This window comes from Patella vulgata, chromosome 5 (assembly GCF_932274485.2).
Source record: "Patella vulgata chromosome 5, xgPatVulg1.2, whole genome shotgun sequence".
Lineage (NCBI taxonomy): Eukaryota > Metazoa > Mollusca > Gastropoda > Patellidae > Patella > Patella vulgata.
Window position 1 is genome coordinate 63,472,890 of NC_065883.2, and position 144,179 is coordinate 63,617,068.

General features: G+C 33.2%; 1 protein-coding gene across 4 annotated transcripts; it reads right to left on the reverse strand.

The window, feature by feature from the left end:
- Positions 1-8,452: 8,452 nt before the first annotated feature.
- Positions 8,453-105,904, reverse strand: LOC126820566 (homeobox protein Meis1). 4 transcript variants are annotated; one of them, XM_050548600.2, is made up of 13 exons: positions 105,748-105,904; positions 87,129-87,257; positions 86,794-86,999; positions 86,214-86,361; positions 84,824-84,874; positions 83,736-83,786; positions 82,668-82,850; positions 64,121-64,253; positions 46,346-46,491; positions 33,391-33,467; positions 13,182-13,240; positions 11,482-11,565; positions 8,453-11,325 (listed from the first exon to the last, which is right to left on the reverse strand). In XM_050548600.2, the coding sequence occupies exons 2-13, from the start codon at positions 87,138-87,140 to the stop codon at positions 10,988-10,990; spliced, it is 1,488 nt and encodes a 495-aa protein (XP_050404557.1). In that variant the 5' UTR covers positions 87,141-87,257; positions 105,748-105,904; the 3' UTR covers positions 8,453-10,987. The 4 variants fall into 4 exon arrangements, with proteins under 4 accessions (XP_050404557.1, XP_050404559.1, XP_050404558.1 ...); XM_050548602.2 differs by lacking the exon at positions 105,748-105,904 and adding an exon at positions 88,033-88,154; XM_050548601.2 differs by lacking the exon at positions 105,748-105,904 and adding an exon at positions 87,938-88,071.
- Positions 105,905-144,179: the final 38,275 nt, after the last annotated feature.

Sequence of the window (144,179 nt, forward strand, 5' to 3'; positions counted from 1 at the left end):
GAACAGTGACTTCATGTTGGATAAAAGTAATTCCAAGTCTTTTTTCTACCATGTTGTCCCTTTAAAGAGTCACATTACGTTCCTTTGGAACGGGTGTAGTGATTTCTATGGTGAAAGACCCGATTCTTATTCAAATGATCCTAGACCTTAACAGTTGCGTTTCTGCTCGGTTTCCCTTTTTGATTTGGCGTTGTAATTTTTATTTATTTACATATTTTTCTATTTTTTACTTTTAGGTATTAGGTCTACTCACGCCTATCGTTAAGGTTTCAAGTAGTTTATTATTTAACTTAAAAAAGGAGGACACCCAGACAAACTGGATACCGGATAAAACTACGACTCTATGTGCCGATCTTCATCAGGTTGACCTCTATGGATTTGACCCATTATAGTTAAAAAAAATATTTTAAAAAAAGCAATTAAGGAAGTATAATTACAGGCAGAACATACATGTCCAAATTCTTTATAATTACCAAAAAGAATCATTAGAATATTAAAAGTAAGGAAAATAAAATTTCAATATCATTAATTGCATATTATTGCCATTTTCAGAATTCTTTCATCAGAAAGCCTCTGGCGTTTTACAGCGGTTATTATTGGTGCTATTACTTAAGTTCCCATTAATTAGGGCATGTTCGCAATACAATAAATACAGTACATCTCCTTTGACATTTTTTCCTGTGTTTTTTAGAGGAGAATTACAACAATGTAAAAAATCTTCTGATGTGACAAGCAAGAGTTATCGATGTATTCATCAATGGAAATTGGGGGAATTATCAAAAAGGTTCGACTTGGCTACAAGATCGGTTCGGATAGAACTTCGACCTTACACGCCATTCCGTCATTCGTATTCCAGATAGCAGCAAAGCCTTGGCTCAAAGACGTCAAAATTTGACAGATATCATAAAAGACCTTTGTTGACGTCTTTCCCTTTTAAAGTTGGCTGGCGTGACGCGAATACACTAGAAATTGATATTAACACACGGTTAATTGTGTTAGATATGGGAGAACTCATTGACACTCACATGAATAATTCTACTTTTATAAGTGAGAAACGATCAAACTAAGTTAAGAAAACTTTTCTGATTTCGATTTGGGCATAATTTGGCCATTGCATAAATATTCAAAGACAATCTCAAATGATGTTTGATGAGCTATAAAATGATTTTTTGCGTATTCAACGTCTATAACATGTATTCTAGATTATATTTACAAGTTCCTGCGATAATTTTGCGAAGAAGATCGTTAACATGAATAGTTTGAAACGAAAAAGCAAGAGTAGGTCTATGAATAAAAAAATTCCAATAAGAACGAGAGGCCTGTAGGACTTGAATTAATCGAATTCGCATAAACAATTATCATTTTGAATGGAATTATAGTTTTAAACTTCTGAATGCATTCATCTTTAATCAAATCTAAAACACAAGGTTGTCTTGCCTCCACGCCGGAAAATATGACAAATCTACATTTTGTAAAGTCAGCCGATTTTAAAACTGAGTTACAGCTTTATGTACCTTTACCTCGTTTAAACATGCATTATGCAAGAGCCAAATTTGCCTATTTCAGGTCTTTCTTTGAGCCTTAAATGGAATAAAAAATTATTAATTAGACATTTATTAAAGACGCTAAATTTCTTTTCATTTTTGGCAACTAGAATGGACACAAATGGGTCGCAACACATATAATGATGTAATATGAATTAATAAACTGATTTACATTCAACCGTTTCTGGTTTTACTGTAATTTCTAAGCAGTTATGTTCAAATTGAATGGCTGGGGATATGTTTAGCCTCGTTCATCGAGTCGCTTCATATAATTGGCGCTGGAAAGTATTCTGATCGTACACTCCGAATGACTAGACACCTTTCCTTGCCAGACCTACCACCTTGCACCACTGACAATGGGAGATCTCGAGGCACATTGGCGACAAACACCATAATCGAACCATGGACCTCTTGATTAGTGAGTTGGCGCCGTAAACCCTGAGCCACTAAATATAAATACGGAAAGATAATATAACAAAATAAGTTACCGTTTTAACTGTTTAAAGAAGTCGTCTAAGATATAACTTAGTAAATAAAACAGACCAGTGCTGTATGAAACACTACTGAAAACATTTATCCTATTCCCGTGCTGCAGATGTGATAATGATTCGAAGAAATAAAAGTGGCCTGTTTTCAGTGATATTGACAAGTTTCTAGATTGGTACCTTTAATTCAGACAAAACAGGGTTTCTTTCGATCTCTAGACCATCCGTACAACCCTCCACATATCTTATCTATTGGAGATTGCATAACTCTGAATCAGTCAGAAATATATAGGCGTTATTTTCGATTCATCTTTGTCTTTTAATAAACAAAATCTTCTGTAACCCAATCCTGTTTCCTTCGACTAAACCAAAGAAGTAAACTTCGAAAGTATGTTGATGTGAATTCAGCCAAAAGTCTTGTCAATGCCTCCAAAAAACTTCTCGTCCTGACTATTGGAACTGTCTACTTTACAGTCCCCTAGTGACTTCATTAAATCGTCGATAGAAGATTCACAACACAGCCGCACGAATTTTACTATAACCAAACTTCACGATCATATTTCACAAATTTTCAGGGATCTTCTTCATTGGTTAAATGTCTTGGCATGGTACATTATATACACCAGGCCAAGATTTTTTTATCGGGTTACATAACTCTTTTCAGGTAAACTGCAGGCCAATTTTTAGTCTTTGACTTACAAACGTAACCCACTCCATTCAACGAATAATTTCTTTAATTAAAAAGCGCGTCTTGCTAGAAAGCGAGAAGGGTGTCGAATTGTTGGACTATCTTTACATATGTAGAATCTTCTGTATACTATTCATGAACTCACCTGACAAAAGCGAATCATAAATTTGTTTTTTGCGATTCAATATTTAATTATAAGTAGGCGATACAATTAGGCTAACACATATTCGTATGCAGTTATTCTCAAATGTACAATCAATCTAGATGAAAAATCAATCGCCACTAATGTAGTTCTTGTCATTCATTAATGGACTGTTTTTGTTTTTTACATTTTCCATATATTATTTTGATTTGAAATATCATTTTACAGATTCATATTGATGTGCAGATAATAGACGAATACGTTAGTTACGTGATTCCGAGACATTGATGTACATTGATGTACAGACGGACGGATACGTGGATCTAGGCGAATAGGTTAGGTACGTGAATCTCGGACATTGATGTTACACAGGCAAATAGGTTAGGTACGTGAATCTCGGACATTGATGTACAGGCGAATAGGTTAAGTACGTGAATCTCGGACATTGATGTACAGGCGAATAGGTTAAGTAAGTGAATCTCGGACATTGATGTACAGGCGGATAGGTTAAGTACGTGAATCTCGGACACTCATGTACAGACCAATTAGTTAGGTACGGGAATCCGGGACATTGAAGTACAGACAATAGGTTAGGTACGTGAATCTAGGACATTGATGTAAAGAGGAATAGGTTAGGTACGTGAATCTGTCACACTGATGTACAGACGAAAAGGTTAGGTTCGTGAATCAGGGACATGGGTGTATTGACGAATGGGTTAGGACATTGATACGCAGAGGGATAGGTTAGGTACGTGAATCTGGGACATGAATGTACTGACGAATGGTACGGGAATAGGGGATGTTGATGTACAGACGAATGGGTTAGATACGTGGATCCGAGATATAGATGAATAGGTTAGGCACGTGAAGCCGGGGCATTACAAGTGAATAAGGAATAAGTAACACAAACTTCTAGACTCTCATAATGCGGGCGCGTTAAATGAGTGTTATAGTGATATGGGTACGGTACTGTTTCTCCAGATCATTACGAAATGAAATGGGGTTTTGACGTCCTGTTCTGATTAGTACGGGCAGAATATGAAAAGAGCAGCTACTAAATACATCTCAAGATGGTGGTTATCCATAAGATTCAGTGCTGAATTGAGGCATACGCTATTAACAACCTTCAAATCTGAAAATAGCTCACAAAAGTTTATGAGCCATTAATTATCTTAATTGAAAGGCAAAAATATGTTATTATTTTTTTTCTAAGCGACACAAGGGTCAGTTTTGGTACGTTCCTTTGTGCGACATTAGAGCTTCACCTAGTTTAAATCGGGTGTGGATGAGATCCCAAGAAATTATTTTTCAACTTCATAATATATTATTCTGTCTTATTTCAAACCATAGCATCTTGTCCTGCTATAAAGAAGCCTTACTGTTGACAATTAAAAATGATATCGTTTGTAAGCCGGATTAAACGGTTCCCCAAATTAATATTGAAAAATGTTTATTTTATATAAATAATTTTGTCATATGAAACTGAAACTTGTATATGTTTTTGCCAAATAAATCTATTTATCTTCTGACATTTGTGTGAGTGTGACGGACCGTAACTAGAATATACCCCCTTTCCACTGCTGATACAAGGGCCTCTATTACATTTTCAGACAGGGGTCCCATACAAGCTTAATCTGGTCCTACAGGCCTACATTGTCCTAATTCACTGACCTACAATGTTACATGTAAGATATCCATATGGCAAAACATTTTGGTGTTTACCGTTTCGTCAGAAGTGTTTGACTATATCCTGAGCTATTTTGATTGAATATTTGGATGGTTGATAGCCCGGTATATTTCCAACATGTTATGTATGTTTTGCTGATGTAATTTGAGTCCACCGACATCGGTCAGCATCATTTCTACATATTTATAATGCTCGAAGATGTTTCAAAATCAATTCAAGTAAACACCAACATTTTATTGCCCTTGTATACTATTTAAGATGGGTATATTAACCAGTTAAAAATACGGGAGTTTATCACTTATATTGTTGAGGTTTTCACACGCTTGTTCAAAGATAGATTGTTGGTTGTCTCCTTTTTAAAATAATTATAGTCTGTTCTAAATATATTCTGGATGTGATGTTATAATAAATCAATTAAATTTAATGTCATGTCGAAAATCATATACATTTGTCAAAAGATGGTGTACAACTGATTTTAACAAATTGTAGCATGATTTCGATCTATCTAATTATGAACATAAAAGGCGGCGTGAATTTTAAAACCATATCTAACAATTGGTGTAGATTTCATTTACAGACATAACATATCCACAACAACAATATTTGGCGCCAAATCTAAAATTTTGCCGGCAGAAGAGATGGTGAATGGTGTTTTTTGCAGACGTTATTCTCATGTTGTATTGTTAACTAGCGTAACATAAACCCATTGCCGAGAAGACGGATAAATGAACTTAATTTGTAACTAACTCGTCAGAAAGGAACAAAATGCCAAAAAATAATGAGAAACTCTTCCATGCGTAGAAAAATAGAAATACTAGACGAAAATGGAGAAAGGCAAAATATGAGCCGATTTTCTCAGTTCAGGATCAAGCAAAAGCAAACGTGTTATATCAATACGGCGATTTGGTTGTCGTATTGCGCACACCAATAGGCTTAATTTTACCTTTTTATTTATTTTCTCTAACACAACATTAAAGATACATTATGGGAGCTTAGATAAAGAGCTGGCAGTTCTCACTATAATAGTTAAAAACTAGATAATGTTAAGGGAATTGATGAAAATGTCAGTCAAATTGATCCACTCTGAACCGAGATTTTAGCGATTGAATTTTCGACCTAGCCTTGATCATCATTACTAAAGTCGGTACGATAAAAACATAGTCTCGATTATCCATTTCATGATTAAATCATGAATGGAAGTCTAACAGCAAATCGGAACCTAATCCAATAAACATCGCAGGCTAGCGATGACATCGAGAGTTGATTATGGTTTGGATAAGTTAATTAATGTCTAATAATTTAGATAACATTTCAGGCTTAAAGAAAGACCTGAAATAGGCAGATTTAGCTCTTTCATAATGTATGTTTAATATGAGACATGTTTAAGTATAAATGTTGTATTGCTGAGTTACCAAATCACGTCATCGTCAGAATCGTCTTTCCATTTCAACTGACTCTCCAAACACAGAGACGTGTATAAGTGTGTGGACGGCGAGATGGCTGGGGGGCGGGGTATATTCAGATATGCCAGATTACTGACATAATCGGTGAAGATAATGCAGCTTTAGTTTTGGGACGACCCCACTCTTTGGGGAGATCTTGGTAAGTTATTGTTCGTGAATGATGTTCAGATTGGGCTGTACCGGCGCTTTTTGTACAAAGCTAAGAATAGAATTTGAATGTCTCGTTCTTTTCGGAAGGCCTTGTCACTCTCCCCACGTCCTTTTCGATCTCCAGATGGTACCAAACCGATTTATTAAAATTTATCGGACATAAAACGCAGCTTTTGGTTAGGAGTTTTTTCAGTTTTGTGCACAAATTTCTGCATGAAGGAATTAGAATAGTCAAGTAATATTTATATCACATTAATCTACTTTTTATTGTCATTTTATGATGATAAATATTTCTTGTGAAGTGGTTTAAAGATATATTACTTTGAGATCAATACAAGGAGATAAAACGGTCTACAAAAGAGAACCAGATAATTCTAACTAATTCCCCGATTTCCATATAATACACCGGTACAATGGACTAAAAATGGTTTCATGTGAATCGCACGGGGAGAATTTTGTCGTACAGCAACATTTCCGCCGACTAGACACACTTTCCTAGACAACCCCATTGTACCAACCTGGGCATTGTACCAACCTGGGCAAGAGGGAACAATCCCACAGGTTCTTCTGGGCCCTGTCCGGGATACAAACTCGGGACATTCTGGCAGCACGGCTTGTTCCCCAGCCACCGATTATCACTGCCCTTTGGAAAGGGTAAGAGAATTCAAGCCTGTAAAGTGGGATAATAGCACATCCTATTCTATCAACCTGGGCCCTTATTCACAAAAACAGAAACTAAGTTACAACAGAAATTTTAAGAAATACTGCAACTTCATTGGATATATGCAAATTGATTTTACTGGTCAGCCAATCGAATTGCAGTATTTCTTAAAATTTCGATTGTATCTTAGTTTACGTTTTCGTGAATAAGGGCCCAGGTAATTATTTCTTTGAAAATCTATGAGTTAACTGCCACGGTTTCATCATCACAGAGAAAGAGAGAGAGAGAGGGGGGAGGAGGGTTTAACGTCCACTCGACACAAACTAGGTCATTTCGAGACTAACATATAGTTCAATTTTATTTCAATAATTCGCTTGTGCGTAAGGAACACAGGAGGACCTGGAGAAAACCCACGAGGTTGGCCAGGCGACCCTACTCCTTGTGTACAACCGGGGAATCGAAACCACTCCAGTTAACTCAGTGACAGACCTTATAATACAGTGCGCACGCGCTAACCATTCGGCCATCCAACCCCACTTATCACAGAGAAGGACGATAGGTAATCCAATTTAATGTCCATGAAAAAACTAGGATTTTTGAGAGTAAAGGTACTTCATTATATTGATAATTTGTTTGCACATGGTTTTATTGGCATAGAGAAGTAACCAACAGATCCCAGAAAAGACTCTAATTCAGTCACAGGATTGATACCACAATCAAGTTTTTATTTTAGAAATCATTCTAAAAACCTATTTTCTTAAATAGGCAGCAGTAATGCTTAGTTGTCTCTGGCTCCTTTTTTTTCCGAAAAATTTTTTCAATATGATATGAACTGACTAAGCAGTTACCTTGGGCATGTTCAAAGTGGATTGTATGCAAAATCTGACAATAATCTGGAAATATGTCACTGAAATATAGATGTTTTAACTATCAATTTTCGATTTGTACAAATATTTCCGTGGTTTTCTTGGGAGTCCAATTCAATCTAACTTAATTCTAAATAGGTCAGTCAGTTTGCTTGTTTCTATATTTAGTTGAGGTAAAGGTGATTTTGAATATTATAATATTCAAATTAAATGACATTTATTTCCACCGTGAAAGGGACGTTCTTTCCTAATTTCAGTCGTTCCAAATTTGATGTATGATGTTTTTAATCCAAACCCTGACACTAACCAATTAGCTTATATTTGCACTAGTCAGCAACTATTTTACAGCTGTCCACCATTGAAATGCGGGGGGTTGGATGGCTGAATGGTTAGCGTGCGCGCGCTGTATCATAAAGTCTGTCATTGAGTCGACTGGCGTGGTTTCGAATCCCCGGTTGTATGTGGCAAGGAGTAGGGTCGCATGTCCAACCTCGTGGGTTTTCTCCGGGTCCTCCGGTTTCCTCCCACTGCTAAAGACCCCTACGCGCAAGCAAATTATTGAAATAAAATTAAACCATATGTTAGTCCCGAAATGACCTAGTTTGTGTCGAGTGGACGTTAAACCCCATTTCTCTCTCTCTCTCTCTCCATTGAAATGCCTTTTCTCTCTCCATTAAATAAAGTATGTGTTGCTATCTGAGGTGCTCATTTATTCAAGATTCCCCCCAATTGTCTTTTCAAAGATCATAAACAAAAAATAAACAAATTTTCTTCTTTTTTTTAGTATTATCATTTTTCTTTATTCACTGAACATTTCTGTTACAGAAAGTGGCAGTTGGTCGTCTGCCATCTCTAAAACAACTCCACAACCACCAGCTTCAAATATCCGAATACAAAAACAAAATGTACAGATACTACACGCAGTGGTCAACAAATTCCACACAGTTAGCAGACCTACTTATATTATAATAATAATATTAATAATAATAATAATAATATTGTCATCTTGTGGGCACCAGTTTCTAAAAAAAAAAAAAGAAAAAGAAATAACCCCGAAACATTTTCGGGTTTATTATTAACAAATAACTATATTATAACAAATAGCAGATTTTTTTTCATGTTTCAAAAAATATGAAATGAATAATGATGGTCTATATTAAAATTTGTACAAATGTCAAAAATAATATGATTTAAATATATGAATAATACTTTCTTTTTTAATTTGGTAGCACTTTTGCTACATTCTGTGTCATCTATTTTTACACAGAGTCATGATTGATGTCTTAATGTTTTAACACTTATTCATTTATTTTCTACCATGTCTTGTCATGTCACTAAGTTAACCTGTCATAGAATTAATTAACAGGTTAATTGGAGACAAGGAAAATATCAAACTAAAGCTTTTTGCCTGTTTTTTTAATATCTGTAAAATATGATATGTTGTGGAAAAAAAATAACTAGAGTTATTTCCCCTCGATTGAGATTTACACTTCAAAAAATAAATAAATATCACATTTATAAAAACATTAATAAATTCTCGTTTTGGGTTGAGGTGCATATCATCCATTCTCTAAGTCAATATTCAAAATTCAGTAAATTATTGTCTAAAATAAAAATAATTACTAAATAATAATGTCTTAATTGTTTTTAGCCATTCCATAAAATTGTAGTGATTTGACAAAAAATAAAAGAAATACATTTAAAGCTTTAGAGTGTGTTTTTGTTTTTTTACCAAATTTATAATTGGTAAACATTGACTAGATTATATGATAGATTTGTTCACATTAAAAACTGACATGGAAAAAAATAACATAAAATCCATGCGAAATATGGTGGGAAATTTGTAAAAACATTGAATTCAATTTCCAATTCTAACATTCCCCAAAATAGGTGTTGTCAATGTTGTGCTCATTTTCCAATCTCCTTCGCACAAATAATCATTTTTATGTATAGTTTCGATTTTTTCAAATTCTGGGATAACAGAATTTTGTAGAACATATATAACCATGAATAGTTGTTTGTTAATTTTTTTAAGTAATTTTACATTGATCAATGCATTATTTTGGGAGATGTTACTCAAACAAAAGATAACCTTATTTCTACGATTAGCATGGATATAAATACCCCCGTCCCATCTTCCCCATTTATAAGATTCATAAAACCTAATATTCTTTGTGCCATCTGCTTAATACATATAGGACATCCTAATACTACTGACCATTTTTTAAAACTAAAGCTCTTCTTTCTTATTTTACAAAGTCTGCTTTGGTCATTACGATTGCCCATTGGCAGTATAACACATAATGTTTGGTAGTGACCATGTTATTGTAATAAATAACATGAAATGTACCAAATAATGTTAAAACATAACACATTATGTTAAAACACGGCTGTACACAGTAACACTGATTTTTACTTCAATAAATTAATTTTGGAATGCATGTACACTTAATGTAATCTTCAACACAGCATCGTAATAAAAGCATTAAATTTAATCATAATGAGGTATTTGACTTCATAAAGCTTTAAACATTTTGTATGATGAGTCTTAAAAGGGCTAAAACATACATAATTTGGCTAAGATTTTTTTGTTCCAATGTTGGTATTTTTTTTACTGAAAACATACACCTATGAAAATAAAATAACACAGCATTTTCATATATATAATATGTACATGCTGTCAAAACAGTCTATGTGTAAGGAGCTAGCTTATGGCTTGCCATGGACTTGTATATCTTTTTTTGTCGGACACAGCGAGTTTTTTTTTATTTACACCACATCCTCTCGCTGTGACAACATAAAGTTTTATATATTCATAGTCTATATATAGAAGTCTTCACCAGGATTAAGACAAATTCACTATAATTAATGTCACATGTGACTAGGTCCTGGTACGTACGTAGTATTATTATTACATTAAAATTCAACAGTAAAAATAACTGTTATAAAAGTCTTTGGCTTATAGGAATCATATTCCTTACATAAAATCATCCACTGACACAAATAGTTGTGCATTCAATCCATGACCTTCACCTTCCAATCACCTTGACCTTTTAACACTGAGGTCAATCACTGATAGTGCCACTTGTTTCCTAGCAACTAGAAGAAACCTTCTTCACATGATTCATATGGCTGGAATATGTCAGTAATGGCCACTAATTTTTGGTTGTCACAACAGAAAATGTCCTCACTATCCTCACAATCAATCTTGTTGAAAATGTGACATGGTTTCTGAAAGTGGCTACTTTTTATTTGTTTTAATTGCTACACCAATAAAGTTGTCTATATTTTTATTGTTCGATTATCCAGCATGGATGTCTTGTATGTGACCTCCCATGTCCATACCAGCGTGTAACGGAGGACTAGTAGCTGCCGACATACCATGTCCCATACCAGCGGCAGCATGTCCCATCATCATATGATGAGGATGCCCTGGAATCAGCATAGCTTGAGAATGTACTGGTGGACTAAACTGTGACATGTTACCATAGGAACTGCTGGGGGGACCACCGTACATATCACTTCTGTGCATGCCCTGGACACCTAACATGTGATCGTAACGTTGAGAACTGTCTGTCAAATGAGAATAACCAGCTTTCATTGGATCATACATATCAGCGCTATGAATACCTCCTAATCCTGAAAATCAAATGGAAATGAAATTAAACAAAATCACTAAAGATATTTTTTAAAATTAAAAATCGCTATCCAAATCTACTTTTAATTTATCTACTTTATAAATGAAAATATTTTGTCTCATCAGCATATGACATGCTTTATTATAGATATACATACTGTGCGCACCCATTTGCATGTGAGAGTTGTCCATATATCCCATTCCGGATCCATCTGGACTGTAGGGAGCATGAGATCCAGGTCCTAAAATAAGAAAGAAACAAAAATTAAAAGGCATTCTTTTACTTAATCTACTTTTTAAAGGAAATTAAACTTTTGATAATTTTACAAGTACATGTTTTATAGTTTTTAAATTCCATACAAAAGAACCCCCAAAATTGATAACTCATGATCCGTAAACTTCTAAAATAAATATTCTTGAATAAGTTGTGTCGTCTTCTCTGATTTTCCAGTAACCTAGGATGATGTCTGTACTTCTAGTAAGCAAGTAAATCATTAAACTAGAAGTGGTATTAGGTGTTCTAGAAATGACAAACAGTCTGAATAAGTTGTGTTGTCTGCTCTGATATTCCAGAAAGCGTGCCTGTACTTTTAGTAACTAAGTAAATCAATAAAGAGACCATTATATCTTCTATTATATAGACAAGAAGGTAAAGACCTCTAAATCTAATGGACATAAAATAATTTATTCTTAAACAAAAGAGACATTTCCTCACGATTGCTTCAATCCACTGAACATTCTTAGCTCAATGGCCACATATAAATCAACCAATAAGACTTGTGACAATATTTATGTGCATGACTGCTGATCTATGACTACTTCTCGTGACAATTGTCAATGGCATCGAACATGTGAGTCAAGTCACTGCGAAACCTTGCCACGAGTAACACTGACGATTGGATAATCTATTTTTGTTTGAAGTAAACGGCACTGGGAGACGGGGAGAACAATGTATGTCTAAATGGATACCATAATGTTTTAAATTATTCACTAACTCAATTAGACTATTTTGACACATTTACGTCCCAACTTGAATAATTGTTATGTACTTGTAAATTATCCTGGGTTAATTTCCTTTATATTCATTTCTTACGACTTTTTGATCTAAAAGGGATTTGAGATGTTAAAAGACTATTAGAACAGTTCGAGCAGAAAGAGACATGCAGCAGATATCATTAAATAAAAATAAAATCAATGACTATCTTGAATTAATGATTGCAGAGGATGAAAACTGTCGACAATAAACTCGACAGATTTAATATTTATTTTACACACTACTAGATCAGATATAAAAAAATATTTAGTAGTTTTCATTACTGCAGTTATAACAATAATAAAAAAAAGTTTTTCATTAATTCTGTTTAAATAGTAATATTGCTTAATGATCAGTAAAGATAAAAAATATTCATTTAAATTTTCAGTAAAAACCGAAGAGAGAGTGAAGAAAAGATGTGGAAAAGAGACAAATAAAAGGGTGGAAACATGCAGGGTAGTAAAAATGAATAAAGGAACAAAAATAGAAAAGCAAAACAAAATCATGCAGTGCAAGGTTCTAAAATTTGATTGGAAAAATAAATTAAAATGTCAATAGAAAAAGGTTAGGAATCTTTTAGGATGGGATCAAGCTAAAGGCATGCAAATAATTTTTTCCTTCTTCAGAATTTGTAAGTCATCCTTGTGATGTCTTGACCTTCACCAGGCAGTAAAGGTCATTGGTCACATAGTCTCTTTCCCTCTCTCCAGTTGGTAGTTTTCTGTGAACATGTGACTCGAATGTTACCTGGTGAGAGGCCGAGAGGATCGGCAGATGACGACTTACGCCTCCTATTTTTGAAGACTGTAACTAGTTGTGACTTGCCTGCTCGATTTGATTGGTCGATCATCGGTTGCACGATTCTCCTTCTAGCGTTAATAAACCTGAAAATAAAAATATGTACAATTAAGACAATTGTCAAAAATAAAACAAATAAAATTTTAAATACATTTTAAAGAATTATTGAATTTATTCTTTTTATAAACTTATAACAAGTATTTCCAGTATTGTTTATGTATTCTGTAATGTGTTAATGTTTGAATGACGTATGAAGATGTATGGTGAGTTGCATGTGTTATATCTATATGATCAAATCTAAACTTCTAATAATAACCAGCCATCAATACCACAAATGTTCTATATTTTAAATACCAGTTCATATTTTATTACATCTTAATGGAGAAACTACATATTCTTAAAGTCAACTTTCTCATACTAATCATCCTTTAGCATCATATTATAAAGATGCTTATCTTTAAAACGGTGTTTGTCATATTGCTTTATAGTCATTTTACAGCTAAAACCCTTCAAGTTTGATGGCAGTTTTCTGTCTTTCTAATCAGTTCTATAAAACGCGGGTTGTTTAACACGGCAAAGACATGCTCTGTACATTTTTATGATGTTACTTGTCAGTTGAGCCATGAAAATTGCAAAACTTGATATCAATTGTTTTGGGTTTTTTTTAGGGGATGTGAATATAAGGACATTGATATTGCATAAATTATATGATGACAAAAAAAATTCACTGAGTAGTCTGTCTTATAATAATAGATTTTGTCGATCATGAGAGTTGTCTCTCGTCTCAGTGTTGACGTCGTCCAACGGAATGAGATGGAATAAGTTTGGATGAAATGATTCTTTCAAATTCTTCATATTCTTAGAGTAAATTAAAGGATCAAGAAAAGATAAAATTGTAATCAAAAGTTTTCCTTTGTGTAGTTTAAAAGGTCATTTGGATGGGAGTAGTGTAGAATGAGTTTGGTTTGTTTCGGTGCAGGGTATCCTCTAGGGGGTGATATATCATATAGCTACCGGCTATTTACTAGACTTGGATATAGTGAATATGATGTATTGAGTGATTGTACACAACATCTAGTCATCCATCATATTGAGTTCTTGTACCACCTTATTCTAGGTAATTGGACTTGCCTTTGACGCTATATGTAATTAAACAGTCTTTTTACAGTCCTTAACTAGTTTAATGGGTCTCTCGAGCATAGTCAAAACAAAACATACTTAATTTTTTCTTAAATTTATTATATCAAATAATTTTCATAATATCAATCAAGTAAACTTTTTTTTAAAAATGGAGAACTCATTCAGGATTTCAAAGTTTTTGGAGAGAATATAATGAGTACATATTCTATTTTGCACCTAATATCCAATACTGTTGATCTACAGTTTTTAAAATCAAAATCTGATCACAGAACACAAAAAATATCCTTAACAGATGAAATTTGAAAATTACTGCTGAATTTCATAAAAGAAAAAACCCAACCCAAAGCTGTGTAAAAATTAGAAAGCAATTAGAATTGTGTGAATTTTTGCCGATATGTCAGAAGACAGAATGAGACATGATTCATTACAAGATACACATTAAAGGCGCCAGGCAGGATAGGATTGCCGCTTGGCAATTTGTGTCAGGTTAGAACTGGGTTGACTAAAACTCATTAAAAGACTGGAATTCTGACCTCCTCACCCTCATTTACGGTTGGAATTACCCCCAAAATTACATCATTAGTTTTAACTTGCTGAATTTATTATTTGGGCTAAATGTTGAGATAAATTGAAATTTTCCACTTGTTTTCAATATAAAGACAATAAATTTACTTAACGACTGTCTTATTAGCCCACAAATGGTACATAAAGAAAAAACTAATGTGCGGGTATACATAAAGTTTAACCTCAATTGACCCGACGATTTTTAATGTTCCTGTTCAGATTTCACAGAAAATTGTTTTTCTTTCCTTCTTATCAGATGTAATCAAATAATTAGAGGGATTACATCACTTTAAATACAAATATATTCCTTGATTCTAATTTTGGTTTTAAGAGGTTATGCAAAAATAAAATATTACTTAGACCACACTTATTCGATTTTCTATTCCTCAGGGTCTTAATATATAGGCACTTGAATCATGTGAAACATGTTAAGTTTAAAATTTCAAAACTTAAAAAATTGGAACCAAAAGCTTTCGAACAGCATAACCAAGTCCTTTAGTTTGTTTTTTTTAAATAGGTCTTTTTCCAGAAAAATTAAGGAGGACATTTTTTACAGGTATTCCCAAAGAACAGAAAATTAAATTTGTGCAACCAACTGTACTCCTACAAAAATTAGAAAACAATTACCATAATACAATGGTAAATATTATTTCTAGACCATGTACAAGAAGCTGTCTGAAGTTGTTTGTAGGTTAACTTTGTTTTGGTATTTTACTGGCCAGCTTTCTTATTATCTGTATTATATTTCTGTCTGACTGTTAGTCTGTCTTGCTATCATTATAAGTCTATGTGTATTAGGTTACTGCCTGATGAGATTAAGGAATGTAGATAGACCAACTTCTGGCCTGTCCACTGGTGAAAGCCTTCACTTAAATGATTTTCCATCTTTTTTAACTTGTATTATTGTTCATTACATTAGGGACCATCGCAACACTTCTAAATGAATATCCTGAGAAACTTGGTGTGTGGTTTGAAAGACACTGTGGATACAAAATATCCGTTATTTAATATGTCAAGATTTTCTTACTTTGTTGGCGCAGATGGGCTGGTTAGTCAGTCGAGATGTATAAATTTTGCCACGATCCCTTACATCTACATTTAGAATCTATTAGACATTCAACTTTAAAAATTTTGAACTTGGATACAAAATGGTTCAGTTTGTTTTCTGCAAACCTATGATTAGTGAAATTAAAAACTTTTCCTTTTTCATACACACTTAATCTCTTAGAAATAGCTCTTGCTTTTGTTAGGAATGTTAAAAGGTTAGAAATTTATCATATTTTCAGTGAAATTTCATATTGGAAAAATTTAAAATAATTATAAGTTTTATTCTCCACTTATCTGATATCACCTTCCCCCATTCAAATGATATCATTTTAATCTTAATATTCCTAATATTTTGAAACATGAAGTGGGTGGGATTATTTGGGTCTGTAATTAAAGAATGTTTATTATCATAGAGTCAGCTGGTAATAATAAACCAATAGTAAAATATCTGTCTCCCTTAGGTGTATTAAAATAGCTTCAGGCTACTACTAAATAGACAGAGGTGTAATTGAAACTAACTAGCTAAAGACAGTACCATTAATGCGATTATATTTAATCATTAAGTTATCTCCCTTTTAATCAAATTCATTTCTATAATGAATCTAGACATTTTCAAGATTTTTTCCAATGAATTAAATTTGAAAACTGAATTAATTAAACATCTGAACTAAAATCAAAATATACAAATAAAAAAAAATACCACAAAAATAAATTTTCCCCAAAATTCTGTTTTCTGAAATCAATGAATTATCTATTAGTGCATAAAGCTGACTTTTGACAGGAGATCTGTTTAATCCATTTACCTAATTACTCAAGAACCGTTAGAACTAAATAATAGGGTGATGAAGTCAATTCCTACAGGTCTACTAATATTTCACTTTAACCAATTCAATTAATGATATAAACTATATGATTTCTCCATACAATGTCCAACCATTGTAAAACAGGTTAAAAGATTCATTTAGCTGCGATATCGAAATCCAGGAAACTGAAATACCTACTTTAGAAACAACAGAGTCAGATATCTTCTTACACCCAAGTGTCCATGCGCCTAAAACTATTGAAATTCAATCCCATGCCAGCTAATGAAATATTAAATTGTATAATTTAATAAATTTGTATTTCTGATTCCAGAGTCTATGGAGATTTGGTAATGCTCCACCAATTTGATGGATTAGCAAAGAATATCATGAAAGATTAAATGACCTGTCATAGATGAAGAGGAATAATATGACAGCTTTAAAGACAGGTTGAAACACTATAGTATTGTTTACATGATAAATGTTAGTGTGAAACAATACCTTATATATCACCCATTACATACAACTGATCAGTTTACTACACAACACAGATATTTGTGCTTTTCGAAGAAAATCGAACCCAATTCTGAAACAATGCTCTTATCTTTTTGGATTAAAATTCTTTCATTCAAAGCCACACATTCCACTGATGAACTTTTCGGACAATTTATAATTTTACATAGCTTAAAATGCACTCAAATTGATTATTTAACATTTAATTAAAAAAAAAATACCAAAATATCAAGAGGAGATAATCTCATGGTGTGGATTCAATTGGATTAATAAAGATACCCATCAAAAGATTTTACCAAACACTTACAAGTGGCAATGGCTTATTTATAAGATCTGTAGAGATTGCTGCTTTCAATTCATCATATTTTTGTAAATACTAAATGGAACTGAACCGTTTCTGGACAGCTATTCCTGTTAGGGATTTAAATTTAACAATATTGTTGATTTCAAGGGATTCAAATTCCTTCAAATGATAATCAGAGCTTTTAAATACGTTATATAAGGGATCAAGAAAATTAAAATACTAAGGAATGACAAATACAGAATTAGAAGCATGAACGGAAAAGGAAAGTATTTTGTAGAGGACTTATGTAGACTATTATTAAAAGGCAAATCACAGCAGATTATTTTTAATCTGTCAAAAGAGTCTGGTAAAGTTGTTACTTATTCAATATATAAGACTTTAGTGGCCATTACATGTTCTTAGTAGAATATTAACAAAAGATTTCAGCGCTTAAGCTCCAGCAAAATATCTTTTAAGTAAAAACACAGAATTCCCTCGTGTCGTGGGTCTCATTTTTAGTAATGTGAAAAACACTAATCCCTGTCAACTATAAATCTGTAAAATTCAAAGACGAAATGGGCTTCAAGTGCCACAGTGCTCATTATTTCTGGTGTCCAAGGAATTGCATATAGATTTGTCAACTAAAAAAAATAATAATACCAAACCCTTTCCTAGAACGATTTGAAAATTTATAAAAATTCTCATAATTTAGAAGGATAGTGTCATTTTGTTTACATGATTTTGTATAAACAATGATAAGTCAGCTGATTCGCTCGAGGCGTTGCCCATTTGCTGTGAGTTGAGGAATTTACATTCTGTGATGATAAAAGCTTAATGCCATGATCATGAGACTTAAGATAACACCGAAGATAATCCTGACAATAACGTATGCAGTTATTCTCAATGTGGAGAAAATGGCTCCCAACATTATCCATAATGATAGTTTCATACCCCTCGCTTGCTATCAGACTAGCGACGAGTAATATTAACGAGTGATTTTGGAGAAAATGCCAATAATGCTCATCGTGCCATCAGATATTGCTTTACTTTCAGATAGCTCTTCTTGTACCAATCATCTCGAAATAATCTACTGAAGAAATTACTACATTCCTTCGGGAGAATAGAGAGCCATTTTGTCCGTCCATCATTCCTACGGCTGTGTATCAGGGAGTATTGGGCTGATAGAAAGTTAAAAGAACCCCTGTACATCCTCTCCGCCTTATCACCAAACAAGACTGCTGCTCATTTCGTATAATGGGTAAATTGTAATTATTTGGCCTCGTATAATGAGAGAGGATATTTAATGGCCACCAGGTGTCCTAATGCTGACACGGCCACATGACTGGTTACAATTTCAATCTAAACATAATCATAGACGCCCTCATATTATATAGTCCACAATCATACCAATAACTCAGAACTCAATAATTTTACAAAACTGTGGCATTTTCATATTATTACACAAATTATCTTTTAAAGAAATCAAAACTTAAAATAAACTTCCAAAATACCAATAACTCAGAACTTGATAATTTGACAAAACTGTGTCGTATTTATCGTATTACCTACATTTATCTATAACGAAATAAAAATATATCTAATATACAAAATTTTCTCAATTTTTTATTTATTTTTCTATACCATTAACTCTGGATTAAAATTCAGTTGATATGTGAACAATCTTTTAATCTTCTTATTCAACTTAGTTCCAGAGCATTTTCAAAGACTAATTTCAATAACAATTTTATCAGTCGCCATGCTTGAATGAACTGTCACAGTTCCTTAACTTGAAATGGTAATGCACTTGGTGCGCCTAAGGCTAGGAGTCTTCTCTTCTTTTACAGTTAAAACATCAATTATATCTAGTTAGAAAACCACTGGTTCTTAATAGTCTCCCACATTCTCATAAATAATAAAAGACAATATACAAATCCTTGTTTTTTTGTCATCAAATTTCCATTTTCCATTAAACTAAGCACTTATTTCCTATGTGTATGATCAGTCAACTTCTTTATGTTTTAAATATCTGATCTAGCATATTATTTCCTATGTGTACAATCAGTCCAAAAAAAAAAAAAAATATTAATAAAAAAAATTAAAAATTTGATCCAGCATACTCCTTTATATATTAAATACCCAAAAAGTTAAAAATAATATAAAAAAAAACCTGTTAATGCTATGGAATTGTTGACATTTCTTTTGAAAACTAATATTTGAGAATTTGTATAATATCTAGTAATATAATGCAAGCGATCTCTACTGTTACAAAATCTTATTAACCCTTTCATTAAACTCATATTTTCCTGGGGCAATATTGTAAAATACACCGCAAAATATAGGAAAACAATCCATTTATCATGAACGCTTCAGCTGATTCACTGACTTAAATTATTATTTTGTTTTATTTTTTTATTCTCATTTTGTCATGTACAGGAAGGAACTAAAAGTCGACCTCTCTTTATTTTGAATAATTGCTCGTATTCATTTTTCCACGCAGGAAATTAACAGCTTTTACTTTCCATGGTTGCGTTCTTCTGTGCTATACTCTACCCAGCTTGTCTGACCCTCAGGCTTGTACTTCCGTAGAGGCAAAAAATCCCATTGATTATTAATGGTCTACCCTGGAACCAAACAGTAGTAAAGACATCAAGTAATCACGGAGGTCTCTATTCTATCAAAAGGCACAAGCGAATGGCTCTAGACTATTAAGCCGATTAAGAAAAGTATTATGTTGCAATCAGGAGAGAAGAAACAATTGAACAGATTACAATTAAGAGCTTTCACCTTGGAGCAACAAGTGCTTCTGGTTTCTTTGTTGATTGGTATTAAAATACAAACAGAGAACACAACACTTCTTAATCCTTCTTATTGCACTTTTTAATACAAGATAATACCCAGGGCTTGTTACAATAAGTAGAGGCAAGAGTTGGAGGACAATAAAATATGGTAAAGTGATTTATAGGTGGCGTATTAGAGAGGACAGGTTTATGTTTCTACGACTGTACACTATCCAACTTCAAGTACCCTGTTATACTTGTATCATGCTTTCATTCCGTTAAAAATAGCTGCTGGACTTTCACGTCAATTATCTATTTTACTTTCCTGTCAGTACATATTAATACATATTAATACATAGTGGCGAAAATATAATCCGACATTTAGGGCTAATAGATAATATACTCTCTCAAACCACATCATTGTTACATGTCTAATATGGTTCCGTCAAACAGTCCTTATGACATGAGACATAAACTTGTTAATAAGACACAGTATAATTCTCTAAACTAAATACGGAAATTTATTTCTAAAAGAAATATTCAAGTTGTAATTTTTTAAAAGCACGCTCTTAAAATCCTCAAGTTTAGTATTACTGTTTTAATCCGCCATAATGCAGAGTGATATATACGCTGATTTCAATGAACTACCAGATAGAGTAATTTTATCTTTTTGGTCTTATCTGGAGAATTTCCCAAATCAAACAAATTAATGTAGAACATTAACCCTATCAGGGAAATTAACCGATATTAGCGTCAAATTAATAAATACACCAGTTAGTATGTCATGTGTTGTAAGTAATATGCAGATAGTTTATCGGTTGTAATGACGGCCTGGAGTGACTTCTGGTGGTGAGGTTCGTTAGACACCTGTAGTTCTCTAATAAACATACAGTCAACTCATATATTATATCATATTTGACATTATTCAATGGTGCATGTTTTCACTGACACATTGCAGAACCTAAAACACATTATAAAACCATTTGTAAAGAAGCCCAGGCTTAACACTAACCATTTAAGAGACTCTGCTTATAACTTCTTATCATAACACACACACTTTTTGTTTATTTCTATGTTTATATGCCGAGATTTCAATTAACCAGTTTTTTTCAAACAGAGCATCCCTCTTATGCCAAATTAGCTCTTTTAATAAATTGGTAATTTTTCACATTTTGACATGATACAGCTTTCATGACTTTCTATATTTAATGAAAGCAGAAAATGAAGTTCCAAAGACAAACATGTAACCGCTGCCGTTACGAGAACCACAGCGATAGAATATAATCACAGAGTAGAACAGATTTAGACATTTAATAATTAAAACAATAAAATAAATAGGTCTTTTATATGTAAGGAAAACAATTTTGAAAATGATATAATAGAAAAAGAAATAAAAAATCTCTTTGTTAACCATTTCATTTCCCCAGCACTTACAAGAAAATTTGTCAAAAGCTATAAATGTCATAAGAAGTAAATGTAGAATAATTGGCCATGTTGTAGTGAGTTAATGTCTGTCTAGAAGTCATTAATGGTAACAAATATTGGTTTGGAATGGTGAGAGTGTGTAGATTATGGCAGCTTGGCTCGGCAGTGATTAATGGCCTATCTTTCACCGTAATACAGATAGAACCCAAGACCTTATCTTCTATTGACACTACTATATCTAAATATAGCAGTTAAAAGTCGTCACTGAGGGGGAGAAACTCATTTCTTTATTGGTAACAGCCTCTGGGTTAAAAATAGTTGAACATTTCATTAAATTTAATAGTTTCTTTAGACTTTTCAGTGTCATCATTCATTCCATTTGGAAGAGACAATTCAGATACATGTTCTAATGTTTCTTAAAAGTGGTATAGGTTGAAAGCTTTTTTTCCCCAAAATTTTTTTTATAATATTAATAGGATACTGAATCAATAAATAATTATAAATTCTTTTGAAACCTTGAATGAATTTTTTCCAAAATGAGCTCTTTGGTCAAAGTAATTATAGATTAGTAAAAAGTTACTCAATATGCTTTTATCCATAATGAAATCTATGGACTAAGAGAAAAATGTTTTATGTATGTAATACGATAACTCGTTAGTCGTGTCAGCTTCAAACTTATAGGAAGTCGTCAAGGAGGCACCGCCATTAATATTGTGTCCTTCACCAATAAATTACTCCCCCTTGCAGTTTCCTTCAATTCTGTAACCATGGTAACACAAATTAAAATTGTGATAAGGGCTAGAAAACAACATTAAAATGTAATACGAGAGGCATGGATAAGACTCTGGTCGAAAACCCAACATACAATTCTTAACTGCAGGCTACCGAAGGTACAACAGCATTCTCCCTTAATCAGGTCCTGTTAACGTTATTTATGACCAGCATCATTTAACCATGAAACCAGAGCCTAAATCCTCCACCAAAACAAGCCTTTAACAGAAAAAACCCAAATCCTACTGCTGCTAGGAATATTGTTGAAAACAAAAAATCCAACTTGCCATTTCTTTTTCAATTATGGGTAACGATTCAGTGCCAGAGAATTAATGAAAATTTGATTTCTAAAAGGGAAATAAAATGTTTAAATGGCATCATTTTATGACACCCTATCATAATCTGAGCAAGTGCTTAGTGTATTCTTAATAAAGTGTGAAAATTAAGTCTGACAAGTCAAATTTAATGTTGGAGGCATCGAGGGACTCATTTGAAGCTGAGAAAGCCAGTAAAATGTCTTGAAGACAAGCTATCATTAAATATCCATTATGTGTGTCCAGTTGTAACTGGTCATCATGAAAGGAACAGATTAGAGCCTTGGTCACTTGAACTGGTGTGGTCATCACGTTCTACAGACTCACTCATCCCTTACAGATTAGCTAAGAGACCATTTGTAGCGCTTGTTTTGTATAGTAATTAAATAACATTGAAGAGGGTAAGCTAGCTAAACAAATTGAATATGGTCGTCTACCTTCATTTAATTTCATTGAAATCCTAGCCAATCCTCTTGGTCACTTTTAGCTTCTTGGTCATTGAAATTCACTGACCCCTAAAGATCAAAGTTAAAAATAATTTGTCCTGGGTGTATTGAGGGGATAATATCATCTCAGAAGCAGGATATAAGCAACATTATTTTTAAGAGATAAAATTTTGACAGTTCCATTTAAATCTCCTTAAAAGATTTTAGTTTTTGAAATTCAGTGACCCTTTAAAAGAAGTATTAAACAATTTGTCCTGGATATAATTAAGCTAGGGATAATATAATTTCAAGAGCAGGATATAGGCAACATTATCTTTTATCCCGACCACAAAATCTTGACAGTTTGATTTTATTTAAATTACACTTTAATGTCTTTTTTAGTTTTAAAAAATTCAATGATCCCAAATTAATTATCTAATCCTTTGTTATTATGTTTGTGTATATTTATTACTATGATTGTTATTCTACTATTAATTGATGTATACTTGATGTATATTTGTTATTAACTTGAAAACCTGACCTGTATGTGTTATTAAATAACAGAGAAGTAGTTATATCCATATATATCTTGGGCTATGTTTTGTTGTGAATAAATATTTTAAATTAGGCAATATTAAAATATTACTGGTGGTGTACAAGCAAATCGAAATTTTTCAGTTTGATTTTCGATCAGTTGGGGGAAACTAAGCAAGAAATCGTAAAAGTGTAGAAATGAAAAGTTTCCATTACAGAAAATGTGAAAGTAGACAAGAAAGATTTCATTAGGAAGAGAAAAAAAATCAATTTTCTTTTAACCAGAATTAGAAGACCTGTATAATACTTCTGATCTCTTGTTTTTCTACCAACTAGACTTACAGGTACCTAAGTAAAACAGACAGTCTTACTTCGGTACAAAAAGGCTAATGTTACTCTCTGTTCAGGACAGGGTTTCTGCCATATCTATAACTGATGAGTTTCTGTACAAAATAAAACATCAAAAATAGAACACAGACCATCAAAGGGAATTCTCATTAAAAATAATAATCCATGGTGTATACTCTACAGTATAATTTATAATATATACTTTTCAACAGATATTAGAACTCAATCAATATATACTTTTTAACAAATAATTTAACAATTTACACTAGGCTTGTGGATGTTACAGCAATAAAACTACCAGATCTGATCCAAAATGGAAGCTCATCCTGGAACCAAACACACAAAGCAATAAATTCAAATTTGGCCAATCATGTGAATTTTGCAGCTAAAAGTGAAAGCCATGGAATAAAGTGAAATTCGTCACCTGTAGAACCTATCAAGTGTAAATAAGATAAGGGGGTGAAATTCTCCCTTAATTACTTCATGATTCTCCAACAAGTGCATCACTTAAACATCAAAGCTGGCCAAAGACAAGATGTTTCTAATCTAAACAAAAAGCTAATTGTCAAAAGTTTCCACTCGAAAACATTGGATTAAAGCCTTGAATCGAAGCAAAAAGGGGTAGAATTTCAAAGGCAAAACGCTGATCTGAACACCATTTGTAGTGGCCAAATACTTTACAAAATTAAATAATAGTTTGCAAGATGGACCGAAAAAAGTAACTAATCTAAACAAAGTAAAGAGGGGCAGCCCAGTGTAAAGCAAAGAAAAGAATTAAATGAAGCGAAGAAAGTGACCAAGTCACAAAAGAGCAATGAGGGGGTTTTGATATGAGAAGTGACAAATGACAAATGACCGTCCTTTCTTCTCCAGTAGTGGCTAGAAGTTTAGCTGAAGCTGATTGTAGAATCATTAGAGGATTTGTTAATAAGCTCCAACTAGTTAATAAGATGAACATATGGCACAGCCCTTTTCTTCTAAAAACTCTGCACAAAACACTATTCAATTGGGCTAATACCCTACAATATCCTCAGTAAAAGAAAAGCCTTTTTAAACCCACTACAAAAGACAGTAAAGTGAGTGTGCCATTAGTAATAAAAGTTATATTTAAAAGTGGTTATTTTCGATTCCAGAAAGCATTTTCTGGTTTAATCAAAACACTGACTGGTGTCAAGAGGCCAGACAATATTTAACATAAAATAATTCTTATTTTTTTGTATTGTAATTTTTATTAGTACTCAACTACTCTTCCATTTTGTAAAGTATATACATGCATAATGATTTGACAGACAGTAGCTGGTCTCAATGTAAGAATATGGTCAGTGAAGCCCTAGAAGATGGATTTCCTGATTTTAACTAGAGTAATAGAAATGGGTTAATGCAGTAACAGACATACTCAGCCATCTTTTTAATAAAAGTTCAGGTAGGGCTAGAATCGATAAGGGTCCAATATTTTTGAAGTATACCGATAATTAGGATGCGATTGGAAGAGAAATTTTCTCAATAAAACCTTACTACAAGAAGAGCTTTTTCACAAGAACTAATGAGAACTTGAAGTTGTCATAACCAAGTGGAGTATCTTGACTCACTCGGTCGTCTGAATGAAACTCATCCAATACTTGGGGAGTCGCACAAGGATTCTACTTTACCATAATATAACCAATCCCAGGGCAAATACTCGCACAAAGAAAAAGACATCTTATAAAATTAAAAAAGGTTTTAGAAAAGATTTGACACTGAGGATAAAATGAAAATGGTTAACCCCTAGTGATGTGAGTTTTTGTTGGGAAGCTGTCAAACTCGCTGAACATTTTACACTTCTTTAGAATCGGTATTTGCAACAAATATTATCTAAATTATTGAAACCACTTAAACAGAAGCACTTGTACAAGTTCTAAGGCTCACTGATGAACAATCTTTACATCTTCCAAAACAGCTGTTTTAGAGCAAAAGGTAAATTCTTCTTTATGTAATTTCTATGGATTTTAGTTTGTAAATAAGCTTTTGTTAAAGTACACAAATCACAAGTGGGTATAGACCATGGATACTGAGATGTTACAATTCTGGGTGGTAAAATAATCTGGATTAATTACCTTATGTATATAAATAACAAAGTAGGCGTAATATAAACTACCAATACAAAACATTTATAATATAAACTTAATCTATGATATCATAAGCAAAACACTTAATCCATTAATTAATACTAATAATACTCATTTCACAATTCACAATAGACTTTTTATTTGCTTTTTTGTTTATTTTGTTAGCTTTAGAATGGTTAGAATGAAGATCTTTATGTGGAACAAAGAGAGAATAACGTCAATCTGCCATACTAGTTGTGTTAAAATGCTAATCACTCGCATCAAGTCTCGAAGAAAGTGCCTTATAATTCCAACCATACAAGTCCATTGTCTGAAAGGCGTCTTAGGCGGAAAATGGTTTAATTCGGAAATCTCATTAGGGAAAGCGAGATTGTGGACTGTGTATGCTCAAACAATGGGAGTATCGTATTAGGCAGGAGGAAGCCGCTCCACAAGGAATACACCATCAAAACGATAACAATATTATAAAGATGGAGGCCCTAAGGGAATATCTTAGATTCATGACTCCATCTTTACTAGGGATTGAATAGTATAAGACTCTTCTTTAACTTATAAATATATATATTAAACCATTTATCATTATTTGACATTACTTTCATCTTCAATCCTTTTTATCAGGAACAAATTCTTAAAGACAATAAGGAAATTGTAAACTAAATTTAATTTATTTCTTTTTGTCATTTATATTTCCAAACTTGAGAACTTTATTCAACTAATGTGTACATCTTGTGAAAAGTATTTTGAACGTAGTTAAAATGAAAATCATGGCGATATTAGTATTGGAATTCGACTGGGAGTAAGGATGTTCATTAGAAGCTTCTCCGCCACTTGAAATGTTGTTAAGTGTGTTCACGAGAGACTGGATCCAACACCTTACCACCATGATTAGAGAAACGACAGCCTGCAATCGTTTCTCTAACCGTCTGGGGAAACCAATGACTTAGGTATAATGAAACTGTTGGTTTATATCAAATCTAACATGCAAATAGCCCAAAGCAAAGTAGAAAATTAAGTAAATCATGCATAATAATTTGGTCAATCCTAACCTAGTTTATTTCATTTTAGCGCAAATTGAAATTCCAACCTTGGGTTTAATGCGAGACGGAAGACGGTGTCTCAGAGATCTTTAATTCACTTACCATTTAGCAATCAGGTGATTAAATCGCGACATTAATTAAGATTCCCTAATTTACCATAATGTAAGTTCTTTTTAATCATTGTATATTATTCCCTCTATCATCCTAAATACAGTCATGTGAAGACTTCAGTTGTATATCAGTCTGCAATAAGCTAATCAATTTCTCCCAATGGACTTCCACAGTTTTTTTCATTTTCACTGATGCAATGAAGTGCTGTGGCAGGATGTTATAGCTAGCCGATCAGTATGGTGAAACTGATGCATAATGCATTAGAGAAGCTGACGACACAGCATTCTGATAATAGCCCTTAAGTTTGGTGGGTAAATATTTGCTAATAAGAGTCGCATGGCCTAAGAGCAAATTCTATTGCTATTTTTCAAAACTAATTCAGGTCCAGAGCTTAGAAACCAAGAGGATGATGACAGAATTAGCATACAGAGATTTCAGCTAATCAAAAAGAAAAATATTGAATATTTTCATCAAGAGTTTTGTGAATTGTTTGATAAAACTGCGTGAAACAAGCTCGCGATATCACTAGGGTCACAGTCTTGTCTCTCAAACTGGCTGTAATTGGACTTTGCTCCTACTTCTAATCACATCTCTCCCTCCCAGTTTACTTGCCAATTTTAATACATTCAGCCTAAAACAGCTCAAGGAGAACATTTAAATATCATTAGCCAAAATGACAAGATTGATTGATGGGATTTATCTCCCCTTCTTGTTGACACTTTTTATTATTTTAATAAAGATTTGACTGGATATCTCCAATTATATTGATATTCTGCTTATTGACAGCTGACAAAGTTTTGTCATAAAAAAACGATTTGCGATCGATATCACAGGCATTTACTGGACTGGGTCACATACTTATTACTCTGATGCAATATCCTAGATTTCCTAATGATATTTTCATTAATTCTGCTTTTTTGTAAGACTTAGATCTAATACAATGCAGCAAGAAAAGAATGTTTAATAATACAAACGGGAGACCATATTATTGCTGTATTGGATTTCTACACATCTTAGATTTTTTTATATTTATCAAGTGATTAAATAACTATGGCTATTTTAAACCTGTAAAACTTTATCAAATTATTTCAATAAACGTACAATTTAAAATGAACAAATCATTTCCTCAAAATGATAAATCATCAAAAAAGTAAAATAAAATATGATAAATCTGAAAAGTTCTTGATAAAACACAGAACAAAATGGTCAGTTATCTTCCATCAAGAACACAGCCTGCAGTAAAATTATGTATCATTTACTATCAAAATACTAAATGATCTCAAAAATACCCAATCATCTGCAACATGATATTGGGAGATCCTAATGTAAATACCTTGAAAAACAATTCTCTTCCATGAAGATACAAAGTAGTTCAAAGGTAAGATACTTTAGTGCATCTTGTTTTCGCTGTCTACTATCAGATGTGATAATCTCTTAAAACTTTTGTTTTTAAAATGACACTAGAACTCAGACAAGCTTTTGACACTTTTGTTTTTAACTTTGAAACTTTGTTTTTCAAATATCCTTCAAGAATTCCTGCATAATTCCTGGAATGTCACAATATTGATAAAATTATCTGGTATTTTATGTCTTACCTAGATGTGATATATGTACACTTGGCTCGATAACATACCAGGATTTTTAGTAAATCCCCTAAAGATAACTCCAATAATAATTACCCATACACAGGTTACTGCTATTTTTAGATACCACAAAATGGCTACTTATCATCATCATAAAAACACAGGAGTAGAAATAAAATCATAAATCAACATGTTTAACCCTCAAAAAATTTACTGTGAAACTGCAATCTGTGTCTGCAGAAACCCATAAACCTTAATAAACAAAAATCTCTCAAATTCGTTTTTCTGAAAATTCAAATATCATTTCAAATCTCTTAAATTATGTTTATATAAGCTCATGCAAATTTTTTCTCCCAGATTATTTTTTTTTTATTACTTAGATCTCTGGCAATACAAAGGAATTTTTCTCCTGTGGTAATGTACAAGTGTTAGTTAATGCAGATATGATTTCAACAATATAATGACAAATTATCTGAGTTTGGAAGCAAAGTGTGATTTTTATACGCAGCTTAGTACCTTTATATTCTGCCCCATAGTGAGAAGATTATTACAACGGTGGGACAAGATTCGAGTTAATGTGTTTATTTCACACTACCCTGCTCGCATTAGTCAGGCTCTCTCAACCATAGGATTCTTGCTATTTTTTCTGATAAATCATTTTTGTACCAAATATAATTATTGAATTTATTATTTGGTTCATTAATTTGCAATATTCTGGCCGGCATGCATTTTTTTCTATCTAGAATGAGTTCAGATAGGGTTAACCTAAACGTCTTTGAAATAGAAAAATCCACGAATATTGAAGATTTTTCCAATTTAACGATACGATTTGAAAACCTAAGGTAGTCCTGCCATCCGACAAAAAAGTCAATATGGGAACTACGACTTGCTGGTATTTGAAAATATTTTTGTTGCATTCAACCTTGGCCAAATTTGACAGTCTGATTTAACTTTCAATCATTTTTCTTTATGAAATAAGTCGTCCAAAAAGACTTAATTTCAAAATTTTAATTTCTGGGGAAGATATGCGCTGAACAAAAGAAAGAAATACTGTACCATCAATAATAAAATGATTAAACTCAATTATGGAATTTATTTTCCACCTCTTAATATTTTGATAACATTTGGACACTTTTAATCGTTTTAAGTTGCAAGAGCTATTGACTTAAGTTGAAAATCTCTAAAAATTATATCTCATTCATGGCTTTAAATAGAGCAGTATTTCTAAAATGCAAAATATGATATTTCATGACCTAACTAATTTAGGAAAGGGCTAAAAAGGTCAGAGTATATCAATCTCTTTTAATTAGAATTGATGTCATCTCTATAGATGAAATTAGCTTTTAACATCAGTAAGCAATCTTAATTAACTTGACTGTGAAAGCTACAGACTTGAAGCAGCTGCACTGCATATGTCAAATGAGCATCTTCTCCCAAACTTCTCTGTTAAAAAGATGTTACAGATAGCTTCCATTAAATAATGACTAACTTCACCTAGACTTGATAAAATACCTCTTCCCCCCACCCCCTTCCAATTTTCATAGTTATATATCTTATTATAAGTATTCTTATGTTTTATTGTTAGATTTTTTATCACCTTTCTTATTGCTTGGTTTATCTTAAACTGAGTTAATTTCTTCATTAATTTCCTCTATAAAAAAGAAGATATCACCAGAGTTCTTAAACCTTAAAATTAGAAATGTTCTCTTAAGATTTGTTTTGTGTTTTGTTAATTGTTAAAATTTCAGTGGTATTATTTCTTTCTCTTAAATGACCCAGTCCCGAATAGCTGGTTCAATATTCCAAAACCATATTACTGAATAGGAAAATGTTGAATCGGTGGGAATGGAAACAGAGGGCTTGAGTATAGTCACTAGGGGTCGTGAGACAGCATTTTACCATAAAATTGAATTAATTGTCCAGCTTATTGGAATTGTAGCAGTCCTCAAGATGATAACTTGAATAGCTAGAGAGTCGTTGTTTATTATGTCTTCCATGAGTTTTGTGGTCGATTCCAATAAAATTGGCCACTGCCAATAGAACTGAAGTTAGAGAACTCGTAATCAAAATTCCATTAATTGGTCTCAAAGAAGGATTGCACCTGAGTTGAATCGTAAAACTGTACTTGAAGATTTGCCTGATTTCCTTCAAAAATTCCCTCAAGGTTTTAACAAGTACCTTGAATTAATGATCTTCAGAAAATCATTCAAATTACATTATCACTCTCATTTCCCTCCAATCATCTATATTAACTGGTTAGAGAAAGTGATACATTCGTCCTTCTAACTAGGGCTACGACTGATATTAAAATATAAAGAAGCCCAGTATAAAAACAAGTAGCAGATTAGACTAGAAGGAGAAAGAAAGATGATATTGTTATAGCTTAAATTTTATCTTTTTATCAAATCTCCTTTTTTTTTCTCTACTGAACAAAAGAGACATAGCGCCAGCTTCACCAAATTCATTTCATGCTCAGTAAGCAGACGCAACTATCAGCCAATCAGGCTCAATTTAACAAAACTAAATTCCCTACAACAAAAAGGTGATGTTAAATTTAGGTAAAGGGTTGTTACACGTGAATGAAGGAATATGAAAGCTGTCTTGACAGATTCTAGGTAGGGAGTCGAAGCGAGCACAAAAAACCATTGCCAATGGCTACGAATCCCACCAGCTAATAAGATTCTGGGTCGCAATCGCTTGCCTTGTTAGTGCAACTATTTCTTTTCATGGATGCTCATTTTTTAACTTTAAAACTACTAATTGGAAATAAGACAGCTAATTTGAAGGCATCATAAAGACCTCTAGTTATGATAAGCTCTCAATTATGGGTTTAAAAATTTCATGTCTCACCCTAAACAAACATCAATATTTGATATCAAACCTTCTTTTCGAATAATGTTTATTTTCATTGGCAATCCATCATAATAGGGGTTATAAATGATATTTTTAGAATTATGTAAACAGGAGAAAAATCCTAAATTCATATCTATGGCGAGATCCAAGTAGGTTTATTATCAGCAGATACTCTGACACTTGTCATAAATTCTACCCAAATTCTCTCATTCTGGTATCTAATGTAGCTTATGTATATATACACTAAGTGATAATAAGTACCTGTTCTACAAATATCTGTTTCAAGAGAAGCAGTAAGTAGTCCAAGATATCAATGGCACCATCATCTCTTGTAAGACCCAACGGCAAAAAACATGCCAAAATATTTTTCCTCACCACTGACATTTAGGAAACAATAGTTGTGAGTTTATTTAGATATTCATTTGATTGTGAGAAAGCAGCAGAAGAAAGAGAAGAACTATTGTTCTTATCGCAAGCAGACGTCATTCCAGATTACCTATCCTCCATCTTGGTTTTCAATCTATTCCACCAACCCCCTCCATTCACCTCAGAAGAAAAATAAATACCAACAGTATCTTCACAAGAGATAATAAACAACAAATGGTTTCTTCTCCATAACATTCAAAATTGAGAAATGGTATATTATTTAAAAATCTATCCAAATATAAGATTGGCAATAACAAAGATGTTTTAATATAGACTTTATGTTTTTATAAACCTGCCAAAATTCATAACAATTGCTTAAACACTGTTTAACATAGAAAAATCCCAGTTATAAAACACACAAAACCAGCAAACAAAGATATTTTGGATAAAATATACTAAACTGCATGTTAATGTGTCTTTCTGCATGACTTCCAATGATTATAATTTCATTTCAAGGGAAGCAACTGTGCCATGCCACAAAACAAAACAACAAAAGACAACATTATTACAATTAATACATTATGCAAATTCCTTTTCTTCAAAAATAACAATTACCGAAAATCTCTCGAAACTTTAAATGTTTTTGTTTTTTTGAAGAAGAAATAGATTAAAGTTATCTTAATGATATTGATATCATAGAATTTGGGGTGATTAAATGAAATTAGTCAATATAGTTGTTTCAATTCTGTGCCTTTTAATCCAGTCTAATGAGCCTGTATCATATGAGAAGGGTAAAAACTCATTAAGAGTTTTAAAGAAATGAATGAGTCATGTCATCATTTATCTCCCTTTTAATATAATCCTGATGATGTCATCAATAACAATACATTGGATTAATAACCCATGAAATGATCTAGAAAACACAATGTATAAAATATAGATATATATGTATATATTTTGTGCAAAGTATTAGATATGTATATTAGTTTTTGCATATTAAAATTAACGTATAATGGCATTTCTTTTGTATAGTGTATATTACTGGTCAGCTTATTGTTCATGTTTATGTATTTAAATTAATATTATATTTCTATGTGTTATAGTGTATATTGTTATTGTCTAATATTACATACAGCTGTATGTCATCATAGATTTTTATTTAAATACTTATAAAGATTATGTATAATAAAATAGTAAATGTACAATTGTCTTATTAATTGAAATAATCAATATAACTTACCAATTGTTGACCTGAAGTATTGTTAAACCTGTATCTTGTGCTAACTGTTTTTTCTGTTCTTCTGAAGGATACGGGTGCTATAAATAAAGAAAGAAAATTCAATAAATTTTTTTAAGTTGATGAATTACAGTATTTATGTATATTTAAATTAATGTGAAACATATATCAACAAAACGAATTAAAATATTAGACATATAAAAACATGGACAGATTGAATAAAGTTAATCTGATTTAAGCCATTAAAAAATCCCATCTGGTTGGAAATCATTGATACAGCAACATAAAGTCTCTGTGAATTAAGTAATAAATAAAATTTATTGTTAAGTAGTATATTAAATAGAAATCATAGTAGATTTACCAAAGAAATATATTTATTGATGTTTTGAATAAAGTTAATATCCGCGGGTGTCATTAATCAACATTAAATTGATATACTATTATTTGTATCACTACATGGCTACAACCCAACCACATATCATAATATTTGACCAATATTCTCTCACTAAATCAATTCATTATTTATAGTAAATAAGCGTATTAATATCATAAATATTATTATAAAATTATAGCTTTTGATTAGAAGAAAAGTTGGAAATGAAGCAAGAAGGAACATCTGTTGTTATAAGTCTAAAGGCTCAATATTGATCCTGAGCTAAGTTTGTAACATATTTATTTTACTGTTTGCTCTCAATTTACATCACAAAGGAAACCTTCAATAATCCGTTTTAATGGCTGATTTGGCAAATTGCAGTGAAGAAATTAAATTAAGTACTTTTGATACTTTTTACAATTTGGAAAATTCTTTCATGGTTTATGCTCTTTTATTAATCCTCTTAAAGGTTTTCTTTACACAGGTGTATGTGTATATATATATATATATATATATATTTATATAAATATGTCTCATTGTTAATATCCTTAAATGACATTTAGAAGTAGAGGTACAATATTCATAATAACACAACTTTATGGATTTACTACTTTTAGTTTATTACATGCAACGTTTCAATACCCTTACAGGTATCTTTATCAAGCAATGGTCAACAATGAATAACAACCTACATTTATAGTACATCCATGTCTCATTGTTAATATCTATCATTCTAGATAAATCAAGTCTCATTCTTATAGATTTATTTTCACCCCAAAAATACTATATGTGAATATAAATATACAATTATACTTTTTATCCTTTTTGTTCTTTGTGTGCGTAATATTTGTTTGATATACATGTACCAGTAAGGGACCATAGCAAATTTGAACACTCAAGTCCATACGAATAACCCACAGAAATATTTAAACCCAACCACCTATCCATCCGTGCCCATGTAGTAAGAAAATGTTGACACCTTTCCGTTGATGATTCAATATTAAATTATTAACAAATAAAGTAATAAAGCATTGTTTATATCTAGTACACATACTAATTTGTAAGTTTGTTTTGTGATTGTATATTAAAACATAAGATCCGTAATCTGACACCTTGCCTCTATTTCCAAGAGACTATGATATGACAGGAATGTATGAATAAATAATCAAATCTTGGTAGCGATAGGGGAAAGGGACAAGGATTGTCTCGAAACTAATGCAATATACATGGAAATGAAAAAGTCTCTAAAGACAATGTAGCAAGACAAACATAAGTCATAGAGCAATAAGGACATGTTTGTGTGTATCCGCAAGAATTATTATTAATTTTGTGAACAGCTGCCCGTCAATGTTAGGAAGTAAATTATTACAATCATTCAGTCATAATTAAGAAACAACATGTTTCAATGATCCATAGGTGTTTATCACTTTGTTCAATAATATATGATTGCGAGACAGAAATAATTTATTATCATACTACATGTAATTCTGCAATAGGTAAAATCTATTTGCGAAGGGTGTATTATAAATTCTGGAAAGTGTTGTACACGCATTTTCCCCCACTTGAAATTATGACAAATTTATAATTGCATATTTGTACAACTGCAGATACTATGATATCCTGCTAAAATCATAAATAATTCTTCACACCGATAACTGACAAGTTATGGAACTTTGGACAACTTTATGATAGGTTAAAGCATTGTTTCCTCACATCAAAGACTAGCCTGAGTGCTGACTCCAGTAATAAACTGATTACTAAAATGTCAGAGCAGTTGATCAAGCCACAACAATATCTAAATATGCTTATTAACTGGTTTGTGATTCAAATGAAAGGTCAATGATAGTTTAGAACCATTTTACCTCGGATGTGATTACCTAATTCTCCAACGATCGCAGGAAATACCACTAGAAACAGTTTTTAAGTCAGGGTGCATCCAAATGTCATTCTCATTTCCCAAAATCCGCAAGTTTTTAATGATGGGGGAAAAATCAGACTCAATTGATACCAATTTGATGATGGCTAAATGAAAATTCAACTTTTTCTGTGCCTTTTCTGGTTTTGTTTTTACCCCAGAGACAGCTGATTGTATAGAAAATTCAGATAATTTAAAATCATTCAATCATACTTTTAATCTCTTTGGAAAAAAACCCTTCAGAGTTTAATTTAAGCAGAGGTTCTTCAATTTATTCCTTGGTTTATATCTACAGAATTTCTCCCATCTTTTAAACAGTCATCAGGCGGAAGGATTTCATTTAAATAAGGTCAGCACCAAAGTAAGGAAGATGACCTCGCATCTTGTGTTTTTTCTTGGCAAAAATGAGCCACCACTGCCATTGGTTTTATTTCATTTAAAATAGGTCAGAAAGGTGTCATTTTCTGAGAAAGCAACCATTAATCTCTGTTTCTCCTATGACCCAAATTTAGACAGACTGTCTCATAGGTCTTCAATTGAGGAAATATTAGCTCCCAAGGGCTACCCAGGTTTTTTCTCCTGATCTTAATTCCGCAGATCACCACAATTTTCTCAATGATGGATTAGCTATAAAACATCCGACTGATTTTCTCTCAATTCTTCTCCCTCGACTACTTTCTTGCACTTATTTTCAAATTTTCAGAATTGGACATGTTCTTTCTAAGATTGGGATTAAACTCAAGCTAACAATGTTAATGCATATATCTCCTCAGCAAGTTTCTAGCTGTAGGTCTTTCATTTTACCATTATCAGCGCCAGTCCAGATAAGCTGTCCAGGAAAGTTGTAAAATTGATGTAGGAGCTCTCCTCCTTACTATGAGTTACTTCATGTTTAGAAAAGCTGTCAAAAGTACTTCAGCAGGTCTACACTGAAATAAATAGACCATATTTTCACAGTTTATCAAACTAAACTCCTGCTTGCAGAAGGCCTGAAGGTGTATTCCCAATCACCATGAAAATAAACAAACTTCATGTATATGGGAGCTCGCAGTGCCGATTTATTTCTCTGTTAGATTTTAGTTTACTTTTCTCCATATGGCAACATACAGGTCACTTGCCTACAGATACTTACAGTAATATCATTACAATATATACACAGATACAGCCTGACCAGAAATCACACTTCATAATAAACACATCTTAACAAATATACTCTCAACTGTCACAATTTCAATTCAAACCATGTCAAAATATAACAGTCAGAAAATTCTTTATTCTTTTGTCCTCCATTTTCTTTCAACCATTAACCGCGGGACTTCTTTATCAATATATATTATGAAATAATTGATATTAATAATAACTAGATGAATTTACAAGATTGTTAACTGCTGAATGTAAACTTGTTCAAGTTGCTATTTAATCTTGACATATTAATTTTAACTGCTTAACTGACTTGTCAAGAAGGTCTTTAACCAATTGAGTAGTAATACATGTGTGCATTTCTGCCTAATTACATACTTCAAAGATCTTTTTAAAAAAAAATTCAGTAAAAATATATAACACTTGAATTCGGGTCAGATAGATACATCTTTACATTGAATTACCTAATTCAAGCAAGACTGATATTTTCTCCCTTATTTCACACTGTCTACGAATTTATAGAAATTTGTGACAATTAGCATGAAGCCTGTGATTTATGTGCTCAATTTTATCACTCCACACATCAATGATTTTACTATAATGTGCTCACTAGCTTTACTTTATATTGCTAGTTGAGTGGCAGAATTTGTCAAACACTCTTGGATAACGTTCAATGAACAACAAATAAATAAGGAAGCAGATTTTCCACCTTCCCTGAATTCAAAGGCAAACTTTGCTAATACCGTTTAGCAACTCGCCCTTGCCTCAAAGAACACAACATGCTGAGCCTGACAACTTCTTAAAAAGAAATTAGATCCTCTTTCAGCTGTGAATGTAATCTTGTAATTTCATATTATTTATTTACATAGAATGAAATAGCAATTCAATAAATTAAAAACATTTCTATTTTCATAAATATATTATGTAATGGGTAAAACATGAGAGAATTGGTAAAAACCCGAACAACCTCGTAAAAATATCTAAAACTGCGGAATTCCTACATTGCAACAGCAACAAAAGATATTTAAGGCCATCTTTTCAACAGTAAAAATGTCCCATTTACTACAAATTAATGCAAAGTATGTACTTATTCTGTCTTAAAAGTAATTCCTCTAAGAATTTCCAGCTTTTGCCAAAGAATTAAGTTGGTTTTTAATCCCTTAAAACTGTTGAGTAATACAGAGAAAGACGTCTGCTAAGGACTTGAAAAATTATCTCTCTTGGAAATAAAACCAAGTTGTCAAATCATTAAACTTATTCCCTATAGTCTGACTTTTTTGAAGTAATGTCTTCTTTATTACCTCTGCAAAAGGAAATTTTATCTAAAAAAATTGAAATCTGATTCTTTCAGTGTGCTTTCTACCCATAATAATTACAAGCAAAAAATGTGTTGTTCCTTGTCTGCATTATACACTAGTCTCTCTAGACAGTACCTAAAGTGAAACTTTAACCGCTACACAATTGTCTTCAACAAAATCTACTATTACAAAATATTTCTCGTTCTTTTGAATAACAGTGAAAAAAAAAACTATTGCTATCTATATCTGAAAGACAATATTTGCCAATAATTCCTTTATTTTCATTCCAGAAACTCGACAGTTAAACTAAACATAATACAAGTTTGTTTTTCCAAGACAATTTCAGGATTATTCTATCTCCTCTTTTTTCTCGGCTAAACCCCAAAACAATTGCTGGAAATCATAGCACAACAAGAAAACAATTTGTGTAAATGACAAAAGAATGGATTGAATTTCTTAACCATGTAAAAGTTATTTGAGGGATTTTGACAGAAGTTGACAGGTTTAATTGTAAGGTTTATTTCATTACTAGTTAGTTGATTGATGACTAGGTACCTAAATACACAGTTCTGCTATGAATACAAATACATGTCTGCTTCAACCTTGCTTTACATAATGACAAGAAAACTCACCATACAGAATATTGGCAAATGTAGCATGATTTAAATAGTGTTTGTGATTCACTTATTATTCAATCCAAATTGTCCAGCTTTCAAATTTTCTGCAGAAGTAAATCTACAGCCACCATTTCATTAAATCTACAGCTACCATTTCATTAGATCTACAGCCACCGCCATTTCATTAGATCTAAAGCCACCACCATTTCATTAAATCTATAGCCACCATTTCGTATCTGATGGCTCACAATTTTATTTTTGAAATGCTTATTTACAAATTTTAAAGAATAACATGGCACAGATTTGATATAAGGTTAAACTAGGCATTTATCAGATTTGTGTGAAATTTTAACAGTGGACTTTTATCAAAGACATATTTTTGTTCTCTTTAAAATGTTTTTTTTTGCAGTTCTTGTACCAGATTGATAGCTTTTGTATCAGTTGCCATTTAAAGTCTTTTTATGCAAATTACACTGCATCTTGTTTTGGTAAAGGTTTTGGAGGGGTAAAAAATTCAAGAAAAAAGTAATGTGGAATTTTATCTTGGTTTTGTTTTATATTGAGAAGTTTACCTGCCAAGGGTGTATTGTACTGGGTGTGGACTATTAGCTACAGTTTTTGCTTATCATCACAGTACATAACTTGACATGGCCTAAAGTATTATCAGTGCTTAGTCAGGCTTTCTCAATTTCTGATTCATCCCCTTAGTTTCGAAGAGAGAAAGATATATGCAAAACAAGATGTAAACATGTTAAATTTTGTAATAAGATGTTGCATGTTTGTTTGGGTTTTTTTGGGTTTTTTTAAAAAAAACCACTTATATTATATTCATTCAATATTTCTTTTATCCTGAAATTAAATCAGAAACTTCTGAATTATCTATTAATTTTGCAAATAATTGATCAACAAATTATATCAATATATATTTTATTTGAAAATTGATTTATAAATTAACAATGGAGCCTTAATTTTTGTTTAGCCTTTAACCGAACCCTTACCTCAATTTTCAAAACATTGCTTTAATCATGAATCAGAATAGGCCTACTTAGTTAGAACAACAATGGCAAGTTTACAGTATAGAACACCTATTACAGCTAACAGGGCCTGATATAAGAAATATGTGGCTTATCTAGTGACCTCTCACTATCTACATTGACCCTTGTTCAACCCCTGCAGATGGCCACTCAACTAGACTGATACCTTTCCCTTATTACTTCATTACAGACTCTTGTTGACTTTTACCCACTGTTGTTTTTTTGTCTAGATTAGTTTTTATGTTGTTGTTTATATCTTTGTTTTATAGTTTTTGACATGATCCTGTCAAATTTACTCCTTTTGTTTTGTCTACCTTTCTGTGTCAAACACTGGCACAGTACCCAAAATAATTATACACTCCTGGGATGTTTCCCCCAAGACTATTCGATTATTTAAGCTACTTTTTGAACCTGTTGACAGATTAGTCATTTATAATAAAAGTTTTTAAATATGATCAGGGGAGACTATTCATGGAAATAATTCAAAATTTCATAACATTTTCATTCCAAAAAAAAAACTGTCATTGAACAATATGCATAGATATATTTCTTTCTGCCTTATTAATGAGAAAACTATTTGTTTTTTTTTTAAACGATTTATTTTTCTTTTTACGACCAGTGTATCAAAATGTTGTTAGTAAAATGTATTTCATGTAAATGTGATTTTATTCACAAAATGCTCTTCAACATTTTATCAAATTTACTGTCTGACAAAGTTTTCAAAATGTAAATTCCTGGAACATAGATTACTTTTTAGACTTCCAAAAATTTGAATAAAATCTTTTGATTGAATCACAAGTGGTATATTATTTTGAATCAACAGTTTATACAGAATTGCTATCATAGATTGATTCTCTGAGAAAATAAACTGATTTATAAGCGGAAAATAATAAGTAGTTTCTGAAGTGTGGTTATTATGTAATAAAGTAGTTAAAATCCATGTTGACCAGTAGGTGACCACAAGGGTATCCATGGGTGTCTAAGTATTGTTTGGTCAGCAAGTGATGTGACACTGTGACAAATGTCCTCAAGAGGTGTGAAGCTTTACACAGTAATGATACTATATCCCCCTACCCCCTAGAGAGAAGGGGAGGAGACTTGGTTACATTTTAAATGATCTTATTACACTTGTCACTTGTGGCATGATGTATTTACTCCGATAGAAAAATAAATCATGGCTAAAACAGGGTAGTAAATATCCCTTGGTTTCAGTTACAAGTACTGGGAGACAAAGTTACGACCATTGACTTATTGTTGTCTAATATCTAAGCCATAAATAAATCATTGTAAACGGACAGAAAAAAGGCTGGTTCCTTTGTAAATATACCAATAAAGGGTGGGGAAGTTAGGGTCATTTACTACAAAATGACATCCACAGTGAACAAAGACTCTCTTATGCCAACCTGGCTTAAGAAACAGCAATTGTAAATTGTAATGGATGTTCCTAAACATTAAAACAATAATTATCCTGTCACAATTAACTCCATTTTAAAATAGATGATCACTGACAGTTCAGTGTCTCATTTGGTTTAAATTGACTTCTTTCTTACAGAATGAAAAATCAACTTAAAGCACAACAGGTCATGAGCATTTTACTCTTAAAGCTAATGAAAAAAATAGAATCTAAATTTCCAAACCATCACAATTAAGATTTTTCTAACAAAAAATTTGAATTAAAACTACTCCATTCATTGAGATGTTTTTTCTTTTGCTGGGAGAACCAGGAGAGAGTGAAATTATAATAAATTTGAGTGATGTGAGGAAACTACAGGAGTAAACAATAAGCCCATAAAGTAATTAAACTCCAGCCAAGCAACTTGACTAGCAACTAGTAGGGGACAGTCTTTAACTCAATAGGTCATTTGTTCCAAGTATTGGTCAATTCATTAGGAGGCCTGCTGAACTGGACAATGGCCTGACACTAACTTAAGTCAAGGTTAGATCGGTGACACTATTAAGACCCATATACCACCCGCATCATCTCTGTGGTCAATTTAATCTAGCCACTATGTTACCCTGGTCAACCCAAATATGCATGCGACCATAGTGTTCGTGGTTATATTAATCAACATACTGTATGAATAATTTCAAGGCAGTGAATCTATTTTCGTAAATATCTCTTTAATTGCTTGCTCTGAGCAAGGAGTTTTGAATCTGTTGATGAATGAACAGTCTTGTATTTAAAATGTGATCATTCATTACGAGTGTATTTTAAATATGGCTGATAATCATATGACATCCATACATGGTATTATTATCACTGAGGTCACGTTTTCTCTGCTGCCATGGACGTATGCCTAACCCACTAAAAAAGACATTTTAATTTGTTCTTATGCAGATATGCCAGTATAACTTTTTTCAAAGATAGAAAAATAACGAAAATAAATATATAGCAATTATTAAAGAACGGTCTGATAACAATTCTAAAGTCACTTGCCATTAAAGGTTTTGTACTGTACAACTCCGCCCACCTTACGATAAGGGTCTGATTAATACACGAAACTATCTCTTTTGTTCAACAAATTATCACTTTGAGCATGTTATGGTTATTTTGCATGTTCGAGTAGAGTATGTACTTATGACACTGATCTGAGTATTAAGCCATTGTCTCATTTCCGACCGTCTCATAGCCTTTCTCTTTCCCCATGAAATTCTACACCAGGCTAATGGAGCCCTTTCATTCTAATATCTCGTATTGTAAGAGAGACCTTTATTAAAGGTAATGCAATAACATTTTTTCCCCCAATGTATCATTGTTGCACAAATCAGAACCTTTGTAAGAATTCTGTTTGAAAAAGAATTAAAACTATTAAACTTAAACAATGGAGGAAGAATATTAAAACAGTATAATGTATCGTGTACAGCTGCAACAAATTCAATCATCGTAATAATTTGCGATAACACTAAAACTGAAGATTATATTTTTTGCTACGTTTTAAAAACATGCGATCTCGATTTAAATGTTTCTCTTAATCCACTGATTACCAACAAATGATAAATTTATATGGCTTAAAAAAAACAAGTATTTAAGACGTCATCCGATTATATTTTAATTCTTACACTAAATGTATAATAAATTTTATCCCTAATCAAAGGGGCATTAAGTACAATTATAAAAGGTTTAATTCAATTTCTTGAACCCAAATAAATAATGGATTTCTATCACTATATAAAATGTACAAAAGTAGCACTTTAGAGCCAGTTTAAATTAACAGAAACTTTTATGGGTGGCTTCATAACGATTATCAATATTAACATTATTCGGGAGGTCTACGTTTTTATCTTAAGTATGACTGACTAATGGCCTAATGGCAGATAAAGAGAAAAAGTAAATAGCAATCGTGAATAATAATCACTATATGGATAATTCCAAACATTTATGGCCCATTTTATAATATTCTTTCATTGAGTCAGGGAAAATTATCAGAAAATGGACGAAAATTGGATAAAATTTGATCATAGAGCTAAACAGAGGCCTAATTCATGGCAATTCATTGGGTTTTAATCAAATTAGGTACCTGAAGCTCTAAACAATTTAAAGCTATGAGACATATAGGTCTTCCAGTGATGAACCAAATAGCTCATAATGGTATGATTTGCATTATATTCCCTTCCTTGGTAAATTGAATTCTGCCTTATCTGTGCAAGACTGCTCGATCCTGTTAGCCAAATTACTGCCTAGCCTTAAGTCAAAATGGGATTAACTATGGCCGAACACTGGTGGCTAAGTAGATTGTTTATTGCCGAGTATGCAGATGAATTCGGACAATTGTTCCTCTCGTATGGCAAGTCAAGCATTTATTTTCATTTTCACTGTTTATTCCAAAAGCCAAAATGGGTGAAAATGGACCATTTAGAGAGGCCGATGATCACTTTTGGTTGCGTGATAACAAATCAACTGATACACAACGATAATTGGGAAAAACATTCACTGTTAACCCTTCCAAAAAGTTGACCTTTATGAGGTTTCATATAATGGGAGTATGGCTGATGGTTGACAAATATTTGAATAAGACCCATTATAATAATCATAAAAGACAGCATAGTTGTATAAGGAATCGTATGTACATCTCTTAATGTCCATCTCGATTGATTTTGACAAGATAAAACTTTAGAAAGCTTTGCACCCTTTACCACATACTTGATGGCCAATAAACTAAATTAGGTCAAATCATTAATTAGTACATCTATACTAATTATTGATAGATATCATTAAGATATTAATTAATAACCCACTTGGAAAAGATTTAAATCAGTTATCGCACAAAAATCAAGAGACTGACTCCATCATATGCATTGACATATTTATAAACAATCTAGATGTCCTAGTCTACAGCTATCCATAAATAATCAAGACATAAATAGTATTATCTTATTATACAGAGATGGCAAACAGTCAGTCTCTTAATGTTATGGGAAGCTGTAAAAGGCCGTTTGAATTATAAATGACAATGGAAGCGAAGGCTTGAGAACATTGAGCACACTATAATGAGTTGATCAATATTTTCATGCCTCTATGTGTGAAGGTATACGCCAGTCTGTCCGGTAGGTGTGAGACAGATCATACCCACAGCTTACGAGGTACCAACCATTCAAGCGAAAATTCCTTTCTCGATGAAAAAAAAGAGCTCTAAATTCTATGGCTCTTATAAAAGTTGAAATTTTCTCTTGGATATCACGAAAAACAAAAATGATTATATCTGATGTCCATGTTAGATATTAATCCAAAAAAAGATAATTTTTAGCAAAATTGAAAAATATATTAATACACCTTTTTATTCCTATTTACAGATTTCCATTATATTCCTATTTTAAGAGAAAAATCTTTTTCAGCTATGAAATCTTTTAGAGTTGTTTTTCAGTAGCTATATTTATTCAATCATATTATATGTTTCAACAGATCTTGTTTGCAATTGCACATGAATTGCTAGTAGAATTAGATCACGCTTCAAGTGTTCATTAATAGGCTATTACTGTTATAATATTGTGTCTGTTTCTTTTATCCAACACCAAAGGTGCCACCCATGTCTTTAATATAGATATGACAAAAATACACGCCTTGCCAACTATTAAAATCAAGTCGATCATAAAATTGAATGAGACAGATCCTCAGCTCGAGGAAATAAGGTATTGAGAGCAAAAAATAGACAGGACAAAAGCGGAGGTATTCTTTGATTTTAATCAATATATTCTGTAAGGGTATATCGGGCCACAATACTTTTATATCCAATAATCTTCCTATTTATAAATATCATTAATACCATTCTCATATCAATCCAATATAATCACTGTATCCAATACCCTTGAAGCAGATGACTTTTTCAAATGCGTTTTTTTTTCACTTTCGTTCTAAAATAGTGTAAATACCTAGCAAGTGATATTAACAGCTTCAGCATTTATTGTATAGTAAAATTTATGCAAATGAACACACTTATGGATTGTTATTATGAATAATGATTATCGATAACAGTGCGACAAGTTTCAAGTTTCGCTAGTCTCCGAGACATCGACATGTCGGTGATCCAGGTTACGCTACAGTTGAAAATTATTGATATCTTATTCAACATTTACAGAAAATCCCAGGCGGAAAAAACACTTAAAATTATCTTCCAACTTGAGCCGAGTTTTGTTTTTCCCACTTGTCAAAAAGCTTATTAAAAGTTTTTCTATCTGCTAGGGTTACAGTGATGGGCTGTCACACAAATCCTCTGAGCCACGAATTTTATTCTGATAAAGTCGGAAAACTAACACATTTCTCCAAATCTAGCCAAGGATGCCAATCATAGCCAAGTTTCTCATTAACGCTCCAGGCTTTTAATTCGTTTTCTAATTCTTGTATCTAAGAAGGTAGAAAATTATCAAGCTCAAGCCAGTGAAAAATAATTCCATTTCGTATCCCTATCATCTTAACAGAAAAATGATAATCGCCGATTTTCGATTACCAGCTCTGGTGCAAGTCAATCGGCCTAGAAGTCATGAATGTTAATAGAAAAATATCATTGGCCTTGTGAGCACAGCCCCTGATTCACACACATTTGACGCATAAAGAGATTCTCTCCATCAAACAAGAGACAGTTGTTTATCCCCATCTCAAAGAATCAAGGATATTTTGTGGATACAAGTATCGAAAGGGATTATATTAAACTCCACATAATGCTCTTATTATGACCAATTTTGAAGTTAGCATGTCAGAGAATAATAAGTCTGATGATGATAAATTACCGTAAAAAACTTTCGACAAAATAATTGAAAAGACTTCAAACGAAAGATGAGGGAAAAGATGTAACTGTATTTTGTATGTAATCTTGTTGAAGGTTGTATGCTTTTAATAGTGTAATTAAAAAACCTACTACTATCTGTATCATTTGAAAATATTGGTATTAGTTATAAGTCTATCTATGCTAATTAAATATCAGAAACTGTTCTTATTTTATTGTTCAATGAAAAATCTATTATTTTATTCCCCAGAACAGTTTAAAATTTGATTTACTCTTTACTCTTATGTGAAAAACTTTGATTTTTGGTTGCAGGAATAGGGCCAATGATGAAATACAGATATCATATTATATAAGATTTCTTACCGACAAATGTTGAAAAAGCCATGCTCTCATGATATTTGTTGCAACTTTTGGAAATATTCCTCGCTTTTTTGAGCGTTTTGTTCTATCACCGTTTTCTTCATCTTCAGACCCTTCCCCTGATCCCAGGCTATTATCCAAACCATCACCTGAAAAATAAATTAAAATAAAATAAAATTTTTGGACATCTTGGGTCAACAAAAGCATGCAACATTAATTTGATATCCATATTGTATAATATTTCTGAATTGCATGATTCCAATTATGCAAATAACATTAATCATGATTAATTATCCACTATAATTATCCATTCACAAAATTTAAATCCTTAATTCCCTTTGACCAAGATGAAATTATGATTTTAATTTTTCAGGAATAAAAAAAAAATATCACAAGTCGCGATGAAAAATGAAAGGGAAAGAAAAAAAGCCAACAACAAAGAAACTAGTGGAGGACTTGTGAAGCAGAAAAGTTGATGTAAATTGTCTAATGTGTGGCATGTGCAGGCCTTGAACGTACAACAATGCCTAGTTTGGTGTGAAGCCAAGTGACAAATTATCAGAAAGAGATATTCAATATTGAATAAAACAGGAAAAAAGAAACTCAACCTTAATAGAATGAGAATTTGGAGAGTAGAAAGACTTCTATTCTCTATTTCCATGCCTGGCTGTTCCGCGTCACCGAATCTATAGTAAGGGATTATAATAACGCCTATATGATTTAAAAGGCATGGCCCATTTTTGTTCTGCACAACTCCAGTATTACAAATATGGCCAGCTTTTTTCCAATATTGATCTCTAAATGAACTGATTTGCTCCAGAAACTCCAACAATGTGAGTAAAAGTGATAATTTTGTATCATTTAATCCTTATCTTGTTGAAGTAGAATAATAGAGCTACGTGTGGTATTGACAGCAATAATACTACCATATGCTTAGATCCCACTTCATACAGTCTCTGTGGGCGTATAAAAAAAAATACAATTTCATTCCTACATATATCTTATAGATAATTAAAAGATTAACTTATATTTTAACCTTTGTAAGTAAGAAAACTAACTGATCAGAGTTGTTTTTAATCAATCTGATTAAATCACTGATCCTATTTCGTTTCGTTTTTTTTTATAGTTCAAAATTTCGTTTTACTTGTCTTTACTACAGTAGGATTTGAAGAGTTGTTATATTACCAGCAGTTTGGTTGAAGTGAGGGATAAGCCAATGAAATGGTCTGTTACAGCGACTTCTTGGCGTGCCATGCATGGAACTGTGCGTAAACCACTACAAACGTCAACACTGATTGATTAATCAATGTCTGACGTCATAGGGTCAAAAGCCGTTCGTACGACCTTCGAGTACAACTTTGTCAGATCTTCATGTAGTATAAAAAAAACGAAACAAAATATAGATCTGTATTTTAATCAGATTGGTTTTTAATATGTAAAGAACTATCCCATCATTTCTGAGATATTAAAAGTTTTCAAGAGAGAGACAGAGAGAGATAGGATTTAACATCCACTCAATAATTCACTTGTATGTACGGGTCTTAAGCAGTACCGACGAGGTTAGATAGAAGTCTTCATAACGGCAAACCAACTGATAAAATAAATTATTTAATATGCAAGGAAGTGGCCATTATTAGGACGTTTGTTCATATTGACATAAAAAAAAATGAAATTAGATTAAGTGATTAATTGGTAATGATAGTTTATTATTTGTCTATATGCTGACAGATGTATTAACAATACTTCAAATATCTCCAACCAAAAGACAAGCTATTTGATTTAACAAATCTTGTGTGCTTTGTCGGTCTGTTCAAACACTAACAGGTTAACTTTACTGATTTGAAACCCCAAATATCTATTGTTCTCAATCAATCGTATTGTGTAAGAATCTTCTTAAGAGATGAGCCTTTCCAAGTCGAACAAATAGATTCTACTGTTGGGGCAAATTGTGAAAACAATTTCTACTCAATAGGATATCATTTGAACAATTAGAAGGGCTGATGCTGCAGGGGACACTGGAATCCTAATATAGAGAGAGGCTGAGCCAACAAATTTAATTTCTTGGACAAATAATCACCAGTCTAAAGAGATCGCCTATGATGCAACATGCCGCAAGATTGTTTACAAAGCAAGCAGTTTGCCGGCATTAACTGGCAATCGGGTTCTTAGATTTAAACAGAGCTAGAGATAATCACACCATAATGTATCTATTTGGATGTTTAGATGGTAACAAAGTGAGGCTTTGTTGAGAAAATTTCCAGGATCAGAAAGGCAAAGATAACAAGTCGGGCCAGCAGCTGGAAACATCTGATGTATTTTACCATTACATTGGTTAATATAACTAATTATTCCCCGAGCTACTCTCTTGCTTACTTTTATCTATGTATATAAATTCTTTTATTTATTTAATTTGTGGAATAACTTAGGATAGAGAAGACATAAACTTAGACTAACTTCTAGAAGGTGGTGAAAAGTGTTTTTTAATTCCTAGTCTTAAAAAAAAAAAGGTGAGAATTTAAAAAATGTTGGTGTTCACTGGAATGGCTGTGAAATAGTGATAAAAGAAAATGGGTGCACTGGTTAATTTGATTTAGGTCTTGTAAATTGGATTTAAATCAATTAGTTTGAGTGAAGATGTTGCTATATGTAGAAATTAGTCCCAGGTCGCACTTTGGTCATAGGTACAATTTAGTTATAATCACGCAATCTCTCGATTCTAAACTTAAACGCAGTCCTCTCATTTCCGTAATCGTATATTTTACCAGATTACATGAACACAAAGAGCGGGAAAATCTAATATATTTAGCCCATTCCACCAATATGATTTAATTTACAGAGCTTGAAATGTGATTAGGGACTGGTTAAAAAAACATTGAAGAAAAACTTGAGAAAACTGATCCAAATTCTTCAAGAATCTGACCACACTTGAAACTGAACACTTGTGGGTTATTTCCCCTGATAAATATTGCTTCATAACAAGTAATCCATTCAGAGTGTATTCTGCCTGAGGGAGCTGTCAAACCATGTATCCACAAGTGCCGATCGCTACATGCCTCAAAAATCTCTGATTTCATTCTGAGCAATAGATGCGCTGCCAAGTGGTTGATTTTTATTTAGGAACTGTCAATTTTCCTTACGTAATTTACAAGTGTTCTGGGTGGTGAATGGATGAAAATGACGGATATGTGTATTCAGTGATAGCAAGTTGCACAATACGAATACTCCATCATTCAATTACAGCTAAAAATAACCCTTAATACAGGCTCGAAGAAAATAAGAGTGGATTTAACAGTGTTTGTGTTTTAAAGAAGTGATTACCCACAATTCTACTTTCAAATCCAGATTGTTATCTTTTAGAAAATTGGAGAAATCCAGAGTGCAAATTGCTTTTTCTTTTCATGCCAACATTTTCTCACGATATCAACTGAATTTTGATAAAACTGCGCTTTAGAGAGCAGTACTCACTTCCTGTACAACATCAATTAATTTATACATAAAATTTTGTTTGGTTAAAAACCTTTTTATTTCCTTACTTACAGAAGATCAACAAAAACAGCCAAAAGCATGATGCTATTAATCAATCTAATTACAAAATATCAACAAAAAGTTTAGAATTTTGAAAAACAATCTATTATTTTAATTAAATTTGCCAAATTGGATGATTCTTGTGACTGAAATTAAAGCTGAAGACTGTTTTTATTTCTTACTTCAGATCATTTTTTTTATGATCCTAATTTTGCATATTGTTGGTTTCTGTAAATAATCTTGACGAAGTGAGGATAACAGTAACCGGTAAATGAAATATCTAGAGAGCATTACTGGTTGATGAATAAATGTTAAAGTAAAGAAAGCCGTACATCTCTGACCACTGATTCCACGGCTTCCGAGAACGAGTAGGAAACCCTTTCTTAGAGACCACTCTTACTAAAATTCATTATCTTCCAGTCGGTGACTTCCTCACTGCCGAGCAAGTAGGTCTAGCTGTCAGCTTTAGTTAAAATACCCATCCATCAGAACTAACCTGTACAGATCTCAGCTTGTCCATGCTACATCGCGCTGACGGACTAACAAGGCCATTCAGGAAATTTGTACAAAGAATTGCGGTGAATTATTAGAAAGACAAGCTAAATTAATATATGGCATACAAAGCTTAAAGTGGAAGATAAAGACGAAAATCGTATCCATGCAAAATCTGATAAAGATTGGATGTCATTCCGGCTTTTTATAAAATATCACTAGCAATATGGTGATATCTGTATGATAGATCACTTCTATAGGCCTTGAGTAACATACAATATGATAAATCAAAGCATTAAAAAAAAATCGTACGATTAAAACATAATGATAGATTTCACATTAATATAATTAAAGACTGGATTGGGCAAGTTTGCAATCAGTGAGTGGGCAAGTTTTCAATCAGTGAGTGGGCAAGTTTGCAATCGGATAATCACTATGTTATATCACCCTCATAACAAGAATTTAATTGTATTTTAAAAAAAAAGTATACATGGTATATCAAGCAACAACAGTTATTCTAGAGCAGAGTGCATATAGATATTGAATTAAATAGCAAAGAATCAATTTATTTTTCTAACTGGATTAAAAGAATCCAATTAAATATACATTTTGTTTATAGAGTATGTAATAATGTGCGTCTAGAAAATACAGTAATAGTATATTGAACAGACATTAAAGCTTTATTGTTAACAATAACTGGATTAATCAAGTCTACATTGTTAATCCCCCGACAAATCATCAATATACCTTGCCTACTTAACTAACATATAAAAAAACCTTAAAGATCATATTAGGCCAACATGATGTGTCTTTGACAAGGTCGTCTATTTGGTATTTATTGCCGTGAAAATTGAATCGGAAAAACCAACAATAGGCCAGGTTTACGGCCTGCCTTGATAGCGAGGTGTGGAACTGACAGTCTTAACAATAATCGCCCCAATGGTTTCATTGTATTCTGGTGAACTGAGGCTGATTATGGCAGGCTATTTCCCTCGCCCTAGGAGTCGACCAGGAAAGAATTGCTACACCTCTATACCTGCTGTGCTATGCAGACGGTCGCACTCAACAGACAATGCCCTCTAGTGAAGACTAGAAAAACAACGCCCAAAGGGAGTATCGTTTTTCTCGATGCCTGGCTGGCTTGCTGGGCTTATGTGTCACTTCAATGTGTGTAAGCCTCTCTAAGGACATTGACTATAGTATGGCATATAGCACTCTCGTCTGATGCATAATTCATGATTTTATTGAATCAAAAATATGACTTTGTACCGATTCTCATATCGTCTAATATTATCGTAAACATATCTGCCATAAGATACTTGTTTTTCACGTCTTTCAGTTCTAATCCCTTCTTTTATCTTCAATATTCTACTGTCATGGGGAATGTTGGCCAATTCCAGATATTTTTTAACCAAACATGCCAAGCCAATTCATGCTAAAAAAATCATGTCCTTCTCTTAGTCACTTTAATTTTTTAGATTACCAGTTTTTTTTCTGCATTTTTGGATAAAAGCAAGTCATAAATTTCAATAACTCAAGTACAGAAACTAGTAGAAGGCATTTCATTATTTTTGCTAAATAAGGATGAAATTTTATGAGACCGAAATGAGCCATTATGATAAAGAATTTGAGTGATCATGGGAATGGTGTTATCAGAAGTCTATTGATTTCCCTGTAGTTTGGGAATAGTATTATTGAGGGTATATTGCTTCAGTTGATTTGGCAAACATGTGAATAACTTAAGGAACTTGGAAACCAAGTGCTGGTATTGGTACGTCCGCAATGCCGTGACCGATATCATGGCAATTGACGATGGGGAAAAAATCTTCTCACATCCCTTGTCAAATTAGAAGGGTGATGCTGTCATAAATGTATAATCCTGCTAATGACGAGAGGATAACTTTCAACAAATCAGCTGTCAGAGAGGAAAAACTGATTGGGGTTTGAGATCCTACAATTTGGAGAAAAGAGCGTTTGATGGACAGGGAGTGATAAGGGTCGATCTCAGTCGGAGATATGGTTTGTAATGAGCCTTTGTTTGTCTAATCATAGGACCGTTTTCTTCTGACAAACAATTCCTGTCTAGTGGGTGTCAGGGGTCAGGCAATAATCTGGCTAATTCCAAACAACTTCTTTGCCAAAACGAGAACTCGAAACTCCAGAAATCTTGAATAAGTCTGCGATTTCAAGACAAATGGGTCATTATGGTTTTAAATTTGATGCTAACTGTGTAGTTTTCTCCTCTTCCATACATTAATTAGAAAATCTTACTGAACTCTATTCTTTCTTGGCAATTCAAAAACTTCCAGTAGCTTTTGAAAAATATTTCATGAGTGTCGTTTTATTGAGGGGAAAATGTGCTCAAAATGGTCACTAATTATTTCATATTGAATGGACAATACAAGACGTTCGATAATGGCTACTTCAATTAAAGGATGGAAAACACTTTGTTTTAAGATTATTTTTGGCACTGTAGCCTAACAAAAACAAAATTGATCCAATAATGTTTTTTCAAGAGTACAACATTTCAGAAGGGAATAGTGGACCTGAGATTTACTTTAGCCTGTCTTTTAGCCCAATGTTGTAGGTTCTTTCAATTAGTCGTGTATTTCCAATAGCCTAGACTAACAAGAAGTAATAATTTGGCTAAATCTTAAAATGAGCGTTTCACCATTGATTTTTGTTTGTCATTACCAACTCTCTCTCCACTATACCCGTTATTGGCGGTAGTGATTATTGGTTGCTATGCTGGAATCAATAGGCAGACCCAGCACCGTCACTAGTAGAATTATGATTTGTGAAAATATGGCAAAATTTCAAAATAAATGATAAAAAGCACTGGATTGGTTGAAACATTGATCCGTTGCTGATCTGCATTCTTAATGGCAGAAAATGGAAAGAAAATGGCCTTTACTAATTGCTAATAATCTGAGCGACTCCTCCAAGTTTTTGGCAAATATAATTGGAAATAGTCCGTAGCTTCAATCTAATTAAACTCGTAAAGTCTGTATTGATTTCTCCCGTTTGGTCCAATCACGTCACTAGATTGTCAATAGACACCAGGGCCAAAAGTCAGCCCAAGGTTGGTGTCGACTGCAGAATACCTATATCCGAGGAACGCTTTAATTTTCTTTCCAGGGGTATGATCGCATCGAGACAAAATTAGTTTCCAAAGTCTGCAAGCAATATCAGTGTATGAATATAAAATTTGTACAGAGATGAAGGGTCAGACTGGGAGACGATTTCAATCTGTGGTTGTTTGTCGAATCAAACACCAAATCAATATTCAGTTTCCTTATGATATGATTCCTTGATTAGCAAATACAACTTTAAGACCTACGCCATTACCAGTCTGGTCAGATGATATTCCATCTAATCTTAGTTTCCATCTATCTTAAAATTAACTTTTACAATTTCATTCCGTCAAAACCAGAAATCTATATCAAGATATGTTACAAATCCATGAACTTTATTACGAAAACAATCAATAAACTTTTAAAAGCTGACGAACAATCAAACAAATTAAATGGATGGGATCTGGTTGGGGGGGATAAAAATCCAAAAATATCAAAAATAAAAATGTAGGTTTCACATCAAGGTTCAATAAATGGATGAAATTTCAGGAATCTATCGAATGTTATAGTAACAATTTTGGAAACTTTGAGGTACGCTGAGGAAAAACAGAAAGTGCTGGTTGGAATGTGATGGTTTAGAAACTGGATAGGCTGGTATATTTAGAGATAGCTATTTGCGAGTTAGAAGAATGAAGAAAGTAATCAGACGTTCTCTCGTTGAATGGAATGGATGGAGCCTGCTGTAGACTCCAGCCGTTAAATCAACAACAATGTTTAATCTTCAATCTACCCCCCTCTAGTTACTATCCAGAACTACCAGTCATAGTTTACTTATAGTAATAAACTGATGTACATCTATACCTAAACTACCTTCTAAATATATACCACGCTTAATTACAACAAAATTAAAACAGGAGATATGCTTTATGGAAAATCATATTTTCAAGATAAACATTTCTTTTTTCTGATTTGAAATCTTGTTAAGTCTGAAGAATAACTCCTGGTAATGTCGACTTCCCATTAATTATGTTTCATATAAAAGGCTATCTAAGGTTGTTCCACTTTTTAACTTTATCATTTGCTATTTAATTGATTCTAGCAGGGTTTCTATTAAACTATAAAGACAGAAATAATTTCAGCATTTAATGAAGTGTGCCAGAGAGCCAACCTTTTCACATAAACTTATTGGTGTACCAGATTTGCTACAAGAAATGAAAATGTGTAAACTTTATTCTCCGCGATGTTGCTTAAGAGAAAAGTAGAAAAAGAAAATTTGGATAAGAATGTATCAGAAGCATCGGTTCCATGCACCGCAGGATAGAATATCAATCTGAGAAAAGAGCAAGATATTCTCAAATTCTTCTAGCGGCTTGTCCAGCTGTTGAGGTCAGAGTTCAAAACTAACAAACAGGGTTTGTAAATGGCAGAGAGGATACACTATGATAGCAGTGCTATTTTTTCAGGTGCTTGTAGAATCCGGAGAGGCCGGGAGAGAATGTTACTCCTTCAGCTCACTTTCTGCATCCCACACAAAATAAACACTCGAGCATTCTCCCCAAATGACCTTAATAGAATTTTAAGTAGTGTTTTCTTTCTAATGGTTTCCAGTCGCTCCCACAGACATATTATTTGCCGTAAAAGATTACAAAGAGGTATATCAAAGGTTAATCTTGCCTCCTTAACAAAAGATTCGGCCTGTAAGTAACATTTCTATATACATGAATATATATTTTAGAGGAACTGTATATAGTGTAATCTGGGCGGATAAAGGGTGTCGGATGTTTCGCAGGCGGCATCAATGATTCTGCTTATAAACATGTGTCAATCTTCCTTCAATTCAGAAATTCATTACAGAACAAATTTATTTACAAAAGTAATTTTCAATACATTAGCTTATCTCTCTTAGGGGGAGAAAAATGATTTACGCCAACAAAATTTTGAATGTAATGTTAATAACTGTCAAACATGTTTTAATGAAAGAAAAGTTTAATTTAACCAATCTATCTGGCACTGATAATCTTAAAGAAAGGTGCTTCAGATTAACAATGGCATTGTTTTCAGTGAAATTTTCTTCATAAGAGTTGATTAGAGTTGATATGTCATGATCTAAGGATGGAGTGAAATAAACACTACTTAGCATTGGTTAAATTTGACCGTAGGTCACCTCCACTTGTAATGTTGATAATGCAAGGTGAAGGGGAGGAGTTAACTCCACTCACCCAAGCAAGGGAAATATGGTGTTGATTAGCGATGACTGTAACAAAACTTGCCTCATGTTCTCAATAACCTTTAACCCTATATTTCCTCTAATTGTGAATCTTGCTATTGTCTCTAAACATGCTTAATCTGTTGTAGTCTTAACACCACACCCAAATTAGAATACTAGAATAATTTTCAACATGTCTGCCTCCCTCATTGGCTCAACGAGAAGCTTAGAGACAGTGAATTAAGCAGAGATAAAATAATACTATAGCCGAGAGGGCTGGTCAGTATGGATACATTTCATTCACAGCTGTGGTCATTCAGTGGTCATTCTCGGCCACTAAAAGAAAAGAATGGTGGATTGAAAACAATGTGATTAATTTGAAATCAATATGACTTAAATGTAGCCCTTAGATGCAAGCCTTGAGGTTGGAATTACTTGAAAAAGGTTTGAAATCTTGACCCGCTGAAGTATACTTCCTCTACACACTTCCGATTAGCTGTGTATAATTTCCTCTGTGTGTTTCGCCTTCTGGCCATTTCAACCAGCAGATATCCCAGGAGAAATAACACACAAAGCTTTGTATACACTTCACAATTACTTTCATAAGCTCAGTGAAATTCATTATCAAAATTATATAAACATTTACCTATTACTAAAGTCAATAATTTGATAAGTCCTTCAACTTTACAACAATAGCCTTAAGCAGAAACAACTTAATATCAAAAAGATTTTATCACTCGGATCCAGTTTTATTTATACAGTATATAATATGAATTTAAATGGAGATACAGTTCGTAATGCTATAGTAAAATTGGATCTACATTTTATTGTTTTATTTTGTCGGTAAAATTCAAGTCAATGCTAATGAACCAAGATCGAATTACAATATCATTAGCATACTTATAGTATTAAGAGACGCAAATTAATGATTATTAGTATAAAAGTAGCAGGCTGGGTTACAATAATACAGTATTCTTGTATTTGAATATTATTATCAATGATCAGTATTGGAAAATACATAAAGCACGGCTAGTGTTTACATACAATACACTACAGGTCAATATTGAAAGCTACAATCACTGAGTCTTAATGAATGTCTCTAGACTAGAAGGTAATTAAACTCTAAACAGGTAAACACTTAACTACTATAATCATCATTAAGTTTAATTAGGTGGGTGGGGTCCTAATTACCTGGACTCAGGTGCAAAAAACATGCAAATGAAGAGGAGATGAAGGCTAAAGATGTGTTGGTTTAGATTATTTTAATCCTTAGGGATCTCAAGTGTTGTATGGAAGACATTTCAGGATATTGTACGAGGACGCGTAGTAAATCTAGTTTGTCATTAAAGACTAAGTTGGCTCATTAAAATCTAAATATAGCAATCAGTTTCTGCTCAAGATGAGCCACAAAAAAAAAATAATATCATTACTTAACTTGTTGTTTGGAGAACATCAAGGTTTTTTTTGTTTTTTTTTTATTTATTTATTAAACCTAACACTTTTTAATACTGAACTTGAGTCTGTTTACCATAAAAAAATCTGTTTTCTTCAATAAAATAGTTAATTCTATTTAGAAATCATCTAAATAATTTAATTAAAAGAGCTAATACGACTTGTTTTAATTCGGTTGGCTGAAATACAGTCTTTAGATAGACGAAACATTGGGAAAATAGACTCTCTGCCCATTAGCGTTATGAGAATATAAATTAACTTCATTAGTCAGTCTAGCTATTCTATAATTTCCATAAGTTTGTGTATTTATATATATGTGTATGTATATTTAGTAAACTGTATTAAACAGGATATCAAGAAGATTATAGATATTGAAGATCTGTTCTTTCTAGGCCTCGAAGATGCCAATATCTGCCTCTCTAATTCCCTTCATTAAAAGAATGATATTTAAGTATGTGTTAAAAAAGACTAGAACTTCTCAATATATATTCATATTTACATACATTAAATCAATTCAGTAAGAAAACCCAAACATTTTATTAAAATCTGTCTTTCTTTCCAAGATTGAATAAAATTTATCAGGACCAAATACTTCTGAAATTACGTTTCGCTCCCTCTTTGAAATATGAAATGATTCATTGACCTACATGACCTATGAATTAAGATTCTAACACTTTAAAATTATCTACATGCTGTGATCTTAATTTTCATTAATCACTGATGATGATGATTCATGTTTTAAACATGTCTTATTCTTTTCGACCAAATTCCTAACAAAGGTTGAAAAAATTGAAAAAAATCTCGATATAAGCCATGTTTCTTGGGTTGTTAATAATTTTTGACTATGTAATGTTATAGATGATGATATATAGTGATAAATATTTGTTTAGTTTTAGTATGTTTTTAGCTCTGGTGAGATGTTTCAGACGAAAGAAAGGCACAAATTTTCTTTTCTTAAGTGATTCTAATTCTATCAAAATACACTTAGAGTGGTTTCATCTTTATTTAATGTTTTTAAGGAATCGCAGGGCCATGTGTTCGGAAGTGTGATATACTTCAAAGTGGCGCAGAAATTAGAGATGTTCTTTGAACCACCACACACCAGATACCTGAAAATGGGCCAAAATTAATTGGCATTTTCAGACACCATTTAAAAAATTCATTTCTGTTGTTTTAATTCAGGCTTTAATGGCCATTAATTACCACCCCGCCACCCATTATTACCTGTGAGCTATTTACATTTGAAATAAATAAACCAAGTTTAGTGAATGAAAATCACAATCGACTTGTTGAATGAAGATCGATAATGTTGTTGGGTATTCCCTACTGTATATAATATTGGTATTATGTAAGAACAAACATAGGATACTAGTGTAAAGTGGGCATTAAACCTTGAAGATATATTGATGGCAGGTCGTAGGTTACAGTATTAAACCATTATTATCACATTAACAACACTGACACTATTCTCAAGCCAAGAGGGTTGCCTGCAATATGCAAACTCGGAGGGTAAGGTGCAGGTCAGAAAGTACTACAACATTCATTAGAAAATTAATGGATTTGCCTCAATACAAATACAATCATTTCATTTTCCAATATCATTCTGAAATAATTTCTTATTCTTATATTCCATAAATTTGTGAAACTTGTTCTTAAAATTTCAGAAAATTGGCATCACAACAAATTTAATTTTCTAAATATTATTTAGTTTTTTCAAAGAATACCTGTTTTATTCAACCAAACCACCAACCAACAAATTATTTTAAAATTGGTCATATTAATCTTTTTGAGTTTACCAAAGCCGTAAAAACTTCATTGAGTAAGAGAGTAAGTGTTTTGTTCAAATTTCTGTGCTTAGAAAAAGGTGTAAAGAGGGGCTTCGTGCCTCTACAGCAGATGTTATATATTCTGTGAATGGGTTATTGTGGAAGATCGGAGGGCAAGCTAAATGCCTCTACGCCTCTATGCTCAATAGCTCGAATCACACTAAACAGTAAATTAGAATCGGACAATACCCTATGTTTTGCTGTGCTAACAAATATCAGTTACCTTGCTAAACAGAACTTGATAGAGAAAGTTGTCTTGATAAAGGTTTAATACCGTCAGAGAAAATAGTCAGCCATGGTTCAACCAATTCAATAGCTTTACACAGCGCTAATCGATAAATAGACCTCTTTCTTCTTAAAAGGACCTTCTTAAGAAGGTAACCCCTTGCGCCCTGCCACAGGAATTAATATTATCAAGATTAAACCTCTCTTTTCATAAAGTTGCTAGGCAAAGTGTTTCTCTTTGCGTTGTGAGTTTTTGAACAGTGAATTTGACTGACAAGTTTGTCTGTTATAATAAGGTTTTTGGCAGGTCTGTTAGCCATTCAACTAGTAATGATTTATATTCAAATTATACTCTCTATTTATGAACATATTAAAATTTCAAATCAATGAACACAGCTATCGTAGTATGGATTGGCCAAAAGGGAAAATTGGTAGCAATTTTCTGGTTATTAATAAGAACTTTTCACTCATACTACGGCTTCCGATTGATACGTTTGTATCTTTGTGATGATTTTTCCTTTTAATTTTATAACAAATTTGCGTCTATCATCCCTTTTAAAGATGCAAGGTTAGTAGAACTTCCCACACAGCTAGGGGGCAGCCTGTGCGGTTTCTATGTTAAACTTGATTCTCTTAACTTGGTTTGTGATCTTTTCTTAGACTAATGAATTTGCATTAATATCCAACAGAGATTAAAGAGTGAAGATCAGGGACATTTATTCTCTTATTTATATTATCTCATTTGTTTATATGTTACTGTGGACAATGAACCAAATTTTGATTAATAAATTCATATTATAAAATTTAATAGAAAAAATAGCTGCTATAACATTTTAGAGTGCTTTTACTGAACAAATTTTTTATCTTACAAAAGATCTGAAGAAATTCACCTAGATTTTGAGAATATTTGAAATCTTTATGAACAAAAAAAAAATAATCTAAATTAATACAGAAAAAAAAAAAATCATTGAAAATTCAATTTTGAGGTCGAATATCCCTAAAAGGAAAACCATTTTTCTCATAAATTTCAATAAAAATACAAATCAATTTCTTCTGCACACCGAAAATTATTCCATCTAGAGCAGGCTAAGCTGCTGCAAGTTTTAGAGAATTATCAGAAGGCTGAGTCACCCTATCAGGATGGTGTTCGGGATCAAGACAATGGCTTAGCTATAGACCTCAGCAGTGTGTTAGTCCCTCCTAAAAGCACAGTAAAAGGATCAAATCCTTCAAGTTACGATCAATATGTGGCCATTAAGGTGGTCCATCAGTCCCTAAACAAGGCCAATGCATACATATAGAACATACCTAAACTTTGAAATAATAATGCTTGCAAAATTACTTTTGAACAAAAAGAGTTAAAATGACCTTAGAATCACATTTTTTTAGGAAAATCCCTAATTTAATTATAGAATTATATCATCATTTAAGAATTATTGTAAAAAGACAAATGTCTGTGTTTATTTTCTTGAAATCCCCCATCAACCTTTGTGTCATTACCCCTCATTAGGAACAGATTTTTTTAAATATTAAGTTTTACATACACATTGTAAAAAGTATAAAATATCAAATGAATCAATAATTTCCTACCTCCATTAAAAATTTTTCAATACAGATATCACGAACATCAGAATTCTCAAGACATTTCCGAAATCTAACAAATTTCTTTCAAATGTCATTTTCTTTTTTTTCAAAATTAAATTCAAATTTTTAAGCAGCAGAGTGATTTAATATTCACATTTATCTTTTCTATTCTATTAAACCAACAAATTAATTCCAAATCACTCATATGATTGAATTAAAGATAAAATTGAGAAGCGGGATGATTTAAAAATTCATCAATGGAGATTTGACAATTAAGGGCTCATCATATAAAGATGATGATGTTGTGACTTCCACAAATTACCTGTGGAAAAAATGTCACTCAAAAAGATAAAAAAAAACAAGACAAAAAAAGAAAATGTTTGCCGGAACAAAAGCTAAAAGAATTTGATTTTGATGAGATAGTTTTGTATTTTATTAGTTTTCTGCGTGTTGAAATAACACTTGATTTACAATGTATTAAAAGTGAGCAAATGTTGTGTGATTATGCGTCTTTGTTCTTCAGTAACGGCATGTCACATAGCATGATTTAAACACTTCGCCTCTCTTCGACTTTAACATGTTCTTCATTAAATGTTAAAGTTCTAATCTTTTTTTTGTCAGTGTGCGATAAAGTAGGTTGTTTATGTCACAAAGCATACTTTATATCCTAAGCTTATGTCACAACACCTTGTTAATTATTCAATATCGCCTAATCAGAGCAAGATTTATGCAAATTCAACATAATGAATATTTTATGCCTTTTGATTTTATCACATTGTACATGAAAGAAAAGCAAACAAGGCATGAAATCAAAGAGGACATGTGCCTTCTAACTTATAAATTGCAACAAATAAAAACAAATAAGAAAAGAGTTGAAAAAAAAAGAGAATTTCTAGTTTTGAAAATGTAGTAATTAAAATGGTTTGAATTTCCTTTCTGGCGTGGCTACGAAATTTCAAAAATGATATTTTTTGAAGAAGGGAATGAATAGAAGTGTCAAGTTTGATTTATCATGAGTCAGGCTTATTTCATATTTTCGACATACTACAAATTGTTTCACATAAATTACTAGGGACTTAAGAAACAGAACAGACCTCATAATTATCTCACTAACAGTATTTCCCCTTTAAAACTCTTATTTACGAAAAGATAGAAAGGGAAGATAATGGTAGATTTTGTCTTGAAATCATCCATGAAGGAAACTTAGAGCAGACGTGAAAAGATGTGAAACTAAGGAATCCAAATCTATCTACAATACTCCCAAATCACATCTGCCAAATTCATTTTATGAAATTTAATATTCTGACATGTTTTTTGTTTGATTATTGCGATTGGAGTTCTCCCTCTAGAATTCCATTGACATAATTTGGAGGTGGAGTGTTATAAGTAGGAAAATATATATTTGTGAGTCGACGATTTGGGGCAGTTTTTATAATTCGTTATGTGGAGTTTTGTTGAGGAGAAATTGAGTCTGCTTCAGCGCTTTGAATTACTGTTAACAACAAATTTAACCCAGTTTTGCGATTTTCACGACGGAGGTTCAAGGGAAACTTGTTATCATTCCAAGATCAAATTGTTTTGAAAAGGCAGAAGCAAAAACGTGAACTTGTGTTCAAAATCGGCAGCAATCGGAGTATTAAAACAGATAGGATAAACATGAAAAATATTAAATATTTATAACAGAAGCTTTCAATGTTTGGTGTAAAAGAAAGCCGTGTTTTGGAAGTCTAGGTTTCAGTAAGATATTTGTCAGTGCTTTATGGGAAAACCTGACCGTGATGTTACCTTCTTGTTCCGCTAGCTAGCTGACGATGTATATCAAGTGATCCATTTACGCTATGTTTATTGTTTCGAGGCTCTTTTTCTATCGATATAGATATCCACCCAGATACAAGAATATAATTTGCCAACTCTCTTTGTTAATTATAGCATGGGTTCTTAAGGATAATGGAAATGACAAATGCTGGTATACTTTTATTTACATCCAAAGTTATAAACTGAGACAGGATATTGCCAATTCCGTATCCATTTCGTACCAAACATCAGTTAAAAAGACAACAAAAGATTCAATCCAGTGAATCGAAACTTAAAACTTTTTCTTAGGGTAGTTTTAAATATTCTAAACACATGGGTAATCAAAGTTCCAGCTACTGAAATATTCATTAGCCGAAGTAAAACTATAATTCTACAGTTATTTATTCCCGATGTCCTACTGTTATTTTTCCTAAATTGAGACATCTTTCAAATTTTCATCCCAAGAGTAAGTATTTCATACATTATGACATTTTAAATCTAAATTTGAAGCCATTAATTTTAATAAGAAAGGAATAGATTAGAACAATAATCCATTTCACATAAAAACCGAACAAAAAATGCCATAAAACTTGAAAATAAAGCGTTGTCTTTGAATCACTCTATAGAATGGTAATCTGTTTCTAATGAGAAGATTTGAAGCCAATAAATGTTAACCATTACATATGTTATGACTGAGTAAGGCTATAATAAACTGTTAATTATCTCATATAGATAAATATACATTCTTTCTTAATGGAATAACCATCCATATTGCATTCAAAAATGATAATGAGAATTTTTCACCTGATGGGGAATGACCTTAGGTGTTAATGGCAGTAAGAACGACTACGCCACTACTCTGGCAATAAATGCCTACATGCCTCTAATCTTTCTTACAACTGTTTTTCTTTGTCTGCGCTTGTTGTGCATTTTTTGAGAACGCTGATAGTTTTATAGTCGTTATATTTTGCGAAAAGGAGATGTGCTGATACAAGGGCTTACAGGCGACACTTTTAAACTTTGGGACAACAAGCGGAAATGTTGGAAAAACTAACTGTCATTAGCTTTTTATGAATTATTTGTTATTCATACACCGGAGGCGTGCTTATTTCAGAATTTTTGTTTCTAAAAAATATCTGTATACAATGTTGTAATATTCCCATAATGTTTTTAATCTTTGTCTTGCTAAGAGACTATGTGTATCTTGCGAATAATTAAAGTACTTTCTACAAAACAATTCAAATGTTAGATCTTGTGTGGCATTCTTTTTTCGTCACCTACATGTATTTTTCTGAATATGATGGATTGTTTTCAATTCAAATCTATTCCCTGACGTTCTAATTATCATTAATATTTTTATCTAATTAGTGAAGCCATTATTCTGTTGTTTTTTCTAATTTTTTTTTAATAGTCCAAAATTTGTTCAATACAAAGAGTTAGATTAAGATGTCTGCCATCTGAAAATCACATGAAAAAGAAATACTAAAAAAAAAAAAAAATTTTGAAAAATTTTAATAGTCAAAAAATACAAAGAGGGAAAGTAGGATAAATATGTCTGCCATCTGAAAATAAATCAAATGAAATGCTAAAATCTTCCTACCTGATTCACTATTATTTTCAAGATTATGTGATGAGTTAGTATTTGGTTGACTAGGTGGTATGGGCGTGTCCCCAGAACGAGATGATTGGGTATCGTCTTGTTGACTAAAATTCAAACTATGAGAAGGTGGACGCTGAAAATAGACAAAGAAATCAAAATTAAATGCAAATGTATAGATGATATTTCATTAAATTCAGGAGCTGTGGTGACTCAGTCAGGAAAGTTCCATGGAATTTTCTTGCTTGGTTTCCCCTTATCAGAGGTGCAGGACGGAATGTCTAGCACAGTCAGTGTCTAGTTCTTCGGATGTAATGGAAACTGAAGTCGTGTGTTCCAGGTTGTCATGCACATAAACGAACCCATGACAGGTGGATTTTAAAATATGAGTAGGTTGTAGTGTCGCTGTTTGGGCAAAATTTCGCTCATAGCACAATGTATGGCATAAAACCATCTTCATTAGTCCATCAGAGTAGAAAAGTAGGATTTTAAACCCCCATTTCATTTCATTTATTAAGTTCACTTGTACATATTTGACCATTTCTCATTTGTCAGGTTTTTCATGAAGATGAAATCGGTACCATTCCAAAGATTTGCTGCCAATTAGATGCTGCTAGAGTTAAAAATCCATTTTTTGGCAACATATTTTCAACAATCAAATTACATGCTCAGGGATCGACCAGAAAAAATTAAATCCCGACAAAACCCCATCTTTTGCAGCAGACCTGATCTAATTATGAAAGACATTAACCTTTTTAATTTCACCTAGCGTTAAAGTAATGTACAATTAAAGATTAGTCTGGTGGGAGAAATAAAATCGCACCCAAAAAGTAAACAATTAGCGTTATAAATAAACAATCTGATAAGATTATAATCCCCTTTACCTAACATACATAACCACGATAGCACTTGGTTTAACAAACTTCAAATCATCAAATATTTGCATACTTAACAGCACACATGCACACTCTTATGAAGCTTTTACAAGATTATTTTTCTATTTAGAAACTAATTGTCAGGGAGAGAATGGAGGCAAATGTTGGGCAAGAGGCTACAGCGAAGAAGTTTATTTTGAAAACAACTCGACACACATAAAAGCCCAGTAAGCTCAAACAGCTGTAAGAGAGAAGGCAAATCACAGCCCCTCAAAAAACAGTCCACGAACAAATCTTGAAATATCAATTTCAAATAAAAGAAGATCCTATTACAAGCCGGAGAAGGACTTAATTTATCAATGCTAAATGTTTGGAGTAGTTTCAATAAAACACTTTCCCATCCGGTATTGTTCTGTCTGCCTTTGTATACGTAGGCCTTGATTGACAGTTTGTCATTCATAACCCGGCTCAGGTACTTTCTTCCCTTGGTCAAGATGGTGGTCAAAGCAACTCATTCACCTAAAACTCATGTTTCAAGTCATTTTTATACAAGAATTTTTTTTGTTAAAACATGTTGTGTGCTTTTTGGAGTATGTTTACATCAAGGTGCCAATGAGGAGTTGGCAAATTTTTCACGAAAAAAATCGTCTGGTGGCAAGTGCCCTTTAAGAGCGTGTTGTATGTTGCAAATTATCAGGGTACACATTCATAATGAATGGAGTAAATAGTTAAGAGGGCTTATCTATCTCAATACCTACACTGAATCCACATGTCGAATAAGAAGGATAATGAAGAAATTCAGTTAAAAGGGGGTTTGAATTTCGGCTGTTGTATTCGTACACAAAAGAAACATCTTAAACGAGCGTTTTAATCACCAACCGTCGATAGTCAGAGAACAAACATTGAGAAGAGTTTTTATTTTTTAAAACATGTTTTTGAATCACTTACATGCATCCTTTACCAAGATAAAAAGATATTTTTGAATTTGTGTGGCTCTCTCCAAACTTTTTCATGTCACCATTTATATTTTCAAGATGTCTGCCACACAAGTTTGAATATTTTTTACATATTGATCTAAACAAAAGGGACACACGTACTCTCACACACACAAAAAAAAATTAATACCACACAGTGAAAGTTAAGCATTCAAACCACAACAGTTTATGAAACAGCAATAAATTTTGTAGTTACATTAATATAACTATTTAATAGTTATTAATTGTATATGGTTAACTAATATCTGAATCCTAAAGTCAAGTGAAGGTGACATAAAAATGACAGATTTGACAAAGGCTATTTAATCCTAAGTTTATTATAAGAATTTATTAGACACATTCTTGAAGCTTGGTTAGTTCCACTAAATTAAATCTGAATACAATAAGCAGTCAGTTTAAAGAATGAAATTGTATATTATGTATAACATAAGAACACAAACATGAAACTCCTATCTATGTTGATATGAATAATAATCTATTTGAATAGAAGAATGGAAGGCTAAACATTAAACAGTCCAGATCGTCTTTACCTCTCTTAGTTGTATTAAATAAGAGATTTTCTGACACCTAGTCACAACAGTCAATGTCTGTTAAATGGACAGAAATGTGACACCATTTCAATACCTGTCAGTCGTGCGACACAATTTTTTTATGGCAAAGATCGGAGATAGGGCAAGGTAAACTGAATTGAACTATTAATGTTTATTATGCGAGGGCCAAGCTATTGTGATCCAGTGCTGAATAACTCAGTGTTATAAACGGGCAATTTGATATTGAATTGGACACCATCTCGACCATTCAAAATGGTAATATAAATTTTATGTAGCAGTTAAGTAAAGTGATGTATGTATATCAATGTATATACCGGTAGATACATGCACGTATCATGCAGTAAAAAATTTACGAATGAACAAGAGAAATGCGGTGTTACTGATATATAGTCACACGATACATTTGATATAAGATATTCATGCCTGAATGAAAAGACTCGTGAATAAGAAGCTGGGTGTCTCAAATTTCTTCACCATGTTATTTCATTCAACACTTTAAAATTGGAGAAGCATTCACTCTTGAATAGCCTAAAGAAAAAGTTGACAAATACTAGTCTAGTCATGATTTTTAATGTCTACACTCCTGAAAATTTCCCTTTTGTACCTGTGTCCTGAAAACAGTCAAGCATCAAATAGCATGTGTAGTAGTTATTCGACTGTATGTTTAATATGCTTATAATTGTTGTACAAAGACCATATTTTGCCATTTGTTATCTGTTTGTCTCAACTGTCAGCCAGCCACACTTCCACTTTGTTATTCTATGAAATATGTCTTCATAAATATTATCATATACCTTCTAATACAATTTCTTCAACAACTGGATTTTTTACAGAGAGCTTATTATGACAGAGGTCAAAGTTTAGAGCCCTGTATGACAATGTGGGTGGGAGATACCCCCAGATGAGATTTCTGTGCATACATTGAATAAACTAATAGACTAAACAAACTGGACGTTTTTTCATTTGTTGCTAAATATATCATATGTACTAATATCAATGTTTATTATCTACAGTGTGTAATTATGTTAAAGGTCTTTGCAAGTGTAGCTTGCACAGATTAATTTATTGGTTCAGTTCAAAAGAGAGAGAAGGAGAGATAGAGAGACAGAGAGATTCACTCAACATAAACTAGGTCAATTTTGGACTAACATACAGAATAATAACTTTATCAGGTGCAGGGATCTTCAGCAGTGGGGGGGGGGGAGTGGGGGATCCGAGAACTGGAAGATAACCCCATGAGGTCAGCTCAAAACAAGTGAATTCTACACATTTCTTTCATGTCATAAATGCACACTGTAATCATAAATAAAGTATCCTCAATATTCAAGTCTTTAGGGTTTAAAGGTGGCCATTGGTGACAAATGAACAAATTGGTGTGCATGTAAAAGAAGACAAGTAGGTGGAATAGTCTATGTCTGATCAAAATTCTCCACTTTCATATTAGTATTACCCATATATCCAGTGACATAAAATTACTATATGTTAGTCTCAAAATGACCTTAGCATTGTGTTGACAAGACTCTAAACTCCATTTGTTGACAGGTGTTAATCCCCCATTTACTCAAACAACATACAAGCCAGACCACATAGTCCCACTTTAACGCTAAACCATGACTAATATGCAGAATCAGGTGGAAAGGTGATAAAGGAAATATTTTAGCAACAAAAGCTAAAGAATATTTTCTCCAATATATCAATTTAGTTAGACAATATTCTCCATAAATTTAAGCTCTTATTTTCCCTTTATTCGGCCATCTGTTGAAAATATGTTTTAAGGATCAATAGACAAGAAATTGTGCATAAATGCATCTATATACAAATTGAAAATTTGGCAAGAATGAGACATTGATCTTCAGCGCAACATATTTTGATCAATTCTTTACCATTCAGTAATATATCATTTTCAGGTAATAAGTATACTTAATTTCAAGTATTATTTATTTTTGTACTATTCTAATCTTTTCTTATTTATTTCTATATAACTATTTTCATTATAAATCTTTTATAGCTAGTGGAACATGTGCTCTATACAATAAATATATATTTTACTCATAAATTATTTAGAAGTTAATAAAAAAAACTTAAATTAAAATTATGAAGGGCCATATAGTAAATACATGTGTATCGTAGTAACAGTTGTGCAAGACCAATCATCGGAATATTATAAAATATAGTTATTGAATGTCGTAAGTTATTGTGTATGCTACTGGTTGAAGATTTACATACAAGAACACAGGGCCAAGGACTACTCTGATTAAAAAGATTTATAAATCTTGAAAATATGAAAGCCTGCTTTATCAGGGGGAATCACGGACCAAGCAACCTCAGATTAGATACACCATGAATGAAGAAAATGCCCAGTTTGATAAGACAGGGCCATTATCTCTGTATATACCCTACTTATAAATAGTAATACAAATATGTCAACAGCATCATTGCTATAAATAGTAACAAATAATAACCCGGAAAATATCCTAGTTAAGGTTTAAGAGGTGCATATTGAAGAACGAGGGTATCAGAATCACCTGAGAGAACTCTGAAGATGAGTGTACTAGAAAAAGTGGACTACTTTCAATTTTTCCCTCCTTTAAGAGGGTACAATATTGCATAATAACAGAATGAAGAGGCCTAATGCACATCATAAAAGTGTCAGAGTTGAAATAATCTCATAAAAGCCACAGCATAAACTTTCCACCAGGAGTTTTGAACACTTTCACCCCCTGCTAAATACACACACAATAAAAGTTTGACTAAATGATATCCATAAAACTGATTATTATGATCATGTAAAAATGGCAGTGTTCACTGTGATCGACGCCCATAAAATTCATTAGAATATACAAAATAAATTTGTTAAAGACACTAAGTCCTCTCTTAAACAGTCCATACATTAAATTATTCGTAAAGGGAAGTAATCAAGTCCTACGGTAGACAGGATATATCAACCATCATCAAACTCAAACTAGTTAACAATCAAACTCGCATAAAATTCTGTCAAAGTGGACAGTTATTGACTATTGAAAGTTATGGGTATTGTTTGACAAATTTCATGCTTTGACAATTCCTTTCTCTAAACGGCTATAAATTATATCTACTAGTCTATTAGGTTAGTTTCTTTCCTAGTTTTCATTTGAAATAATAATCATGTTTATTGGAGATTGATAACGCATACGGTTCAATGTACATTAACAAATCACGAGTCACTTTTCACAGGTGTACTGAAATACAGAACACACATATGGCTATGATTTATGAGCCAAGGGCAAAATGGATTGGAATGCATATATCACATCTATGTATGAATAAAATTTATTCATTCCTTAACATATTATTTTGTCATTATTTTGTTATTGTCATAAAATGGAGTATTGTTTTGGAAAGAAAACAAAGAATTTCAAGATGCCAAAAATACAGTTCATGAATAATACTATTTATTAACATGGGATAGTTACCATACAAATTCTTGTAACTTATTAAAGTGATAGTCCAAACAATGTTTGTTTTTTAACCCAGACATTTTGACTGATCAATTCATCAAATTTGTACATGTACAAGATTTAGTTTATGGCTCAATAAAAATATGGTATTGTCAATACTCAGTATGGTTCAAACATTAAATCCAATATTGAAAAGATACCCTACAGTGATTGTACATTACCGGTAATTTATTATCAATCCTTCGTTATCACCAAATCTTAGTGTACATATATGTATCATCACTTTACAATCATATACTAAATCTTGTACTTGTATTACAATTCTAGGCTAGTACACTATCCAATTTTAGCTTAGTTATATACTAGCCTAGACCTATTTTAGCTGACTATCCTAAACTATCCAATTTTTACAAACAATCCCTTCAGGAGAATTTAGTATTTGTTAGTATTTTTTCAAATTTATTCTCTACGGAATAAAACATACCAATATATTAAAACAGCTAACCCAGTTAGCAGAATTTCTTAAACTGATTTTTGAGATAAATATGTATGAATAGTAGGATTTGTTGATTTCATATAGACTATAATACTAAACCGCCAATCATCTGATCAGTTTACCTTTAAAACTGTAATATTTTAGGATCAAGCATTGTTATGCATATATGTTATAATAATGTGATCGCTCATGCTTCATATATTTTATGTCATGTCATTAACTTATATACCGTTACTAATCTATTTACCTACATGTATTTACATTTTATAACTACCTAATAGCCTGTAAAAGACAGCTCGTTAAAATAACCAAAAATCAATAGTAATTTATTAATAAGCAAATTAATTGACCTTTTTTTTAATTTCTATTAGATATTGTTAAATGATGACAGAGCGAGACAAATGAATTGTGGGCGTGTAAAAATTGTATATAATTTTAATGAGCAAGAACTTCTGTATGTAAGTACATGTATATCATATACTTGCTCGATATTCAAGACCTTAGAAAATAAGAAGATATCATCTAGGCCTATTCCAACTCTATATCCTATGCCTAGACCCTGTTTATGATATTTGTGATTTATGCCGACTGCAAGAGAAGAAAGCAACTATTTTATCATTTCATGTCTAAAAAGAACTATTTTATAATTCCATGCCTAAATAGAAACGGTAAACACAGACAGGGTACTATTATTGATGCAATTAGGTTAAATAACGAATTAAATAACATAACTAGTTATCTTTTATTATGGTAAAATTACACATGCACGCTATTGAAAATATTGTATAAAATCCACGGTAGCATGAGCTCTTCTGATGGATTCCAATCAATTTTTCCTGTGAATCTCCACAGAATGAATGAAAAAGGTGCAAATTATGCCATTTTCGATCAATGTATGTTTCAAACGCGACTACTGCAGTAAAACTGCTGTTTGTAGCCAAGGGAAGATAACTATGTCGTGATTTATGAGAAAGTAATTCAATAGACAAGATCGACCAGAAAGCAGGTCCCACACTGAGAGGTAAATTGATGTAGTATGTCGGTAGAGTGAGCTAGGATATTTCTTGTATAGACTATCAGTATATGACAACTTCCATCTGGTGAGAAAAAGTCTGTTACCAGTTAGCTTAATAAATACTCCTGCCTTTAACATCAGGCTACATACATCTACTACATAAATACTGCAATCTGTTTATTGAAACAACTAACTCCTTTCACATACTTTTTTACCTTTAACGAAATAAATCCAATATGCGTTGGGTGAGTTTTTTAATTGTTTTACAGTAATGGCTACCTGCCTGTTTTGTAATTAGGGACTTCACCACTGTTTAATCTCCGAGCTATAAAAGATGGGTTCTATGGACAAATATTTGAAGAATAAAAATGACAATTTTATCGTTCAACATTTAAAAAAGAGCTTTCAAGCTTGACTATGGATGAAAGTCACAGGTAACCGTGTTCACAGTTATAGTGAATGGCTTCAATTGATAATTGTCTATTGTTCGTTCAACATCAGCGCCATTCCTGATCAAATGTCTGATACTTAACAAAAGATGTAAATTATGAAATTTGATGCCTAAAATTGCAGCCATTAAAATCATTGTTACGGAGAATAGAAACTACAGCTTTCGCTTGGTCGTCAATTTCTATCTATGGTTCTTTTTACATCATTTAATTTCTATTGTTTAAACGGTTATTGTTTAATGATAATAATTCCAAAAGTTTTTACAATATAATTTCCTAAAAGGTATCAAAAATTTTTACGGTGGAAAATTTACATTTTATTACCGATTACAGATGGTTTTTCAGCATACATTTTATTTTTTCTCTAAATCTGTTGTAGAATATTTCAAATATCCAAAGATTGTATTTTTGAGGAGTTGTAAAATGTTTATTTACTACGGGTGAAAAATGGCTGTTTAATAAAATACCCTGGAGGCCATGGAGTAATCTATGTTATCAACTTCCATACTACTTTAAATACATCTCCTTAATACAGTAATGAAGAACATATGAATAAATGAATTGTTTACTTAGTAAACCACAGAGACAATTTCATTCAATACCAAAGACCTTCTGAGAAAATTGAAAAACACCCCGAGGCGTTTCTTAATAGTGAACACACAGTGTGCTCCATAACGAGAGAAAGATGTTGACTAGCTTCGCTCTATATGGTCTTCCTTGTTGTAATACTTCCTCCTTGTAGCATTATCCACTCGTCCACTTTCAATTTCCAAATCACTGGACATTCATTTCGTACGAGATCAGCTGTTGAGCAGCTGCAAGGTATTCTGGGATTGTTGAAGAGCTTGAAGTAGGTTTGCGGCAATTAACGAAGAACAAAAGACGAATTTCAAAGTCAGTGTGAAGAGTGACTTCTCCATAGCAATCAGATTTGAAAGCAGGGTATCACAAATTGATTAGGATATTAAGGAGATCGGATTTACAGTAATTAATTTACCACAATTCATTTACTCATTAATTCATCAATTCGATACCATTCCTTAAACTTTCAAACAAAAACTTCCGATGCAGAGGCAATTTTTCTGTCTACCAATAATCAATATTAAATCAATGTTTTGGTTTCTAAAACATCATTTATTTATGTCTGGTTGTGATTTTGTTTTTAGGGGTTTTACAGCAACTCGGTTTTGCCTCTGGTTAGAAAAGGAATATGGAGGCTAAATACTAAGTGAATACTTGTACAGTTTCCTATAATAGAGTAAAGCCTTTAGACATCATATCATTAAATGGTTAGGAAACCTCCTCACTTCTGTATCAAAATATCAAGTTTCCTCTTTGCCGGATATAGGGTCCTGGCAACACGGAGGTTTCAAATCCTAAAACGCTGAAATTACTCCATTATTTAACAAATGACAATCATTTGGTTTTTGTTTGGTATTATTTCAGCTTAATTGACCAATCAAAGTCTATTATGTGTGCCGTTACTTAAAATCCATCTGAAAAATTTGTAAGAGACACAATGATTGGGTGGAATTTTTTCTGCTTGTGGTTCTGGTTTACTCGTTTCTCGTGATATGTACCATGTTCGTTCTAAGGACAATTCAGTACAAATAAGTACAATTTGCAACAATCGTATAAACGACACATATTAGGAAGAAAAAGATCTGCCATTGACGCAGATGTGTTTTACGCTTGAAACAGCTAGACAGCATGTCAAGTGTGAAATGTACGCTAACAAGGCGTGCTTCCTATTATGGTTTTTATTGTTCTCGATCCCCCTGTAAACTCTGTCTTAATGGAAAAGACATGGGAAGAGATATTCTCGTCTCTATATCTCGATACACAGGTCGAAGGTAGGATCTAGTCGAGTGTAAATATTGGAGGACATTAAAGCCAGCAATCACAGTAGTTGATTGATCATTTTGACAACCCTCTCCTATACTCGGGACAATACAGTTAATATTCTACATTACAGACACTTGTTATACCTACAAATATACTGGCACATGTGTATTGAAACAATCAGACATGGAATAGATTTAATTCATGAACCATAACTTGATTATTTTGAGACCGACACATTCATCACTTAAATGTTAGGAAAGGGCAATTCTACAATATTATCTTATGTAATAATCTATTCATAGAGAGTCTGAACTGCAACAATCGCACAAGTGAGCCAAAGAGGTTTGTAAAATGTGCTCCTTGCTCTGCCCCAAGACTATATTTTGTAGAGGTACACTGAATGATACCTTTGCAAGAATCAACACAATACAAATATTTTGACTTTAAAAAGGAACACAAGTCAGTACACAAGCCAAATCAACAACCGTGAATTCAATATTTTTGAAGAAACAGATTTAGTAAATCTGTAAATAGTCAGATCTTATAGAGATTCTTCTAAAAACATTTTTCTTTGAGTTTTAACTCATTTCAGTTGTCAGAAAAGATTATCAAAACTAATGAGGTATGTCACAAGTATGGGTGTAAAATAATGTATATAGTTATTATTCGTGGTGGTTATTAATCATACACCGGTACTAACACAGTAATACCTTCGTCTCAATAGACCTGTGCTAAAACTCAGTCAAGCTTGATTTACGTGCGACCAGAGAGTAGTATAAACCTCTGTCCCCGGACTATACACTACTCAACTGAAAACATTTAATTACAAATTGATGTTCATTGGGTCACACTTTAGTCCCTCAATTTGTCTGATTAGTGATGCTAGCCCTACTAAACACAGAAAAACTGGGTCGCATCAGTGACAAATTCAAGATGAAGCATTAAGTAAGAAGTTATCATGAATTCAGTGTTTAAAATCCTAACTTTGGAGCCATAATTTTTTCTTGAACTTGATGAGTCGAGGGGAGGGAGGGGAGAACCATAAGCCATTTTAATTTAGTTGTCAATTTCCATGATTTTGTAATAAAAAAGATACAGTAGTACTAGAGCCCCTCTCCCTAGCTAGTGGTTTAACGTCTGCTTCCTTAGCAGTGATATCGCAAACATGTATAAAAAAAAGATGCACAATGCCACCACTTATTTATAATTGTAGATTAGCGATGATAACATTAAACAATTTTGACTTCTGTATTGGATAGGTATGGGGTTTGGAATGTTGATTGAATAGTTGTATTGATAATTTCACCAACCTAACTCGATAATGCCAGAGAATGTTTGTACATTAGCCATGCAATGGATTACAACTTTATGCAGACTAGGAGAGAATTAATTGAATTAATATTAACACTATTACATATTGTTGTAACACAGTATTTCTGTCTCCACAGCACTTTATAATATTAACTCAACTAATTAACCAAATGTTGTGTAATAGAATACAGTTGTGAAATGTCAACGGATTCGCTAATCCGGTGTAATTGTTACTAAATAGAGTGATGGGCTCCCAAAAAGTATGCCTGATTATTCCGTTACATTCGAGATTGCCTACAAATTCAACAATCCTGAACAAGCCACAGCTGCAACAGGTCTAATGTTCTTTAATACATGAACTTATACCCAAAGCATATTGTATGTGTTTAAAGAGTATTTTAAATTGAATATGTACAGTCAATGACATCAATACAAGCTGGCAACCAACGAAACTCTTTAACATAAAGTGTAAAATCAATCATAGCCATATATTGACCTTCGATCAAATTTCATAAACTGAGCTTTTATAGAAAAAATTAAGCCAGTCATTTTTCAGTGATTAAAACTGGCCTTTACTGCCAAATTTCCCTTCTTTTGTTGACAAACACTAATGATGAACCCCAACAATATCAGAATGCTTTTATTCATTATTTATGTGGGTGGCTGTCATTGTTCAGTGATTAAAACTGACCTATATCATAAAATTTCCCTTTTTTTGTTGACAATCTCTAATTCTGGCCCCTAAAAATATCAATACCAACAGATCTATTAGTAACTAAAGACCACCATCAGACGTCATCATCTGCCTCATCCCTAAATCAACCTAAATTGCCTTTTAAGCCGAGACCAGATTTCTTTTAACAATTCTCCACCTTAATTCGGCTTAACCAGCCCCTTTCGTTTACACAAGTCAGCTAAAGTAAACGAAGCCATTTGCTCAGGATCATAATACCTTCAGTCCTAATATAATACATTTATCCCTCTCCTCTATTCATAGGTCAGGCTTTCATTACAATTCCTATATTTACTATTGTACCCGCCATTGACTTTTGCCTTTAAACGGACCAACTCTATTTAAAGCAACACACATCGCTATTTGCTCAACTAATTTTCAAGGTGTCACAAACTATTACCATGTTTTTGTAACTTTTGCAATCAAAACAAATGTTACAAGCTAGCAGGTTTCAGTTTAGCAAAGGGAGGTAACAGGAAACAAAAGGTCTACACTCCGAAGGTATTTACTGTTTAAAATTTAAACTAATATTTTGAAAGTTTAAACTAAATGCGTGTTACAATATGAATAAAAACTTAAACAATTTACATGTATTATGCATCGGTATAGTGCTGAATTATTGATTATAATGAAAAGAGTACATATAAGGTAGGTCTATGTTTTAAACTTGTGAATAATGCAAAATATTGAATTAGTAATAAATTAAACAATGATCTGTCAAGCTTGTCATAACATAAGTGTCAATGTTTTGTTGATGGTTTAGTCTGCCGAAAATGGTTTGTTTACAATCTAAATTGGTCAATATTTTGATAAATCATATGGATGGCATTACATCTGCTCAGTGACACAACAAAACAGATAAATGTCCATTAATATTTTAGTCATATTAAATACTTCAATTCCATTAAATCATATCACCACCCTATGATAAAGTTATCACGTTCATCAAATACTGTGTAAATCAAACTATCAAATATACTATTTATTTTCATCCTATCAATCCTATAGATTTATTAGTGATTTATATCACCGATATACAATAATCTTTCAAAACAACCATTATACAACAAATCAGAAAACTGTGTTAGGTTTTTAAAAACTAATGTCTTTCAAACCAATAACTCACCAGGAAAAGGCCGAAAACAATAGGGAAAAAAGTGGAATCCATCATGCATGAGAAATTTGTGCAGTAATTAAGTCACAAGCTTATAGATTTCATTGTCGAGGGGCAAAACGCAAGATAACATCAATGTTAGGACCATGAATAGCACTTTTCGCACAGTGATGTCACAGACGAATATCGACTGGGTCTAAAGAGGGAAGAAAAATGGCAACAGTAGTGAAATGGACTAGTCTTTGGGAGATTACTCTTTCCAATTGCAATAACCAAGTTGAGTCGGGTTGTGTCGCTTCTTCCATCAGCATGCATTTTCCTCCCGTTATAATTTGATTATTTACTGATAAAGCCTGGCAATTGTGGACCAGCTTTTGATGGGAAAATAGAGCAGGAAATGCGAGTGGGGAGAAATGGCTGCCTATATCTGATTCTCTACAACGGTTCCGTTCCAACGTTCAATCATCACTTTGCTGATAATTCACTGATAAAAGCGAAAGGGAGAATAGATAGAACTACCGCTAGTTAATGGAAGAATGCATGACGAGAAAAACACATGAAATCACAGACTAATCGAAGGAAACGAGAGAACAATAGCCGCGAAATAACTGATCGAATACAGTACCCGAAATAGCTCTATAATATAAATACATTTTTTTTTCTTTTTAACAATCAGACTCTATGACATTGGTTGTTTTCTACACACAAAAAAGTCCCAATAAAGTCAAATCACACCAAATCACACGATTGTCTCTTAGAGTCATTCAAAATGGTCTTTCATTGATAAAACTATCATTGATTAGAATTAAAAACATTTAGCGATTGAAATAAAAATGGCTACGGTTTCTTGGTGAAATTAGTTGGAAAGTGTCGATAAAACGTACCATAAAAGACGACAAGTTTATGAGCTCAATATTCCTTTTCATTGATTATTAGATGAAAATAATATATCTTTAATCTATATAGTATGATAAACTATGGGAATATTGCCATTCACAGAATTAATAACTTTTCTACATTTATCAATTACACAAGCCTTTACTATTAAAAGTCTAGTCCTTCAACATGATATTTTAACAGATATAATAGGCTTTATCACAACTTTATCTTCTATTTATAGCCCATATATTTTATCATCAAATTTAAAAATATTAAATATATCAATTATCACCATATATCGTATATAAAATATGATATAAAAAATAACCAATTTATGACATTAGTCATATCCATCGTAATGAAAATATTATTCATATAAATTTTAGGTTCAATTAAAAATCCAAAATGGCTAGAATTTACTATCATCATTAATAATTTGATTAACATTACCTAATGATAGCCTAAAGCAATTTATTTTTAATTCGATTAATATATTCAACACCATGATATTAAGAAATTTCATAAATGTTTCTTTTATAATGATGATTTTTAACTCCTTTAGCAAAAGAATTAAGAGTAATTATTGAAATAAGTAGATGGTAAATCATGCACAGAGGTAGTTAAATAACATCACAACAAATTAATTATATTACACCCAAAGGTATATATAATAAAGACCATTTCAAACCATTAATACAATTAGCCAGGTGTGATCAATATACACTACTCTGTATATACACATGTAATATACAACGGGTAGTAATATACATATACACCCACCAGCCTCCTTTAATATACAATTCTGCTAGTTCAATAAACCACAGAAATAAACACTGCTTCCAATTTAATTATTTTTCACCTCAATACACATTGACTGTTTTAATTAACTTGGCCATAAAACTTCAGTAAGCCACCACTAAACAGAAAAAAAATCATTGTTTTATGGAGGAGCAAAGTAGGAAGAAATTGTTCTGATGTAATTTGCTTGAATCAATATTAAACTATTTAAAACAACCAATTTAATTTTAACACTAATTAATGCAATAATGCATGGAAAGCTATTCAACATAACTACAAATATCAGTTCTATATATTCCTACATTACAAACTATCTAAAAATTGTAACAATAATGTATGGTAAGCTATTTAACTCAACTACAGTTTAAAGATATATTGTCCCGAATATATTTATCGAAGGTTATTTCCAATAGAAGTATGGCAAATTTGGTATACATGGAAAGTATAGACACCCAATCTTACTAGAAAAATACTGGATTACCCGACAGACAAACACCCATGGGGCAAGCACTGGGCAAAAATCTCAGGATATCAGTAACTGGAAACCTGATTGTTGTATGCCAGCTTATTGTGTGCTAGCTTGACTGAGGGAGCAGTTGTTATTTCTTTATCAATATGTATGGTAAATGGACAGTAAGTAATAAAAAATACATTCTGAAAAATGGACCCTCCCACAATGAAGTAAGGTGACAGCCATGGCGTTTAACTACAGTTAATTTATAACTATGGGAATCTCCTGGCAAATACAAAGTTTTGAGAGCGATTTTGAAGAAATTTTTGATAGATTAATTAGTTTGAATATGTTTTTAGTCCAAATATATCATAAATTCACACAGTTTGTATGCGAAGAAAGTATCTTTAATATTAGAAATTATCCACAAATTCACAAGATATGCCAAATAAAGTCATTATTCATATTTCAAAAGGATACTCAATTAGGAATAATAGAAATGAAATGGGGTTTGTCATCCTTTTCTGCACCAACTGGGCTAATAATAAGTTGAATAAACATGAACAAAATATTTACTTATTTACACTGTTAATCTACTTATTGATTTATTGGTATATATAGCCTTTTTATTTATGTTTCACTGATAGACAGTAGCATTGCTCTTCCCTCTATCACTATACACATAGGTAAAGATCAAAGAACTAATCCTATTGTTTATGAAGTTAAGAGGTATGAAATGTAAACAAAGATCTGGAATAATAGAAATGGTCATCCCCCTTATCCTCCCCTTTCATGCACTTATCTACATCTTCAAAACTGATTAAAATCTAACTATTACAAGAATGTCTATAAAACTGCCACAAACTGAACAATCGAGGCAAGAAAGGGGTGGAAGAAATGGGTAACCCTGTTACAGTCCTATCTCTCCCTTGATCAGATAATGAGTGTTAGATAAAGAGATAACCTTAGTTGGTCCTCTTCAATGGGTGGTTAAGGAAGGGGGAGGATCTAATGAGGACAACAAGTTCTATCTAATCTTATATTAGCTCTTGGGTAACTTGTATCTGGAGTAAGCCAAGTGGAACATTACCCCTAGGGTGGTTCAAGCTTGGCACCACAAGACCAACCCCTCTTCAATGAAATCTTTCAAGCAGAAGCAAGTAGCAGAGACATCTTGTGACTGTCTTTTTCCAGGCTTTCATACAATTATAAAAGATTAAACAACTCCCTTTTAGTTTAAAATAAAGGATCAACAAAACACCGCTCTTTAGATTTCAATTACTTTCTTATCATTTCTTGAACAACTTGCATCATCAAAGACTCTGAGAAGAATATAAATTAATTACTTTGAAATCTGTATCTTAAATTCACCCATTTAATACCCCACATCTCGATTTTTACACTTAAAATGAATACAAATCTCATGTCCTCAAGAATTATTGAATATTTTCTAATGTTTAAACAAAGAAAGATTTTGATGTATTCAAAATGGAGGAATATAAATTAATAATATGAACACAACACACACACACTCACTAATGTTGAATTAGTCTGCAGTGAAGTGAATACATATTTCTTTTATGAATGCATGTAAATTATTCAATAAAAAACTACGTTAATCCAATAATACGCATGAACCTTACTAGCAACTGAACAAAGACAAGGCTAACATATAGCAGTCATATGGCAAATCACGCTTATTAATACAATTATACATAGAATCAGTTCTATAGCTAAAAGCAGACACAGATACATATCTTTTTTATGTTGTTATTATGTACACGCAGGTGTAGTCACTAATTCAACTCAATTACCGTTTAATTTCTAAAAAGAGTGGATGTTGCCATTTTTCAATGCTCTGCCCAGTCAAGTAGAAATTAATAAACTATAATTTAATGGAAGGTTTTATTCTTGTGTGTTTTTTATATACCCAATATTGAAAGTAGTAAAAGTTTATGATTCGGTTACATTTCTTACATTCGTAATCAATCCCAAAAATGAACTCTTTAAACACTTTTTTTTAAAACTGATTTCCAATGACATTCAAATAAGGAAAGCTAACAGATCTCAAGTTTGACCAATACTGCACAAATAGGACCAATTATTCAACACCTTAAAAAAACCTTAGTTTGGTACACTATACAGGACATCATTCTTTCTATAATACACTAACATTACAAACTACTAGTCCCCTGAAAGGCAACTCATTAGTCCAATGATAGCAGGCTGAGTAGTTGAATATAAAGCCTGATTGTCTGTGAGTATGATCATCATTAAATAGATAACTGAGCTCAAGTTATTATAAAACTACCCTTGAGATAGGCAACTTGTCTACATTTGGTCAGGCATGGATGACTGACAATACCTGAGAATAGGGCAAAACGTGACAAAAACGTCAAAAACCCCACACTAACATCTTTTCTTTCTGGACCGTGAATCACTGGCCAATGTTAAGATGGTAATTTGTTGGGTATTTTGTAACTGACTGTTATTTTACATTCCTTTCAAGTAATTTTACCTGAGAATTACATTCCTCTTGCTTTCCGCTCATAATGTATGAGGGTAATATTTTAAAGGTGGACCCCATGTCGTCCATTTATGTTAGCTGCTTAGTGCTTACTAAAAAGTAACCATTACTTGGACTTTAAGCATTATACCCCACATTGCTTCCCAACTACCATAACCCCAAATTTATTTGAGGCTTGAGGTTAAATTTCCTACACTTAAATCCATGTGCTATCCTATCTCTAAACAAAGAATTCAAGAACAAACTTTAAAAGATAATCATAATAGGGTTTAAATGGAGAATCTGATACTTTTAATGGGATAAATTCGACCGTTTGACATTAGGAAATTTTATAATGTACGTTGACTACATTCCAGTTTCGAAACAAAATGTAACATCACCCCTCTCTGACAAAAAAACCCTGAACAAAACTGGTTTGCTACACAACCTTCTCGGGTGATGAACACAGCCGAGTCTGAGCACGCAACCAATGTCTTAAATTAGGTTGTAAAAAGTTGACCAACTTTCACTGGGCTTGGTCTAATAAACGACCGTAGATAAACTTTCGCTCAGTTCAAGGTGTTTTCCTATATGGCTAATCATATCCAATGACACAATCTGTGCAGTTGTCACTTTTATGGTACAAGAATTGTCCATAATATTCATTATCCGCCATAAAAATAATCACTTAATGGCATGTGTGACCGAATCCACTTGATGGTGACCTCTAACATGGGGGCAGACAGGAAATTCAAGATGGGGGAAAACATTAAAATTATCCAAGATAACTAAACTCTATTTGCTTTAACGACCGAATTTGTTGACATAAATTATTACCTTGATTAACAGCAAATGTTAAAAATAATACAGTTGCTATATTAATTGATAATTTGAAAAATATCTGTGCGTGTGTTTTGAAGGAGATAAAAAACTTCATGTTGTTTATTCTTAGATTATGAATGCGGCATCTTCCTAATTTTTTAATGGGTGCTTTGGAAAAATGGCGGGAAAAGCAAAACTCGTGCCCTTTTCCGGAGTGTATCATTGAAACCTCCATGCAATTATTTATGTTTTAAAAAAAATATAGTGTCTTACCTGTTCCTGACTATTTTCTGAAATATCCGCTGGGTTATCCAGCCCCCCTGTCGTTGTTGAGGATTTTGGCGTTCCAGTATTGGAACCGGTAGATTCTCTGTCGTCTATAACTAAGTCTATAGGCATTTTTCCTTTTAAGCAACTAATATATCTATGGCAAAAATTGTCACATAGTTCATGCACCTAAAATAGAAATAAACAATAATTGCATTTTAAATGAACTGACACAATTAACAAAGTAAATTATACTCATTTTATAAGCCTTTATTTATTTCTTTTGTTCAGAACTACTTTGCGTGATATTCGTTCGCCGATTATCAATACTTGTCTAAATTGTCGTCTGCAAGTCGAGAGAGGCGCACGAGATCACTATACGGGCCGGATGTTGATGTTATTTTTTCATTTGTAGAAAATATTTTTGTAATATTTTGGGGAAATAAATACTGTTATTTAGAAATGCGACATTATATTTTTGAGAAAATTTTGAAAATACGATATACAATAATTTGAAAAATAATGACAATAAAAATATTAAGAAATGAGCAAATGGTTTCGTATTTCGTTAAAAAATATAGACTCGTTGTAAAGTCGAAAATATTTTAAGAGATAAAATCAAGAGATATATCATTATATGGGATTTACACACTATTGTGGAAAGAATTACTGACACTAAAAATTTACTGATAAAAGTTTTAAAATCTTGATAAAAGTCACCCCAATAGAGTTTTTATCAGAATGTCGGTTTTATGAATAAAATCCAGGTGCAGGGCATTGATTGTAAAACTTTTGTGTGATGGCCATTTTGGGTTTTATCTGTTTACATTGCTAGGTGAAATTATTCTTATCAATTTAATGTTTATTTACAAAATGCGGACGTTCCATAATCGCTTGGAAACTGGGGGAAAGTACTCGACGCGCCGAATAGATAGGATTTTAAACACCAGCTCTATGGACTGCCCCGTTTAAATGATAAAATTCAAATATAACACAAAACTATTTTAAAAATTTCAAATATTCATGTTGATTAACTTACAATATTTAAAAACAAAGATTATAAATTTTTCTTACCTTTTCTAGTTCCAACAGATGAAATCGTAAAACCTGAATTGCTTGTATCATCTGAAAAAAATATTAAAATGTATTTGTTTTAATTATAGATAGTTCATACATCAGTCTCTTTAATTTTTGACGTCATAAATTGTTGTGTATTTATTGTATCTGATATTTAGCAGATATGGATTGTTGAAATGTAACAGAAATGTTTCTCAATTAAAATTAAATTTATTTCGAATTTACGCCAAGGGGTTTTCCCGTGACGTTTGACCCGCCGCGAGTTTGAATGCGGGTGGGGTATTTAGTCAAATACGTGTTAATGATATTTAGATAGAACGGGATATTTTTCCAGATTTTTTTTTCTGTAACAGTCAGCTTTGTTCCAAATCTGCCAGACCATGCCAAGAAGTCATTAAACCATCTGGACCAGTTTTCATCATTTACATGCACGAAAAGAAATAATGTACGGCAAGCATGGCAAGCTAGAGAATATTTTGGTGTGTGTCTGTGAACGAAATTGTCGCCGCCATTTTCTGAATTTCCCTTGTGAGCTGATGCTTCATTACCGTGCCTTCTAGCCGTTAGTCTTATTTCTAAAATCCCACATTAAAATCACTTGCTCCGATCGTTTCGTTTGTAAGGAAATTTCTATAACGGCCATTTAGAAAGAAGGCCGTTTACCCGGCGATACCATCAGTCGGTTACGAGTCACAAATTTTGATCGACTTTTGCCCGCAATGGTTCACGGGGGAAAATAAGCATTGCTCGTTATTATTTCCACAGTCACGTAGAAAATTGAAGAGAACATTCACTCAATGATGTATTTAATCAGCACATAAACAAAGCTCTATTATAAACACAATTATTTTTGTTATTATCTTAATTATAACACGCAGTAAAAACAATTACTTTCCATTCCAAACACAATAAAAATAGCGGGAGGAAAAAGACTCTCCAAGTTATTTTTCATATTAATGATTCATAACTAATCAGAAACAATTTCAATTGTTGGTTAGTAATTATTAAAAAAAATATTTTTTTTTTTACAAATGATATGATTTATTTTGGGAAATTAAAATATAAAATAAATTAAACAAACTTACCAAACTATCAAGTTCATGATTTGTTGAAAAACACTGTTTTTCGGATCGACCCTGCAACAAATTTAACACCACAAAAAACAGTTAGACATTATCCCAGTAAAATTTTATATTAGAAAATGTCCACACGATAACAACACACAAAAATATCGTAAAAAAGTCCTTTTCACACGCATTATAACAATTTTATAGTCATGTTGACCGACTAAATTTTATATCCATGGCGATTCGTGTTGAGAAAGAAAACTAATAATATCTGGAAAAAAAATCTTTAACATTGTAACCATCTATCCGTCGCATATTGCACGCACACGCATTTTATTTCTCAATGATGGTGCTTTTATAAAAAGATAATTTTTACGGTTACTTGTGAAAGGGGACTATAACGTAGTTAGGTTTATTACATTGTGCGGATTAATAATGCTAAACGATATTATTTTCGCGTGAGCAACAATACAACTACGAACCGAGAACAAAATGAAAAGAGAGACACTGGCTGTACATTAATAAATTTCTCACCGTATTCCATTGTTTGTTAGCGATATCTAAAGCTCTCTTAACAAACTGATACAAAAACCTAAAATATGCTTGAATACTCTGGCACTATTGTTCAAAGTCGAGTTAAATTACATTTATTTAATAAAACTCGGCCACGATTCGCAAATATGGGAAGTGCAAAAATGGTTAGAGTATCGCTCGGTAATTTAATAATCGTTTTTCCCGATGATTTACTTAATTAATGAATCGGTTTAATATAATATAAAATATAACGATATTAATATAATATACAATTTAAACGACCAGGCAATGTCATATATAACGGCCAGGCAATATAATTGTATAAGGAATATCAGACAATAATACATAAAAAATAATATTAATTTAGTAAACAAAAGCGATACATTTCTCTAGTGTAAGTAAATGTATTAATTGATAATTTAATCCATTTTGCAATGAGTCGTCTGTGTATATTCTAAAATTGCCAGATTTTCAAATCAGGAAATAATTGGTCATATGATACCTGCAGGCCTCTGAGATAATATCGGCCCGGTAAATCAATAACGCTGAATACAGCCGACAAAACACAACACTATCATACCCTAATATACCTCAGAGAACATACAAAATAAATTCTAACGTGTCACAAAAATATTATTCAAATGCCAAATATAATTAAAGAAAATTATGAACTTCTTTCTAAATAAGTCGCAATCTTTAGTCAAAATAAAGCGAGTTTGTTTATATTTTTAAATACAGTATAACTGATTTGGGTTTGATATTTTTGTTGACTAATAAAATTAACGATGATTCATTCTGAATTTGTCACTGTATTAATTAGGGTATAATAGATTTTTAATGTGTTAACAATAAATATATCAAAATGCATACGTACGAGTACTTGTTTACTAAATACAGCTATGTCTTCGTTAAATGATTCAGACGAACACACGTCCCCTCCCGCCACACCCGGTTCTCGAGGTGTGCACGTTGCTAACTCGCATTTTTCAAAAATAAGTGCTAGCAGAGGAAATAGTGGATGTCTGCAAGAAAAAAATATGGAAAAACCATCAAATCTTTTGAGTGCCGATATCTACAAAACATGGCGGCCATTTTGATGTTGAAATACGCGACGGCCGACAAGTTATAAGCGAGTGTATTGACTGCCTGTATAGTTTAGATGATAACAAGAATATCAGTCTGAAATATAACACAAGCAGCGATGGCATAGTGACTTCAGATGTCACTTAAACATTCTTATAGATATAGACAAGTTGACTGCTGAAACGTCAGTTTCCATTCTGCAGTAATTACTTCATTGATCATCTATTAATCAACTGCGATCCACTATAAACATTACGCTTACACGTGTTCTTTCACTACAAGGTGATACAAAGTGGCAAACTTTGGACCTATATCTCCTCATATTAAACGTCATACATCGCTAAATAATTAAAATACACTTTATTACTTACGAATATATAGAATCTTTGTCCCTTTTTAATTGACTGTCTTGTGTTGTGCTCATTACTCCCGGCATACTACTGCTGGTTGTATACGAAGGGTATTGGTGTATAGATCCTGTATGAGAATGAGTGAGGGGGTGAGTCCCCATCGAACGGTGGGGATCGTACATTCCTGCGCTTTCCATGCCCCCGTAATGGGGAATGTCATTATCAAACTGAAAAAAAAGAAAGAAGTCATTAATATCAAGGCATGGATAGCTGCCGTATCAATTCCTCATAAATAATATTAATAGCTACGCTTTGTGGTCATAAATTCAATTTAAAATAAGAAGATTGCTACCTACCCTCTGTGCCATGACAAGCGATGCTTCGTCTCCCCGTCTTTATGTTTGGTGTATCGCTTGCTTATTGCGTAAGTTTTTTCTCTCTAGTATCAACAAGCGGTATCCCTCCGTACACACAAATAGTGGTGCCTGTCAAAAAAGGTACAAAACTGTCAAACACTATAAGCTTTTCCATCGAACAGTGCCTTCAACATTTTCCCTAGTATAACGGCTTGCTTGTCGTAGCGAGTAGCTAGTCCCGCTACAACTGTCAATCAAAACCGTGTTACTATAGAAAGGGATGATGAACGAGCTGTCAAAACCGCCTGCCTTTGGGCGAGCTGACTATTGAATAGAACAGGGAAAGCAGCTAGCTGTTTACTACTACCGGCTTTCCCGCAAATACGGTATAATATAGCGTCCAGAAAAACACAAATACATTCAAGGAAAATTATCCATAAAACACATTAAGAATATAAATACTATAATAATCCAATTTTCAATCATTATTTTGCCAATTATTCGAATTAATAATATACTCGATAATAAAATATATCATTACAAAACAAACATATTCCCCGTTACCCGCGTCAAGACAAAATAAATCATTGCGGACAGATATTCAAATTTGTAATTCGATGCAGCAATTTTGTCTCAAAATATAAATTAGTCGCGTTGGTAAATTGCAATAAAATTTATTTTAAGACAAAGTCCTTTTTAACAGTATGTCAAAATTAAAAAAAAAAAATTAGAATCCATCACACACAAAAAAGCGGCATGCACGTCGCAAATAATAATTCCTCAAAACACAGTGTAAAATGAATGATTACATCGGCTTATTATTTCATGTCGTTCTTCACTCAACAATGATATAACATCAAACTTCTAGACACCGTAAAAAGGTAAAAGCGTGGCACAATTTTACCTTTTTGATGACGGCTAAGATTTGACTACGATCTGTCAGCTGTAAGAATGCCGTTTATCATCCTATACTCGTACATCTTATGCTACTCAACATGAGAGCAACACATATACACCACTAATTTCACACTCACTCATTGAACAATGGACTCTTCCGACCGCCCATTGTCCCGCCCCCTGTCACAGAGAGCACATTTGGTTAATCATTGAGCAGTGTGAACCAATCAAATGTGAGCATCGAAGAACACCGCGCAAATTTGAGTTTACGGCGAACTCCGCGCAAATGTAGCCCACAGCGATTTTGACCGACTGGGCTTTGATACACAAAGCGGTTTCTTGTTTTCTCTGCAAATGAAGTATTTGAAGAAAGCCCAATGGCTAGGACACTTAAACTGGATAATTATTCCGTTTTGCTAAAACGAAAATCTTTTTTTCTTTTTGTTAAAGAATAGAACAAATTGTTGTTTGGTATCATTTTTGTTTCGACTTGAGGCAAGCTGATAGAAATGAAATGAAACGGGATCAAACGTCGGCTATCGGATTAGTTTCGCTTCATTTCATATTTGTTGTATTCCTAATCATATTTAGTTATTATACTAATCGGAAAGGCAAAGAAAATTGTCATACCGCCTCCATGATTTATGCCATCTTGGAATTAATCTTTAAAAATACTTGTGTGGCCATCTCAACTCAAACATATTTCCGCACATTTTTATAATGTAAACAATCGTCAGCGCTATTAGTCGCGTCTTTTAATATTTTACACCTTGTGTGAATTTGGGAGTTGGAAACGGGCGAAAAACTGAACACATTAAAATCGAAAAATTAGAAATAAATAAAATTTGGTATTACACAGGGCCTATTAGCGATTCGGTAGTTTTGAAGCAAGAGAACCTAAACAGGCTTTCATATCATATACTGTTTATTGTATTTTAATTTATTCTTTATGTCTAAGGAGAAATTTTCCGACAAATGACTTCTTTGTTTCATATTACTCTTGTAAATAATTTTTTTAAAATTTTAGATATTTTTATTTCTGTTTAAAATCCCGATAGTCTACATTATGTTGTTTTTAAATACACATAACTTAATTCAGAGTTAAAGTTGTCCTTTAGAAGTTCGCACGAATTTAATCCATATTTCTTAATCAATAAATGGATTTAAAACTGTTTTATAAATGACTGTCAAAAAACTCACTTAAAAGTTAAAAATCGGATTAAACGCTCGCTAAAAAGAGAAAGCGAGAAAATATATTTCCAAAATATTGACAAAAAATGTCAACAAAGATGTGAGAAGATTAAGCATGGAGTTTACCTTTCTATAGAAATTATATTGAACAGTCATAAGTGGCAGAATGGATTTGGATTATGGCGCGGCATTAACAGCTTTGTTTTATTTCACAAGAGATTATTTATATATCGCCCCACAGAAGTTTATAGACTGCAAATATTGCTGAAAGTCGTTAAGTTAATTAAGTTTTAGTAGGTAAGGTCATTAAGAGTAAACAATACTCTTTTGTTTATTATAAAGGACAGTTATTGATAACAATAGACCCATTAATCGACATTTAAGCAGTGTATGTGTGGAGTAAGTGTAATAATATCCAAAGGCTAGCATCTTCTCTATATACATGTCATATTGGCAGAAACTGCCTTACGGAAACCCCGCCGGTTAAACCACTGTATTATAGTATAGTATAGGCTTTGGTATATCAAAGTTGGCAACAGACAAGCTTTTGTATTCCACAATATGTATGAAAATGGGTTAATATATTTAAAATAACACAATAGATGATAAACGCTTTTTTTTTCAACAATAAACTTATACGTATATATCTGTACATTGGGGAACCCTCAAAACTCATCAACTACAATGCGTATATCATTATATATAAAATCAATGCAATATTATAGCCAATGTATTGTTCTACTTTCTAAGACATTTTAGTATATATTACTTTCACAATCATTATCAAACTTTGAAGAATAATAATCTGTAAACAAATAAAATATTGGGCGTACAAATTATAAAAGTATAATCCTTGAGTGGCATATAGCGATTGAGTACAATAAAGGCACAACACAATTTATATGGAAAACAATCATTTGTGCTTGATAGCGATACGAGGACACTTGTGGAAACGTTGTTCTATTTGTACAAAACAGTGATTATTCTCAATATAAATTATGTTGTGTTTTTTTTTTAAATTATGAAAGACAGTGAAGTCATTATAATTAATTGTCATCTATGTGTGATTTTTTCTGGACAATCGAAAAATCAACACAGTATTGACAAAAAACATATGTAGGGCAGACTATGAATAATAGGTTTTATATGCATTGAAAACATCTCCTCAGACATACTGAATATGCATAGAACTATTGAATTCTGACTGTGTTAATTCGTGTTGTCAAAATTCATTACGCTTGTCTTAATCATTATGTAGTCTGATTATATAGTTTCTTTAATTAAATTATTCGTTTCGCTATATTAACCAAATACTTGTTTTGTTTTTTGTGCTCTCATTTTTTATACATGTCTAAAGAAGAACGTAATCGAAATAAGAACATGCAAAACAAAAACTTTTGAATTAAAACGAGCATCAAGTATAAATTGAAAACAAAAAGATTAATGGAAAATTAACGGTTGATGAATAAATGAATGAGTAAAACTGTCATCTTTAGATTGTGCTTTTTGAGTTAATGTTTTTAAAATGTAGAGGTTGTTCATAGCCTGATATAAATATGTCAAAGCGCATCATATTAGCAGACTTCATTTTAATATATAACAGATTTTTCTTCAGCAATAAAAACACTGCATAAACAATATTCAATTTTCATGATATGAAGCCACGACCACGGAAAATTAAGATTATTATCACGTGAAACGCTTCGCGGAAACAATCGTTTTGTATTTTTTGGTCGAGCGAAATGGTCGGTGCGGATGAATACACTGCACGTGAGCAGCAGCAGAGAAGTCTTTCACCTTGGAATGATAATTTTCCGGTGACTTATTTTATTGGGCCGATCAAATAAATCAAAGATACCAAGATGCCAACGATGATTATACTCTAACAATTCATTTAATTGTTGCCTCAGTAAAATAGAAGTTTGCCCATCGTTCGAGGGCGAAACAGCGCCATCTCGAGGGCAAGTTTGTTTCCACACCACTCCAATGTCACATGGCACTCACTTCACTTTCTATGCTGTCATTCATCGAGAAAATTAATTTTTACGGTTAGAAAAATTAAAACTAATTGTCAAATTACAAAGAAAACCCTCATTAGAAATTCAGCTCTGTTCTGCTTTTTTTGTATTTTTGTGTCCTTTATTTTTTTTGTTTTTAATCGAAGCTGTCCCAAAATATCAACCAAATCGCACCCCTTATATTAACCTTGTTTGTAGATCCAATTCACTGTTGACCATTTCATTTCATTTCCAATTCACAGTTGTATGTCCTAAACACAAATTTACCAAATACGGGAGCCGAAATTGTGTTATATTGTAAACGCCAAACAGAACAAAAAACAAGACAACATATAATTTACAATTTAAATATTCCCTTGTTTGTATATTAGCAGAAGTTTTCAGGATTGAAATAGCTCCGTGATTCATATGCATGTACGATGTTTTGTTTTCATTTTGTTTTCTTTTTAAACGAGATATAATCGAGCAGCAACAGCATACAGCTTATTATTTTATGATGGATGGATATGAAACTCAGACCTTTGGACATTGAAGAGAGAGTCCCAAGTCTGTATTGTTTTGTTTTACGCAAATCAATCATGAATACATAATTCAGTGCTGTGGTGTTCCTAGTATAGCTTTCCTAATGTCATGAAGTCAATATTTTGCTAAAGAAGTTATTCTTAAAACACGAGTGACGAGTTGCCATTAAGCATGTATTAATAATAAGCGCAGTCAAGAAGACGAATTATTTTCGGTCTATTATGCCGTATTGTTTTACATAATATATAAACATCGACCTACATTATTTAGAGCTGTGTTATTATTATCAATAAATCATATATAGTAGATATCATCAACACAGGAAGACGGCGCATTGTCATAATTCACCGGAATTGACCAGTGTAGGGAGATACTCCCCTTTAACCCCACCCACTCGGCCTGTATAGATAACTGATACTGCAGCAAGAGTATTAGGTCGTGACCTGGTAACCGATGACGTCATTTACAACCTGCAATAATTGTAGTTATTTGTTTTTTTAAACGTCATTGTAAACCAATTTGGTTTAATGTTGCTTCCTACTGTCTAAAACTTTACAAAACTCCGTATTTTAAGAAACCGAAACCCAGAACAAACAAATAGAGGCCAACTCGTCATGCCATTAGAATGAATTGTACATGTAGTTCATAATAATTAGCATAACTCGCTTTTCAACTTTCAATGAATATAAATTTTTAAGATAGCCTTATGTACTAAATCAAAAATCGTCCAAAAATTAGAATTCGACACCGTCCGTGTAACATGTTTAGTTTACAGGTTTTCATTACAATACAAGCCCGTATACTTTTGTCGAATTCTACATTAGTCTAATATGAATCATATTCTGTAATATGCAGTGCATTAGACATATTTGAATTTCAGTTTTATTTGAATTGAGATAGTTTTAAAGACCGCCCCTAGATAATACACATCAGTCATCCGATAGGCCTAAAATTCTCCCAAGATAAAACAACTAACCAAATGTGTATGATTTAATGTTATGCATATGCATATTATTTGAACTTGCTACTTGACCTCTTGCATATCATTTTGTAATATGAATACCCATGAGACGAATGGGTTACACCTTTATCCTTGCTGATAAAAAAATCATTGGTTATAGCTGACTGAAGTGTAATCTTATATTCTTAGTAACGTTTCGTGTGGTTTTATTTTATTATTTTTTTTAAAGTCCAATAAAATTCATATTTAGAACATCATTAAAACATGAACCAATTTAGTTCTAGTTTTTAGTTTTTTGGGGGAATGTTTTCGGATATCGAGAGAATTTTTTAAAGTAAAAATTTACATTTATATTATAATACAAAAAAAATCTTACTTTAGAAGTAAAATGTACACGTAATAAGATATTTAAGCTTTTATCAACAGTCTTTAAACCCTGCATGATTCAAATATCATACAAAAACAGTAAATTAAACGGGATTTAATGTCCGACTTTTCTGCACCGACCTCACAGCTGACAAGGGGGAACCACGTCAGAAAATCCCGATGAACTTTCTCGGCTAACACCGGGATCGAACACGAGACCTCCAGGTTAGCGAGCCAACGTCTTTTTATTTCGATAATTACCTTGCGCGTAGGTGTCTTTAGCACTGGGAGGAAACCGGAGGACCCGGAGAAAACCCACGAGTCTTGTTCGCTGAGCCCATTAAAATTAAAAAAATACATTAAGTGCACATAGTTCCAACATAAAAATTGCAGCTGAATCAAGCTTTTAGCTACATGAACACAAACTAGAACACCTCTTCCTCGATACCACCCACCCCACCCCACCCCTAAACCTCCTCAAAATAGGCATAATTTAATAACGATACTTTCATATTAATATTGATCATATCATTATCAACCTTAATCTTGCGACAATAAATTTGTTTTCAATTGAATATTATAAATATTATTTGAATGAATTAAATTATGTAAGTTTGTATAGGTTAATTTTCGACATGACGTTGGCCTCATTTCCTTTCTAATGTTATTATGTTATCAGATTCGACGCGTACTTGTTGCCGTGCTTATTGCATTCGAAAATATATTACCTCTATTTTGGAACTTTAAAATTGTAACGGGAGGTTGAACTTATGAATGCTTCAAGCTAATGTAACAAAATGCACAGCATTTTAGCTGAATAGTCTCAAGCTTTTGACATTCTTGTAACACATTTGACTATGTAAAACAGTGTTGAATTTTAAGGCGAATCCATGTTGTAATAATGTCAACCTTTTTATTGCACATTATTTTATGTTGAATCGTCGCAATCTTTTGACATATGAACGCGTCGTCAGCATGCCTGGTTTATTTGAAGCTGGGTTGAATTAAGGTGAAACAATGGCGAAATAACTCGGACCTTCTCATAATAATTGTTGGTTTAAACGCGGGTAATAAAACAGCTATAACCAGCCAACTTTCCGTGGTCCCAAACATCTGATCATTTACTGAGTTCCAAAGTGCGCTGAATTATTGGAGAATCAACCACAGATATATATGGTTTAAATGCACTCATCCCTCTGTCACTGATACGACCATCTCTGTCAGATATTAGAAGAGTGAATATCATCTGTTCTCAAAGATGATGATATCAGAGAAGAGACCATCGACTGATATCAGAGAAGAGACCATCAACTGATATCAGAGAAGAGACCATCAGCATCTCCCGAAGTTGGGATGATCATCTGGCTCAACAACAGACGAGTAACAGATCTAAAATATGTGACCATTATCTGACTTTAACTAAGTAGTTCTCAGGGCTGCAAACATCGACAGATCTTAAAGATGCGACAGTTGTCATCTTAAAGATTTGAGTTTTTTTAATTACAGAAAGATACTAATTCTACTGTTAGAGGAATTTCGAATTATTTGTCGTAAATAACTTTTGAAAGATTGATCTATATTTCGAATCAAATTGAAAATAGTATACAATGATAAACATAATGGCTGTCTGCTGTTTTCGTGAATAATATCAAATTGATTATTTACAAAATACTGGAAATGTCTCTATTTCAGATTATCCGATAATGAAAAGGAAATCTTAATAAAATTATAATGTAGTTAAAACACGAGAGAATATAAAAACCTAATATAAAAAATGCCTGGAAGAGTTAATATTGTCTAGTGTAAGTCCATAGAGAATGTAGTCGTGACTGGCTTAAAAAACCATATATCACTTTTCATTTTATATTCACTCTTTTTCTTCTCTAACTTGTAGAATTTCAGTGGCTTAAACTTGACAAATATTTTCGACAATTTAAAGAGAAAATCGAAAAACACTGTAAAGAAATCGACTGTAAATTTACAGACGTGTTGTTGCATATAGACATTTTTTTAAATACTGATCAAAATTTGAATTTACAAATTTATGTCTAGATTAAATTAGCCCAGCTTCCAGGTCAATGACGTCATATCCGTTTCATAAACCGTCTGACAGGTTTACGGAAATACAACTAAAATGTTTTCATTCCCACAAAGACTGAATTAAATGGCGGTCAAGAAATCTTAAAAGCTTGTAAGTATATTAATAACAAGGTAAACAAACGCCAAAATAACCTCATCACCAGTATGGAATAACAATCCATCAATATCCTTTAATAACATTTACAGGAAACTAAAAGAATCCGTATTAAAGTCATTTCTAGTTGAACGGTTTCTCACCGGTGATATCTGACAAATCAAACGCGATTTATTTTCTTGTACAAGCCAAAAAAGATGTTAAATAATAACAAGTTCTGTTTATATCTATGAAATTATAATCCAAAAATATTCACAAGAAAAACGTACTGCAAGCAATAACATCTGTAAAAAAAACCAAAAAAAACCCCAATCGCTATAAATAGTGAAAAATGCCACAAACCCCCAAAAGCGCTAATCTAATATTTATAAATATTTAATCTTATTAATCAAATTTACGAACTCTGTATACCTCTTTCTAGAATTGAAAAACTGCGGACTCTAGAATTATTATTTTTAGACTTTCTATAACGGTGTTTACTGTTCCTAAAATTGCAATATGTTTTATTTACAAATAAGTATACGAAAATAACTAATTATTCAATTACACTTTTATTGCAAAGAAAGTAGGAAGATGAAGGTTTTAGATCAGGTTAATATTTCTTTCAATCCAAAACCAAAAACAGAAAGCTAAAAGAGAGTTGAGTAGCAAGTGGTGTAATCATATGATATATATGTATGGTGTGTTCAGTTGGCAGTTGGACTGTCGAATTTTATCAATCCCCTTCTTATCTATATGGCAGAGAAAATAACGACGTGTACTGTGTAATCCCCGATAGAATAATCTCTTACTGAGTCATGGTTAAAAAATAAATTATATAATCAACGTGCGACTATCTTAAATACTTGTCTACAGAAATAAATCTTAGTGCCAAACAAACACAAAGAGGCTTTGAATCTATCTATGCTTACTGTATATCTACAGACCTACCAGTCTCCCAAAATATTTGCCACCGAGCGAGAAAGAAAATCAGAGGCTATCTTTGAGCATTTTATAATTTATTAGAAAGAGCCATATGTTGCCTACAAATTCTAAATTCTACGAATGTCAATTTATTTGGAATTAATGCACTAACAACTGAGAATGTTTAAAAGGAAGAACGTTAATTTATGACAAATTTTATTTTTCAAATATTTTTAAACGAACATTCATTCAGCATACGCGAAAAAAGATTTGTCATTTGAAATATTCCGCTTGCATTTACAATTCTCAAACTGTGCATTTAACCTCGTTTGTGCATGTCTGCTATGCTGAATTTTGATTTAAAACAGAGGTTGATAAAATGGGAGGGGTATTAACAAGAGACTAGTCAGCACAGTAGCCATAAACTCATAATTACTAGCTACAACTGTCCTCCGCCGTTTGATTGACGATTTTAAATATTAGTGGATTTTATCTGTCAAAACAATACCGTGTCGTCCCATAATCTATACACTTGGGAACACTCTTATACAGAGAGAGTAACAAAGCATAGATTAGCGAGACAGTGGGATTTGCAAGCTTCAGCAGCCAACTCATTCGAGTTATCTCCCCTTATAAACACGTTGATACCATTGACAAAGTGATTCTATAATCGTTAAATCTACCTGAAATCCAAACACGACATTTAAAGATGTCGGTCGGCAGGTTCTATAACAGTAATGGTCGAATTCGGCCCATCCTAACAATGGCCTCTCTGTCAGGTGTTGGGTTTGAAACTGACACGAATGAAGCCCCGAAGGCAAGCAATTTGTCACAACGCGGCATTAAGTCGAAAAATAGAGGAAAAATTTTCACGGAAAGAGCAAAAGTAACCGTTGTGAATTCCAGATTTATAGAAACTATAAAAGTAATGTCTTTCAAATGACAGCTATGATAAATGAGTGGTTAGTTTTATGTTGAGGACAGGAGAAGTTACAGGAAATAACTCTCACAATAACATCGTTTTAATATATACCCCTAGACTAAAAGTGATTTATATAAGAATATTATTAGGCTTTCCCTCTCCCGTTTGAAAATGTGAGATTTTGACTACGGTATGTGTGAAATAATTTAAAATAGACGAACGAGACAAATAATTATATAACATATCACAGTCATCTACAGAAAACAAATTAAACCTAGGAATTAATTTTATACTATTATGAAACAACTTTGTATTGGCAAGGCTGGTGGCTGTTGAATCTGTCACCTAGCTTTGCCTTCTGAAATCCGAGTCCAAATAATCGTTCTTGAATACATGATGCTACTTCTCGCCTATTTGGGAAAATTATATAGTTTATAGTTTTACATTTATATCAGAATATACAAAATACAAACAACAATAAAACAAAACAAATAGGGACATTTTATTCAAGAAAGTTATCTAATTGTATGGGAGAAACAAAATTAAATCCAATAAAACATTAGAGGTGAGCCCCCGGAAGATATATTGAAATGATAAAACATTTTATATTATGACGCTGCCTCGTCCAAACTACAAGACTAATTTTATATCAATGAAATGGGGTTTAACGTCCTACAATTTTATATCAAGAATCAACTTTCAACAATTCAAAATACTAGAAATATTAAAATGCTTAGGAACTTTGGTATAGCAATCATTTATGTGATTTTGACTATATCTTTGAATATCTATCATTTATGTTATTTTGACTATATCTTTGTATACCGATCATTTATGTTATTTTGACTATATCTTTGTATACCGATCATTTATGTTATTTTGACTATATCTTTGTATACATATACTTATGTTATTATGACTATATCTTTGTATACATATACTTATGTTATTTTGACTATATCTTTAAATAACTATCATTTATGTTATTTTAGACGTTTCTCTGAATGTACCTGTACCTATGTTTGCTTGTTTCATGCATATTTCTAATTCATATATGCACATAACGATGTAAGTTTTTTTTATGTAATAAAGTTTCTTCTTCTACGTTGCATGGCGACATGTAACAGCCCAGAGCCGTTGCGTGTGGGTCTACTTTCTCGTACTGTTAAAAGATCAGTACCAGTACAGTACACAGCTATGAAACACACAAATAAACGAGAAGTGGTATCAGGTGTTTCGGAAATAGCTTGCATAGCGTGTCTGGTGCATGGTGCTCACATATACTTATGTCAATATTATCACCCCCACCCACCCCCATTCTCACGATAATATATGAAGTAATTTGACTAAAATATACGTTTTCCATAAAGTATGGAACACTATACAGGATGACCATCCCACGTCTAGGTAATATGTGAAAATGAATTCAGAAACCACTTGACCGTGTAAACATTATATGAATCTGATGTCCAAATAATATAGATAATATGTAGATTATGAAAGATGAGCCTTGTTTATTTATTGACCAATGTCTTGTGGTCAGTTTACTGGGTCAAATCACTTAAGTGTGGAGGAAGTAGAGATTAGACAACTGATAAAGGAATGAAATGAAATGGGATTTAACGTCCTACTGTTCAGCTCCGACGCCATACAGTGTTCTATGATGTCCAACAGCGGAGCTACGGTCTACTCTTATATCGAATTCCACGCCAATGTGTACAAGGGACCTTGTTTTTTTTTGTCCCATCCGGACGACTACACATTGTCAATGACTATCTATAACTATCTTACATCGTTTTCATTAATTAAAGATCTAAATCTAAATCTGACTATTGCTGGTCTTTTTGTTGGCATTCAAATGATATATAAATTATCATTTAGATATACATTCACATGGTAAACCCATAATTAACACTCTAGTACATCGGTGGTTGTGGTATTAAATGTATTAGAACACCCGCGCCATATAAAAATTTAACGTTAAAGAAGACACGGTAGTGTTGGTACTGAACAATCGAGACACTTTAGCTATATCTTGTAAAAACTTCAAACCCTCATAACTTTGCTGAGAAAAAAAGTAATATATTTCAATATACATGTTTTCATTTTTTATTATTTATTTTTAAACAACTATTGCACGATAGTACTGCTCTTTGTCTTAATCTTGCATAATGGATCTCTAACTATCGAGCTATAACACAATAACTAGTTTGCGAACAGAAATGGCGAGGGAAATTTAAGTAACGAACTTTTAGACACGGTTATACCAGTTACAGGTTTATTACCGGAAGCCAAAAATGAAATGCTAGATTTACAAAAACAAGAAACAATATTGTACCTAGATATCCTGAAACGAAACATTTCATTTGTTGCGTTTAATCTTCAGTGAAGATTTTACATCCACATCATTTGAAGACGATTAAAGTTAAGTGTATTTCAAAAGAAAAGTCTACAAAAGGAAGCAAATTAATATAAGCCTACGTGACTTGTTTTTGTATTCTTTATGCCTTTAAATTGTAAAATATTTCAGAAATAAATACTGTTTAAACTAACAAAAGAACCAAAGGTTTCATTGGTGGTATGTAACAATTGGAAATCCAGCTTCCGACCTTAATCCATCGACAACATAAGAACCATCTGAAATTAAGTTATACAGTGTTAAGGAACAGATTAGTCTGTCTTGGGATTTGACTTAAAATGAATCAGACTTATCTGGAATGCACTTAATTTTTTTTACAATATTGGAAAAAGGTGGAATGAAATATCTATAATGAACGTTTTCTTGCTGTTTAAAGGTAATATTTCAGTGTAGACTGGCCCGTATAGAAGCCAGAAAGGGAGAGCGGACTCTATAAATCACAACCGTGCTTTAACTGTAGGCTGGTGAAGGACGGGCACGGTGGTTCGGTGAGTAGAATACCCTTCACGAAACAGAAAACCCCTGATTCGACCCCGTTGTTAGACGAGAAAGTTCTTCAGGACTATTACTTGTTTGTGTCGCAAGATGGAGGACCTGACAAGGAAGGGCGTCTTGTCCTTCGGATGTTGTTCGCCCGTCTTCAAAAACGTAGGAAATTAATCCCCATTTCGTTTTCATTTCGTGTGATGTAGATAGAACATCTGGTGCAACTTCTAATTTGAAGTTCACATAAGTAACACAGTTCTATTCTATTTTTTCATTGGCAAATATACAGGGGTAGAACCGTCTTCATTAGCACAGTTGGTGCAGAAAACTAGGACGCTAAACCCCATTTCATTTATACCGGTATAAAAACCCGTATGCCTTGATACAGTAGTGGTGTACCTGTATATACAGTTAAACTGATCATCGTGTTATAGTATATAAATATAGACATATATATAACGTGGGAATATAAAACTCGTTTTGACAGTTTGTCTATAGAATGATAGTCAACATACCTTTTCCCGCCATAATATTGTCACCTTTATTTCAACAGGTCAATCTAACTTTAACATATATCCCACGATACTCAAATATCAAAGTATATGTTATATATTATATTATATACTAATAATATATACACAGAAAAAACCCGAACACCCTACAAAACAAAATGAAATAACTCCTAAATCTAATTACTACATTCAGGTCATATTTTTTGAACTATGTCTTTGTAAAAGATTTCATTTTAACTTTGGCACTATGGATCATATGTACGTGCAGTTCTGTGTGGGTTGATACTTGTTCCACACTATCCATTGTAGTATTAAGGGTTCAAAATTGCGTCCGTCCACTGTCTCCTTCACATGGCTTCCAAATCACTATTTGGCTTTTAAGCCATGGGTTTACACGAGTGGCGAAAGGGACGGGCAGTCTTGAAGGGGCGAAATTGTCCTCTATGCTTGGGTCAATAATACCCGTTAATTAAACATGAATTATGCAAGAGCTTAATCTGACTATTGTTGGTCTTTCTTTAGGCCTTAAATGTTATCTAAATTATTAATTAGACATTAATTAACCTACCAAGAGCACAATCAACTCTCGATGCCATCGTTATCCTGTGATATTTCGTGGATTTGAATAAGTTTTGTGATTTATGAATTAACGTAAAAACAGATAATCGAGACTTTTGTTTATTATCGCATCAACTAATCGAATCAGTAATATCTCGGTTCAGAGTGAAGCAATTTGAAATTTTCAGCATTTATTTCTTAACTATTATAGTGATAACTCTCAGCTCTTTATCTAATCTTACTTAATGCCCTTTTAATAATCATGTCCTTTTCTGCTTAAATATAAATGACATTGTTAAAATTATGTTTGTTAAAACATTTATTCTGTACAATCTATTAAATATATTTCATTTTATAACTCTTTCTTCCTTTATTATGCAATTCAACCAAATTCAGTCAAATAGATCAAAATTATGACCACCCGTCTGGGGCGACAGAAGTGATCGATTTGCATGACTAACAACTCCAACTTGATCACTTTAAACCACTGATTTCTGATCAACTTCAAAATAGCCACAATTTACAAACAGACAAATAAAATAAGTACATTATACCACACAATTTGTCAAAACTATTAAAAGTTCTTGCAAACGTGTTTCCATAGAAGAAAAATACCTATTGTGATTTTGTGTAAATTTCATGTCGAATTCGTTGGCTGATGTTTCTAAGAGGTAACTTTCTCTGTGAATGCAGTATTTGAGAGGTAACTTCCTCTCTATAAGTACAGTATTTGAGAGTCAACATTCTGAGTGCCGTATTTGAGAGGTAACCTTCTCTCTGAGTGCAGTATTTGAGAGGTAACTTTCAGTATTTGAGAGGTAACTTTCTCTCTGAGTGCAGTATTTGAGAGGTAACATATTTGAGTGCCGTATTTGAGAGGTAACTTTCTGAGTGCAGTATCAGTGTATCAGAGAGGTAACTTTCGCTGTGCAGTAACTGAGAAGTAACTTTCTCTGCGCAGTATATGAGGGGTAACTTTCTCCATGTGGTCTGTATTTGGGAAACAACTTAGATAAATAAATATAAATTTTGAGAAATTAAAACCATCTTATTTGTATGGTTTTGAATTAATACTGAAATGACGATTTACATTCCATGTGATGGGGAGTGCAGCTCAATTACGTTTGCGCCCTGGACTTTATCAACAGAAAGAAGATGTGGTTGAAATCGTACGCGTTTTTTAAAAAACATTTCCCATTCCATTTATCTATGCTCCCCAGAAATAGGAGATGCTGATAAATTCTATGTTTTTATTTTATAACCCTTATGACCCCTTTCTTCAACCGTCTTCATTAGCCCAGTTGATGCAGAAAAGCAGGACGTTAAATACCCTTCTTCAATGCGGATCGTGCAGCAAGTGAGACCATCATCGCATATGCTTTAACACCAAATATGAACTGAGCTCTGTAGATAATTCTATTATAATGTAATCTTGATTCCTAACCATGGATATCAAAAGTAAAGAAGGCATTTGTGAAAAGTGTTGTTATCCTGATTTCTGGTTTACGGGGTTTATCTGTCAAATTCGGAATTTATTTAAATTTCTGACTGATCAAAGAAAATGAAATATACTCCTAATTGAGGGGTCCCTTGTAACAACGATTCGAGAGTGCATAGCAAATATTTCACTATATAGCATGGTAATTATTTCACTATATTGCATGGTAAATATTTCACTATATTGCATGATTAAGATTTCACTATTTTGCATTGTAAATATTTAACTATTTTTCGTTGTAAATATTTAATTATATTCCATAATATTTAACGAATTTGCATGGTAAATATTTCACTATATTGCATGATAAATATTTCACTATTTTGCATGACAAATTTCACTATTTTGCATGGTAAATTTCACTAATTAGATTCACTAATTTGCATAGATCTCACTTTATGTTTATGATGCTTTGTTTTATTTGTTAATGTGTATTTTTTTCACCCACTTTTACAAAATCTTACAGATAATTAGGTTCTTGGGTGATAAATTATATATCACAAAAGACATTCGTATCATTTTAATGAATATGTCTAGAACAAAATCGCTGACACAAACGACTAATATTTAAGAGAAAAAGTCTGTTAAATTTAAGCAATTCGTCTTTTATTCCGGCCGAGCCTGGATCCAATTCGGCACTTAAAGGGATTCTTTATAGAGTGAATTCCGTGTGCATGGTGTAGTGTTTCTATCTAGCAGGTGTAGATTTTAAATACCTAGGTTCATCTTTAGGTCGTATAACCTTTGACCTCTTCTATCTTGCATTTAGTCAATATTGACAGTTAATCCTACACCATTGTCTATAGAATCAGTTTCTTAAAGCCAGGATTTAACTCGTGGAGGGAGTGGGAGATTTATAGAGAAGTTTATTATGGAATTGATCTGATCAGGGAAGATATGTTGAGAGTATACATATTACTGAATACATGTACTTGATTCAAAAGTATAAAATATATATTTATATCAAAGACAGATTTTAGTTTTGATAGGGTTGTAAAACTCTTCTTATATATGTCTGTTTCTTTCCTGTTCAGTTTATTGTTCATGTATTATTATTTAGTTTAAAGGCATATTTTCGTTTTTATAAGGTGGGGATAGTCCTATGACTATGTTTTTTTGTTTGTTTCCTATGCACTGTATTATTCATTATTCGTGTATGTACATTCCTTCCTATATACCTTTGATAAAACTTCATAGAACAAGAAAATTAAATGCATATAGTACAAGAAAAGTCTTTAGCTATACGAACTTCTCAAAAAGTGATAAGCGGTTTAAGATTTTCTCAAATGTGTAATAAAATAGATTGGGATTTAGGTTATAAAATGACCAAAAATTATAATTATTTTAACATTATTAATGATAATTTTTCAAATTGTAGGAAATCCACCTCTCCACCCTCATCATTAATCATTATTAAATAATAATACAAAAGACAAAATAATTTATGAAGAAAACTGTGTAAAATATGAAATAATTTACAAAAATAAATCATAAAGAATATACTTGTCTATTAATGATCTCTATCTACAAATTATTCTTAATAATATAAATCTAGATAAATTAAACCTTTCAATCAACTATTACAGGATATATTTAAAGGAACAATAATAAACTTTTGCAGGAACAATAATACATTGCTAGGGGATATATTTTAGAGGAGCAATAATACAGTTTTATTAGAACACTTTTAAACTCTTGGGGATATATTTTAGAGAAACAGCAATACAGTTTTGTAAGAACAACAATACTGTTTTGTAGGGACAACAATACAATTTTGTAGGATATATTTAAGAGACGCATAAAACAGTTTTGTAGGATCAATAATAAACTTTTGTATAGAATATATTCTAGAGGAACAATTAAACAGTTTTGTGCGATATATTTTAGAGGAACAATAATACAGTTTTGTAGGATATATTTTAGAGGAACAGTGTTTAACGATGAATCCAATGTCATAATTTAACTTTTTTTTCAAAACTTCTCATTCTATTTTAAGGTATAAGAAAAATATAGATATATGATTTAAAGCAGTAACTAGAGGAGTTTCCATTATATAATTTCGCAGAAACGAATATCGTGCACGATGCTGGGTATGTTTACTAGGCGCGCTGGGGGATTCACGGATTGAATTTTATGTTATACCAATATACTATATATAGTTCTATAAAGCAAGCACAGTTTTTAATTTATGTGGTTGATACATTGACATTATAGATATTTTTATTGGTCGCGCCTCGTCATTAGATTATATATAGATATGAATGTTATTATATAGTCTATGTTATTTAATACACAGGTGGTCATATTTATATATATTCTAATTGGCTCGCTACACTCATACAGTTATATCCACGATGTGGTGTATAATACCTACCCATTACAACATAATTAATAACACAATTATTGGACTTGGAGCATGTAGAGGGGAAGACAGAATAATAATTTTTGGGGTACATGTTTTTGGATTCTGCTTGAATTAATTTATCGGAATTACACACATACATTACAACATAATTAATAACAAAATTATTGGACGTGGATCATGTAAGGAGAGGGAGAACAAAATGATTGTTAGTGGAGTTACATGTTTTGGGATTCTGTTTCAATGAATGTAAAGTTTTTATCATGGTGCGTTTAGTCCTTCAGTTCTATCTTAAAAACAGAACAGACCACACCTTTCACATTTTACCCATTTCAGTTACATTTTTTATTGAAGACACGGCGAAAGTTCAAATTATTCAAAATTTAAACAAACTAAAATCTTTACATTCGGAGGAACAGAAAGGGTTATTTCGTACAAATGGTCATCGACGCACGTGATGACATTATTTGAAGGTGATAATGAAATCAAGTCGGTTAGATTTGAAAAACATAAAGCAGTCCATATGAAGGTCAAAAACAATATGTTTAAATACCTCGTTATTAGATATTATAAATATTATCATAATTTTATAGTTTTAAAAAGGTACTAAGTTCATTCGGGTACGGTATTGAATCATACAAAGTTATAATAAATCAGTATGGTATTATAATATTCTATGTTAATTCTCAAAACAAAATATGGCTTGAGTTTCTCTTTCACCAGCTGTACGCATGAATTAACCCCGCCAACAATGCTAATTATACGTTTCGTTTCGTTGTTAATAAAAATAGAGAATTTGTAGCAACCAACCTGAAGTCGTGTCGTAATACAGCAAGTAGATGTTAAAGAAATTAGATAATCCTTTTAAGCAGTGTAACAGATTAAAAGAAAATAGTCCGCTAAACTATTTAATAGCTGTAGCCATAACCAGAAGTTGAAGTTAGACTGTTAAGTGAGATTGGGACCAGCCTATCAATTACACTACACCGAGAGCCGTCGTCTGTCTATCTATCACCCTGGCTGCACTTTACCCTCAGTTTCAAGCTACACCGTTACCACTGGGCTGAAAACATACGATCTATCTTACTGTGTATGTACATAGAAATTGCTGAAATATGCTTCCTTATTATTAAAAATACCACAAAAAAGAACATTTTTTTAGAAAATGTATACTATTATTGTTATTGATGGTATATTCAGTGCTATTTTAAAGGTCATATTTGAATTGCAGCCACATCGTCTAATTTGTTATTCTCAATTTAACGCATGTCTTTTCGTTTTAACAAATTGCTTCTGTGTATTTTTTTTTTCAGTCTCCTTGAAATAAGCAAAAATACAATTTCTAGAGAGAAATGTACGTCGGTTATTAGTTCGAAGAGAATTAACTATTTTTTTCGTTTTTTGGTTGAGGGTTATTTGTAACCATGGATACCTTGTTAAACAATGGTTATAGACTGTTAGTGTCAAATTTGTGTGGAATATTGAATTTCTTTTCAACTCTGTTACACATTCTTTCATTAAAATAACCTATTTGAGAGGCTAAAACTCCATCTTTTTTCACTTCCCACCCCATAACTCACACAGCTGATATTGACGAAAGTAATTTACGACTATCATAAGTGAGTTGGGACGCTGATACTCTCCCACTCTCTCTCTCCGGTGATAAGAAATGTTCTATTAGTTACATTCCTAGTACAGTAAATTGGATGTTTGAGCGGTCGCTTCGTGCTGGTATATGTTCTCGGAGGTAAAATTTGTTGTAAGAGATCAGGCTCTACGAACAATAGAATCTTTACTTATTACGAAATTCGCTAAGTTTATTACACTTGAAATGTCTATGAGACTCATCCAGTGACATCACGTGCCCGTTTGTCAAATCCATCTACAATCATTAACTAAATCATTCACCCTGGAGCAAACACCAAAGGAACCTAACCCCCTCCAAATCCCCCCAAATATCCATCTTCCAAACATTGTTAAAGAACTTTCCCTGGATAAATCTAATGAGTTTATGTGAGATATCAAATTTTGAATGAATTCGTTTGGAATTATATTATTAGGAAATTATGTGTAAAATTATTTCTAAAAAGACACCTATAAATAAGTATAGTTATAAAATTGGTTCACGCTGAAATCAGTGTCGGATTTAGACCCTAAGCTCGAGGGCCCCTTGTAGCCTGTACGCCTGAAAACATAGAAAATTTAGCCTTAAAATATTAGTTAAATTTATCACACGTAAAATCCATTTTAACGCTATATAAAAAGTCAAATAGAATTTTGAAAGTTAAAAAAGGGGGCACAAGGAAATCTCAAACTTTGGATTGTGGGCCCTAAACAGAAAATATACCCCACACCATTAGCATTATTGGAAACAATGATAATCGAAATTACTTCTCTCTCTTTTTTTTAATTTTTGGAAATAGATTTAAAAAAAAATGAAGAAGATAGAAATCCAACATTATTAATCGATTAATAATCGAAATTACTTATCTTTTGTTTTTAATTTTTTGGGACAAATCATGACTTTGTTTTGGAATGATAATCGAGATTACTTCTCTCTCTTTTTTAATTTTTTTGTTGTTGAAATAGATTAAGAATAGATAGAAATCAAACATTATTAACCGATTAATCGATTTACTGATAATCTGGGGTGATTTACATGGAACTAACACTACGTAATAGTTATAAGTGCTTTCGGAAACCCAGATTTCTCAAACCTTATTGCCCCTAGTAGTCAAATCTGGCTTTTGGTCTAGTGGTGTAACGCGTGCGCGTGAAATCACAAGGTCTATCATTGAGTCGAATGGTATGGTTTCGATTCCCCGCTTGAACATGGCAAGAAATAGGGTTGTTTGCGCAACATCGTTGGTTTTCTATGGGTCCCCGATTTCCTCCCACTGCTAAAGACCCCTAAGCGCAAGCGAATTATTGAAATAAAATTGAGCCTTATGTTAGTCCCGAAATGGTCTAGCTTGTGTCGAGTGGACATTAAACCCCATTTCTCCTTCTCTCTCTCTCAAATCCTGCTAAATTAAAATTTTATTTTATATGTTGTCAAACGTGTTGATTACATGTATTTGAGTTCTCCAAATCAACCCAGAAATTATTGAAGAAATACAATGTCAAACAGCTGTATAATAATGAATGGTATAAAATTAAAGTCAAATAAGTCAGCTTTTTTATTATTTAATGTGAAATTAAGAGACTAATTTCTCACTATGTGGTTTGACAGGCAAATTGACAAGGTGCAATAAACTAATGTTCTACCACAGTCATCCTTGAATTAATAATGTTTACCAAACATAGAACTAAACAACAAAACACTTCTTCTTGTTAGTTGAAGCATAAAACAAACAACTCTCAATATCAACCACCATTATGTCACTCAAAGTCGTAAATTTTACAACGGTAATCTGACCGGTTACTTGTAGGTCATTCAGTGACCACTAATACGTCATCACACGCGGCTGGACATCCCTCCATTCACAAACGCTCATAAAACTACGTCATATATCTTGCATCATGTCATGCGTATTTGTTTATGACCGAGGAAATTAAACCATTTAGATTAATCCTGTGTTAGCATTTAGAGAATAATATTATTTTACCGAAACAAAAATATTTTGCCCTTAATTTATTAGTAGTAGTCATCCGACAGTTTTATTTGTTGAAATTATGGATTGTTTTATTTCAAAACAAGGTGGTATTTTGATGTGTAGTTTCGGATATTCAATGTGTTTTTAGAACAGTAGTTTATTAGGTAAACTAGTGTTATTGTTTACATTAATGACCACCCGGGAATATAGAAAAAACTGTATTACATAAAACACGTTACAAGAAAATAATATAATATCAATATTCATAAATAAATCAGGGAAAGGAAAGAAATTGAGTTGAACGTTTCGTCAACACAATACTTCAGTCATTTTCAGACTAAAATGTTTTTTTCCTCTGTTTTCGCTTGCAATGCCAGGAAGGGGAATTTTGGCCAGGGTTGTGGCGTTTTCGTTTACTCTACATCAAATTCCAATTGTCATGGGTTGTTTTACGTGCAGGCCAACCTGTACACGGATGGTGGGCCTCGTTTTTCATCCCACCCGAAATTAGTAGGTAACATATAACTGACCTACTTAAAATCTTTTTCGTTAGAGGTAATTAAACCGTATACAAACGTACTTGAAAATTACAAAAACTGACACGACTCGTACTTTGCAAGTTAGAACGTGTATATCTCGGCAATCTACAATTTAATTTGAACATACCCGAAAATTATTTGGTTACAAACCAGCAAAACATCGCATGCCTGTTTAAATACAATTCTACTATCTGTTCGTGTCGCTTTAATTCTGATAAATCTATAAATGATATAATGAAAGAATGAAATGGGGTTTAACGTCCTACTATTCTGCTTCAATTGGGCTAATTAAAACAAGATATAAACCCAAGATGATTATAATTATACAACTGTAAAGTCGAAAAGTATTTTATTTCTAACCAGCGAAGGCACCAAATGCCTACTATCTGCTCGTGTCGCTTTAATTCGGATTAATCTGTAAATGATATAAAACCGATTTCTTCAAGATGATTATAGTTAAGATGTCATGTTCCTTAACTGGTTTCATTTCTACTTCATTAAACAGATACGGCTTAAAACAAAAGTCATTAAAACGTGTTTAATCACGATGAAATAGAACGTGTTAATTACTAGGATGCTTAATGATGTATTTGGCAGGTCATCCAATGACCCCTGCAGCTAAAGTAGACTTATATAACATCTGAACTATATATATAAGTATATAAGTATCTGTATACTTATATAGATATAAACAGAAACAATCTTTACTGACAGACAGAGACAGAAATTTGTCAACAATAATTTATATCTTCAGATAAACATTATAAACACACAGCATCCTGTAACATTTCATATAAATTTTAAGCAGTGACATATTGGCCAATATTTTATTGACAACAGCAGACTGGGAAATATGCCATCTATATTACAGGGCCGGGGAAGTATATAACATAATATATATTTTTAAAGAAACTAAGAAACTAAAACACAAACTTATGAAAAAACGCTACTTATATATTTGGGCGGCGTTTTCAGGAGAATTCTGTCAACGTATTAGCTTGATAACGCTGAGAGAATACTCTTCGAAATGTCGTCCCGATATATTAGTAGCCATTTTCCATTTAGTATGACGTGTTTTAGTTTATATTACTCCACCCAGTTATACTAAATATCTCTAAAAGTACATAATATATATTTTTCTTCTCTGACCCAGTATAATATATTTCTCAAATATCAAATAGGAATTTTTGAATGTGAAATATTTGTTTCCTTTTGTGTTTTACAAAGATATTGAAATAGAAAATACATCCTTCCGTGACTCACATTTTGAATGATTTATTATTTTATGAAACATATTAATCGCATATACAAATAATTTTCTAAAAAGGAATCGTATTTAAAAAGCTGTTCCACGTGGGCCCAAGTCTCACAATTTACTAATATTTTAAATCGCCTTTCAAATTTCAGTTGTCAACTCCATCCCAAAATATGTTAGAGCATCTGTGTGTGTGTGTGTGTTTTTTTATATCACTTAAGCAATTTAGTTTTCACTTTTTATCAAGCTCCAATCAAAAAAATTAAAAATTAAAAAAAAAGTATACAAAGCAAAAGAGTATCTTTTTAAAAATATTTATAGATGTCTATATATAATTAAATAAATATAATAGACAGTTTTCCTGTTTTCTGCATGGAAGCCAAAGCGCGCGGAAGGGCCCTGTGTGGTATTTTAATGTATAATTCGATAAGGTGTCTATCTATATACAGGTATTTAGGTAATTGTTAATATTACGGTAATAATTACCTGTAATAAAGGTGCGAAATGCTTGTCCCCATAAAAACAACCCAGTCAACCATTTAATTGAAATTTGTCAAATATTTTCAAAGCTACTCATGCAGACGATTGAATGTGAAATTTGCACAAATATTTGATTAAAATCATATAAAAATGTTTAAAGGAATGTTTCACGGGTCATTAGTTTTAATAACGTTTTAGGCTTCGTGAAAAAGGCGGATAAGCCCGCGGTTCTTATCCGCCATCTTATTATGTTAAAACACACGGTACCTATATCAAAATATCATTAACTTTAATACCCCAGTACAATAACCCCATTCATATGTAACTAGAAAATTATTGGTGTTTCCGTTCCGTGTGCTATCAGCCAGTCCGTACAGTAAACAAGAGACTAATTCTGCGATCGATACATAACCTTCTATTAAAAACCCATTAAACACGGAGTAAAAGTGTCATAAGCCACAGGGGGATTGGAGCTGGAATGCGAACAGTCTTACCCCATCATTATGTAAGACCAAAGTATACTGCGTTTAAAGCTAGATTTGCAGGGGGGCGGGGATAGTTAGCCCCGGTCGTAAAATCTCCAGGTGGACACAACGAGCATGATGTTAATACCATTCACTGGGAAATGCCATTCTATTTATATGCCATTGGAGATTTATTAGTTTGTCATATTTGAGGAGGGAGACTGTTAGTTTTTATGAGGTCGACTGCCCAGGTGCCCCCAGGGTTCGAGAACAAACAACTATTCAGATATACTCGCGTACGTCCCTTCCTCGCCATTTTATTCTTTTTTTATTTGTCTCTCCGTGGCTTTATGCGGACGATGATTGACAGCTAGACTGACAGGTCGTAGATAAATTTAATATTTTAAGGGAGAATAATGCAGTTGGATTCAACCCACTGGTGAAGTAAACAACACGAACAGTGGCAGAAATAGAAATGTCAGTGAAGAGATTTTGACATTGATATGACGCCATATAATATATTTATTAGTAAAACGTGAAGGAACACTATACACATACAATGCATAATATACATTATAAAACTTAATTACGTATTAAAAACAATATAAGATAACAAACAGTATTAATAAAAATACTCATTTTGTAATTTATGTCTGTCTATTTAATTTTGTAAGAAGTGAGTTGAGGACAGTTCACGTAACTCAAAAAACAATAGTTACATAATATTTTGAACAATCATCAAATAAAATCTAAATAATATTCTTATAAATAAATCACTTGCATTTTATGAGGAAAATAATTGCTCTTATTAAAACACAGTGCGCATTGCTATCTATTTTGGTTGTGTATTTGCATACTTCGACTTTGTGTTTTCAACAACTTGTAACAAATATAATAATTCAAGAACGAAAACTTCTTTTGGGTGGACATTTTTCTCGTATGTAAAATTTGTGTCTCCAAACTGTCAATGACTGTCGTCTTGACAATCCTCGGCAAAACAAATTTCAGACCTTTTTTTTATCACCAACCAGGATGAATGAACACGGGCATACGCCATATGAGTGGAATTTTACCCTGAGAGCGGCGTTACAGTCTACTTCTATCAGGGGATCTTTAACGTGTTCCCAATGGTATAGACTGTCATCTTAGAACAACTATACATATAACGACTTTAGATGAACACTATAGTGGCTGGCCCATTAGGTGATATACCCAAATGTGTTTTCATTTACATGATATAGCCTCCCTCCATTCCTCCATTGGCGGACCAAGAGCTCTCACCCCACCACCCCTAAATGACATTTTTAAAAATGTCACGTATTAAAACATGTAAATTTGATCTTATTGCTGGTTGGGGAAATGCAGCCGAAGAAATTGAATGTTATATTCGGGTTCAAATATGCGCCACAAATCAGAACTGACAAGTAGAATTTTGAAAATGTATTCGGACTACCCTCGGGCACACTCTAACGAAATATCCTGCTCTCCTCCATATATCTCTAAAGGAAGCTAACAATTACTTATCTGGTCACGTGTTTCTCACATTTTATCGTATCTCAACATCGCACCTTAAGACACAAATTAACTCTATTAACTACAGTTTATTTATTCCTGTTTCTATATTTAAATCAATACTCAAATAGAGCTGGACTATTGTCTTAATAAGGGTTAAATCACACGTCATCTGTGACGCTTCATCCTATTGTTTATGGCATCTATACACGCTATTTAGTGTTTATACAGAGTTCCAGGATTCTATTTTAGATCTAATAAGTTTGCTGTAAATCCAGGTGAACATACACGATATATTTCACGGTTAGAGACACATGCCTACGACATACGTTTCGTTCCGGTAAAATCGGGACCATTGTTAGAATATTATATTACACAAAGCTGTGATATTTAATACCCAGGGTCCATATCAGGCTTTTCATACCGAAAAACATTTAACATCACACAGTTCTGTTATGATTCTTAAAGGAACCATGCCAGATCTATTTAAGTGAATAAATCGGGGTAATTCTAAGCAGAAACGCCGAGTGATTTTTGTATGTGCCGGAGCAAGACAAATTTTGTCCTTCCCCACCTCCCAGTGTAAGGCATCGGGAGCTCTGTGGCACGAATACTATCCATGCCAATGTAAACAAGAATTAAATAGATATGTATGGACCCCCTGAGGCTTCATTGGCTCCAGGGCGATGTACCGACTTCACCCCCATCTCCTTTAGCCTAACCCTGTGCAACTACCGAAAGCTCAGGGATACCATATTCGAAGAAATACAAATGGCCAGTGTACCCACGCGAATGGCAACCAGTTCGCTCAACCAACACTACATTTATGTCCGGATGAAGCATGGTCGATGCTCTACACGCCACGAAAGGACTGTCACGTCTTTCCGTTTTCCAGCAAAAACTTCTTTATTATGGAACTTCCCAGTTGGTGATCGAGGAAAGAAATCATTAACTGAGTTAATGTAAAACAGAGACAGGGGCGGCAGAATATTAATACTTGTCAGTTGTACTGTTGTCAGAACACTATTGCCTCTACTCAAATCTGATTAAAACACAGATCCTATTTCCTTTCGTTTTTTAAAATTCAAAATTTGGTTTTGCTTGTCTTTACTACACTAGGATCTTGAAGAGTTGCTATATAACCCGCGTTCTGATTGATGTGAGGAATTAGCCAATAAAACGATCTGTTACGGTGAGTTCTTGGCGTGAGGTGATCGGAACTGTAGGTATCCCACTAGAAACATCAATGTTGAATGGTTAATCAAATGTCTGATGTCATAGGGTCAAAAGCCCTGCAATCCACTGCAATCGGTCAGATCTCAATGTTGCAGGCCATCGAAAGTATAAAAAAAAACAACAAACGAAATATAGATCTGTATTTTAATCAGATTGGCTTCTACTCGCAATTTCTGAACAGCGGATTGTTTTAATCCTACAAGGAGGACATGTATGGGAACGGGATGCTCATGCTTCCTATACCAGTGTAACAATGATTTGTGTACAGTTGTTGATCCGAGGCCACACTTGGTCTCAAGGCATACACACATTCTCATACTAAAACCTTCGACTCATTGATGATTACAGAACGACCACTTGATTAAACACTCAGCACCAGAAGAACGTTAGTCCCTGTCTTATCTAACCATGGTGATTTATAGTTATCCTCCCGTCATAGAATAAATCAACTAGTCTACAAGCTCTATGGAACAGGTATTCTGATTGGGATCGTAATGGTGTAAGGTCATCTAGAACGAACCAACATGCTGGCTCAAGTTAGGGAGGACTATCCACAAAAATAAATATCCATTCTTGTGGCCAACTGCAGTGAAAATTAAAAGGATTGTTGATCAAGACAACGTAGTATAATTTCCTACTAAGATTTAGTGCCTGACTGCGGTACAGACAATGGTTAATTTTAAAGAGAATCGCATGACAGCATAGCTAACAAAAATATACACAGGCCCAATTAACCTGGCCTACAGTCTATGAATAATTCAAGTTGATCGGTGTTTGTCTTTCAATGCAAGATTTGTCTTATTTTCATATGCAAGGTTTATGTGAATCCTTCAAACGAAAGGATAATTTAACGAAACAAAACTAATTGCAAATTCTATCGGTTAAATTTAATAAGTGGTGGATGCAGATTGGGAGGGGGTATGGGTTAGGGGCCTGCGACCCCCCTTAAACAAGAGTATAAAAATTGACCTATTTGGGTACTTCGAGACGTGTAAATTTGTGTTTTTTGTTTGTTTGGGTGATGTAGCTGATGAAATTGAATGTAATATTCAGGCCCAGATATACACCACAAATCACCACAAATTTTCTTAGGAGAGAGAGAGAGAGAGAGACCTTAACAAATATACCACTCCACAGAGTTAAAGTAAATATACCTTGCAAGTAATTCAACCCAGTTTTATGTCCCCTGTGAAGGAATATAACCCCTGATATAGTGCACTTTCTGGACACGGCAAAAACCAAAGTTATCTTAAGCTTAAATAACCAAGCGGTATTTAGCTGCATTATTATCACTGAAATTATCCATCTTACAAAGGGTATTCATCAAGAAAATGACCCGGAGATTCATCACAGACGACGAAAATAATTTTCTTTTCTTATTTTGTAGCGTTTGACTACAATTTCTATAAATCATACTCGTTTCCATTTTCTTCGAATCTCAAGGGTTTGGAAAGATTCTGCACACGATTGCTTTTTCTAATTGCATTTTTTTGTAACCTAACGTGACTGATACTCTCGTGTGTCGCATGACCGATGAACATGCACACGCGCCAAGAAAAAAGCACGCAAAAGATATCGACCAATCAAATTTAGGGCAGAAGAGGTCATATCCGGTATTGTCGTCTGCCTAATGATGGGAATCAGAGTTGATCTGAGACATTTTCCCGCTAAAACAAGCTTTCTACCGGACGCCATTCACATGCAAATGACTTCATCTGTGAGCGATACGTATCTCTTGTGATAGGAGAGCGCATTAACCGACCGATAACTCTGTCAGACTTCAGTAATAATCAGTCATTACAGATGCAAATGGGTTCAATTATGTTTCAAAAATATATGCCTGGCGAACTGTCAGTAGTACTGATTGAAATGATATAGTTGCGTTATCAGACATGTATTTACCAGCTTGAGGCTGTGGATCCGTTAATGTCAAATGCTACGTAAATTGACATGATAATTAGAATGGTTGATATTGACAGATTTTTGCTGATTTTAATAAAGGTGAAGAGGAGCTAATGGTCGGGTTAGGGTGAAGAATTTCGATTACTGCATGTCAATGATACAGATAGCAGAGAAGAAGACCAAATGCTGTGCTAATCTTGATGTCGCTCATATCTCTCCGCTTAAATCCATTCACAAGTTTGAACAGTCAGTCGAGGAAGCCGTAAGTTATCTCTAAAGCGTAAAATTCTGTCACGGAGATTTGGTCCCGCCCGGTTTGTCTCGTAAAATATATATACTCGTCTTTCAAATCTCTCTCATATGGTAGGTTATAAAGTGTAACATTCCTTTATAACCAGTTTATAGGTCTTTATTATGCAAATAGCAAAGGGAGATTACTGACGTATTAAAACAATGAAGATCGTTTTTGATCATGCTTAATAATGACGCCAGAAAGAAATTAAATTTTTAGTCCACTCAACACAAACAAGGTCATTTCAGGACTAACATGGTTCATTTTTATTTCAATAATTCGCTTGCGCCCAGAGATCTTTAGCTGTGGAGAGAAACATGTCACGTACAAACTGGGAATCGAAATCATGGCAATTGACTCAATGACAGACCTTTCGATCTAAAAAGCATGCATTATACTATGCGGTCACCCAACACCCCATACTGAATTTAACATCAAGAGATTATTTATATGTGTCCCCTGTCATGCACTTACATGAATAACTGCTTTAAAGCCTTGGATAGTTTGCCTGTTTAGGAAATCAGATTGGGTAATCCCGACTCTCACTCCCTAGCTACCCAATCAGCGTCCATCCGTGGGGTTGCTTTGTTGGGGATGCGTGATGCCATTGTCAATTTTAAAAATTCAAACGAAAAGAAATGCTAAGTGATAATAGGTGTTCTTGGGGGAATCTACACTGTGTTTTGAAAAGAGGTGAAGTTGTGCATCCTCAGCCACCGACACACCAAAACCAAGTTTAAGAAACTTGTACTAAAAGCCACGCACGATGAAAGTATAAATATAGTTCACCTTATTAGAGGGAAACACATTAAATTAATGGAAACTTTTATAAATTGTGACATTTAGTGTTTAATGGCAACTATCAGATTTAGACTGTTAAATTGGTCGGTGCTCACGTAACATTCAAACCTATAAAAGTCTCGTATAAAATGGAGGTATACGTGCTATAGCTGGCATCTAGGGTATCCGATGACCTGCCAAAACCCCGGTGAATCAGAATGAAAACCGCCTGCCTGTACATTAGTTGTTGATAAGTTTATCAGTAACCATACCGGTAAATGATACTGAAATGTTTAGTTCAACAAAAATATTTTAGGTACATCTGTAAGTTCTTTTTAAAAATCGAGCTCTTTCAATTATCTTCAAAGTACTTTCTTATGTGTTCGCACTAAAATACATCAATAACCCGGTCCTGCTAATCGCCGAAAAGGGCGTTGTTTGGTCAATAGCGCGTCCAAAATATTGCAAAAGCTGAATGACAAGATTTCATACAAAATCGCCCCACCCCCTCCCTCGCCGTTGTGTCGGTCCTTGTTGGTGATTAGTAGGACCCCCAATAACAGGATATGCAGTATACAAAACTGTGTTAGCTATGTGCTATCAGGTGTTCTAGAAACAGAAACTACTTCCTGTCTCGTGCACGGACACACATAACTACTTATAGCATCGTTTAATAGGCAGCTCATACCTATTGCTTCATGGTATCATCGTCGTTTGTGTTTGATTTTTCCAAAATATTTTACAAACTAGTTAGTTCACTACAAGTGCGTGATGTAAGTACACGTATTAGGTTGATGACTTTGTCCGATATGTTTGTTTGTTTCTTGTGCAGTGTATTAGTATGCTCTTAACCTTGTTTTCTTTTATGTAATACCATGTCTTCTTTTTACAAACACATAAACATTTCTCTTTTTACAAACAAATAAACATTTCTCTTTTTACCGGTCTTGTATCCAATTTCGTATGGCTCATTAATATATCAACTGTGGTGAAAATTAAGTAAAGTATTTCCTTAGGCATGGGAAATGTTCCACATGCACATGTCCTTACCTGACCTTCAGTTGCAACAATGAAGTTACAAGAGGTCAGATCCCGGAAGTGAGATCAGAGATAGCATCAGTGCACGCGCACATGGCACGTTTTGATATGTCAGGTGTTTTGAAGTTTATAATGGGTGCTATTTTCACACAATACAGGTATTACATTAAAAATCGTAATTATAATTTAATGTATGCTATCGCCAGGAAATGATATTTTAATACCAATCTTATCACCTGATAAACATCGTATCTAATCCAATCTCGACTACCTGCTAATTGATTCAATATTTTCAAATATTTAAATGTTACCTCCGCCATATTGCATGCTTTTCTTATCTCTTGTTTATTGTGTGTTTTTAATGTGTATCGAGAATAGAATTTTAAAAAAAAGAAAGAAACAAAGTGTCAACATCTTAATTATTCACCAGTGCATTCTATTAATAATCTGTGTTAATGATGTCACAAATGTTAATTGGATAGTGGCTTCCGGTGGCAGATAATTCTGTTAGATATCAATGCCTTCAACTCTGTGCACCGTTTTTGATTAACGATGTACCTTGTTGAGAAAGGTAAGAGGGTTAATTCAGTACACAACAAAAGAGTTAAAATTAGAAATTATGGTGGCAGCATTAAACTTCAAACGAATGAAAATGAATTTCAAATGCATTTAATTCGTGTATATTGTATGCAATTTCGCCGCCTTCTTTTTCATCTGAAGTTTGGAGGTAAAAAAGAGCTTCTTTATAATTCTTGTATGCACATAAACATAATAGCCACGTATGTCTGTTTTTGTATATAATAAAGATATTAGGTCTTGATATCGCGTTTTATAATATTAAAGATTCGACACATTTATATTCAAATTACTGCCATAGATACATTAGATGTAATAAGAAAAGGGAGACCTGGGTTACGATTTTTGTTATTCAAAGTTTAGAAATATTACAGGTGAACGGATTCGTAAAAGGTTAAATGATATAAGTAAGCGTATGTATTAGGTGAAGATAGATAGCTAATTAACAGGTGTATATTGATGATAACCCTATATTATTTACATGTATACCTATATTAGTCTATAAACCTGACACTTTAACCATAGTTAACGACGCTATCACACATCGACAAATAGTTAACCTCTTTTGTATTTTATTATCAAATTTTTCTATTCTAATTTCTTTCCGCGGGGCCGAGAGGGACCAGACGAACAATGGTGTTGTTATTTGGTCTGTGTCTCATCCCTTCGAGATAAGATAACTATTTAATTTTATCTCTGTTTCATCAATTTCTTTATATACTTCATTTCTATACAAACAAGGGCTACATTTCGTTCGGGAGCGAGTTGCTATTTCTACACTGTAATTTATTTAATGAATGGCCCCCTATTAAAACCGACCATTATGAACCAATAGGCGAACGTGTGACATCAAAGATACAATCAAACTGACCAACCCAGAATCTCATTACATGATTGCCTAGAGGGACAGGTTTACCATCTTTCAATTATTCGAATCTGATAAAATCTGTTTCGTGTTAATGGCCAGTCCATCTCGATTTCTTATCACTTTATAAGAATAGACTATTAGAAAGAATTCACTTATATTGACGCGTTTCTGTAAAAGACTATTTGGATAAATATCTCGTAGGTAGGTCTAAATTGAACGACGGGTTCAAGGAGAGTCTGACCCGTAGTTCTTTTCTACTTATCTTGTTTTTAGACACAACTCTATCAAAGCATCGAAATATAGTCATCAACATATTCTTTTATACGATTACCTCCTCCTGGCAAATCTTGAATGTCTTTTTTTACGAGCTAAAATCTTGAAAGGTATATCAAGTTATTAATAGAGTGAGGAATATATTAAAACCAATTATCTTTGATAAATCTGTGATAACCCTTGACAAATTTAAATACTGACAAAAAGACCCCAATCTGCTAATGGCATCCATATGTCGCGGTTTCACTCGCTACCCGGTTTGGCTCGGTGCCTTAATTCTTTTTTTTAGTTACAAAAAATATCTGGGGGTCACGGTGGCTAAGTGGGTAAGACACTGGCTTGCTAGCCTGGAGGTCGGGTGTTCGATCCCTGCATTAGGCGAGAAAGTTCATCCAGATTTTCCGAAGTAGTTCCCCCCTCCACTCATCAGTGATGCAGGACGGAGGGCCTGACAAGGACAGCTATCTAGTCGTTCGGATGGGAGAAAAACTGAGGTTCCGTGTACACATTGGCGTGCACGTAAAAGATCCCTTGTTAGTTGGAATTCGATATAAGAGTAGGCCGTAGTGCCGCTGTCCGGGCAAAATTTCCCTCCTGGCACACTGTATGGCGTATACTCGTCTTCATTAGCCCAGTTCGGAGCAGAGCAGTAGGACGTTAAAGCCCATTTTATTTCATTTCATTTACCAAAAATATCTGACATTTTGTCCAAGTACAATGGAAAATACTATACATTACATAAAAAAGAAATAACAAATACAATGCCAAATCAAAGATATATAATAAGCAGTTGGTAAGTTGGGTTGTTGGTAAGCATAGACACAGAGAAATACAAAAGGACAGTAAAAAAAAACCCCAATAAAGCAACGGAATAAATCCGACACCATATGGAAACGTAATAAATACCTCCAAGAAACCGAACGAAATCTGTTTCAATGTTTTACTTGGTACCCAGTTCGACTCGGCTCCTTTTGCATTAAGTATCTATTTGGTTCCCTGTGTTCACATGGAACGTATTTTGTAAAAGCCAAGAATTGATTTATCATGTCTGCTATCATTCGCCTTTTTAAATTGTCTTTTTAAAAATTCGGCTAGAGAATTTTCAACTCCTCAATTGTTTATTATTATGCTAAATCTTTGATTTGTTGACGTATATCTTATATATTTACTTTTATATTGTTTTACTTGGTAACATTAGGCGTATTTAGGTCTCTTGGGTATGTATATAATGTATGATTGTTTTGTACTTGCAAAAATAAAATAATAATGGGTACCGATTCAAACTGGGTACTAATTCCAACCACCACTCCCGGGAGCAATATTCGGAATGAGCTTATGTATATATATGTATATGGTGTAGTCGCATCCAATTAAGTACCGTCCCAATTCTACACCATTCCATAGTCTTGATAATCAAAATCGAAAATGATTTTAAACTTCTAAAAACGTTCGGTGGATATATGATAAAAATTTTCATGAAATCAATAAAAGATTTCAAACGTGAGTATGATTTAAATACTTTCCTTGAAGTCGCCAGAATTTTAAAACACATATTTATTTTTCGACAGTTGAAGATAGTTTATGGTGTCCATATGTTTACACGGCGCACGAGACAGTCACACGACGTTAAAGAGTAATTGCAATTCAATAAATCTCTCACAATTGTCTGAGCAGATCAATTTGAAGTTGATAAATGATATTTATTTATATATTTGTCACAATTCAATATTAATATGAAAGATATTTCAATATCTGCCTATTCCTTACACTGATTTTCGACGTTAAGATACTAAACACGTCCAATCTGATGACTTACGACCGCCAAATCTGTTACGTCTCCGATGTGGAATATCGAATGTTGTCATAATTGTCAGGGGTATGTTCATTTTAAGATTAAATTCTTAATAAATCACGACCAACAACTGTTTCAAGATGCTTGTTTAAAAATAAATAAAACTTGAAGTGCAACTTCCATGAAATGGTTCAAACCTTGCCGTGATTGATGCAATTGCAACGATTTCCTGTAAAAGTAAAATTAATGAAAAAATGAAACAGTTCTATGTACTTTACCACACGCGGCTTTAAGTGTCATTTAAAACGGGAATGATAGAATTAAAAATTTGCATAACGCAATAAAAGTCGATAAATATTGCCAGGGTATCAATGAAATATGTCATTTAAGAACAGCTGTGAAAACGAGGCTTGTGTGATTTATTACTTTTGGCGGGTAATTTTCTGGATCTGTCAGTGTATATATACCGTTATTCTATTTCACGGAATTATAGAATTTTAGAACTTGTGCTGTTATCAAGTTCCCATGATTAAAGTTTGAAAATAAAAGCTTCTTAATATATATAATTTTAGTTTTGTTTTAACAAATATAAAAAAATATATTAGTAGTCCGCAGGCGCATGGCTTGTGTCGAAAGAAACAAATATTTCTTTTTATTATTCCATCCATGTTGTTATCGTTTAAAGTTAAGGTACCATTTAACTTAATGTTATAAAAATTTAAAAAAGACAATCCAAGTGACACCAAATTATCATAGGCCTACCAATAATGTCCACAAGTGAATGGTTAATTGGCATTTAAATTATTGTATGGTTCAGAATTTATCTCTTCCACCATTACATCATTTCAAGCCCCATTAAGAAATTACTGGACGGACCTACATTTGAGATTTTCGCGTGTGTTGTTTTTTTAATGTTTTAAGAGATGGTTATCACAAAACGGTACAAAAGGACAGGTAACTCTACCTACACACGGTGTCAAAGTTATAATTAGGAAAGGTAACTCTAACTATACTAGAGTATCGGGTGACAGTACGGATGGTTAGTTGACAATACTGATGGTCAGATACTGACCTATGTTAAAAATATCAGATTCAACTCACCACAATTATTCACGCTTATATGAATATTGTTATTGTTTACTGTTTATCAGCAGACGACTGTCACAGTCTTCAGATTCCCCAAATCAAATTTCGTTGTTCGTTTTATGTATTATTATCCTCTTGTAGCGATCAACCTTGTCAATCTGGACACTGTTATCCGATTAATCTCCTAAAAACGCCATTTCAATAGATGCTACATGATGGGGTGGATTTCAACCGTTTAGATAACGTCAACGTGAAAAGCTGACGTTATAACTCCGCCGATCTATAGTTAGGTATCTAAGAACAAATAAAATATTGAACTCATCTAAAACTGGAACGCAATTTCATGATAATATTGAACAACGATATCAAAGATATAACTTCTACTTTACATAATCGGATATGGTTGGAATACAGAAAGAGTGTAGCAAAAATTTGGATTGTGATAAACCCTAAAAAAGTGCAGCATAAAATTGGACTGCACGAATTTCTCATAAAACGCAACATAAATTTAAACTGACCAAACTGCTTTGAAAAATAACACGCGGCAAAAAATTAACTGAGTGAACTCAAAAGAAGTGGTACCAGGTGGTAAAGATACAGCAAATATAGAATTTAAATCAAATTTATGGTTTAATTTTTTTTATTTTATAATTCAAAATAAAACTAGAAATAATGCAAATCAACTCGTACTAGTCTTATGCTTTATGTCACAATCAACACAAATTACAGATCTAGAAAATTATTCTAATAATAGGTTATTGTAATACTGTTTTAAGTGAAAAATGAGACAAAATTGTCATTTTTTTTATGAATGGCTGGCTTTTTTTTTAGCGTGTGGGTGGCGTCTTCATGTGGTGACGCCGTATTGTAAAGATTAAGAACAAATGGTTTCCCGTCTATTTTTCAATGTAACTCGTTTAGCCCGAAGCTAGTGATAGAGCGCCGATTAACCATTATGATATAATGAATAATATTTAATGTTTATCAAGCGTGATCCGATGATCCACTTTTAAATATTTTCAAATCATTTTAGTTCTGTATAATGATTTTAACTGTGCAACCCGCGGGCGACATTTTATCGGGGAGAATCTTGTCATCCGGAACAGATTTTAATGGCCGTTATTTTAGTAAAGGCGATCTTGTTTTAGAGCTATTTTGTCAGACAAAACCATAACCATCACTACCATATTATAAAAATTTAAAATAGGGACTATAGTTACACTGATCATTTCGTTCCGTCTTATCTTCAGGTGAATGAGCGCAAAACGGAGACATACGCCCAGCATGCATGTCGTCAACTGAACTGGTGTAGCAGGTTCGCAGCAAATGTTAATCTTACGGGTTTAATTATTGGTGTAGAATTTAAATGTTTTCAAAAATCATTATTCATAAAAGTGAAAATATTAAATACATTAGATTTCTAGTACAATCGAAAGCATACATTAACAGAACACAATTTTATTTGGAAACAATCACTAGTCATTGTGTTTGATAACGAGCAAAAGGGATATTTGTCGAAACGTCGTGCTTTCAGAATAAACTAGTAACGTTTATCATACAAACTGTGTTCTGTTGATGTGTTTCCCAATCGCTAAAGGCCATGAAAGCATACAATATAGGCACTTCAAAGAATTTGTATGTAGCCCATGTTTTTTTTGGTACGCCTCTTTACCAAAGAGTTCCAGAAATAGACAAATATTTATTCGGAAAATTTGAAACTTTATGGCGCTTTTCATACTTTTCCTTCAGGTGTAAATGTCTCTTGATATAATTTGTTGTGGGGTGCTAAACTTATTTTTTATACAGGTGCAAACAGCTCTAAAATGGCCCAATTTAGCCCATCTCATTGTTGTAAATAGTATCTTGTTATTTCAAAAATGCTGAAAAGAAAAACCCAAGACTCGATTAGCCAGAATGGTTATCTAGTATAATTACAGTGACAAATTATTCAAGTTAAAACTATAAAGACACTGCTCATTAATCTCATTTCAAGGAACACGCCAGATCTCGTTTTATACGAGATTTGAAAGCAAATTATTCTGAATTAATTTATTTCTTTCCCAATTATTTCTTCTGAAAATTGGGTAATTTTGAATATCCTTAAGAGCAATTAATATCAATCTGAAAAATGCTAGAGCATAATCAGAACTTTGGATTAGATATATTACGTCACCATGGCATCACGCACTTGCAGAAGGTTACGCACTTGGCCATCACGTCACAATCGAGGTCAGCAGACGATAACCTTAAGATTAATTTTGGCAGAAAAAATGGAGTCATTTAGAGACATAACGTGAAAGAAATGGATGACGGTGGAATGGAGTTGAATTCCCTCATGGCCGATTGAAATAATTAACTGGATAAACAGTTTTTGCAAGCTAATCTCCATGGTGACACGATATATGACCATCCGTCCATCTTATATTTTATTATGTGAGACAAGGAATATAAGGAGGGGAGAACGGTGTAATATGAGAAGATGACTAGAGTTTACTACCACCTATTATCCATGTCACAAAGTGAGAGAGAGGCAATAACAAGGTTGAAACTAACGACAAGACTTTTCACACAACTGCCCGTCCAGCAATGACAAGCGTTTCTTCCCCCTTTCAGCTAACACATTGCTTTCATCTGACAGAAATAAATATATTCCTCACTTCACAAACCCCAACATTGCTGATATTTTAAAAAGTCCTAGTAAATTAAAACGAATACTGGTTGGCATATGTCTGTTTCACCATGTGATAAGCGTGAATTACTGAATGTCAAGAAAGCGTCCATGTTAAAAAGACTAAAAACCAACATGACTGTACGGCACTTATCATGTTTCTGAGTTTCAACAATAAGCTACAGATTGAGCAAACACTTTCTCGTTTATTGTCTGTTCGTTAGAGCAGGGAAAGGTTAAGATATGATATTGTTAAGAAGGTAGCCGATACATTTAGTATAATATACGCTTTAACATCAATGGATATTGTACATGTAGTTGTGTTATCAAGAAGTCTGCGATGGTCATACTGGTGAGTACACTCGCTTCCATATTTTATTCTTTCTTTCTGAAATTACCCATCGTGCCTTGGGATTTTCTGTATGTTGGAAATAACACCGCCTATTCTTTTTAGTTAGGATGTGTAGAAGACAAGAAATAAACATGGCGTGTCCATGAAAGAGTGTATTTGTTTTTGCACAGATTAAACAATTCAAGATCTGTATTAGATTGTACATTAATGAATAACGTCAAGGAATGCGAGTCATACAAAATTACGATTTTAGGGTTATCATGGATCTCGGACATCAAGATATCAGAAAGCATTGTTTACAGTTTTACGTAAAAAATTGTTATTTGAGGCTAACATCCGAATCGTTTGCCCCCCCCACTCTCTTGATGTACCACCTACTATCCTTGCATAAACAAAACAACCTGCCAATAGAAAGTTACTCAAGAGGCCGATAAAGGGTATATATTTTTCTAAAACATCAAGCATGGATATCGCTTGAATTTTTGCTGGATTCGCCCCGAAAAAACCCCCATTTCCTATAGGGAACTCGCAGGACTATCTAGGCATTTCCCTGTCCAAATTAATTGGTAATGATAATGTAAAGCTTCAACTCAGGGTGCTAGTTATCATTTATATCAACAGATTTATGGTTTTATAGAAATTACGTGGGTTTTTACGCGTGTATTTACGTGGGTTACACTTCAGGAGACAACATCAATGCCAACTGACATGGATTTTGAATTCCACGAACCTAGAGGTGGAAGACGTTGGGCTAACTTCTAAATACCCAGAACTGTTTTTAATTCGTCATCCATAATCTAAAGAAAAACCTTATTTACGGATTGAACCAATTATCTATAATTTAAAACTTTTCAAATTTATGTACTAGTAGATTGTCGATGAACTAATGATATAAGATAGCGTCTGTAGTTTATTACCAAACAGACACCGAACAAGTAAACATAATATGTTAGAAACGTCATAATACCATTTCTTCTATAAAATACATATATCTTGTGGGGAGGAATCCTTAATTTGGTGTGATTCTATCTGGGGTGACTTATCTGTGGCGCTGGTGCGTGTTTAGGCGATCTGTCGGTGAGGTCGTTATACTTATCTCTTGATTGTTTTTGTTATCTGTTACTCGGTGATTTATAATGGAGTAACGACTTGGATTTATCAAACACTCGAACGTTTCGTTGGTAACGTTTGTGCGGTTGACTTGTTGGGGAATCGGTTGACTTATGGTGTATGTATCTGTAAAAGAAGCTAAGTACCTTCAGCCTTGATAAACGTTATGTGAAATATAAATAAAGCAAAGTAACAAAAATTGCATCATTTATTATTTATAATGAGACATTTCCAAGTTGTATTTAAAAATAATTTGATGAAAAGATATTAAAAAGGAAGTTTAGTGCATTGACAAAGAGATTTCTGGGACAGATACCAGACATCATTCCCATTAGGCCTATATTGAAACAAAGATGCCATTTTAATTAGGCCTGTATTGAAACAAAGATACCATTTCCATTAGGCCTGTATTGAAACAAACAAAGATGCCGTTTTCAAAAAATCGAAACTACTAGAGCATGAACTTCACAAGTTTAACTGAAATATAAAGTTTTTAAAGTCAACTGTTGGTAAATTCTGAAACATTGAATCCGAAAATTTATCTGTTGGTGAATTCTGAAAAAAATGTACGCTTGTTTTAAAACGATTTTTTACTATCCGGTTAGTTCTAAATATTAAGGCCACCTGCAGATTTTGTCACGGTCACGTGATGTAAACAGGGCTAGCGCTACCACTAACCTTAGCCCTTACTCTAACCCACAATCCCCAACAATCACGTGTACTAGCCCTGTTTACTTTGACGAAATCTGCAGGTGGCCTTAATATTTGGATCTGACCTTACTGTCCCCGAAAATCACCGGTGTAGTCCTTTCGTACAAAATTTACAGCATCGAATTACTAATTCATAATCCATGAACTTTTTAATGATAAGTGTCGACCCTTCTGTTTGAAAGTAACACCCGTCGTAGTTGTTGGTGTATTTATGTTGTCATGGAGAACAAAATAGCAACTGGTATTAATGTATGATTTATTTACTGTGGTTAGTTGAGATTGAAAGTGAATATAGTCAGCTGTTTGGTAAACAAGATATGTATACGGCTGATTTCAGTTAATTACACCATACATTGTGTTCATACATCAACTGGTTAACAGAGAATATAGTCTAAAACACCTGGTCTTTTGGAATAATACATGTATCATTTGAAGTCAATAAATCATAGTTAAGTATCATGTATATAAAACATAGATTCTATTTCAAACCCCAATGTTTATCTTTTCGTTTATAATATTAAACATGTATAGTGTGTCATTATGATAACAATGGTGACTGCCACATGTGTTACAGTAATTATATTACATACATAATGATTAGCCACGCTATATTCTGCTCAGTGTTGCCTTCCGCCATCTTAAATAAACAGCTACTCGACAAAAAAAAGGCCGTACATTCCAATTTGAAGAAAACTAAACCGCCCCCTTCTGCCCGTCGTCTACTGTGTGTTGTGAACACCCTATAGCAAAGCCCAGCTTAAATGGAGCGGGACTCTGGGCCAGACTAGAATCGCGGGGCCTCTACCGCTACGAAAATATTATTTTATATCCTTTTGAATAGCACTCATGTCCTTTTGAATGGCACGCACGCGTAACATATAATTAAACGGTCTGCAGTACAATAAGAAGATACATAATATCTGATCAAATAGGAGATCTATTCAGTTCCGAATGGCATATAATTAGCATACGGGCGATCGCGATCGTCTACGTCACGGGTTTCGACCAGTAACAGATAAGTTTGAGGGATAGCGGACTCACAGTCTCCGTCAATCGCGCCGCTAGACTGATAAGTGGAACTTTCATCTGGAAATTAATAGGTTTTTTCTCGTTTTGCCATGAACCGCGGGGACCTAGGCCTGAGCCAATTTGGCCCATGTCTAAGCTGGGCTTTCCCTATAGACGTCTTGATAACTTCCAAGCCACTTGATCAGAACGCTGTAAGGAGAAAAATGATCACCCGATCTGGAAATGCATTGTTCAGATTTGTGAAAGGAAAAGTTTTCGTTAATTACGAGTTATAACCCTTGACCACTTTGTAGTATCACGAGAATGCTCTAACCTTTCAGCGGCTCGGATTTCCTATGACTGGTTCAGATTAGTTAACAATTTTTTCAACACCTTCCGTTGACGCCGTCTAGAGTTTGTAGAATCTTGAGAATGCTTATTTACCGGGCAACAAATTTCTCATAATGACTTCTAGAATTATTGCCCTTGATTATGTTGTAAAAACTGATCAATGCTCCAATGACATGTTTCTCAGTATCAATACTTTGCAATGCGAAGACGACTTGACTGTGGAGATATCCTCGTGGAGATTTCGCATAGCAAACATAATAAGCATAAAGTGACACAGACAATAGAAATAGGATTTAATTCCAGTTTAATAATGTAAACAGATGTCACCCCCAGTTACTTCCCTTGAATGGGTCCCAAATCAAAATCTGTAGAAAACATAATAGGGTTTAACGTTCACTCGACACAATCTAGGGCATTTCGGGACTAACATATGGTTCAATTTTATTTCAATAATTCGCTTGTGCGTAGGGGTCTTTAGCAGTGGGAGGAAACAGGGGGACAACCGTGGAATCATTGTTGACTCAATGACAGACCTTATGATACAGTGCGCACGTGCTAACCATTCGGTCATTCAACCCCCCATGTTTACTAGAACTCTCCATATTATTTCGAATTTGAAGAGGTCACCAAGCTAAGACGATTGCGCTGGTGACTGTTCGCCAAGCTAACACGATTGTGCTGGTGACTGTTCACCAAGCTAAGACGATTGCGCTGGTGACTGATTATTGGTGGCCTTTGGTCATGATGCCGTAGCGTCAGCAAAACGCAACTGAACACCGAAATAGTAGTAGACCGTAGCGCCGCTGCCAGTGTGAAATTCCCCTAAGAGACCATTGCTCGGTTAGTGCAGAAAAGTAAGACGTTAACCCGAACTTCATTTGATTTCATTTCATCAAATATTGCTATAAGTAGTGATGGGTATCTTGCAGTAGGCGGTGTATGTTTCCCTTATTTAGAACACCTGATACCACGTCTCATTTGTGTTGATTTGTTTAAGCTGCAGCTATATTCAAAATACCTTTGTTAAAAACTTAGCAAATAAATATAATGGATCTGCTTAATGCAACATTTCTTTTTAAACAGGGATTAGATCGATATAACGCGCTACATTTAGTGGGGGCTCGCTATAATCTCTAAACAAAAATAATTCATTCTGAAAGTGATCCACGTCGATCCAGATGGATGGATTACCGATATGCTCATAATTCACTATTAATCGATTTCTAAATGATAATAGTCGGCGCCACCATAAGCTTTTCCAAATATTGTATAAGTTGTTCAAGCGATAATCATTAATATAGGAATACATACTCGCTTGTAATCTAGTACGGACAAAGTGATTTTTATTTGTCTATGATGTAAGGGGCTTATTATTTGAAGTACATAAAAACGAACAAGGACTTTAATCTTCTTTTCTTAATAAATCATATTGTAAATCTTACATCTTATTTTATTGACTGGGCAATAGATCTATCTCATTTAATAAATCAAGGTGGTGGTCTTTGTAAAAAAGAATCCCACCAATCTTTCCCGAGAAACTGTTAAATTTAGATTGAAAAACACGGAACTGTTCCTATTTAAATTCGTGCAGATCGACCTTTCTATATTTCGAAACTCACGAAAAAGCAATAAAAGGGTGTTGGCTATAGTTGGTAAAAAATAAATAAATTTTAATCAACCCATCAAAGGAACTAATTAAAACGTGACAAGTAAAAGACCCACTAATCCAGACTATATATTAGTCTCTGTCGTCAAGTTTCACTATAGATCTATAAATCACAGGTTTTATGACGCTTTTTAGTTTTAATTCTTGTCTTTTTGAATTTAATATGTGTTGCTATGGTAAATATATGTGTTGGCAAGGTAAATAATATAATAACGATGGTAGTATATTAGAGTCTGAGGTCAGTAAGTTTAAAGTTAAGTAGTAAACCTAATGGGATAATTAGAGAGGGTAGGGTGATCAGGTGTAAGGCCTATCTTGGATGTCATGGGGCCTCATCTTAGCCAATAAACATCAAACACAGAAATAAATCTGCGAATGTTTAAATACCATTCGAGAGTGGAATGGCTACCAGCTAGATACCACTCAACTTATAGCAGGGACCGTGTTCTTGAAATTCCATGACATATTCTGGTAAAGGCGTCATGCAGAGGGTTAAATGACTTGACCTCCGTGCTCGATGTCGAATCTGATACAGTTTTTTCTCAGAAATTAAATTGGGTTGAAGGTCTTACTTTTCGGGACCAACCGGGGTAATGAGGACGGATTTTACTTAGAGAAACATTCACGTCTTCGTCTGCCTACTGTTGTTGCCAGAGAAAGTGACGTGTTAACGTCCACTCAACACTAACTTGGTCATTTCGGGACTAACATATGATTCAATTTTATTTCAATAATTCGCTTGCGTTTAGGGTCTTTAGAGCAGTGGGAGGAAACCAGATGACCCAGAGAAAACCCCCGAGGTTGGACGGGCGACCCTGCTCCTTGTCTCGTGCAAGCAGGGAATTGAAACCACGCCACTTGACTCAAAGACAGACCTTGCGATTTAAGGCACAAGCGTTAAACCACTAGATCATCCAACCCCCGACTTGATTAGGATCTATTTTTATACGCCCACATTGAAATGTGGTTGTATATTATCGTCGCCCCTGTCCATCCTCCATCCGTCGGGCCGTCTGTCCAGCGTCCATAATTGTTTGTGGACGCTCTAGAGGCCAAAGTTAATATCCGATTGAGTTTAACTTTATACACAGTGTTTAAGGTCATGAGGCAAAGAATCCGAGGCTTGATTCGGATCTATTTTTATACGCCCACATTGAAATGTGGTTGTATATTGTCGTCGGCCCTGTCCGTCCTCCGTCTGTCGGACCATCTGTCCAGCGTCCATAATTGTTTGTGGACGCTCTAGAGGCCAAAGTTTATATCCAACCGAGTTTAACTTTATACACAGTGTTTAAGGTCATGAGACAAAGAATCCAGAGTTATGGCCCTTGATCACTTTGAAAAATCTTGTGGACGCTCTAGAATTCGAAGCTAACGTTAATATCTGATTGACTTTAAATTTATACACAGTGTTTAAGGTCATGAGACGAAGAGTTCTATTGATTTTCAACGATTTACACAGTGTTTAAGGTCATGAGACGAAGAAGCCTGTTGATTTTCAACGATTTCCGATAATTACTGCCGTAATCACTAATATATCTTGTGGGCGCTTTATAGACTAAAGTTAATATCCAGTTGACTTTAGATTTAATACAGTGTTAAAGGTCACGAGACGAAGAAGTCTATCAATTTTCAACGATTTCCAATGATTATGGCAATTGATATTAAATGTTTTGTATGCTAAATGTTAGAAGAGGGCAGAACTAGAAGCCAGATGAGTTGTTACTCGTGGTGTGTTTTAAATGTTTTTATTTCTGACAAAAGAAAACAAATGTGCGACAATCCTTGAACTCCACGGACGACTTAGCTGCTGTGGACGTATGTTCTGTTGCCTGGCAACCTATCTTTTAGTATAATAGCATTCAATACAAGCTAGGTCATTTCGGATCTATCATGTCGCACATTCTTTATTTCAATAATTCGCTTGTGCATAGTTCGCATTAACAGAGAGAGGAAACCAAAGGACTCGGAGAAAATCGAAAAAGCAAGGCAATTGACCCCCCTCCTTTTCAGGAAGAAGCTTGGGATCGGGACCATGCCACTTGATTATATAGCCAAACCGCACATTCACACCACTCGGCTACAACCCCATTTCATAAATAGAGACATTGTACATAACGTACAAATTGTAGTAGAATTGTAATTATATTGAAACATAAATAACGCAAACCTAATAACATTAATTGTCCGGTATCTCAGTGAGTAAAACGTTGGCTCGCTAACCTGGAGGTCCCGTGTTTGATCCCTGTGTTGCCCGACAAAGATCATCGGGATTTTCCGGCGTGGTGCAGGACCGAGGGCCTGGCAAGAGATAACGAGGCCCCAGTGTACACATTGGCGTGCACGTAAAAGATACCTTGGCAGTTGGGATTCGATACAAGAGTAGGCCGTAGCGCCGCTGTCCGGGCAAAATTTACCTTATTGCACACTGTATGGCGGGCGTATGCCCGTCTTCATTATCCCAGTCAGAGCAGAACAGCAGGACGTTAAACCACATTTCATTACATTTCCAAATAGATGAGATGTGACATAAAATGTTCTAGAGAGAAAAAAGTATCTCTTGATCTCTTGATCCACAAAAGTCTCTAAATCAGAAACAGAGACAGTTGGATAAAAGTGAAAATACTACATCTACAATTTTGGTTTTATTGAATAGTAAAAGAACCGACAAACACCAATAATGTACTATAGCTGTTCGAATTTTTTAAAAGTATGATCTCTTATATAACAAACGTATGTAAAATCGTAAACATCTGTAAAATCAACATGCACATTTTCTCAGAATTCTCTTCAAAATAAATACCAAATACCTATGTCTGGTTAACAACCAAAATTAAAAATATGCCGACTTTAAGTCTTTAATTAATTCCACCATTAACTTTCGAGTTTGTGGTCTGATAATTCCCGCCTCTTATATAGAATGGAATGGCAATATAAACTGTTACAGAGACATTCTTAGAGTTCAAAGATGCCAGGAACCAATTCCGAAATGAGAGAAAAATGTCTGAATTGCGCTTCAAGAGCTCGGCTTTATATTTAAAATGCTTCGGCCTTTGAGCTTAGTTGGTTTTAGTAGTGTGCTTGATTAAATGTAAAATGATTAATGATTTTGTTCTATTTGTTATTGGATCTTGTAATGACCGACAGTCAAACCGACAAAACCACATGACAAATTTAGGTGACCACGAAATGGCCCCCGATATCACTTTTATTAGTTTGCCGAGAAAAAGGGGGCAGTTATAATGAATTCGAGAAAATTAATTTCGTTTCGACTACCGTCAGTCTTTGTAATTAGAATTTTACATAGAAACCCCCTGGATGTTTTGTCTAGAATTAGATGACGCTGCAATTGCTTTTGAAAATTAAAATAAATCAAATTTATCCGAGTTGATGGGCATTTGTTTACAAAACATAGAAATTCAATTTTTTGTTCTGTTTATGCACGTGATTTGATATGCGCGTTCCTTTATTTTGAAGGAAAAAAATAATCATATCGTAACTTGATGATCCGAGATTGCTTCGTTTAGGGAGTAATTTATAAAAATTATAATTAACCTAAACATACGTCGTAAATTAAATCTCCATTTTTTGCCTCGCGTCTCACCATGTGAAGTTACGAGAATAATGAGCATCCAATCAGAATTTGTCTTAGATCTGTCTAAAAAGATGGATATGATTTCACGCCCAGCAGGTGTCGGTAGGATGAAGATTTTGTTGACGGTAATTAGTCTACACAAATAATTTTACTTCTAATAATCTCTCGTATCATGATATTGATATTAAATTATACCTTTTTATATCTAACGTCTGTTCAGGTAATTTTCCTGGCCATATTTGGTCTTTATTTGTATTGTACATGTATTATGTTAGCATTACTTATTCGTCTCTCTCTCTCTCTCTCTCTCTCTCACTCTCTCTGTTACCGTCCGCAACGGTGCTATCGCAGACAAGACAGAACGTTCAACCATTTACAATGTATATATCGACAATGACGTTCTTCAATTTTTATGCGCTTCATGATATTTTTAATGTATTTTGACAAAATTTCGAAGACATTTTTTATCGTTCTGAACCCGAACGTTTCGAATTTTATTATGTACGGTTTAATATTAAAATTTAGTGAAAGGTTCGGGGACCTTCTTAGTTTATTTCTTGTGTCGGAAGCTCATTCTGGCATTGTGGGTATTCCCGCTTGTGTTTCGTAAATAAAAGTAACTTTCCAGTACTAACCACCAACGCAAGATCATGCCTCTTTAAAATATTTAAATAAATTTATGCCTCTTCTTCAAATACACAGAAAAAAACTCAATGTCTTCCGACAAGAAATAATTATTTGAAGCGGATATACATTAATTAGATGAACTGCTCTTCTGTGTTTAGAGATAAGAACGTGGAATTTAACAGTTGTTTTCCCGTTTTTCTTTCTTTATATTAGACTTTATCTGTTACTACTGGAAGGTTGCCCAATGGTTCTGCTATCTATTGGCGATATCGTACTTTGAATTTTGTTTCCTATTATCACTTTCAAAATTGTTTTTGATTATCTGCATTATCAAAAACATGCTTGGCTACTTTCTGTGATATCTTTTACCGAACTCTTTGATTAATTAATATAATAATTAAAAAAAGTGGGAACCACTCAGAAAATATTTCGTTCCGGTTTAGATACTTTTTAGAAATATTAAATCAGTTTCATGGAACAACGAAAGATAAACGGCCATTTATAAAAAATACCAGAGTTGTAAGAGTACGTACACAATACAATGTAATTAAACTAATTAACACTTTCAATCCCGATCCTCGTCCAATATTTACAGCATCGTTTGATATTTTAACTTCAGGCCATCAACAATCAGCATTTCTTCATATTGACGTGCATCAATATTCGTATAAGGAGCATATCGTTATTAAAACTTGTTTGAAGAGAGATGAAAAATCGCCCTTCAAGCATTTCATTAGCAAGTTTACAATAGCAACTTGTGTGCCGTGTTTTATGGGGGCTCGTCGAACACGACATTACGACCTACTAACATTAGGCTTATTACTTTGTATCAATGGCACAACTTGTAATTTCTTTGTAAGGTTTTATAAACGACAAGACGGGGCTCTATAACCAAAGACATGTTGATTAAAGAGATAATGCTACAGTCGACTTTTATTTCTTGTGTAATATTTATTTAGTCTCACCCGTCCATTTTATGAGAAGCGATGGTCAAATTGGCTGATGGCTCCACAATGAAGCTCCGACACGAGCCTCCGATCAAAATAAAAGTTAGTGAAAAGTGGCAAGTATTTGCTAATAGAATCTCACATGAAATGCACAATAGACTTCCTTCAATCTCTCATGCTTCGAGACATTTAGTTAACACGAATAAAGCGGCGTGCCTTTAACTTATTCTGAGTATCTATAAAGATGCCATCCATCACCCATTGAATGGGGCGATACGGCGTGGACCAAGGCTAACATTCTCAACCTTTTCTTTCAAGACAATATTTTAATGAAGAAGTTTAATATTAGACAAATGTATGAGAAAACATTTTGCTGATTGAAGTAGTGAATGTACATGAATTTGGCTTTTGTTATGATCTGTCATATAGCAATTACTAGATGTTATTCCAATGGCAAAGTAAATAAAATTTATGAAAGTTGTTTTCCCGTATCGGGCCCTGGAGGGCGGGCGGTAATTAGATTTATCCTATTCATCATTTCTTTTCTATGGACATAACAACTCTTGTAATATCGCAAGTATCCAACTCCCATTAGAATGGATGTCTACAAAGCATATAGCATAATATCAGTTTGCAAATAAAAAAATAAAAAATGAAAAATAGAAATAGAAAATAAATTAAAAAAACAAAACACCCCCCCCCCCCCCCAAAAAAAAAAAACAACAAAAAAACAACTCAAACCAACAAAAAATAGAGAAAAGGTTTGTATGTGAAATATTACGTGTATGTCCTTTCGATAGGAATGGAGTTTAATGTCGCCTTAACGCAATATTTCATTTTTTTTTTTAATTTTTGCTCCGAAAGCTGCGTTTCCGCCTACCCTATGTCGTATTACAGCTGTCAAAGGGTCATTTGCGTGCCCCGAATGTGTACACGGGTGGATATTATTTTGTCGTACCACCCGAACAAGTCGACTTGAAATATCCCAAAGACCCACCTGGAACATTCTATCGAGTGCCCAGTGTCCTGATCGCTCGACTTTATTTCCTGTTGGGGACACATTACAATACAAAAACCCACTGGTTTATATATGATAATAATTTTAGTCGTTCGGATGGGGCGAAAATAATGTAAAAGAACCCTTGACAGTTAGAATTCGACATAAGAGAAAGTCGTAGCGCCGCTGTCTGAGCAAAATTTCCCTCATAGCACACTTCATGGTGTATGCATGTCTTGATTAGCCCAGTCGGTGCAGAAAAGTAGGACGTTAAACACCATTTCATGATAATATCTCACCGGTAGTACTATTGTTCTGATTGTTCACATCATGGTTGAGTGTAATTAAATAATTTCCATCAAGGTTAACTTTAATTGTAGAACGTGCGTGTGTTGGATTTTTAAGCTAGCCAGTCTAACTCATGGGTTACATACGAACCCATTATTCTGTGCCTAAAACATTGTATTAAATTTCTTCAAATTGCGTTTTTGTATTTTAAAAATTAGTCTGTTGGGCTTCTCCAGTCTAATAACGCATACCTTCCGAGGTTGGCTGTCAAAATGGCGTCGTTAAGTCTGTAAACGTTCACGCTTTTGTTTCCTTGTAATTTTCACGCCAGTGCCTCGGACTTGGTGCAGAAACCAAACACAAGGAGTAATGGCGGAAGAAAAATGAGTTCGGCCAGACAGACCCCCAGTCACCCATTTGTCTTGCGTTTTTTCTCTGCGTCATCCATCTTGGCTGCCAGAACAGTTTTTATCTTTTCAAAAGAGTAACATTTTTGAAATTTGATTGGGTCTGCCGATTTTGACCCCTACTTTTTAACGATATGTAACAGAAATCCTCTTCGAGCAGGTGCCGTTTCTTAAAAACCATTTATCTAATTTGAAACATGATATACGTCTTATTACAAACTTTTAATGCCAACCACGTTTAATTGGTAAAGATTGGTTATAGCATCTATCAAATTTTTTGTGTGTGCCTCGTTAGCAAAGCCCTAATGGTACTTTCAGGACAACCACGCTTACTCATAATTCTCTTACACGTCGAAAGGCGACGGGATGAAAATAAACCATGATAGATTTGATGAAAGCCTTAATACGTTTATTTAAAACGGAACTGTTCATTACCTATCGAATATATACAAAACTACCTTTAGTTTGAATACCGCCACATCAATTTAGTTGCTTTTATATATCAGAAAACCATTGTTTTAACTGAAAGTGAATATCTAAGGACATGCTACTCTGAACCATCTCTTAAATGCGACAGGATTTGTATCATCATTAATTGAATGTACACAATCGTGGCCAATAAGAATTACTTGCTTAAAACGGAAGTTACATGCCTTTCATGACAGTCACGCAGCAAGAAACAATGATTGAATAAAACATTAAATTCCACCAGTAAAAAATGGATTTGGATTTTCTGACATTTAGTCGAATATAATCCTTCTTATCGTGATTACCTACTTAAAAAACTTATTCTATTATCAACCCTCAAGAGGATCGACCAAATATTGAACGATCGGCTCAAAATTTGAATGTAGAAAGATTACTGTTATTTTCAAACTGTTCTCAATATTACTATTGTCAATATGCCAATGTGTATGAATTGCATAAGGTTACAATCGCCAGTGTAAGTCGTTTGTTACGTTATAACAAGCAACAGCGAATTCTCCCCTGGCAACCTTCTATCGCAATCGTGATTAATTACTGTCTAAATCAATGGGGGGGCTCAATTAAAACAAAAGAAAGGTAGTTAGCCAAGAGCCCCAAGGGGCGACAACTCTACTTCAATTCTTTGCGACACTTCGACCCTGGAGGATATTCGTTGTTATGTAATCACTTTTATCTGTCTCGGCAGTCGGGACTAAGAAATTCTTCTTTAGATAAAGATAGGAAGAAAATATCCGTGTTCCACAAAAGAAAAAAAAAGAGAGAAAAAAAAAAAACAACCAGAAGAAAAAAAAAACACTTTATAAAAATCAAAAAATGAAATACCCCATAATAAACAAAAAAATAACAACCCCACAAAATAAATGATTCACTTTCAGAATTAGTAATGAAATATCTGCATAGCATCTTCAGAGAAAGCGATATTACATCTCTAATTCTTTTAATCAGTCAAGTATCTTAAATTGCCCTGAGGAATATTTTGCTTATTCAATTTCATGTTAATAGCGAACATAATATGGCTCAGCAATAAAGAAACATTGAAATTAAATAGGTTCTTCTTCTCAACATTTCTTTTGTTTCTTACGTGACAATTACAAATGGCGGAAGCCGACTGACAGCCTCTCAATGATATGACTTGATAACCAAACATAAAAATTAAATTTTTCTATTCCATTTTTTTTTAGGATTTTTCTTTTGTTTCAGTTTAATCTAAAAAGGTCATTTGAATTTTATCCTAGTTTCTTTTGTTTTCATTGACTTTTAAATTATAACATGTCATTTTAGCCAATTGTTTTCTTAGTTCACGCAGATTACACATTATACAGCTATTTTTTTTATTTGCCAGCATATGTAATAATATGTAGATATGGAACTGTCACTCCTACAAAAAAAATCATCCTGATTGGTTGTCATCCGAATTCTAAAATAAACACATCGAATTTCAGCGATATCTGGCAGTTACTTTTTTCACTGTTATTGCCCTTGGTCTATGTATATCTAGAGACGAAACTTTATTACATAAAAAACCTACATTGGTTGGCTATGTACATGCATGAATTATCCATAGACAAAATAGTGAAAAAGTGCCATAAAAAAGCATATTGGCACACATTCGAGCATGAAACTATAACAAGAATTTATTAGCCATTTACGCATCAATTTTTACTTTGCTTTAGTAGACAACCAAGGGACCTGTTACTGTGGCAAGACCCCCACCCCCACACCCCTACTCTCTCTTCTCGTTTTCCCATGATGTTGTTGATTGTTGAATGAAGGCATTCGCCAATGCAAGGTTACATGGAAACAAAAAAAGGGTGGATGCGTCGCAGGCGCCCCTTTGCCCTGGGACCCCGTCATTCCCGTGAACATCAGGATCTGAATATGCATAAATATATTTTTCATAATATTTACATCAATATATTGATACTCTCTTTTTTTTTCTTGAAAGAGTTAATTTTGTTTTATCTCCAGCGCCCACACGTCCAAGTCAGCCTACATCTGGTCGACTATCAAACTAACGAATTATTATCTGACTTGAAATAATATTTGACCCCCCAATCGTCATTCAATTAATCCTGATAAAAACCGTTGACGTTTCGACCTTTTAAATTGTACTAGCGATTTTCTATCTTGATGATGGTTATTGAATTAAAGAGAACAACCCGTACACAGGCTGACATCTTCTAATTGTTTTACGTTAGCTCTTGTGTTTGTCAAACTTGGCCTTATTAATTTCAAATCGATTACTATGCAGTTTAAGGAAAGTTATCAGTTGACTTAGGCTGCCGTTAATGGACGAAGGTAAGATGAGTTTTTAATTATTATCTCTGACTCAATGATTTTTATTTAGACGTGTACAACCAGTGTATGTCTCTGATAATAACATAATGTTATATCTGATTGAAGGAGGTTAATTTTAATGGATCCATCCGTCCTTACGTTTGATATCATTCGATCGACCCTTCCATTCGAGCAGCTATAAATTCTATACCTTAAACAGTATGATCAAAATTTAAATATTCGTATCAAACTAACTTATTAATTTTTTGAACGAGGTTAAAAGAAGCTAAATCTCTATTCTTTGGCACCTAGAAATGGACACAAATGGGTCGCAGCGCATATAATAATGTAATATGAATGTATAAAAACTGATTTACATTCAATCATCTGTTTTTACTGTAATTTCTAATCAGTTATGTTCGGCGAAGGGTCCAAACTGAATAGCAGTCTTTGGCGTCTGGATATTCCAGTCTACATCGGTAGTATTCTCATGTGGGAGATGTTTAGCCTCGTTCAACGAATTGCTTCATTACAAATTCTGTTACGCGATTCGTGTGCCAATTTTAAAATTTTAATTTTGTCTTAAATATTGGATATCAGAAGTCCATCTTTTCAGTCTAAGATAACAACACCAATCTTGATTTAAATTGACCAATAAGTCGTGTTTGCAATGTTGAAGACTGTGGATGATATGGAGTTAGAGACTTGCCACCTTTAATTTTAATAGGTCCTTATTTTTGAAATCATTCAATCGATGCTTCCATAGAAACAGCTAAGAATTCTCTAACGTAACGGCAGGATCAAAATATTAATTTTATTGTCAAGCTCGCTCATGAATTTTTGACGGTAATCTTCGGAGATGTTTTCCCTCTTGACACCATTTTGAAATATTGTCCCCGTGATTGGTATATAAACAGTTAAAAGCTGGAATGGTTTGTACTAAATTATTAATGATGATTTATTTCGTAATTCCCAAACCAAAAAAATACACTTCACTGACGTCGTAATTCACAATATTTTAGGGAACAGAATTCTGCGGGACGTTGATTGAAACAATAAAATTGTTTGTTTTATTGCAAAGTAAACAAATGTATGGACGGCAATGTTGACTATATTGACTATGACTAGTTACTAATACCTTATTTTCTGCCTCGCAAAATCTCACCCATGACCTCATCCCAGCGCAAATGTCCAATGCGCATGTTCAGTTGTTATAACGGAGCGACTTGTTATAGATTGGACGTAAACGATGTTTATTCGTCCTGTCCAGAATTGAATTTAGGTTCATCTGAACAGGCAATCAGTTTTATTTTGACGTGTGTAAATATTTGAAATTCTATATGGTGATATCAGAGCGATTAGACCCAGGGCTCTTCCCAGTTTTATGCGAAACTTTACAACCGCTAGGTCATATTCTCCAATTATAGTTGATTTCTAACCAATTTTTCCCCGACGATATTACGATAGAATAAATATAATTTTATATCTTTTTCATGGCTCCGGTTATCTGACAAATATAATTGAATTCTGTTCGGTGGTTTTAATTTGGTAGCTAACTGGAAGACGAGTACCATTTTATAAACGATCCACCATTTATCAAGTTGAAGATAGTCGTTCATCGTGAATTATTCGGGTTGTCAGACTTCCTCTTCACGACTGATACTATCCGAAGTGTCAAAAAGATGGCGTTAAACGGTCGCCCTGCGAATGTAAATTCACATTTTGACATATGGATGTTAGAAATAATATGTTCTTGCTTGCTTCTTACAACTGGACATTTGTCACAGCATTTTGCTCCGCTCAGTTAAACTATCCTAATAGTGTACAGTCGGACACCATTGCAAACAAGATGTTGCAGACGGATTGCGGCAAGTTTTAATTCCTGCGTCGACGAAAAAATTATATAGGAGGTAGGAATAATGTTTTGTGTTGGTTTTCAAAGTAGACGTGCTTAGTATTAATATTAATTTATTTGATTAAATTTGTTATTGAATTTTGTTTTTTAATTCAAAGTAGGGAAGAAGTTCACTTTTTTAATATTGATATTCGAATGGTAAATAAAACAATATATATTCGCATGAAATATTTGAAAATGTTTTATTAATTTGTGGAAAGTTTCTTAAAAATCAATTATAAAATGAGATATTTGGTGATTGAATGAGTTTTCAAACATAAATTTGAAAAATACATTTTCCATAAAAGCGACTGCATGGTGAAGTAATATTGATATAATTTCCGGGAAAATAAATCCGACACGAATACCAGAAAACGGCATAACTTTGTACTAGATTGTCTTTTTCAAAGTATTGGGTACATTTGCAGACGGAAAAATGGTTCATATTTCGTTAAACTGGGTTGTTTTTTGCTTCAAATTTTGTTTAGAATTGACGAAAGTTTAAGCAGATCCAATTCTTTCACTTAAAAGCCTTTCCGCCATCTTCAAACATATCTTTATACAGGTTCAATAATTAAAAAATAACGAAACGAAAGATAATATTACACCACTAATGGCGATTTTTAAAACGTTTACAGGAGAAAAAATATGTGATTTTTCTTTCTTTTGTCACATCTGTGTTTTCTTTTCATTTCACCTTTTCTGCTTTCTTCATCTTTAAACTAACAGTGAAACTTTTGCCTTAACTTTCTCTGAATTTCTTCAAGCAGTTTGAATATCAAAGTCAATATTGTCCTATGTTTTCACGTGGTTGAATATTAAACTAAGTTAATGAGTTAATTGTTATAAGTAAGATTCGGTTACTGAATATATATTTATTTTCCATTGCTTCAGTGTAAATTATCAACAAATAATTATATTCCATTTCAACAATTCCATGTTTTACATCAGTAAAAAATAAATACATGGACAGGCTTGCGAATATACGGAATACGAAATTTGACGTTTCCATTATGTAGTTGGGTGCCAGTGTAAAATTGAAATGAAAATGTAGAATAAATTGAAGAACTAAATGCAATGTATCGTAAAGACGATATATTCTGAAAGTTATCGTTTCCATTCAAATATAAACGGAAAAAGTCTTGTTGATAAACACGACCACCTGGTTACTTAAAAAATGTGAAACTGGAATCTAAACATAAGCCATCAAAGTTGATTTATTCTCATGAAATATACAAATATTTATGGATGATAGATTATATATCTAGAATTTATTTCATAATATTAATTCATTTTAGGTGTTCTGTTGCTTATTTTTTATTACTACATATACAATTTGGTAAAACACTCTTACAAGATAATTGTTGATTTAAAAAAAAAAAACCAAAAAAACCAAAAAACCCCAAATAAACAAAAAAACGACAAAATGAAAATGGATGGCAAGTCATTCATCCAAAAACAACACCCCACCTAAAACAATAAAAAATAAACTCCCCAAAACAAAAAAAATGTTTTTGAGATCAAATCAAATGTAGATTTTATACCAGAAATTATATCTCATTTTTAATCACATTAATATCTGTAGTTGTCAATTATCCAAAAAACTAGACCTCACCTATAACAATAAAAAGTAAACACCCCAAAACCCCAAAAATGTTATTGAGATCAAATCAAATGTAGATTTTACACTAGAGATCGTATCTCATTTTTAATCACATTAATATTTGTAGTTGTCTTAAATTACATCATAGTTAATTTTGTTGTAAAAGTATTGAATAGGTACATTAAAATTAATATCATGCTAAAGTTCACTTTACAATAAATATAGAAATAAAGCTAGAGTCAATAGAAATTATCTCTAGTAATAAAATACTGTAACTTTAATATCATTTTATCATCCCCGTGGTGTCTATTGTATAGTACTGTCAGATCTTTTGTCACCGATTACATACAAAAATATCAATGTTTATTTGACAAATACGCTGGAATGGCCATGCTGTATTCAGTGAAAAAAAAACCCTGCATTTAGCGATTATACGAACACGAAATTAAAATAGCTTAATGGCCCGTTAAAAGCCTCGGTGATTTGCTGGCTGATAATACCAAGCAGGCTGAAAATAAAAACAAAATAAAAGAACACAGTTCCGATACCATAACAATATTATACTG

What these genes read in the sequence shown, in the direction of transcription:
- LOC126820566 (XM_050548600.2), bottom strand. An exon ending in GACAAAGATTCTATATATTC is followed by an intron (nt 86,362 to 86,793) that starts GTAAGTAATAAA and finishes TTTTTCTTGCAG; the next exon opens with ACATCCACTATTTCCTCTGC. An exon ending in CGACCAATCAAATCGAGCAG is followed by an intron (nt 11,566 to 13,181) that starts GCAAGTCACAAC and finishes TTCTTATTTTAG; the next exon opens with GACCTGGATCTCATGCTCCC.